General features: G+C 50.6%; 6 protein-coding genes, 1 long non-coding RNA gene and 1 pseudogene across 23 annotated transcripts in view; 2 read left to right on the top strand and 6 right to left on the bottom strand.

The window, feature by feature from the left end:
- RTN2 (reticulon 2) overlaps nucleotides 1-765 on the bottom strand; it is an 8367-nt gene extending 7602 nt beyond the window's left edge. For both annotated transcript variants that reach the window (XM_082710648.1, XM_082710647.1), the window contains exon 1: nucleotides 532-765. Coding sequence is in view for 1 of the 2 variants with exons in the window: in XM_082710647.1 (XP_082566773.1) it covers nucleotides 532-565 (34 nt within the window). In the remaining variant the exon portion in view is untranslated. The remainder of the gene's footprint in view (nucleotides 1-531) is intronic.
- Nucleotides 766-884: 119 nt separating this feature from the next.
- On the top strand, nucleotides 885-5648 carry PPM1N (protein phosphatase, Mg2+/Mn2+ dependent 1N (putative); the record flags this gene model as incomplete). Of its 4 annotated transcripts, none has more annotated exons than XM_082710651.1 (5): nucleotides 885-2908; nucleotides 3508-3625; nucleotides 3703-3808; nucleotides 3895-3955; nucleotides 5126-5648. In XM_082710651.1, the coding sequence occupies exons 1-5, from the start codon at nucleotides 1991-1993 to the stop codon at nucleotides 5189-5191; spliced, it is 1269 nt and encodes a 422-aa protein (XP_082566777.1). In that variant the 5' UTR covers nucleotides 885-1990. The 4 variants fall into 4 exon arrangements, with proteins under 4 accessions (XP_082566777.1, XP_082566776.1, XP_082566778.1 ...); XM_082710650.1 differs by having other exon boundaries at nucleotides 5123-5648; XM_082710652.1 differs by lacking the exon at nucleotides 5126-5648 and adding an exon at nucleotides 4759-4938 and having other exon boundaries at nucleotides 885-2737.
- Nucleotides 2804-10212, bottom strand: LOC309853038. The gene is made up of 4 exons (XR_014305497.1): nucleotides 9358-10212; nucleotides 4846-5001; nucleotides 4644-4767; nucleotides 2804-2911 (listed from the first exon to the last, which is right to left on the bottom strand). It is a non-coding gene; the product is annotated as an uncharacterized lncRNA (long non-coding RNA).
- A 91-nt stretch (nucleotides 10213-10303) lies between these two features.
- VASP (vasodilator stimulated phosphoprotein) lies at nucleotides 10304-23394 on the top strand. 4 transcript variants are annotated; one of them, XM_082710658.1, is made up of 13 exons: nucleotides 10304-10689; nucleotides 17650-17821; nucleotides 17918-18083; nucleotides 19153-19246; nucleotides 19746-19795; nucleotides 19949-20187; nucleotides 20345-20442; nucleotides 21027-21078; nucleotides 21234-21270; nucleotides 21486-21531; nucleotides 21703-21793; nucleotides 22355-22412; nucleotides 22536-23394. In XM_082710658.1, the coding sequence occupies exons 1-13, from the start codon at nucleotides 10685-10687 to the stop codon at nucleotides 22571-22573; spliced, it is 1146 nt and encodes a 381-aa protein (XP_082566784.1). In that variant the 5' UTR covers nucleotides 10304-10684; the 3' UTR covers nucleotides 22574-23394. The 4 variants fall into 4 exon arrangements, with proteins under 4 accessions (XP_082566784.1, XP_082566786.1, XP_082566785.1 ...); XM_082710660.1 differs by having other exon boundaries at nucleotides 10340-10689; nucleotides 21237-21270; XM_082710659.1 differs by having other exon boundaries at nucleotides 10340-10689; nucleotides 20342-20442; nucleotides 21237-21270.
- LOC309853036 (optic atrophy 3 protein homolog pseudogene) lies at nucleotides 23099-43025 on the bottom strand (annotated as a pseudogene). The gene is made up of 2 exons (XR_014316608.1): nucleotides 42936-43025; nucleotides 23099-25320 (listed from the first exon to the last, which is right to left on the bottom strand). The product of XR_014316608.1 is annotated as an optic atrophy 3 protein homolog pseudogene (transcript).
- Nucleotides 43026-49923: 6898 nt separating this feature from the next.
- Nucleotides 49924-95852, bottom strand: LOC309853035 (optic atrophy 3 protein-like). 3 transcript variants are annotated; one of them, XM_082710668.1, is made up of 3 exons: nucleotides 94441-94644; nucleotides 53956-54379; nucleotides 49924-53249 (listed from the first exon to the last, which is right to left on the bottom strand). In XM_082710668.1, exons 2-3 carry the CDS (start codon nucleotides 54110-54112, stop codon nucleotides 52831-52833), a joined length of 576 nt encoding a protein of 191 aa, XP_082566794.1. In that variant the 5' UTR covers nucleotides 54113-54379; nucleotides 94441-94644; the 3' UTR covers nucleotides 49924-52830. The 3 variants fall into 3 exon arrangements, with proteins under 3 accessions (XP_082566794.1, XP_082566793.1, XP_082566792.1); XM_082710667.1 differs by lacking the exons at nucleotides 53956-54379; nucleotides 94441-94644 and adding an exon at nucleotides 95610-95852; XM_082710666.1 differs by lacking the exon at nucleotides 53956-54379 and having other exon boundaries at nucleotides 94441-94924.
- A 1773-nt stretch (nucleotides 95853-97625) lies between these two features.
- Nucleotides 97626-116653, bottom strand: GPR4 (G protein-coupled receptor 4). 4 transcript variants are annotated; one of them, XM_082710654.1, is made up of 3 exons: nucleotides 108739-108824; nucleotides 103935-104061; nucleotides 97626-101883 (listed from the first exon to the last, which is right to left on the bottom strand). In XM_082710654.1, exon 3 carries the CDS (start codon nucleotides 101088-101090, stop codon nucleotides 100002-100004), a length of 1089 nt encoding a protein of 362 aa, XP_082566780.1. In that variant the 5' UTR covers nucleotides 101091-101883; nucleotides 103935-104061; nucleotides 108739-108824; the 3' UTR covers nucleotides 97626-100001. The 4 variants fall into 4 exon arrangements, with proteins under 4 accessions (XP_082566780.1, XP_082566781.1, XP_082566782.1 ...); XM_082710655.1 differs by lacking the exons at nucleotides 103935-104061; nucleotides 108739-108824 and adding an exon at nucleotides 116298-116653; XM_082710656.1 differs by lacking the exon at nucleotides 103935-104061 and having other exon boundaries at nucleotides 97626-101260; nucleotides 108739-108852.
- Nucleotides 116654-124075: 7422 nt separating this feature from the next.
- The window catches only part of EML2 (EMAP like 2), a 24559-nt gene continuing 9416 nt past the window's right edge, over nucleotides 124076-139218 (bottom strand). For 3 of the 4 annotated variants that reach the window (XM_082711266.1, XM_082711267.1, XM_082711268.1), the window contains 16 exons: nucleotides 139015-139164; nucleotides 138456-138525; nucleotides 138239-138349; nucleotides 137089-137184; nucleotides 136057-136191; nucleotides 134991-135090; nucleotides 132257-132411; nucleotides 131981-132106; nucleotides 129825-129956; nucleotides 127491-127558; nucleotides 127120-127208; nucleotides 126799-126896; nucleotides 126277-126364; nucleotides 125774-125869; nucleotides 124815-124945; nucleotides 124076-124487 (listed from right to left, as the gene is read on the bottom strand). In XM_082711266.1, coding sequence (XP_082567392.1) covers nucleotides 124362-124487; nucleotides 124815-124945; nucleotides 125774-125869; nucleotides 126277-126364; nucleotides 126799-126896; nucleotides 127120-127208; nucleotides 127491-127558; nucleotides 129825-129956; nucleotides 131981-132106; nucleotides 132257-132411; nucleotides 134991-135090; nucleotides 136057-136191; nucleotides 137089-137184; nucleotides 138239-138349; nucleotides 138456-138525; nucleotides 139015-139164 — 1771 coding nt within the window. In that variant the 3' untranslated portion in view covers nucleotides 124076-124361. The remainder of the gene's footprint in view (nucleotides 124488-124814; nucleotides 124946-125773; nucleotides 125870-126276; nucleotides 126365-126798; nucleotides 126897-127119; nucleotides 127209-127490; nucleotides 127559-129824; nucleotides 129957-131980; nucleotides 132107-132256; nucleotides 132412-134990; nucleotides 135091-136056; nucleotides 136192-137088; nucleotides 137185-138238; nucleotides 138350-138455; nucleotides 138526-139014; nucleotides 139165-139218) is intronic. The other variant, XR_014305628.1, reaches the window with a different exon arrangement.

Here is a 139218-nt window from a genome sequence, read left to right as displayed (position 1 = left end):
AAGCTCAGTAAGGACCCAGGAGTCCTGGCCCCAACCCAGGGATGGCTGTTTCCAAGGGGCAGGATGTCGGACAATTTGGGCGAGGTCGGGGCAGCCTGAGTCTGGGCAGAAAACGGAGGTGGGATGCGAAGATGGATGATGGAGGCTGGTGGTTAAATCCCTCTTCTCTATCCTGTTTCTACCCCTCCATTCAACTCCCCTCCCCGCGGGCTGCGGCCAGCACCAGGGCGAAGGGACAGCTCCCGGAGAGCGTACTCATCTCTGGGTGGGGTCCGGCGCCATATCCCAGAGTCGGGCGCGACCCCCGTTAGCTATCTCAGTGCCCCCACCTCCGTCTTGACTCACTCAGGTCCTCCGGGTCAAGTCGCCCCCATCGGCGCTAGACTGCGGGGGGGAGGGGAGCGCTTCCTTTGTCTCTTTTGCCTCCTCCCCCATCCCAATTCTCCCGCGACCCTGCACGGATGGGTTACTGGGAAGGAGCCCACCCGGGCCTCTGGGCCCCACACCAGGCCTGAGCCTCCCCCTACTCACTGCAGTGGGCGAAGACCGGCAGGACCTGCCCCATGGCCCTCCTTCGGCCTGCATCGGGACCCCCGCCCACTCCGGCCACGCCGCCCTGGGCCTGGGGCCGCCGGCGCTCATCTCCGCCGCGCCCACGACGCCGCCGCCATCCTCGCCGCCTCCTCCTCCCGGGCCGCTATAGCAGCAGCAGCTACAGCAGCAGCAGCCGCGGCCGCCGCCGCCCTCTGCTCCGCTCGGCGGGGGCGGGCGGGGCCGCGGCTGAGAAAGCACTGCAGCGCGGGGCCGGGGGCGGGGCCAGTGGACCAGTGGGGCGGAACCTAAGGGCGGCAGGGGGGCGGGTAAACACAGAGGGGCAAGGGAGGGGGCGTGGCTTTTCTACGAAAGGGGCGGGGCAAGGTTATACTACTGGGAGGAAAAGGCGTGGAAGGAGGTTTGAAGGGCGGGGCCTGATGGAAGGAGGCGCGGCCCCTAGCGGAAGAGAGGAGGAGCCTAGGGTAGGGCAGGGGAAGGGGCTCCCGGGAAGCATGGTTGAAGGTGCCTAGAATAAGAGCGAGGATCTCAGAGTGGGTTGGGGCGGAGCCAGGGGAGGCATTCAGGAGAGGGTGTAAAGACTACCGCTCTGAGGTACGATCGGAGCTGAGATCCTCAGAGTGAGTGGGATAGCGGGCAGGTGAAACTACTCAGAAAGTTTGAGACAAGGGGAGGGGCTCAGATATGAGTGGGGCTTAAGTTAATTTAGAATTATGCAGGTAGTTAGGCGACGTCAAAGACCAAGAAGGTAGAGGCAGGGCCTAGAAAAAATAAGAAATTACAGGCTGGGGAGGGGGCGCGGCCCAGAAGGTAGACGTAAACTACCGAGAGGGGACCAGGCTCTCCAGAATGTGGAGACTGGGACTGTAGTTAAGAGGAGCTAAAACTGCGGAAATTAGTAGCGTCTGAGGCTGTGTGCTTGAATGGATGGGTAGGACCTGGAACAGACGCAACTGAAGTCCCGGGGCAAGACCCAGAAGTGCAGGGTTCGAACAGAATAAATAAAGGACTTAAAGCTTTTGAAACTGGGGGCGGGACCACTGAGGTAGGAGGATCTTAGAGGGACCAAAGCTGGGACCCAAAGCTAAGAGTGTAGAGAACATTTCTAGAGTTCGTTTTTCTGCCACAGTTTACTTCTTTTACGACTCAGTTTCCTTTTCGTTAAATCAGAGATTATGTAAATAGTGGTAGCACATGGTAAGTGCTGTTTACTACTATTATTTTCCTGTGACCCAGATCCCAAACATCACTTTGAAGGTGCAAGAGAGAGGACACCCAGGAGTCCAGTCTCTTCTAGTAACTCGACTTGAGTGCAGGTCAAGGGCACAAGAAGGAGATTTAGGTGGTTTAAAATCTCAACGTGGAGGGGATTAATGGAGTGGGGGGGGGGGGGTTCCAGGTGCAGAGGGTGGAGGCTTCCTGATCCCAGGGCTGAAGGATGGCTGCCTTCGCCCGCCTGCTGGAGCGTTTCCTCTGGCCAGCCTCTAAAAAACAGGAGTCAGAAGAGGAAGAGGAGGAGGGGCACAGGACTCACCACGAGCCTCAGTCGCTCCTGGACGCGCCGCGATGCGTCCAGCGGCCGCACGGGGGTGCGGCCGCGTCTTGCGGCCTGAGCTTCGGGACGAGCGCTGTGCAAGGCTGGCGCGCGCACATGGAGGATGCGCACTGCGTTTGGCTCGCGCTGCCCGGGCTACCGCCAGGCTGGGCATTCTTTGCGGTCCTCGACGGCCACGGCGGGACGCGAGCTGCCCTCTTCGGCGCGCGCCACTTGCCGGACCACGTGCTCCAGGCACTGGGCTCGGCGCCTGGCGAACCCGAGGGAGTGCGCGGGGCGCTACGCCAAGCCTTCCTGAGCGCAGACGAACGGCTGCGTGGGCTCTGGCCTCGGGGCGAGCCGGGGGGCTCCACCGCCTTGGCGTTGCTCGTCTCCCCGCGTTTTCTGTACCTGGCGCACTGCGGTGACTCCCGAGCGATGCTGAGTCGCGCCGGTGCCATGGCCTTCAGCACCGAGGACCATCGGCCCCTCCGGCCCCGGGAACGGGAGCGCATCCACAACGCGGGAGGCACCATCTGCCGCCGGCGCCTCGAAGGCTCTCTGGCAGTATCCCGAGCGCTGGGCGACTTTGCTTACAAAGAGGCTCCGGGAAGGCCCCCTGAGTTGCAGCTCGTTTCCGCGGAGCCTGAGGTGACCGCCCTGGCTCGCCAGGCTGAGGACGAGTTCGTGCTGTTGGCCTCTGACGGTGTGTGGGACGCGATGTCTGGCGCTGCCCTGGCAGGACTGGTGGCGTCGCGCCTCTGCTTAGGCCTGGCCCCGGAGCTTCTCTGCGCGCAGCTATTGGACACGTGTCTGTGCAAGGTCCTGGGGGCAGGGCTTAGAGTCACTGAGGGTTAGAATTTAAAGGATCTAGGGAAAAAGGATTTTGAGGAAGAGGCTCCCTCAAACTAGAGGACGGGTAAGAGTCCACCATAGGGCGTGGCCTGCCGGAGTGGGCAGGGCCAAAATATGGAGGGGGCGGAGACTGAGGGCTGTCTTGAAGCGAGGTGGGAGAGCCCTGTGGTGCTGGATAGGTAAGAGGGAGGGACTTATCAGAAAGGGCGAGGCCTTTCGGAACGGGGCTGCCCTGGGTTTTAGGAGTGGGTCCTGAGGTATGATTAGTGTCAGAAGGAAAAGCAACAGGGTAGCGGAGTGGGAGGAGCTTCAGCGGAGGGGCAGGGTTCCGTGATAGAGTGAGGCTAGGACAGTGAGGGGGGCGTGGTCTAGGTGACTGGTTCCGGTCCGAGGACTTGGTTTAGACTGGCAGATGGGTGAGACTTGAGAGCAATGGGCCTAATCAGACGGGAGGAGGGCGCTAGAACGCTGAGATTGTTGGGAAGCTCCAATTCCAAGGACAGGGAGCCCCGTGCTGGGGCATTCAGCTGTGTCCCACCAGGCTCCCTTTTCTCCACTTTCTGCAGGGCAGCCTGGACAACATGACCTGCATCCTGGTCTGCTTCCCTGGGGCCCCGAAGCCTTGTGAGGAGGCGATCAGGAAGGAGCTGGCGCTGGATGCAGCCCTGGGCCGCAGGGTCGCCGGTGAGCCGGCTCCAGGAGCCTAGCGGGAGGGGTGGTCAGCGGGCAAGGACACCCCCGTAATCCTGCCTCCCTCTCAGAGCTGTGTTCGTCTGCTCAGGAGCCCCCCAGCCTGAACACGGTTTTCTGGACTCTAGCCTCAGAGGACATCCCAGACTTACCTCCTGGGGGAGGGCTGTACTGCAAGTGAGTGGGGGGGGGCTGTGAGGTGGGATGGGGGGAGAGGTGGTAGAAGGAGGGTCCCCTCCTAAGGGCCTCTCTCTGCTCTCCAGGGCCACGGTCATTGCTGAAGCTTATTCTCGGCTCCGCCAAGCCTCAGGACGCCGCTGGCAGGTAAGGACCCCATGTTCTTGAATATTGCTCTTGGAAGCCTGTAACCCAGCCCTCCTACTTCCTTTAGTGTTGGGGAAATTCAAGGCCAGATTAGACAAGGGACTTGCCTGATATATTAATAAATTCTCACTCCTAGGCCTAAAGCATTGTGCTAGACATGATGGGGGCAGGGGAGGGAGGAAAGCAGAAGCAGAGAAGAGACTGCTCCTCTTCTTGAGAAATGTGTCCCCTGCATTACTCTGTAAAGCCCCATCATCCCAAGCATCACCGCTTCCGCCCATAAATAAGGCAGAAAAATTCCAGGAATGTTTACAACTAATCTCAAGCCCTGAATGTGCTACAGAGACCATCCGGGGACATCTCTGAGGATGGTCTGGGTCTTAGATAAGTGGTGAACTGGACTCAGAGAGAGCTTGGAGCTTTGGGAAGAGGTGGTGGGTAGAGCCACTACCTAACTAAACTAAACTAAGGCAGGGGATGGGAGCCAGGGAGGAAATGGGAGGGAGGGAGCCAGGGCTCAAGCCCCTAGTCCTTGGCAAGGTAGAAAAAGGGAGTTCAGGTAAATAACCCCCACCTGGGAGTGATTGATGATAATTCCTCAGCAGCAGTGGAGGTGTTTGTCAAGATTGTTTGATTTGCAATGGACAGAAACCCAATTTCACCTGGGAAGGCAAAACAGGGAACTTACTGGGTCATGTAATTGAAGACTTCAAGGACCGAAGGCAGGACTACTCCAGTTGTCAGATGATGTTATCAGGAACCACCTCTTAGTTTTACTTTCTCATCTCTGACATCATTTGCAGGCAGGATCTCTGCAGGAGGTAGCAGAGAGTTACAGCTCTAGCCTCCTAAGTGCCAGGAGCCCAACATCCCCAGCGAAGAGAGCTCACCAGGTTCCTAGTAGCAGAAGCTCTGGTTCTGCAGCTGGTTCTCATTGGCCACCCCGGACCACCTGTCTGACCAGTCACACCATCCGGCTCTGACTGGCCAGGCTGGGTTGGATGGGGACGTGTAGCGCTTGGGGCTGAGATCCACTCCACCCAAACCTGATGGATTGGGAGATGGGGAGATAGGAAAATAGGAGTGGTGATTCCAGAATAGAGGGGGGCAGATACTGAGAACGAAGAGGAGATTCTTAGTAGCCATTTCCCACCTTCTTTGTTCCAGAAGGGCCCACATGGGGCAGGAAAGCCCACTGGCACCCTTTCGGACTCTTCCTTGGACTCGGAGGCCTGACAGCTATTGCCCTTTGGGGACCCCCCGCCCAGCCGGGGCCTCAAAGGAACTAAGGAAGAAAACTCTCCTTCCCCAGCTACACAGACCAGCGGAAGGAAGACAAACGGAGGGAGGAACCCCAGAATGCTTATTTCCCCTTCTCCTACTTCCCTCTCACAGAAAGTCTTAAGAGAGGGGAAATTCTTACCACCCTCTGAACTGGGGGGGGGGGGGGGGGGGTGAAAGAAAAGAAAAAGAAAGAAAAGGAGGAAAGAAAGGGGGAAAAAAACCCACCCTAAATCAAATCAAGTGTTTTTGAAATATTTTGAGCTAAATGGACCCTTACATGATCACCCAGTTCAATAACCTTCTCTTCCTTCCAATTTTTCATGTTTTGGGAGGAGTTACAGAAGAGTATTGATTATTAAATTTTAATGATATAGAACTCAAAATAAATTTCTCTTGTAGAAAACAAAAACAACCCAGACACTGTCTAGTCATTTGGCAGATGCATACTGAGGCACCTGCTGTGTGCGGAGGGGGAGGGGCTGCTCTCAGCCAGGCAGAACCACTGAGATCCCGCCCCTTCCCCTCCCACGGCGGGGGGTGGGGGAAAGGCCACCTCCTCCTCTGCTGGGAAACACTGAACAAGGTAACTGATAGTATCTCAGATACTGATAAGTGTCTCAAGGAAAATAAAACAGGAGAGGGTGATAAGATGTCTAGGGGGGCTACTTTGTTGGTTTTGGTGTTTTTTTTTGTTTGTTTGTTTTGTTTTGTTTTTTTTTTATTTTTAAAGATTTTATTTATTTATTTATTTATTTGACAGAGACAGATCACAAGTAGGCAGAGAGGCAGGCAGAGAGAGAGAGGAGGAAGCAGGCTCCCCGCTGAGCAGAGAGCCCGACGCGGGACTCGATCCCAGGACCCTGAGATCATGACCTGAGCCGAAGGCAGCGGCCCAACCCACTGAGCCACCCAGGCGCCCCGGTTTTGGTGTTTTTTTGTTTGTTTGTTTTATTTTGTTTTGTTTTTTTGATTGGGGGAAAAGTTCACCTGGTTCCAATTTCAAAGAGTGCAAAATGGTGTACAAAAATGAGATGTCTTGGGACGCCTGGGTGGCTCAGTTGGTTAAGCAGCTGCCTTCGGCTCAGGCCATGATCCCAGGGTCCTAGGATCGAGTCCCACATCGGGCTCCTTGCTCGGCAGGGAGCCTGCTTCTCCCTCTGCCTCTGCCTGCCTCTCTGTCTGCCTGTGCTCACTCGCTCTCTCTCCCTGTCTCTGACAAATAAGTAAATAAAATCTTAAAAAAAAAAATGAGATGTCTTGGGCACCAGGGTGGCTCAGTCAGTTAAGCATCTGCCTTCTGCTCAGGTCATGATCCCAGGATACTGGGATGGAGCCCCACATCGGTCTGTTTGGAGAGCCTGCTTCTCCCTCTCTCACTCTGCCTGCTTGTGCTCTCTCTCTCACATAAATAAATAAATTCTTAAAAAGAAGAAGAAAAAGAAAGCATCGGGTTGCTCAGTCGATTAAGCATCTGCCTTCAGCTCAAGTCATGATCCCAGGGTCCTGGGATTGAGTCTAGATCAGCTCCCTGCTCAGTGGGGACCCTGCTTCTCCCTCTCCCTCTGCAGCTCCTCCTGCTTGTGCTCTCTCTCTCTGTCAAATAAATAAATAAAATCTTAAAAAAAGAAAAGAAAAGTCTTTATCCCCCCTACCCCTCAGCCACTCAGTTTTCCACCTGGGGTTTTAAACAGGGAAGCTCTCTGAGAAGGGGCCAGCCATGCAAATATCCCAGGGAAGCATTTCCCAAGGCACAGCCAGTGCAAAAACCTAGAGGCTGGATGGACGTGGCATTTTCAAAATGAGGCTGGGGATGTCTTGACATGTCTATGACCATCAAATTGCCCATTCTCTATCCTATTGGTAACCACTGTACTGAGTTTGGCGTGGCTCTTTTCAGACCTTTTACTCTGTGTGTACACACATGTATGTGGGAACTTTGGTGTTTTCTTAACTATTTTCATACTGTAGATCACTTTAGTTATTTTTTTTCCCTCAGTGATACCTTGGAGACTAGTTTCACGCTATTTACAAACACCTCATTTTTTTCTTCACTGCTGCCCAGCAGTGTAGATAAGGGGATCTACAATGGTTTTCACTATCCATCCTCTTCTTGATTGACTTTTTTTTTTTTAAGATTTTATTTATTTATTTGACAGACAGAGATCACAAGTAGGCAGAGGCAGGCAGAGAGAGAGGGAGGGAAGCAGGCTCCCTGCTGAGCAGAAAGACCGATGTGGGGCTTGATCCCAGTACCCTGGGATCAGACCTGAGCCGAAGGCAGACGCTTAACCCACTGAGCCACCCAGGCACCCTGATGGACATTTTTTTTTTTTTAAGATTTTATTTGTTTATTTGACAGACAGAGATCACAAGTAGACAGAGAGGCAGGCAGAGAGAGAGGGAAGCAGGCTCCCTGCTGAGCAGAGAGCCCGATGCAGGACTCGATCCCAGGACCCTGAGATCATGACCTGAGCCGAAGGCAGTGGCTTAACCCACTGAGCCACCCAGGTGCCCCTGATGGACATTTTTAAAAAAAGATTTTATTTACTTATTTGACAGAGAGAGAGATCACAAGTAGGCAGAGAGGCAGGCAGAGAGAGGGGGAAGCAGGCTCCCTGCTAAGCAGAGAGCCTGATGCAGGGCTTGATCCCAGGACCCTGAGATCATGACCTGAGCCAAAGGCAGAGGCTTAACCCACTGAGCCACCTAAGTGCCCCGATGGACATTTTTTTTCTTAAGATTTTATTTCTTTATATGAGAGAGAGAGAAATAATAAACAGGAGGGAGAGACAGAAGGAGAGGGAGAAGCCGATCCTGTAGAGCAGAGAGCCCCACATGAAACTTGATCCCTGGACCCCAAACTTTGACCTGGGTCAAAGGCAGACACTTAACCGACTGAGCCACCTTTGATGGACATTTAAACTATTTTCAATTTCTTGCTTTGACATCGCAGCTGCTTGATCCTTGATCAATCTTCTTGTGTACATAGGTCAGTCTCTCTAGGTAGGGGTCCTGCCACCTGTTTTTTTTTTTTTACACTTGATCTTAGCCAAAAGGCCGAGAAGCGATGTTTTTTTTTTTTTTAAGATTTAATTTGTTTATTTGACAGAGACAGCGAGAGGGGGGACACAAGCAGCAGGAGTGGAGAGGGAAAAGCAGGCTTCCCACGGAGCGGGGAGCCCAATGTGGGACTCGATACCAGGATCCCGTGATTGTGACCTGATCGGAAGGCAGAGGCTTAATGACTGAGCCACCCAGGTGTCCCTTGCCACCTGTTTTGTATGGCACCTGAGCTAAGAATGGTTTTTACAAAAGGATGGGGGGAAAAAGGGAATTTGTGAAAGACACTAAGTCTGATATGCCCCAAATACTTACTATTTGGACCTTTATAGAAAATTTTGCTGGGATGCCTGGGGGGCTCAGTCATTTAAGCGTCTGCCTTCATCTCAGGTCATGATCTCAGGATCCTGGCATCCAGCCCTGCATCAGCCTCCTTGCTCTGCAGGGAGCCTGCTTCTCCCTCTGCCTGCTGCACCCCCTGCTTGTGCTCTCTCTCTCTCTCTTTCTCTGATAAATAAATAAATAAAATCATAAAGAAAAAAGAAAGGAAACTTTGCTGCCCAAAGTGCCAAGGTGGCACACGAAAGAACTAGCTCTCCCATTTCACAGATGGGAAAGCTGAGCAACAGAGAGGAGAAAAAAGTTGCCCGAGGTCACCCAGAACTGGGGTTTTCATTCTGCTGGATTGAGTGAGGTATAAAAACTGATCACGTCTACCCCTGTACCCAAAGAACTCACAGCTGAGGAGACATAGTGGGAAATAATCATAACCTAGGTGAATTAGTGTTCAAGATGTCCCAGAGCAGGGGAGAGAAGGGGATATTACTCAGTTCTTTAGAGAAAAATTAATGTCAGAGCATGGCCTCGAAGGATGAGGTGAAGGAGGTCAGAACAGCACCCAGGTAGGTGGCTACGCTTGAATAAGGAGTGGGAAACGTGATTCCCTTACCCGGTCAACTGGGTCCCGTTGTTGGTTTTACACTCCTGCCTCGCACCCATGCACCACTGTGATTCTGAGCCGTCAGGCAAGAGGGCTACGGCCCAGATTTATTCCTTACCTCCAGACCTCAGTTTACCCATTTGGGCACGTTGCATTGATGATTTCCCAGGCATCCAGGCCAAGCCTCGGGCTCCGGACCCGGGCCAGGTGGCGCTCTACGGGAGGGGAGTGGCCACTAGCGGCGTCACATGGGGCGGGGCCTGCGGGACCCGCTGCGGAAGGCTGGGAGGGTGCTGGGGCCGAGCCCCAAGCTGCAGCATGGGGGAGGGGGTTCCCAGGAGCCAGCACTGGGGTGGGTGCCCCTGCCTCCGCGCGCCCTCCTATTGCTGGATGATCCCGCCATCCTCTGCGGGCGAAACTGAGTCACGGCGGGGCGTGCGTGGGGAGAGGTCTAGGGGCTTTATTCACACGGGAACCTGGGAGTCCCATCTCCACCCAGGTCCAGCGCTGCACCCCCACCCCCACCCCTCCGCTGTGAGTCAGCGGCCGGCCGCGCCCCCTCGGCCCACTTCCTCCTCACCTTCCCCCGGCGGGCTGGGGGCGGTGAGAAGGATCAGGCCCTCCCCGCCCATCCCCCTCCAGTGCTGGGGAACGGAGGGTTCACCCCTTAATAACCCTTCATAAATTGGCACAGAAGAGAGACGTTGCGGGTCTGAAGATAGCATTTAAGGGACAAAATTTGAGAGAACCTATGCTTCACCAGAGGATCCTCTTCGCCCACCACCCCCCCGCCCCTTCAAACTGAATAGAATGTGAAGAAGTGGAGAAATCGTTGGGGAGAGTGAGAAGAAATTGTGTCCCCGTTAAGATCAGCCTAAGAATTTCCATAGTGGAAGAGAACGAGGAATCAGGAAGAATCCCTTACCCTCCACCAAATTTGCCCCCTAATTTGCGGGTGACCCTCGGCGTGCATCCCTATGCAATAATGTTGGGGTAGAGGTAGATAGCGGAAGTCTAGGGTTCCGCGTTGCCCTTTTAAGCGCCCTTCACCGCCCCCCCGCCACTGTCTTGAGGTGTCCGCGGCCCCTTTAAGGCGCAGAGCATTGTGGGTGCGGGGAGTGGAATTTTGGAACGAAATGTAGCGAAGAGAAGTACAGTAGTAAGAGTAACATTGTACCCGCTGCCGGCCGAGGGGGCGCGCCGCGGACGGGACGCCGCACCCCCTTTCTGCCGCAGGGACCCCGGATCAAACCTCCAGAGGGAGGAGGTGCCTGAGGACCCGCCCCGGCCCCGTCCACGTTCCCCCCAGGAAGCCGGACTCTATGGGGCGGGACCCTGGGGGAGACTGAGCAGAATCTGGAGCCAGCCCCGAACCCCTGAACCTTGAGCCAGGGGCGCCCCGGGAGCACCCACCCGTGGGTGCGCCGCTCTCCTGCTGAGCAGCCATGAGGTGAGCCTCGAACTGTCTCCAAACCCTTCCGCTCTCAGCGCGGGCTCCCCGCCCCGCCTTTGTCCCCCCTCCCCCAGCTTGCTCCCGGCTGGAATTTGGGGACAGGACACTGGGGGCCTCTGATTTGAGGCCGAGCCCCCTTGGACCAGTTCCAAATACTGACCACTTAGCCATGACTCCTAAGGCTGGGGGTGGTGCCTGGGAGGTTCTCCTGGGAGCCCACAGATTTAGGGGCGCTCTGAGGACTCCCGGATTTCTTAAAGACTTTTCAGAGAACCTCCAAGTTGGCAGATACTCCCTGCATAGAGGCCAGGATTTACTCATGGCTCAGACTCCCCCCAAATCTTAACTTAGGGTCTGGGAGGGATGGGGGGACCGGTTTGGGGGTCCCTGGGACCTGGAAGAGAGATTTGAGACATAGACCTTGGTTTGCTGGGTCTCCCTTTACGTGGCGCTGGAAAAAGCCTTACCAAGTGGGACCTCGCTTCTTAACTTCGGGTACTTAACCCTAAATTTGGGGGGGCTCTTGTCCTCCTGTGGAGGTTGGTGAGGATGGACCCACGGAACCAGACGCAGCCCAGAGGGTCTGGTTGGGACTCCCCTCCCCCGCCGCTCCCCACCTACATTCTGCTTAAAACAAGCGGTGCCTAGGACCGAGCTCCTGCGCTCAGCGCGGTGGGCGGCTCCCCGGCCCGGGGCCAGAAGGGCGGCCCCTCGCCCCCACCTGCGCGGTCCTGGAGAGGGAGGGGGCGCGGCAGCTGGGGGAAGAGGGGCCTTTGTCTTCCTGACTCACCTGTCGAGACAGCTGGTGTGGGGGAGCGGGCAAGGAGCGCTGTGGGCCGGCTGCTTTCCCCACCACGCGCCTCCCCCTCCTCTCACTACCACCCCCCTTCCTGGCCATCGGGAGCTGTGGGGTTGGGAGGGGCGCTGTAAAGCTTCAAGGTCATAGCCCTCTCCCCCTGGGACTCAGGCTTCCAAGACAGTTCCAGCTATCTTCCCAGGAATTTAATCCTGGGGGTGGGGAGCCCAAAGGGGTTTTGTCTTACCCCGTCCTCCCTCGGAACTCCTGGGCTTACCTGGGGGCGGGGCCAGTGTGGGCTGGGGGGCTGGAGTATACCCTCCCCCATTCTCCCCTCCCCCCGGCCCCCCCATAATCTCTCCCCCGGGGACTGAGCCTGACAATACTATCTCCCTTCCTCCACTCTCTCGGGGACTTCCTGCCCCCAAAGCCCCCAGCTTGATGGAGAGGCCCCCGAGGAGGACTGGGGATTAACCCCCTGGTGACCACATCCTCCCTCTTTCCCCTTACGTTCTCTTGCCTCTGCCCTCTGACATCAAGAGTGGCCCTGCTTTTTATGACCATTAGACAGTCCCCTCCTCATGCGTTCCTCCTGATGTGAAAGTGTTGGAAAATCTGGAGCCAGGAGGCAGCCACAGACACCCTCAAGGTCTCCTGCCTATCCCCATTATAGCAACATCTCTTCAAGGCCTGCCCTGGAGAGGGGGCATTTTTCGGGAGCGAGGCTCACTTCCCTCACCCTCTTCCCAGGGGACTCTCCTCTCCCACTGCTCCCCAGCCCCGCCCCTCGCCCCCCCCCTCGCGTTTCCGGTCCCAGGCACCGTGGAAGGCGGATGGCGGATGTCCGAGTTAGTGCTGCCTCACTCACTGTGAGACCGTAAAAGGGCAGGAGCAGTGTCTGGGCCGTCCTCCCGCCCCCCTCCCCCAGTCCCGGAGGCCTTGGCCCTCCCACAGGGCCCCCCTACTGCTGGATGAGGCCAAACCTCCCACCTCCTGGGGGGTGGGCAGGAATCCCACCAGAGGGTTACTTTCACCTCCTGGAGGGGTCTTCCCCGCCGATGGCCACACCCAACTTGCTGGGCTGTGCCCCCTCTTCCAGGACAGCTAGGATTCAAAAGACCCATGCCCCTGTATGAGGACACCTGGGGAAACTGAGTCTCAAAGAGAGAAAGGTCTGCCGGGGATGCCTCAGCAGTTCACAGGCAGTTTTGAGGGAGGGGAGGGGACTGGGATCCTCTGATTTCTGTCGGGTTTGGCCAGGGACAGCCTTGGGGGCAGTTGGAAGACAGGATGTTAAAATGGAAAATTACAAGATACCGTTCTTTTTCTCCCAGTTTGACAAATATTTGTTGAGTGTCTGCTGTGTGCAGGACTCAGCTGGGATTCTGGGAAGGCTGAGAAAGGGGGCAGAGGTCTGAGAGTCTCAGGGTAGAAGGGACTCAAGAAGTATTTGGGTCCATTTCTTTCCTCTTCCAGTAATGGTAATTATTGTTACCTTAAATTTTTTTTTTTAAGAACAGTAAGAGACCATTTGATCAAACATCTACTCTGTGCCAGGCACTGTATTATTATGACTGTGTCCCCACACCCCACCCGCGCAGGGGACAACGGAGGCACAGAGAAATTAAGTAAATCACCTATTAAACTCAGTTTGGAAGTAGGCAACTCTGGATTTGAATTTAGGGCAGTCTCCAGACTATTATGCTGTGACAGAAAAAGGAAAATAAAACCACACGTAACATGGTTTTCTCTATATGAACACTTAAGATACTGCAGATAAGCAAAAAGAACCCTTTAGCTTCCTGTTTATTTGTGGGAAACTGAGGCTTATTCGGGAGGAGGGACAAGAGTGAACCCACAGAAAACCAAATACCCTAGATCTGATTCCTTACCTAGGCTTGTTGCAAAGATTTGCAGTCTGAAAGGGTTGGAGTTGTGGGGTGAATTACAAGTTTGGTAGGCTAAAGAGGCTGTGGGCTAAATCCCAAGGAGGGGGAATGAAGGGGTGAGGGAAGGGCAAGCCTCTAATCTGGAAGGCTTGAGTAAACCAGAGTGACTAGGCTTGATTGCCTCCAGTGATGAGAAACCCTCTTCCTCCTGTTTTGACGCTTAGCTGCCAGAGCAGAGTCTGTGCCAAGTTCCAGGTTCTGAGCTTAGGGTTTTTCTTATCGCTCTATATCCTTACAGCAAACCCAGTGAGTTTTGGTTTCCAGGGCTGGAAACTGCAGCTCAGAGACGTGAAGCCACGTAGCAAGGGAGTAACTTGTGCCCTTTGTCATCCGCCACATGTTTGGAGTTTTCCAGAACGTAGGGACTTCTGGGGGAGGTGTGGGGTCCTGGGTTGGCTGGGAGTGACGGCTCTCTCCTGTCAAATCGAGGGGAGCCCATGGGAATTAGGCGTACCTCTGGTTCAGACCCGCTCCCTGATCCCTGGGCTGTGGGATTTTTCCATTCAAGCTTTTGCCTGGTTTAGAGTTGTATTTTTGAACCTAAGTAATGAATTAGTGTTTTCTAGGTAATACCTGCCCTTTGGTTGAAAAAGAGAAAAGAAATAAGCAATTCAAAAGGGTAAACAGCACAAAACATCCATTTCCTCCCTCCTTCCTCAGGCAGCCCAGTGGTGGGCGGGGGCCCTCCTCTGAGCCAGCCACGGGTAGCCTCCTGAGAAGCAACCTCTGCCTAAGTCACCTCACCTCCCCCAACAACCCCCCACCCGCGTGCAGATGTATTTATATCCCCTCACCTTTTTTTTTAAACCTCTTATCCACACCAGTTTCTACCTCGCTTCTTAAAAAATTCAGCTTAGCTGCTCCCGCATCTTTTTTTTTTTTTAAAGATTATTTATTTATTTGACAGAGAGAGAGAGAGAGAGAGAGAGATCACAAGTAGGCAGAGAGTCAGGCAGAGAGAGAAAGAGGGGAGGAAGCAGGCTCCCTGCTGATGAAGTTCTAGAGCCTAGGTGAGGTTCGGTGGGCTGAGGTCCGGAGCCGATGACCAGGAAAGAATTCTTGAGACATCTTTGGTGCAAAATGAGTACAAGGCGCCAGCTTTTGCTTTGTCCTCAGTCAGCCTCGTGCTCCCTCATCAGTGCCAAGCAGAGAGCCCGATGCGGGACTCGATCCAAAGACCCTGAGATCATGACCTGAGTCGAAGGCAGAGGCTTAACCCACTGAGTCACCCAGGTGCCCCTGTTCCCTCATCTTTAAATGAGGTTAAGAACTTGGGTAGACCAGGGTTCAAATTTGAGCCCCTTTTCATTCTTGCTGGATGACATGGGACAAGCGTCTTCACCTCTCTGTGCCCATGGCTGCTCCTCTGTGAAAAGGGTGAGCACCAGAGCCCATGCCGTGAGGTCACGGGCAGAGGGGGGCCCGGAGCCTAAAACAGTGTCTGGGGCGCAAAGCTAACCCATGAACGTCAGCACCTTCGTGGAGAATTTTTCCTTTTAACCATGAACAACTAAGTGGCGAAGGCATATCTGCTGTGTGCCGGGCAGCCTTCTGTTTTGTGGGGACATAGCTGGGAACAGAAAGAAAAAGCAGTCTCTGCCCTGACAGTTTGGTAGGGGAGACAGGGATCCGAAGGGCAGGATCCCTGCTGTGACTTATGGACCAGGACCAGAAGGAGGGGTTTTTCCAGATAGGGTAGTCAGGGAGGGCTTCTCAGAAGAGGTAGCATGTAAGTGGAGACCTGAAGGAGGTGAGAATACAGGTTGAGGAAGAAAAATGCACAGGCCTGAGGGGGTAATCTGTCTGGCAGTGCTGAAGGAGCAGCATGGAGGCCAGTGGGGCTGGAACAGAGAGGGCTGTGGGGCTGGAACAGCAAGCTTGAGGGAGGGAAGGGATGAGATCAGAGATCACACAGCTCACGCAGACCACAGAGAGAACTTGGCTTTTATTCTGCGGGGAGCCACGGGAGCTTTCCGAGAAGAGGAGGGACACGGTCTGACTTGTGTTCTAACAGGCTCCTTGTACTGTAATGGGGACACTGTGGCCTGGAGAGGGGCAGGACTAGCCTGGGGTCACTCCGCAGACGCCCAGTTCTCCAGCCAGGCCAGACACTCAGCAGGGCAAGTGTGCTTGGGAGAGCAAAGTGCAGCCAGGGTGGGGTAGCAACTCCAGCCCTGGGCTCCTGGCCAGAGTCTGCTCTGGGTGTGGGTGGCAGGTGTGGGCGAGGTCCTAACCTTGTCCTGCCAGGGGCACTGGGAGCCAGAAACAGTCCCCGCGGCTACACTTGTCTGGAAACAGCACCTGAAATTGGGGTAGGGCCCACGCAGTCTCCGGCGGTTAAGACTGTGGACCTGAGAGCCAGGTGGCCCAGGTTCAAATGCTCACTCTGCTGCTTACCAGCTGTGTGATCCTGGCCAAGTCACTTGACCTCTCTGGGCCTCCAGTTACAGTCCTCACTTGCAAAACGAAGATGAAATAGGGCCCAGCTTGGAGGGCTGCAGTGAGAATAAAATGAGTGTCTCTGGAAAGGACTTAGAGCGCCTGACTAGCCCAGTAAGAGGGAGGTGCATCAATTGAATAAACTTAGGGGGAGGAACGGGGCGGGGGCAGGGGGCGGGGGCGGTGCTCAGCTTCCTGGCCTAGGAACCAGGAGCTGGGTCTGCTGAGGGGCTTTTCCTGTCCTGCCTTTAACAAGGCTAGCGTCACACCCCAGCCCCCAGCGCCGGTGGAGACGGAGCCACTGCCTGTGCCCGGTATAATTTATCTCCCCGGAAACCCCTGACCACCAACTTCCTCTTTTCAGGAAAAAGTCTGCTGGGGGTTGGGGTGGGGTGGGGACTAGTGCTTCCCCCTGGTCTGTGTGTGACCTTGGGCAAGTCACTTCCCATCTGGAAGCCTGAGTTTCCTCATTGGGGGAGAGGGCTTGGGACCAGCCCAGAAGGACTGGTGGGGGCTCCCCAGCAGGTTGTGTTCTGGGTGCCCTGAAAGGGATGCTGACAGTTACTAAGCACTAGGTACGTGCCAGGCACTGTGCCAAGAGCTTTCTGTGCCCAGACTCCATTTTTCCCTCCCACTGCCCTGCGAATCGGCTGGAAGACCCCCACTTTGCCGGCCAGGAAGAAGAGTTACCTGGGTGGGAGGGTGGATTCCCTGAGTCACATGGAGTAGGCCTCTCAGTGAGGATTTGAACCCAGGTCTGTCGATGTGAGATCCTCAACTCTGAACCAGTTTCCTGACCCTTCCCCGCCAAGCCTGAGTCAGATGACGTTTTCTCCAGGAAGGCCTCCCTGACCCCAGGCCAGGGCAGGTGCTCCTTCTGGGCACCCCAGCCCTGGCCTTGGGTTGGCCCCATCTGGGGACAGGAGCGTCTCCTGCCCTGGAGGGCGGGGCTGGGGCTGTCCGGATCATTGCCCAAGACCTCAGCTTGACAGAGCAGGGAGTGTCTGCTGATGGCCGCTGGTGCCCCGGGGGAGCCGGATGGATGGGGCGGAAGAGCCTGGGATCTAGCATCCATGCCCAGCGTCCTGCAGACCTCACCCTTTCCCTCCTGGAGCCTTGGCTTCCTCTTCTGACCTGAGCAGGGAGTGGGGGCTGGGGACGGACGGGTCAAGCACCCTGGCAGAGACAGGGAAACCGAGTCTGAGAGTACCAGGCTAGTCCCCAGTGCTGCCCAGAGCTCCTGCTGGGTCCCCACTGTCCCACTTCTGAGTCCCCTCATCCAGTTAGCTCACCTGTGTTCCTCTGCATCTGTCTGTCCATCTCCCCACTCTGTCTTCCTCCATCTGTCTGTCTGTCTGACTCCCTTCCGTGCTTGTCGGTCTCTCCAGGCCCTGCCTTTCTGATTTGTTCCCGGTCTGTCTGTCTGTCTGTCTTTGTCTCTCCTTTCTCCCCTCTCTCCCCACATCTGTTTGTTCGTATGTTTGTCTCTTCCCGTCTGTCTGTCTGACGCTTCCTCTCCCTCATGTTCCCAGTTCGCCCGTGTCTCTGTCTCCCTCTGTTCCACCTGTCAGCTTCTCTCTCCCAGGTTCTGCTTGGTCTCCCCATCCGCCTGTCTCTGACCTTCTCCCCTCTCAGGGTGTCTGCCTCCCCCTCACATGCCGGGAAGCCCTGAGTGTCCCTGGGAGACCCAGATGCAGGTGATGGGCCCCTTGGAGGGTGGGGGCCGTGCTCCCCTCTGCTAACCTGACCTTGGCCCTGCTCCCCTCCCCGCAGTGAGACGGTTATCTGCTCCAGCTGGGCCACTGTCATGCTTTACGATGACAGCAATAAGCGATGGCTGCCGGCAGGCACAGGCCCCCAGGCTTTCAGCCGCGTCCAGATCTACCACAACCCCACAGCCAATTCCTTCCGGGTGGTTGGTTGGAAGATGCAGCCGGAACAGCAGGTGAAGACTCTGCCCCCCTCTCCCTCTCCCTCTGTGGTCCCCGGGCCCCCACCCCTGCAACCCTGCATCCTCACCCATCTTTCCCCTCCTGCCAAGGTGGTCATCAACTGTGCCATCGTCCGGGGTATCAAGTATAACCAGGCCACCCCCAGCTTCCACCAGTGGCGTGACGCCCGCCAGGTCTGGGGCCTCAACTTCGGGAGCAAAGAGGACGCAGCACAGTTCGCAGCAGCCATGGCCAGTGCCCTAGAGGCATTGGAAGGTGAGTCGGGGGGAGCTCCAGAGCCCTGCCTGGGGGCTGCTGCTTTACCACCCCCAAATCACCCCTTGTTCTCTTTAATTGCTTCTGCACTGCTCCCCTGGAGAAATCCAGTGAGAACTTTGTCAAGGCTCCTGTGTGCCCCTTGTGCACCCAGCGATTCCTGAAGGAATGTGTCTACACACACGCACACGCACACACACACACACACACACACACACACCCAGGGGCCCACCTCCCCAATCCAGATCTGAATCCGGATCCTTCCAGGCCCCAGAAGGCCCCTGTGCCCTTTCACTAGGTCGCTGTTGTAGTGACGGGTCATGGGTTAGTTTTCTGGCCTCACTCTTGAGAAAGAGATCATCAGTGTTGGGATTTCTTAAATGTGAGCGCGTACAGGTATTCTGGTTCGGTTGGGCCCCAGGTGCGGCCCAAGCCTCTGCGTCTGTAACCCGGGCCCTGGTCATAAGGCTGTCCGTGCAGACTCCGAAGGGCGAGGCTTTAGGAGACCGTGGGGCATCCAGGGTCTGGCGGGGGGGGGGGGGTGCTGCTGTCCGACTTCTCATCCCCCCAATGGCAGAGTCATTTGCTTTCTGGGGCAAGCTCCTCGCCAGTGGGGAAGGGCTTGCTCGGCTGGGGGTACAGAAGAGTACAGTGGGTGGTTCAGGTTGTGGGGGGAGGAAGACACTCCCAACCTTTCAAGCATTCTTGGGCTGGGGTCTGAGTGGCGGAGACAGTGCTTAAGAGCCCTGATGCTAGAGATCAGCCTGAATTGGTCTTGTTCACGCGAGCTCTGGTCTGCAAGGCGTGGGGCAGGTGACTGTGGGCTTCTGCTGGGAGTCATCACAGCACCGGCCTCATTTCTGCACGGACAAGATAGGCTGGTGCCCTCCTTCATCCCGCACCCAGGCCTGACCTGCGTCCCACAATGCAGCCCCAGGGTCAGGGTCCTGGAGGAAGGAGGAAGCGAGCACCTCTGGGAGGGATTCCTGGAAGAGCTGAGGGACAGTGTCACAGGGTGAGGCAGCGTTCTGGGGTTGACTCACCAGGCTTTTCTACTCTCGCCTTCCAGGAGGGGGGCCCCCGCCACCCCCACCACCTGCGGCACCTTCCACCTGGTCTGTCCAGAACGGTCCCACCCCAGAGGAGGTGGAGCAGCAGAAAAGGTGGGGCCGGCCCCTGGGTGGAGAACCGTACCAGCACCCGCGTTCTAGGATGTTCCAGAACCCCCGGCTCCCAGAGTGGAGAACGCTCCAGCGTTCACTTTCCACAATGCTCCTACTGCTCCCTGGGGAGCTAGAAATGAAGGGCTTTCAGAAAACCCCACCTCCAGGAGTCTGAGAAACTCCCCCACTCAGAGTTGCAGAACCTTCTGACCCCCTCAAGCCCTGGATTCCCACATACCCCGAGTCCAAAAGTTGGTTGTTTAAAAGATCTGGGGCATTTTGTAATTCCCATGTTCCTGACAGTCTGATGACTGGAATGGTCACATCTCGGTCCCACCCTGTCCCTGCCCTTCCCCCCATCTCTTTCCTGGGACCCTGGGGGAGGAAGGCAAGGGCAGGGATTGGCAGTCCACCTCCCTGGAGACCTGGGAGAGAAGCTGGGAGGTTGCTGGTCATCCCTGGGGCCCTGAGTGATGGCTGTTCCGTCACCCCTTCTCAGGCAGCAGCCGGGCCCACCAGAGCACATGGAGCGTCGAGTCTCCAATGCAGGTGATGATTGCTCAGTGGCCTTGGGGGGGATGGAGGGGGATAGGGGGGACGGGGACCCGGGGTTGGGGGGGCTCCCTGAGGAGGGGTGCGCCAGCTGGATAATGAGAAGTGAGGCTCCTCTCTTAACACCCTCCTTTTCTGTGTTTCTTCCAGGAGGCCCACCTGCTCCTCCAGCTGGGGGACCACCCCCACCGCCAGGACCTCCTCCTCCTCCTGGTCCCCCCCCACCCCCTGGTGCCCCCTCAGGGGTCTCCGCTGCAGGGCATGGAGCAGGGGGAGGCCCGCCTCCTGCACCCCCTCTCCCCACAGCACAAGGCCCCAGTGGTGGGGGAACAGGGGCCCCCGGCCTTGCGGCAGCCATCGCTGGAGCCAAACTCAGGAAAGTCAGCAAGGTGAGGGGGCCACGCCGGGCAGGATGTGGGGCGACGGCTCTGATGGAATAATGGGATGAGGCCAGAGTTGCTGGGGATGGGGTGCATCACAGGAGGGCTGGAGGGGGCCAAGAAACCCACCCATAAAGTCCCCTCCTCTTTGTAATTTCTCCAGCAGGAGGAGGCCTCAGGGGGGCCCTCAGCCCCCAAGACAGAGAGCACCCGGAGCACGGGTGGGGGGCTCATGGAAGAGATGAACGCCATGCTGGCCCGGAGGTGAGCCTGAGCCTGGAGCCATCAGTGCCTTGGAAAGCTCTGGAGAGAAACCCCTCAGACCCGCAGTTAGCACCTGGAGATTCCAGTTCAGTAGGGCGAGGTCGGGGGAGGGCTCAGATTCCGGCTTGGTCTGTTTCTTTGGGTGAAAGTTCCCTCTTTGACAGGCAGATTTGGGTATAATGCTGGAGATTCCATTCTCCTGAGATGGCTGAGATTTGGAACCACCGAGTTCCTCCAGAATTGCCTCCAGAATGTTCTGAAATCCAGAATTCTAGGACCTCAGGAGGTCTCCCCTTAGGAGAGCCTGCCTCAGAATCTTGGAAACTCCGATCCCCAGAATCCCAGCTGCCTGAGACAGAGACTTCCACCCTTAGAATTCTGTGATTCCTAAATGTGAGAATCGTAAGCCCCCACCCTAGTTGGAGAGCGGCACTCTTCAGTGACTTCTAAAACTCCAGTTTCCTTAGCCTTGGAGAATTGCAGAACTCTACACCTTAGACTCCACCTTTCTAGAACTCTGGTAAGAATTACTGAGTGGCTGAGGGAGGGCTGAAGTCATCTGTTTTTACCTGTCCCTCCTGCAGAAGGAAAGCCACACAAGTTGGGGAGAAACCCCCCAAGGATGAATCCGCTAATGTGAGTTAGGGGCTCTTCCTGCCATCCGCACCTTAGGCCATACCGTTTGGGCAGGGCGACTGGGGAGGGCCTGGGGTGCGCTAGGAATGGGCGGGGTTTGAAGCCAGAGGAGGAGAATGAGCCCTCCGTCTCATGACAGTTTTATTTCCCACCAGCAGGAGGAGCCAGAGGCCAGAGTCCCAGCCCAGAGCGGTGAGTGAGCCAGTCTACCCTGCAGAAACTATGAGTCTCAGGGTGCCCTATTCTCACAGGGAATGCCCTCTGATGGGGGGAGTCTGTGCAAACAATGATGGGAATTCGAGTCTCCTAAGAAGGTTCTTGGAATAGGAACTGATGGGGCTGGGGGGAAAGATGCAGGCGGGGCATTCCTTGTCCCTGATCTTCCTGATTCGTCGCCTTTCCCCCAGAACCTGTGCGGAGACCTTGGGAGAAGAACAGCACAACTTTGCCGAGGTGGGCCATCCATGCTGGGGCCCCACCCCCCTATAAATAGGAGGGATTTGCCAAATTCGTGTACCTTTCCTTGTAGGAAGGAGCACAATGGGACCCCCGGACCGGGAAGCAGGGGATCCTGACCCCTCTCTCTAACCTCATTTTTGTTCCAAATCACACCGACTCTCCTAGGATGAAGTCCTCTTCTTCTGTGACCGCTTCTGAGGCCCATCCCTCTACACCCAGCTCCAGTGATGAGTCAGACCTGGAGAGAGTGAAACAGGTAGCTTGGGGAGGGGCCCCGAGGTGAAGTTGGGGGGCCAGAAAGGAGCCATAGGAAGAAAGAAGATCTGGGTCCAAACTCTAACACCAACCTGCCCTAGGATTCTATGAAAAGGCCTCAGAAACCTCAGTTTTCCCACCTGAGAAAGGGAGGGATTGAATCAGAGCAGGGAGGACTCACAGACCACAACTCCTTTTCCTGTGCTGGGGACAGACCTTACTAATCTACTACTGCACCCAGAGGCCTTTCCAGCACACTAGATCCAGACAGCCAGCATCAACTGGAACTGGCAGGAGACTGGATTGTATTTCCCGGCCCTGGTGCTGGTTGCTCTCCAGTCCTTTTCATCTGGCTTCAAGGATCCAGAATTTCCCCCTAGAATTTTCTAGTTACTCTGTGGCCTTATCAGTGATGTCACTATGCGTGTTTGGGGTGTGTGTGTGTGTGTGTGTGAGTGTGTCTTGAACCTTCTACCTCTGGCCCTTCGGTCATTAAGACGGGGCAGCTTCATTTCTGCAGTCCAAGAGCCCTTTCTGATTGGTTATACCCCATTATTTCCAGGAGCTTCTGGAAGAGGTGAGGAAGGAACTACAGAAAGTAAAAGAGGAAATAATTGAAGGTGAGGTTGTTTTTTATTTTAAGCATATATTTTGGAGGCATTGCGCCTCCTGGAAGGGCCCCGTGTTGTAAGGGAAGGAGGAAGAGGCTCTGCCCCTGATCTCTGGCCCTTGTTTCCTTCCAGCGTTTGTCCAGGAGCTGAGGAAGCGGGGATCTCCCTGACCACAGGGCCCCAGAAGATCCCATATCTCCTTTCTGCACACCCGCCTGTTACCCCGCTTTCCCTGCCTTGACTTGACTTGGAATTGGCTGAAGACTACAAAGGAACGCATCTTCCCCACTCCCCCTCCTACTTGGAAAATTCCAAAGGGGTGTGGCTTCCTTGGTTTCCCCCCTACGCCCACACCCATACTGGCTGCTGATTGGCTGGGGAGGCCCCTGTCCTTTGCTCCCTTTGGTCCTTCCCCTCCGCCATCCCCTTGGGGCTGGTTCCTCTGTTGGGGATGTACCAATTAACCCCACAGTAAGGGGGAAGGAAAGAGGGAATTTCACATTCCCTTGTTCTAGATTCACTTTAACGCTTAATGCCTTCGAATTTTTGTTTTTTTAAGAAAAAAAGTATATATATATATATTTAGGTTGGGGGGAAGGGAAATTTTGTTTCTCTTTGGTTTTGATAAAATTGGGGTGTGGGGAATTTTTTTTAAATGCTATACCCCAGGCTTGTCCCATTTGGGGCAGATATATGGGGGGGGGGGTGTCCTACCAGGCTGGGGGCACCTCCCCTACCCTCACCCCAGGGAGCTCCCTTCCCTTTGGCTCCTTCCCCTTTTCTATGAGGAATTAAGATGCTATAACTTTTTGGAACCTCAGTTTTTTGGTTTTTTATTTGGGTAGGTTTTGGGGTCCAGGCCATTTTTACCCCCTGGGGAAAATAAGATGAGGGAGAAAGGAAAAGGGAAGGAAACTTCTCCTCTCCCACCTTCACCTTTAGCTTCTTGAAAATGGACCCCAACGGAATAAATCTGCCAGTTTTTTATAAATGTGAAGATTGCTGGATTGATTCAAAGGCCTGCTCTGATGAGGATGGGGGCTGCCCCTCCCACAGTAATCCACCTTCCCCTCCTCTTCCTCCTTCCCACCCTGTACCTGTTCCAGTTCCCAGATCTACCACCCTGAAAAAGCTAAGGACAGTCCCTTGCTATGTGGCATTGGGCAAGTCCTTTTGCTACCCCCAGGCCTCAGTTTCCTCATCTGGGAAACAGCTTATAGGATGACTCTGCCCAGTTCCCTCTGGGAATCCTCCCAGCTTCTCTGCTAAAACCAGTGAGCCTTGTACCCATTTTGCAGATGTACGCCATGCTTCTCAGACACATTCTTACAGATGACTTCTTTACCCCAGAGTGCCTTTAATTGTGAAACTTACAGTTTAAAAAAAATCAGAATTCAGAAATGACAGAGCTCATACACACCCCCTTTGGTGGTTCAGTGGGTTGGCAGGTCATAGGTTGGGTAGCTAACCTTGCCTGGTTGGAATTTTCCATTTGGATGGGGGTGGGGAACTTCAGGGCTGGAGGAAGCCTTTGTAGGAAGGAAGGTGAGGGTTAGCTGGGTGATCGGTCTGAAGGCAAGAAAGAAGAAGGAATCCCTGAGTACTCAAGAGCAGGTTTGGATGGGAGATGGGGGGTGACAGGTGCCCCATGAGGTAGGGGAACAGGTGGGGGATTCCTATAAGGGGCCAGCAGAGGACAGTGGACAAGGACAACAGTAGGTCCAGAACTTGAGACAGGTAAACAAAGCTAAGACCAAAACACAGAATGGTTCATCCCTAGGCACCACCAATTTTTCTACCCGGGAGGACCAACTCCAGTGGAACAGACCACAGAAGGTCCAGGTGGGAATGGGGATGGAGGGGGGTCCTGCACAGCTTCTCCATGTGTTATGGCACAGACTAAAGGGAGGGGGTATCTGTTGGGATGACCACTTGAGGTACCAATGGATGGTGGTACAGTCCACAGGGGGACTCAACCTAAGACAGTCCCAAGATCCATCCTTGTCTGCCCCCTCCAAGTGAGGTAGATGGAAAATGAAGGGATCTGCAAGTCGCCTGGGAGTTTGCATTTTCCTTACAATGGTCTTTGCCAATGAAGAAGGGGGAGAGGGTGTTCTGGTGTAATGGATGGGGGGCAGGAAGCCACTCACATGAGTGGAAGTATGAGTGACGGAATGAGTTAGCTAGGTCCATGTGTCCTGCTGGCCCATCTAGTAGTGGGTGGGTGGGATCCAGTGGAAGACCATGTCTTTCCATGACACAGTGCTGAATCAGTGGACTGGGAAGGCAGGGGGACTGCTGGAACGTTTCACCCACTAGTGGGTGAAGTCCCTGTGGAAAGTACCACCGAGCAGGTTAGTCGGGACGTGACCAAAAAGCCCGGTGGCCCCAGCCTCCCTTATGCCCCTAAAAGGACTGAGTGGTATTAGCTGGGCCGGTTCAGGAAGGGACAGTGTGGACAGGAAGAGGTCAGGTCGGAGACATCACAGCCACATCGAAGACCAAGGTCCCGCACGCGGCCCCTATTCCTTGGGCGGTGCCTCGGGCGCGGCCGGGGGGTCCCGGGCGCAGAGCTGGGCGCGCACCTCCCGCATCTGCGCCCGCAGCTCGTCCACCGCGCTCTGCAGCGGCGCCGCCTGCACGCGATCCTGCAGGGCCTCCAGCGCCAGCGCCAGGTGGTCCACCTCGTCCCGCATCGTGCTCCAGGCGGCGTGCCGGTCCGTCTCCTTGCGCCGCTGCTGCGCCTGGTGGCGCCAGTACTCCAGCACCAGGCAGCCGCAGGCCACCATGAAGATGGTGGCCTCGCCCAGCAGCTCGGCGCCCAGCTCCGCGGCCGCGTTCTCGTTCAGCGGCTTGACGGCTTGCATACTGAAGCCCATGAGGCGCATCTTGGTGCGCATCTCCGCCCAGTGGTACACTGCGGGGGAAGAGGGGTAAGGGATCTTTGGCGCGGGAGCCGCGACAATCCCCGCCCTTCGACGCCTCGGTGTCCAGGCCGGAGCAATGGGCACACGGCAGCCAGAATCGCCGGCGTTAGTGAGTGGGCGCCTTGAAGAGGACCGGCTTGGGGGCGGAGGCCGTCATCTGGCCCGGGGTGTCTAGAAGAGTCTAGAAGATTCTGGCGAGCAGCCAGGCATGAAAATTGCTGCTCTGTAGGGGAGGTCCTGAGTGGGGGCCGCACCTCGGGGGTGGGGGTGGGGGGTCACAGATCACCGGCAGGTGTAAAACTTGCTGCTTCAGCTCCTTCCCCAGCGCGCTCGAGGGCCCGCCAGGCTCCTCCCATCCTCCCCTAAAGGTGGCGCTGACACTCGCGATCTCTAGACGCGCGGCCGCTTCGGGGGTTTCCGGCTTAAGCCAGGCTGCGCTAACTTCTTTACCTCATCACTTATTCAGGTGAATAAGGGCTGGGAGCATTGTCATCGTCCATAAACACAACATAAGCACAACATAGATGCTGAAACCCGAGTCACTCCAGGAATCATTAATATCCATCCACAGACAAGTAGTTGCTGACCGAGAAAATACGGGTCCTCGGGCTCATTAAGGAAGGAACTTATGGAAAAACGTCTTCTTCTCCCCTGCCACCGCAACCAGCCTGACATGATTGCCTTTCCTTCCTTTTAGGTAGAAGAGTAACACATGCACGTGGGGGGAATGATTTAGACCACACGCAAGGGGCTGGACTGAAAAACCCGAGCCCGCCTTCCTACCTCCAGCTTCAGTCCTGCTCCCACTCCCACCACTTTTGTTCCTTTCTGTATTGATTACTTCCAGCTTATCACCACGATGCCAAATAACAGGCTTATACCTCCATTTCTTGATTTACTAAGTTGAATTTTAAAAAAAATATTCTGTTTTGATTGTTCTGCTCCGACCCACCTCTTATGTGACTTTATCACCAATTCTGTATCCTCTCTCCTTCCCCCACTCTCAACTTTCACAAGTGAGTTAAATTTAAGCTACTTTTTTTTTTTACTGTTTATGGGTAATCTTTGTCACTGTAGATAATATGCCTATTGCCTGAACTTCTGCCAAGTGTACCCATAAGTATATTAACTACCCTACCCTGCCCCCCAGTCTCCTCCCTTCTATGGTCAGTCCCCCATACTATTACTGTTACATTGCCACCGTGTCTGTCTGTCTGTCTGTCTGTCTTTATTTGAGAGAGAGGGAGAGCGAGCACAGAGGGAGAAAAAGAAGCAGACTGCCCATCGAGCCAGGAGCCCATCCTGGCGCTCGATCCCAGGACCCCAAGATCACCACCACCTAGGTCAAAAGCAAGCCACTTAACTGACTGAGCCACCCAGGTGCCCCGCCATAGTGTCTTTCTAAGGTTAAAACAAGTCTTCAGTGCTTGGTCCACTGACTGAGTCTGAAAATGAAAATATAGAGCATGTATATAATTAAGGTTATGTAAATACTAATCACTGGGAACCCATAACGTAGATGTAATTTTGTTTCTGCATCTGAAGCAGTAACATTAACCGGTGGCTCTAAACATTGCTACGTGTCTTGTCACATTTTTAGTCTTTTCATAGTTATTTGTTATATGTTTTTTCCTTTTTATTTTTTAAAGATTTTATGTATTTATTTGTCAGAGAGAGTGTGCACGGACTAGCAGGCAGAGTGGCAGGCAGAGGCAGAGAGAGAAGCAGGCTCCCTGCTGAGCAAGGAGCCCGTTGAGGGACTCAATCCCAGGACCCTAGGATCATGACCTGAGCCAAAGGCAGTGGCTTAACTGACTGAGCCACCCAGGTGTCCCTCATACTTATTTTTATTTATTTGTTTGTTTATGTAGACTCTATGCCCAATATGGGGCTTGAACTCATGACCCTGAGATTAAGAGTTGCATGCTCTTCTGACTGAGCCAAGCAGGTGCCCAGTCTTCTCATATTCAGAGTTTTATTTTACCATATGAAGCTTTTAGTTTTCCCTAAACTGGTTTCTCACCACAAATGCCAGATGTGACCCACCAATGCCTAGCTGACCATGTGACCAAGACCATCCAGCTCTTTGCTCCTATTCTCTCTCCCTCTCCCCGCCCCCCACATTCTCTTTACTAAATAGTCAGCTATAGACCCGTGAGCTATTTTCTGGGCTGCGGAGGGGCCATCCTCTCATCCTGTCTTCACATGCTCTCCTTCACACTGTTCCTCCTCTTGATGAACCGACTCTCAGTGGAATTCCATCCTAGGTTGGCTGAAGTTTCTCCCTAAGTACCTTTCTCAGAAAGGGTGCTTGAATCTTTGCATATTTGAAATAATTTTTTCCACGTTCGCACTGGACTAGATGATAGTTTTTAGGTCAGAATTACCAGTTCAAAAATCATACTCCTGGGGGGTTGGGGGGCTCAGTGGGTTATGCACATGCCTTAGGCTCAGGTCCTGATCCCAGTCTCAGGCTTCCTGCTCGGTGGACTGCATGCCTCTGCCTCTCTCTGTGCTGCTCTCCTGCTTGTGCTCACTCTCTCTATCCAATAAATACATAAAATCTTATGGAAAAAAAACACACACACAAAAAACAAAAGACAAAACCATATTCCCCAACAGTTTGGAGACCTTCATTACGTGTAATGGGCAGACAGGCTTTCTTGTCATCCCTGTGGCACTGATATTGCACCAGAATGGACCTATGAGTGAGTTTCCCTTATTTTATACCCTTCTATCTGAGCCCTGTTTTTCTCTTTAATCCTGGGGATTTTTCTAGTCCATGCATCTAAGGATTAACCTTACCCAAACAGAGATCTGGTCTTTACCCTTGGAATGTCCTGCCAGATAAGACATCTTTGTTCACCTGGAGCCCTGGGCCAGGCCAGATAATCTATACCGGGAATGTAATTTATGGTGGAGGATTCGGGCCAGGTGGTATCAGCTCAGCCTTTGGAAGGGCTAGAAACTAAGGTCAGGTGGTAAATCTGGTCTATATGTCCCACCCCCCTACAACCTCTGATGCCACGGCTCAGGGGAACTTCCCTGGTTGGCAATAGTCCGTATGTTTATTACTCATTGTTGCTGGGAGAAGTTAGTGCTGTCCATGACTCTACGGGGAGAGGACAGCTGGAAGCTCGCACTTGGAATTCTCCTGGGCTGTGCTCTCCGTGTCTCTTCCCTTGGCTGATGGTAATCTGGATCCTTTCACGGTAATAAACTGTAAGGAGGGGTATAACAGTTTTCAGTGAGTTGTGTGAGGACTTCTAGCAAGTTATCGAAACTGGAGGTTGTCATGGGGTCACCCCCGAGCTTGCAGTTGGTGTCAGAAGTAAGGGTGAACTTGATGAGCCCCTCACTTTGTACATCTTATGCACTTCCCACTCTCCGTTTCCCCTTTAGATCTTCTGGAACTCACCCCATCTGAGGCGCCACCTGCACTGACCCTCCAGGCCTCTAGATGTCTCTCTTCTTGTTTTCTTCACCCTTCTTCCTTCCTCCAGATCCCGGTAGCTTTCATTCCTTTTCCTTTCAGATCATCCAGCTGTTGCAGGGGGATTTGGCAACAATATTTATTATTTTCATCGTCTTTCCTTATCAAAACATGGTATTAGGGGCGCCTGGGTGGCTCAGTGGGTTAAGCCGCTGCCTTCGGCTCAGGTCACGATCCCAGGGTTCTGGGATCGAGTCCCGCATAGGGCTCTCTGCTGAGCAGAGAGCCTGCTTTCCTCTCTCTCTCTCTCTCTCTCTCTCTCTCTGCCTGCCTCTCTGCCTACTTGTGATCTCTCTCTGTCAAATAAATAAATAAAATATTAAAAAAAAAAAACCCAAAAAACAAAAAACAAAAACATGGTATTAGAGAAGATCCAAACATGCAGACAAGTTCGGAGTCGCCACTTGGTTCTATCACGTCGACATCTCGAAAAGTGAGCTAAGTGAGAACTCCGGGCATGTGGGCCCATCGTGTTAACTGGAAATTAACTGCAGTTGAGGTTACCATTGCAGGAAACAGGGGGTGCAGCCGCTGACCAGCCAATGCCAAAATTGGGGCAGGATTGACACCAGGTGCTGACCCAAAGGCAGTGTCTCTCCTGGGGCCTTCTAGGAGCCCCTTTCCCTCCCTGCTGCCCCTGCCCTAATCCAGGCCTCTACTTTCCCACCCTTGCCCCATCCAGCATGGCCCCCACAAGGTAGCCAGAAGAGTCTTTCTAAAGTACAGATCTGACCAAGACCTTCCCCTGCTCAGAACGTGCTGTGGCTCACAGTGTCCTCAGGAAAAAAAGCTAAAGTCCCTAGCATGATGTCTAAGGTCTCTGAACATCTCTGCAGGGTGATCTTTGGAAAGAACTCACCCATTCCCAAGCCCCTACCAACATTTCCTATTTTCATACAGATTTTTGTTGTCTGAAATTAATTTTTTTTTTTTTAATTTGAGAGACAGAGTGAGAGAGCATGAGAGGGGAGGTCGGAGGGAGAAGCAGACTCCCCATGGAACTGGGAGCCCGACGTGGGACTCGATCCCAGGACTCCAGGACCATGATCTGAGCCGAAGGCAGTCGCCCAACCAACTGAGCCATCCAGGAGCCCCTGAAATTAATTTTTAAATGAGCAGCAGACATCTTGTGATAGAATTGTGTTAGTTTCTTTGACCCTGAAGTATTGGGGCAGGTAAGTAGTCACCAGCAGGACGCTAATCTAGGACACTTATAGGAGATGTCTGTTCCCTGGGAAGTCCCCATTCCAGGGCAGACCAGGATGAGTTTCTGTTAGTTGACTGCAAAGCATCAATGACTTATGTAAATTCATTTTAGTCTCTGGCTCAGTCAGTAGAATATGTGATTCTTGATCTCATAGCTGTGAGTTTGAGCCCAACACTGGGTGTACAGACTGCTTAGGAAAACAAAAACAAAAACAAAAAAAACAAACTTTAGGAGCACCTGGGTGGCTCAGCTGGTTAAGCATCCAACTCTTGGTTTCAGCTTGGGTCATGATCTCAGGGTGGTGAGATCGAGCCCTGTGTCGGGCTCTGTGTTCATCGTAGAGTCTGCTTGAGAGCCTCTCTCTCCCTCTCCCTCTGCCTCTTCCCCACCTCATGCTCTAAGTAAGTAAATAAACAAACAAATAAAATTATATATATATATATATATATATATATTTTTTTTTTTTTTAAAGGAATTTTAGGGGCACCTGGCTGGGTCAGTGGGTGGAGCACACAGCTCTTGATCTTGAGGTCGGGAGTTCAAGCCCCATGTTGGGGCACAGAGCTTACTTTAAAAAACAAAAAGGGAATTTTATACTTTCTTTTATTAAGAAAGTAAGAAGGAAAATCACAAACTAGGAGAAAATATTACAAATAATATACAGTAATATTATTATATATTGATATATAATAAATATGTTTCTTATCTAATAATATAATCATAAGAATTTAATTACTATCTAATAAAGGACTTGTATCCAGAACACATAAAGAACTCTTGGGGCACCTGGGTGGCTCAGTGGGTTAAAGTCTCTGCCTTCAGCTCAGGTCATGATCTCAGGGTCAAGATCAAGCCCCACATCAGGTTCTCTGTTCAGCAGGGAGCCTGCTTCCCCACTCTCTCTCTGCCTGCCTCTCTGCCTACTTGTGATCTCTCTCTGTCAAATAAATAAATAAAATCTTAAAAACAAAAACAAAAAATACCCTCAACATTAGGAAGATAAACAATCCAATTAAAATGGGCAAAAGTTTTGAACAGACATCTCACCAAAGAAGACATACAAATGGCCACTAAGCACATCAAAAGATGCTCAACACATTAGTCACTAGAGGCACACAAATCAAAACCACAATGAGGCACCATTTCACACCCACTGGAATAACTATAATCAAGACGACTTAAAAAAAAAAAAAAACCAACTGCTTTCAAGGTTTCAGAGTGAGTGAAAGCAACTCTCATCTAACTTGAGTAGGAATGTTGAGTGGTTCAGCTACTTTGGAAAACAGTTTGGCAGTTGCTTAAAAAGTTAAACATCAATTTACCATAAGACCCAACAAATCCACTCCTGGGTATCTATGCCAGGAGAAATAACACACGTCACATGCTTGCGCGCAAACGTTCCCAGGGGAACCTTTTCACAAGAGCTGAAAAGTGGAAACAACCCAGTGGTTGTTGACTGGTGAATGGGTAAATCAAATCTGCTGTCTTTATACAGTGGAATGTTGTCATTATTATTTTATAAGATTTTATTTATTTATTTGACAGGGGGAGAGACAGCGAGAGAGGGAACACAAGCAGGGGGAGTGGGAGAGGGAGAAACAGGCTCCCCCCTGAGCAGGGAGCTGGATGCGGGGCTTGATCCCAGGAACCTGGGATCCTGACCTGAGCCGAAGGCAAATGCTTTAAGACTGAGCCACTGAGGCGCCCCCACAGTGGAGTATTCTTAACATATAAAAAGGAAGGAAGCAGTGATCCAGGCTACAGCGTGGATGAGTCCAGAAAACATTATGCTGAGTGATAGAAACCACACACAAAAGACCATGTAGTGTTAACGGTTCCTTTTATACGAAATGGGAAAACAACAGGGAAATCTATAGAGACAGGAAGTAGATTAGTGGTGGCTGCAGTGGGAGTGGGGGTGGCAGTGGTGCGGTAGGGGTGAGGGGGTGAGGGAGTGACTGTTAATGGACATGCGGGCCTTCTTTGGAGTGACAGAAATATTCTAAAATTGAATTTTGGTCATGGTCGCCCAGCCGGGTAAATTTACTAAAAATAATAAAAGCATTCACTGGAAACAGGAATTTTGCGGCAAGTAGATTACACCTCAATAAAACTGTTTAAATCAACAAAATGAAACTCTGGGATCTTGGAGCGTCTGCCACCGAAAGGGGCTGATGCTGTCTTGAGCAGGGCTCTCAGACTGATGACGAGGGCTCCCTGCTGAGCCCAAGGGGGACCCTGCCAAGCACCGGGGGCCTCAGGAACGAGTGCTCCTATCTGCGGCGTGTTCAGTTTTCCAAAGTTGAAACCCCTCCCCGGGCCTGGGGATGTGCACTTGCTGTCAGCCAGGAATGGACATACAACCCAGAGACCCCCGTGGCTCCCCCAGATGGGGATTACTCTTCTCCCATACCCACAGGGCGCGAGACCAGCAGCCAGGGTTGCCATGGTGGCCCCTGGATGTCTCCGGGGACCCAGACTCATGCTGTCCCAGCCTTAGCTCCCTTGTGATGGGGGATTTTAGCCACAAAGATGCCTGCTGTCCCTCTGGGGGGCCCTAATCCTTTTTCTAGGCCAATGGCAGGGTGGGGGTGGTCAGAAAGCATGGGCGTCTGATCTCTCCCTTCTTACGAGGAAGCCACTGGATTTCCTGGAGACCCCAAGGAGCAGACTGGCCTCATGTCATGGATCCGCCCTTCCCTTCCGGAGAGTCCAACATCCTTGGCTAGCCACATGCTTATACCTAATCCAACCGGGGTTCTCATGATGGGGAGGCAGGGGGAGAAGGGCGACTTTGCAAGAAGCCAAGCGTCTCCAAAAGTGAGCGTTGCTGGTGGGCTCTCACCCCTCTCTACAGCCGCCCCAAGAAGACTCTTTGCTTCCCTCCCTACCTGGCAACCAGCTCTCAGGCTTGTGGGCCAGGATGCTCCTCTCACTCCTGGCGCTCCGCCCACTGCAGGAAGCCACAGAGAGAACGCATGTGTCCGCCACAGGCTCTGCAGCCCGGTTTGTGGTGGGTAGTGAGACCTCAAAAGCCCATCGTGGGTCAGGGAGGGGCTTGAGCAAACTCGGGGAGTGATGACATACGTTCGTGATCTCCAGCATGGAAGTGGCTTCTCAAGGACATACATAGGTCAAAAGTCATTACACACTTTATGTCTGTGTGTTATATTGTGCGTCACTGCCCCCTTACTAAAGGTGCTTCAGGAAAAAAAGAAACCAAGGTAAGGCAGGGCAAGCAGCTTAGAAACAGACAGAAGGACTGAGAGTTTGTTGCTCAGAGAGAAAAAGTCCTGACTCTAAAGTGATCACAAGGGTGCATGTGATCTGTCCCATTGTCGATGTTCTGGCTATTTCTAAAGGAACCTCATTCAGTGCTCTCTGTCCCCTTTGCTCTCTCTCATCTTTGGGCCTTTGCATATGCTGTTCTTTCTGCCTGCAACACACACTCCTTCCTACACTCATCCTGAATTTTCAGGTCCTGTTCAGATGCTTCCTCCTGGGGGAAGCCCTTTCTGACCACCCTGGCTGGGTCTGTCACCCTCCGTAAAGGCTTTGCCATCCCAGCTCCAACCACTCTGGGCTTGTCACCATCTGGGGAGCGGTCTGTCTCCCCCATGGACTGGGAGTCCCAGGAATACAAGGCTAAGAGTGTCTTGGTCACTCTTGTATCCCCAGTACAGCCTAGTAAAGGGGCGAGGCACAGAGCAGGTACTCGGGGAATATGTATTAAAAACATCAGTTAATCAATTGATCAATCAATCAGTCAACCAATGAATACATAACCTTCCAACCGCAAAAGAGCCAAGGGTACTCTTACAGTGGACAGACCGGAGGGTCAGCACTCAAACCGAGTGTCCAACTGAGCATCATCTGTAATGGGACAAAATGACATCATGACCGGAGGAAGGTGGCATGGAACAGACACGGCGTCACCCATAGAGTTTTCCTGCTGAAAATGTTTAATTTGGATCTAATCATGAGTCCAGAGCGTGGGTCATTTTGCGCAGGACAACTGAGCTGGAAGTTTTCAAAAATCCCAAATCCTACAAGTCCAAAAAAGGCAGAGCTGTCCTAGATTTCAAAAGATTAAAGAGAGGACTATAAAATGTAATGTGTGGGCCATGACTGGATCCTGGGTTGGACAGAAAAGAGGTCTATAAAAGATATTTTGACATTGTTGGAGAAATTTGAAAACAAGCAGTATCTTAGATGACATTATGAAATTATTAAGAATTTTCTAAGTGTGGAGCGCCTGGGTGGCTCATTCAGTTAAGGATCTGCCTTCTGCTCAGGTCATGACTGGGGTTCTAGGATTGAGCCCCGCATCAGGCTGTCTGCTTGGCAGGGAGCCTGCTTCTCCCTCTGCCTGCCACTCCCCCTGCTTGTGCTCTGTCAAATATATAAATAAAATCTTTAAAAAAAAAAAAGAACTTTCTTAGTATATGATGGCTTTTTGGATTGTGTGGGAGAAGGTTCTTATTCTTAGAAGACATACACTTAAATTTTTAAGGGTAAAGTGCTATGACATCTGCAAATTACTTTCAAATGATTCAGTGAAAAAAAATCTGTGTACATATGGAGACAGAGATAGAGACATAAAGCGTAGGGGTTACATGTTTCTGCCTCCCCCACACCCAGGACATATGTTGAAGCCCTAACCCCCAGTGTGATTGTATTTGAAGGTGGGGCCTCTGGGAGGTAATTCGGTTTAGATGAGGTCATGAGGGCAGGGGCCCCTGGACGGGATTGGTGTCCTTATAAGAAGAGAAAGAGGGGAGGGGGCGCCTGGGTGGCCCAGTGGGTTAAAGCCTCTGCCTTCAGCTCGGGTCGTGGTCCCAGGATCCTTGGATCGAGTCCCACGTTGAGCTCTCAGCTCGGCAGGGTTCCTGCTTCTTCCTCTCTCTCTGCCTGACTCTGCCTACTTGTGATCTCTGTCAAATAAATAAATAAAATCTTTAAAAAAAAAAAAAAAAAGAAGAGAAAGAGGGGCGCCTGTGTGGCTCAGTTGTTAAGCATCTGCCTTCAGCTCAGGTCATGATCCCGGGATCCTAGCACGGAGCCCCACATCAGGCTCCCTGCTCAGCGGGAAGCCCGCCTCTCCCTCTCCCGCTCCCCCTGCTTGTGTTCCCTCTCTCACTGTGTCTCTCCCTGTCAAATAAATAAATAAACAAACAAACAAATAAATAAATAAAATCTTTTAAAAAAAGAAGAAGAGGGACGCCTGGGTGGCTCAGTTGGTTAAGCAGCTGCCTTCGGCTCAGGTCATGATCCCAGCGTCCTGGGATCGAGTCCCACATCGGGCTCCTTGCTCCGCAGGGAGCCTGCTTCTCCCTCTGACTCTGCCTGCCACTCTGTCTGCCTGTGCTCGCTCTCACTCACTCTCTCTCTGACAAATAAATAAATAAAATCTTTAAAAAAAAAAAAAAAAGAAGAAGAAGAAGAAAAGAGAAACCAGGGCTTTCTTTCCTGCCTCTCTCTCTGCCGTATGAGCACACCGTGCGAAGGCAGTTGTCTACAAACCAGGAAGCAGGACCTCACCAGGAACGGAATCTGTTAGTGTCTTGATCTTGGATTTCCCAGCCCCCAGAATGGTGAGAAAATAAATTCCCACTAAGCCCGCAGATCCAAGATCTCTGAAGGGCACACGCATGGCACGATGGGAACAAGAAGTGACTCTAGTAAGGGCATCTGGGTGTTCACTGCATAGTTTTTTCCATTTTTTTGGTAGGTTTGACAATTTTCCAAATAAGATGTTGGGGAGAAACACATGCAAAAAAAAAAAAATTAAGTACATAAAGAAAATATACCACAATGTAAAAAAAGTGCTGATGATTTCTGGCCACTAGGTTTTATGATGGTCTTGATGTTTAAATTTTCTCCTCTGAATACTGGGGACTTGCTCAGTTAAATAAGAGAGGAAAACCCAGAATGCACACATGATCAGATCGAGCAGTTGTCATTTCCAGGAATTATTCTTAAGAAACTCACAATGGGATGCACGAAGGTTGAGCCCAGGGCCCCTGAGGCCCAGCATGGCTCTCTAGGGAGGTCCTTTCCTGTTAATTGCTGGGGTGGTGCCCTCCAGAGCAAGGAGAGGCTGTGCCAGTGTGTGGTATGTGAGAGGTCCATTGTCTAAGTTCAAAGCTAGAGACCCAAGGTGGTCTCAAGTGGCTGGCTCAGTCCGTGGAGCAGGTGACTCTTGATCTCAGGGTCATGAGTTTGAGCCACACACTGGGCAGGGAGAGGACTCAAAAAAATTAAAACACACACACACACACACACACACACACACACAAATAAAGCTCAAGACCCATGGGCAAGTTAGCGGGGCAGGGGGTAGGTAAATCTTCAGGTGCCTTGTCCACTGTCTCCTGTAAGATTAAGCACCAGATGCCTACAGAATTAACCTGCTCACTAACACAGCTTACAAAGACTTCCTTCTTCTCTTCTCTCACTTTGGTCTTTTACCATCTTCTATCTTCCCCTCAAACAGTCAAAGGATAGCAGTAATTCATTCTCCCTATAATTGCTTCCTGAAGAGGAGACTAAGGGGCCCGATTTGTAGCAACAAAACAAAACAAAACAAAACAAAACAAAACAAAACAAAAAAACCCAAAAACCAAAAATAATAAAATAACTCCATTGTTTAAAAGGTACTGAGTTCCTGTTTGGAATAATGAAGAAGTTCTGCACAAAGAGAGTGCCTGGTGATGGTTAGACGACATTGGGCGTGTATACAATGCCACTGAATGTATACTTAGAATGGCTAGAATGGTTCCTGATGTGTTATGTACATGTTGTCAATTTAAGAAGAAAAGAGAGGGGCGCCTGGGTGGCTCAGTGGGTTAAGCCTCTGCCTTTGGCTCAGGTCATGATCTCGGGGTCCTGGGATTGAGCCCGTATCAGTTTTTCTGCTCAGCTGAGACCTTGCTTTCCCCTCTCTCTCTCTGCCTGCTGCTCTGCCTGCTTGTGATCTCTCTCTCTGTCAAATGAATAAATAAAAATCTTTAAAAAAAGTAAAAAAGAAAAGATACTTTGGTAAAGAGAAATGAGCCTGGGAACTGCTCTCGCTCTCCCCAACTGCTCAACAAGCACGGTGTACTGCCATTCTGGCACCAGTCACCCGGAGCTCGAGCAGACTCCACAGGGTGAAGGCTCCGTCCCCCAGGACGCCTCCCATTCCAGGTAGCAGCCAAGTGGGGTTCCCAAGTGACAAATGAGGGGGCTCCCACAAGCCCCCTCAGGCCCCAAACTTCACTGGAACCACTCACAGAATGCTCCAGAAACATTCTACCTACAATTGCAGCAGGTAAAGGGTAGGAGGGACTGTGGCTGGCTTCATCATCATCTTAAGCTAGCTCTTTCCACCAGCCCCACCCAGATTCGGCTTGGTAGCATAACAAAGCTATACTTATCACTTAATGAATTTAACAAAAGCTTCTGAAGCTTTATAAGAACAAGTAAATCTGGGAGCGCCTGGGTGGCTCAGTGGGTTAAAGCCTCTGCCTTCGGCTCAGGTCATGATCCCAGGGTCCTGGGATCAAGCCCCATATCAGGCTCTCGGCTCAGTGGGGAGCCTGCTTCCCTTCCTCTCTCTCTGGCTGCTTCTCTGCCTGCCTGTGATCATTGTCTGTCAAATAAATAAATAAAATCTTTAAACAAAAAAAAGAACAGGTAAATCTGGTTGGCAGATATCTTCTTTATCACCCTGCAAAGACTAAGGGAAGTACTCAGCAGACATCTTCCCACACACACACAAGCTGTGGCTCCCCGACTATGCACCAACCAGGGGCTGCCTGGTGCAGGCCAGAGCTCTGGAGTGGTGTCTGCTGGGCGTCTCGACTCCTCATCTTCCTGGGTAAGGGCCTCCCATCACCTGCCTCTTCCTGACAGAGCCCCCACCTTCACACCACCCCCTTTCTCTCTCTCGTAGCTCTCTTCCTCCTGCTGCTCCCATCCCTGCATGGAAGGCTCCATCCCCCCAGAGGGGAGCACGGTGTTGGGGACAGGGAGGTCTGACCCCTCTGGGGTGGCAGAAGATGGGAGGGCTTTCTGGGGAACATCTAAGAGGCAAACATGAAATATCAGCCAGTTCAACTGAGACACAGAGTGGTGAGCTGAACCTCGGTCTCTGGAGGGGCTGGGAGCACCAGGCAGGGACAGAAGGGCTCTGGTTCCTGGAGAAGCACAGGCTGTGGTCTCTGGAGGGGACCCTGCCGGGCTGGCTTTGTGTGGGTGAGTCAGGGGAACAGCAGGGTCTGAAGGTTGGGGCTCTCACAAACCGGGATTGTGCCAAATTCAGACCCAAACCATAAAGGCAGAAGGGGCTGGCCCTAGGACAGAGCTGCCATTTGGGACCCCATCCTTGGCTCCCAGGGGCCTGGACTATGACTGCAGCTGGTACTGGGTGGGGCGCAGAAAGGAAGGGCAAGGGCGGTGCCTCCCTTCCACCAGGTGCCCCTGCCCTGCTGCAGTGCAAGCCTCAGGGCTGAGTTCTGACCTACCTCCCACTGCTCCCCACTTTGGGTTCTGGGGTAGCCCCGGTGAGGATCCCTCCTCCAGCTGCACGAGGTGGCCGGGGCCAGGGCGTGCTTCTCGGGTGGGAGCAGAAATGGCATGTCTTCGGGGCTCAGAGGGAGAAGGTGAGTGTTGGGCTGAGTCAGGAGCCAAAGTCAAGAGGCCCATCCCACTAGGGGCCCAGCTGGTGAAGCTTTTCTATGAAAACTCCTGTAGTTCAACCCCACTTGGCGCCTTAAAAAGAGAGCGGGGGGAAGAAAAGGGGCAAGGGCAAAAAGGAGCGGGAGAAGGGAGAAGGGCAGACGCTGAGCCGTGTGTGGCCCCAAGGGGAGGTGCTCACGACCAGAAGGGAGCGGTGGCTCTCTGTGGCACTGTGGCCCTGGACCCCAAGGACTTCAAGTGGAGCTGCTGCAGAGACTTCTACCCCTTCCACCGCCCCACGCAGCGGTGCTGCCAGACCTGGGACAAGTTCATCATCGTCCCCATGGACCCCCGGAAGTCCGAGGCTGAGGACTGCAGGACGTACACCCAGGAAACCCCAGGGAGGTCCCTACCCTGCTGACTCTAGAAGGGTGTGTCCTCTCTGTCTGCATGTCAACAGGGCAGCCTTTCTGGTGTTCTGCCCTCTCCTGACCCCTTCCCCTCCCCACCAGCAGGTCCCAGATTGCCAAGCGTGTGATGGGAAGTCCCCTGGGTGTCCCGCAAGAATGTCTGACTCCACGAGTAGGTAGAAATGGGTGTGTGGGCAAAGCGGAGAGGCTCATCTGGTTGTAGGAAGTCATGGCCAAGTGGAAATCACCCGGTGACCACCATCCAGCAGCCGTGGCCCCTGCTGCCCCTTCAAGGGTCTCACAGGGGTACTTCAAGGTCAAGGGAAACCCTGTCTCTAAACTTGGACTGGTTATGACCAGGGTGTCTGGCTTTCTCTTCTCTACATGTTGCAGAGTAACGGGAAAACCAGGGCGCAGACCCCTGCGTATTCTCGGGTGCAGATACCCAGATGCTGCAGCGGTCAACGAAGGGTGCTTATCACGAATGGGTTTTGATAAGCAGATTCTACTGTTATTTGCCCGTTTCTCCTGGATCCTGTGTCACCAATAAAGACCGTACCCTTTGCTCAGTGTCAGTCTTGTCTGGCTTGCTGCACGTGGGGGGACGAACTCTCGCTGGCTCGGGTTACAGTAACTGGCTGGGCTCCAACATTCAACACAAACGGGACAGGGAGGTTCTGCCCCAGAGCAGCTGGCGTTGGGGTGCCTGGTCTCATGCTCCCCACAAAAGACCGCTGGGGCTATGACACTTCCCTAAGTCCCACCCCTTCCATTCTTGCCCACCCTTGTCTGCTCCCAGGAGGCGGAGGGCTTGGGAAGGCATCATCGCGAACCATCCTCTGTATGCCCGGGAGGTTTGGGCAGCGCCCACAAGACAGGAGGGGGATGGGAGAAGGTATTGGTAGGGCCCATCTCTCCTGTTCTCCCACAGGGCCAGAGTGGCCGGCTGTGCCCTTGACCTGAGGTTGCCGTTCTGGCTGTTGATCACTCCTGGGGCCCTGCCCAGATCTTGGGATGGTTCTCAGCTTTGCTGTGCCGCTCCCTGGGCGCCTCAGCATCCTTCCCTGGATCCCTTCACCGACACCTCCATCCTGCCCTGAAATCTCTTCCCTCTCCTCTGAGACTGTTTACCGATCACTTAGAAGACAGACACAGAACACTTGACAGAATGATTCTCACTTTGTACATACATGCATATCTATCAAAATCTACACAATGCATATTTTTTTTCTCTGCAGACACAGTGCAGGCACACATGCACGTTCCAAAGACATGAAACACAGTTAGAAGTGAACACTGATCATCTCTGGATAGTAGGATCACAGATGATTTTTATCCTTCCATTTTATGTTTTTCATTGTTGCTGAGTTTTCCTAGGGAGCCTGCTGTGCCTTGAGATATGTAGAAAATAAATGACTGGAAAACAAAGAAATGACCCAAATGGAATTCATTTCTGGACGGAGCAGTGTTCACAGGTGTCTGGTCACACAGAGCCTCTTTTCCCTGCATGCTCTCCTCTCCGTGGCCCAGAGCCTGCGTAACCTGCTCACCGACCTCTCATTCCTGCCCCGCTAAGCTGCACACTCTAAGCTCAGGGAGGGGAACGTTAAAAAAAAAATGTTTTTATGAATTTCCTTCCCACTGGCATCTCTGGGCCTTTGCATGTGCTGTTCTCTCTGCATCTGGTCTGCCCTGGACTTCACCCCATGCACCTTTCCCCTTTGTTGATTTCAGTCTGTGTCCTTACACTGGAATGAACATAAATATCAGTTTTTCTGAGTCCTGTGAGTCCTAGCAAATCACTGAGCCTGAGGGTAGTTTGGGGGACCCCAACACAAAGAGAGTCAGAGTCAAAGATGTGGTTCTTATAAGATACTTCACACAGGGCCTGCAACCCAATAAATGTGAAATTTAGGACAGTCACTGGGGCTCCTGGGTTAAGGAGTAGGTTAGCCTCTGCTCAGTGGGTTAAGCCTCTGCCTTCAGCTCAGGTGGTGATCTCAGGGTCCTGGGATCGAGCCCCACATTGGACTCTGCTCGGCAGGGAGCCTGCTTCCCCCTCTGTCTCTGCCTGACTCTGTCAAATAAATAAAGAAAATATTTTTAAAAATCTAGGACAGTCATTTCCTCGGCCTCAGCAACTTCTTCTGTAAAATGGGGGGTCATAATTGCCCTGTACTCTTTGGATGGGGATATTTATAATTTGGGGTGAAGAAGCTCTTCTCAAACAAGGGAGAAAAGTAAGAACCATAAAAGAAAAGATGGGAAAATCTGGCTTATCAAAATAAAACAAAAACAAAATCTGTAGAACAAAAGACACCCTAAACAAGCATTAAGGACAAGTAAAGCAGGCATTTGTCACAGGAACTGGAGTATCCAATCAACAGCTGAACATATGCCGAACCCGCTAGGGGTCATCTGGATCCCTAGGCTAGGGTTCTCTGCCGAACCCGCTAGAGAAGCACAGACAGAGTCCCCCACGCTAAACGTCTTACCACACAGCTTTGCCAGAAAGCCTCCTCATCTCAAACACAGCATGCAGATTCTATGCAGGGCACATCGGATCACTAGGAGAGAGAATGGGCAGCCTACAGAAGGTGTGTGTGAGACGCTGGAGGACGGCCCCCCCAGCACGTCTACTCCGCAATGCCTGGAACCTCTGAGTCTTCCATACAGCCAAAGGGACTTCACGGATGTGATGAAGTGAATTAAGGATTTGCAATGGGGAGATTATCCTGGATTACCCAGGTGGGCCCTAATCCCAATGACAAGTGTCTTCATAAAAGGTGGGAGAGAAGATACAGATACAGAGCAGAAAGCCACATGTGAGGATGGAGGCGGAGATGGGAGGGACATGGCCACAAGTGCAGGAGTGCCGGGGGCCACCAGCAGCTGGCAGAGGCAAGGAACAGGTTCTCCCCTTAAGGGAGGGAGGACAGGACACCTGGGTGGCTCAGTCAGTTAAGCAGTTGCCTTCAGCTCTGGTCATGATCTCAGGATCCTGGGATCGAGCCTTGTGTCCACTTTTAGCATGGAGTCTGCTTCTCCGTCTCCCTCTGCTTCTCCCTCTCTCCTCTCTTTTTCCTCTTTTTCTCTCAAATAAATAAATAAAATCTTTAAAAAAAAAAAAAAAAAAAAAACCCTGGCGTTTTTTCCAAAGGGTAAACACTTGGGAGACTGACTGGCTCATATCATGATCTCAGGGTCCTGGGATCGAACCCTACATCAGGCTCCCTGCTCAGCTGAGAGTCTTCTTCTCCCTCTCCCTCTGCTGCTCCCCCAGCACATGCTCACTCATGCTCAAGTTCTAATAAATAAATAAATAAAATCTTTTTCTTTATTTTTTAAAAATATTTTATTTATTTATTTGTCAGAGAGAGAGCAAGCGAGAGCGAACACAGGCAGACAGAGTGGAAGGCAGAGTCAGAGGGAGAAGCAGGCTCCCTGCGGAGCAAGGAGCCCGATGTGGGACTCGATCCCAGGACGCTGGGATCATGACCTGAGCCGAAGGCAGCTGCTTAACCAACTGAGCCACCCAGGCGTCCCAATAAATAAATAAAATCTTAAAAAAAAAAAATAAGGGTAAACACTCTTGACCTATAACTCACTCCTAGATATACCCAAGCGCAATGCCCACCAAAGCCTTGTGCCGGGTCAGTTCTAGCAGCTTTGCTCATAACAGAGACAAGCTGGGAAGTACAGTGTGTTTTGGTTGACAACGGAATACCGCACGGTAACAAAAAAGAACAGAGGATTACAACACAAAACAGCACAGATGCATCTCTTAGATACTACATGGAACAAAAGAAGATCCAAAAAAAGAACATTCCATACCAGTCCACCAGATACAAAGTTCAGGAACAGGCAAAACTGATCAACAGTGACAGATTCCAGAAGAGTGGTTCCAGCTGGGAGGGGGTGTTGCCAAGGAGGCAGCAGAAGGGAGCGTTCCTGGAAACGTCCTGTCTCCATCTGGGTGCTGGTTACTATGTATATCCATGTGTGTAAGAATTCACAGAGACATATACCAGTGCGGCTTATATACTTTACCATATGTTTATTTTTATTTTTCAACTAAAACCATAATTAGGAGAAAAGAGAAACGTCCAATAAGGAAAATGACCCGAGGATAGAAACAAAGCTCTGACAATCTGGAATAAATAAGCTGCTCAGTAAAACGTACCCAGCAAAGGTAGAATTACACTTTCAGTATATACTACTTAAATGCACTGGCGAAATACGCGTCTATAGTTGAGAAATTATTTTTTCTCCCAGGCAACAGAGCAGAAAGCCACAAGGAATCTCTGGAAAATCTGGGCCCCCCATTCTGCCAGAAAGTGGAGTAGGCTTGTTCTTTCCCTGAGGGGTCAGTGCTGTTGGGAGAGCGGGGGGTGGGGGCTAGCCATCAGAGAGAGACTGTGGGAGTGTATTAGTCACCTCTGGCTGCTGTAACATACAACCATGAACTTGACAACTCAACCCAGAAATGCATTCTCTCAAAGTTCTGGAGGGCCAAAGTCCAAAAGCAGCATCACTGGGTCGAGATCAAGGTGTCAGGTGGGCTGCCGTCCCTCCAAAAAACTCAAGACGAGAGTCAGTTCTCTGCGTCTCCCAGCTTCTGGTGGCTGCTGGCTTTCCTGGGTTCCCAGAGGCCCCAACCCATCCTCACAGCCATGTTCATGTGGCCTCTCCTGTGTGTGCGTTCCCTCTGACCATGTCTCAGGAGCACACTGTGATGGCAGTTAAGATCCGGGTTAGACAATTCAGAAAAATCTCCGCACCTGGAGATCTTTAGCTTCCTCACGTCTTCAAAACTTTTATCACGTGGGGTCACATTCACAGGTTCCGAGGACAGGGGGCACCATTCCATTCTGCCCACGCCAGGTCAGGGGAGAAGAGGCTGGAGGTTACAGGCTGGCTGGGATTTGGCCAGGTATCTTAGAATACTAACGGATTTGCTGACTCAGCAAATGCAGGAGAGTTAATGAGAGACAGAGGGAGGAGGAAAGGGTCCACACTAGAGAGGTCCTGGGGGGAGAAACAGAGGCTCCTGCCAAGAGCCAGCCCCTATTTGCTGGCCGCATGAGTAAGCCTCCTTGCCAATGGGACTGTGCACCTGTTGAGCCCTGGGGTGACTTCAGCCTGGCCTGAACCTCATTCCTCTCAACGATGTTGTGTTTTCCTGGTTTTACATACCTAGAACTTAATTTAGGAAAGCTGCAGAGAGCTGAGCATCCATCATCTACCACCGTCTCCCAGCTCGGGCACGACTAGCCAGACAGCACGTTTCCGTGTGACTGCAGGTGCCCCCAGGGAGATACAGATGTGGGGTGACATGGCATCAGATGGCATGTCCCTAGGAGATGCTCATACTTGCACGAGACACGGTAATTCTGGGCATTCTAAAATCTGGAAGACGAACTCTGACTTCTGCTTAGGTGCCGGGCTCTTCTCAACTCCAACTGGCAGATTCGCCATATGCAGCATCTCCCCCTGGAACAGCTTTTAGGATAATACATGACATTCATTGCCAGATGGAAGGACTGACACCGGCTCTTGGTCCCACCAGCAATATTCCCGGCACTTCGAGTTGCTAAGCAAAGCTCAGGGGGGTAGGTACAGGAGGGATTAAAGGGGTCTGCGAGGAAGCTCACTGACCACCCAGCTTGATACTAAGCACTCAACAGACTGATGCTATTATTATTATTTTATTTCACAGAACCTAGCTGTTCTGCAGGAAATACGACCCCTAAGACGAAAGATACAAAGTCTCCCCCAAATCGATCTTGCAACATAAAGAGCAAATTTTTCCAAGCCAGCAGAGAAGCTGTTGCGGAAACGTGCGTCAACACTTAGCGGAGCGGATATACAAACTGTGGTACGCCCATTCAGTGACCATTATTCAGTGATGAAAAGAAATGGGCGATCAAGCACAAAAAAAGACATGGGAGAATCTTAAATGCATATTGTTCAGTGAAAGAAGCCAGGCTGAAAAGTCCGTGCGCTGTATGATTCCGACTTACTGACACTCTGGAAAAGGCAGTAAAAACACCTGGGGTTGCGGGGCTTCAGGGAAGGAGGGAGGGGCAGGTGGAGCACAGGGGAATTTTAGGGCAGTGAAGCCATTCTGCGTGATACTGTAATGTATCATGATGTGATACTAGATATGATATGATATAGACATGATACTATATTCATGTCTGAACCCGTAGAATGTACAACACTGAGCGGAAACCCCGGTGAAAACTACGGACTTTAGTAACGTGTCAATATTGGCTCCCCAGCTGTAACGAAGGCACCATATGAGAGCCAGACGTTAATCACAGGAATAGCTGTGAATGTACGGGGGTGCTGGGGGGAGACAGACGGGAATTCTCTGTACTTTCTGCTCAATTTTTCTGGAGACTTAACACTGCTCAAAAAATATAAAGTCTATTAACTTTCTAAAAATACAAGAATAACTCCGATAAATCTGAACATAAGAACAAGACGGCTGGGTGGCTGAGAAGAGATCAAAACATATGTTCAGGGGCGCCTGGGTGGCTCAGCTGGTTAAATGTCTGTCTTCCTCTTAGGTCATGACCTTGGGGTCCTGGGATCGAGCCCCAAGTCAGGCTCTCTGCTCAGCAGGGTGTCTGCTTCTCCCTCTCCCTCTGCCTATTGCTCCCCCTGCTTGTGCTCGCTCTCTTGCTCTGACAAATAAATAAAATCTTTATTTAATTAAATATTTAATTAGTTAAGTAGTTAGTAATTATTTAATTAAAATATTTATTTATAATTATATATATTTATATAAAGTTTCAAACTCTTGTCTTTCAAAACAAGATGGTGTTGAGCGTGACAGACAAACGGACGGTGGGACAGGACTGAGAAACAGGCACCAGTGTCAAGGAGATGGAGTGGGTACTGCTGTCCACTCCTGCAGGAGGCAGGAAAGGATAGAGCATCCCTCACACTTCAAGACACGGGCCAATTGATCATTCGGAAACTGAAGAACACAGATCCCAAACTTACACTCTTCAAAAACCAAAACATTACAGAACAAAAAGCTACTCTTGATAGATGACTGAAACACAAAGAAAACTTGAATACAAGTATGATAAAATAGAGCTGTACTCAGATATCCTTGAGGCAAAGGAGTCCTTCTCAAATAAGGACAGAAAAAAAAACAAAGGCCTGAAGGGAAAAAGACTAATAGACCTGGTTATTTTATTTTATTGTTTTAAAGAGTTATTATTTATTTATTTGACAGACAGAGATCACAAGTAGACAGAGAGGCAGACAGAGAGTGAGAGGGAAGCAGGCTCCCCGCTGAGCAGAGAGCCCGATGTGGGGCCGATCCCGGGACCCTGAGATCATGACCTGAGCCGAAGGCAGAGGCTTTAATGCACTGATCCACCCAGACACCCCTTTTTAATTTTATTTTTAAGTTTATTTATTGAAGTCATGTGTACTCCCAACACAGGTCTCAAATTCACAACATCAAGACCAAGAATCGCATGCTCTTCTGAGACAGGTGGCACCCTGGATTTGCTTATTTTAAGATGAAAAACTTCAGTTGGAAGAAGCCTACCAGTAACAAACATTAAAGGGACAGTGAGAACAGGCATTTTCCAAAAACAGTACAAATGTCCTATAAATAGCTATGAAAACGCGTGAGGTACAGGTAAGCAGAAAATATAAGTTAAAAGAACAGTTACATTCCATGTGCACATCTATGGCTTGAAAATTTTTCAAGTTGGATCATTCCGAGCGTTGACACTCCCTCTGCACCTCCGCAGAATTTTCGAGGGTGATTTTCATATTAACTATAAATAATGTTTAACACATTCGGTTCCTTCAGCTCTTGGTATCTCCCTAAGAAAGGCTCACGCAGGCCAGAGAAGCACACAGAGATGGCTGAGTGTCAAAAGCGGAAAGCAGTGGAAAGCTAATAAGGGGATCTCAAGTATGACCAGATCGTTCCTAAAGGGGATCTGCCAGAGTTCCCCCAAACCAGAGGCAAGACTCCTTTCAGGGAGGGGACTTCGGTTTCTCTGAAATGGTTGAACTTTGATGAAGAGTGTGCAAAGTTCAAAGCACAGGGGGCCCTTCGAGCAAGGTGGGCACATTGGATGTGACAGAGCCACTGGAGACCTCACCCCCAACCCCCAGGTCCACAACCGCCCCTACCCCGTGGAGGCACCTCTGGGGAGCCTGGCCTGGGCACTGCCATTCCAGGGGCGAGCGGCGCTCTCAGCCCAGGGGTCCCAAGTCCCAGCCTACCACCTCCACTCTCCTCCTTCCTCCAGGAGGTCCCAAATAGACACCAGGAGCATCCCCTGATGGGGGTGTGGTTGAGATAAAGAATGTCAGAGACACAGCACAAGGGTGAGCTCAGTGACATCAGAGATGAGTAAAGATGAGAACTGTCTTCCCAGCCCTAGCTGGCCACCATTCAGAATAACAAAAACCTGCCAGAGGAAATCTGGAAATCTGAGCTGAGCTGGGGATGGGGGAGGGCGGGGGCTCTGCCGCAGCCTCCCTCATAGGCTTTCCCTTCTAGGTGCACAGAGCAAAGACCTAGAAGCTGTCAGTGACTACCCACATCCCATCGCTCAGCAAATCCTATCTGTTCCACCTCTGAAATATTAATATGCCCAGAATCCCACATCTCCCCACCTCCACTATCTCCCCCAGTCCAGCCACCATGCCTCCCACATCTGGTTGATCTCAGTCATCTCTTTACCCGACTGACGGCCTTCACCTTTGCCCCCCATAGTCCGTCAAGACTGGGGGTGGGTCCTAAGTCAGCTCATTGTCCCTGTTCTGCTCAGAGCCTCCAGGGGCTCCTGCCTCGCCAAGAATAAAAGCCAAAGGTGCACGGCAGCCCACTTTATGTAGGTCTATATAATACACACATACGTATATGCTCTTCTTTACGAGACAGAATAAAATAGAAAGTAACAAGTGTGCATTGCCCATGGTGAGGGCAATTACCATTTACCGGAACTTTTGTTCTAACCATGTATGTAATATATAATGTATGATGTTAATATATGTTGTGTTAACAAATGCATATAACGGATTTTACATGTTTAGAATACATATTAGGGGGCGCCTGGGTGGCTCAGTTGTTAAGCATCTATCTTCGGCTCAGGTCATGATCCCAGGGTCCTGGGATCGAGCCCCATATTGGGCTCCTTGCTCTGCAGGAAGCCTGCTTCTCCCTCTCCACTCCCCCTGCTTGTGTTTCCTCTCTCGCTGTGTCTTTATTAAATAAATAAATAAAATCTTAAAAAAATAAAAAGAATACATATTAGGTACGTAGGATACTTTTATAGCTGTTGTTTTTCTTCATGAAAAGTAATACACGGTAAGAAGTACCAGACCGCACGGTACCTATTAAGGGTGTTTGGTGATTTTCATTCCAATGATGCACACACACAACATATACTATACAATGCTAATTTACATAAAAATATTTTTATATTGTTATATACTATGGCACATGATGCATGAATTATGCCCTATTTTTAATACACACATCAAGTGTGAACTGTAAATTACATAGATCCGTATATGGCGTAAACTCAGCTTCTCACTGTGGCTTGCCGCCATGGGTTGAGATGGAGACTTCTTTATTTTCTTTTAAGATCTTATTTATTTATTTGAGAGGGAGGGAGAGAGAGATAAGAGAAGCAGAGGGAGAGGGACAAGCAGACTCCAAGGTACGTCTGAGATCTCATGCCTCGGAGATCGTGGCCTGAGCCGAAATCAAGTCGGAAGCTTAACCGACTGAGCCACCCAGGCACCCAGTGGACTTGAGATCCGTGTGTATCAGGGTCCCAGCCGAGTCTTTGGCGAATGACACCTGCAGGTGGGGAGGGAAGGAAGCAGAGCTGGGTCTGGAGTAGTTGAGGCGAGATAAAGTTGCCAGTCCTCTGTGGTGCCCAGAGCTAGGAGGAACCTCCAGCGCTGGGCCAACTGAGGCAAGGGTGCTGGTCTTCGTTCCCCTGACTCCCCTTATTATATTCCAGAGGAGAGTAAACTCTTTACTCCTGAACTCTGCCATTGGATCAGTCCTTTACGACTTTCTTGCCCATCTCTTGCCCTAGTGGTCAGCCCTTATCTCATTCCTGGCCGATTCCCAGCTACTGTAATGGGGCCAGGCATGCAGTACGTGCTCAGTAAATATTTGTCTGTAAAGAGTAGGTGGAAGGTGCTCCCTCAATTCTCCTTTGGGCACGCTTCCCTCCCTTCTGTCCATTGAGGTTGGGGGCCCAGGCCTGGCCCCTCAAGAGTCACAGTGGCTAGTGCCCAGGGCCGGCCATATGGGCCCATGAATCAGGCACAGGCTTACTGAAGCCCACTTTCTCTAGCAGTGGTTTTCTCCAGGCAAGGGGCTGTCTGACTGGGAAACCAACAGAGGCAGAGGGGACAATGGAGCCGAGCCAGAGATGGGAGAGGCAGAGAGCCCTCAAGACACTGAGGCTTCTGTGAGCCAGTGTAAATGGGAAATGGATTTCTGTCCCCCCCCCCCCCCCCGTCGCTCCCGAGTCCCGTCTGGATTCAATGAGGCAATTTTTCCCCAAATCACCGCAGGGCACACAGGTTAACGTTGTACAAGCAAAGTCTGGATATGCTCGTCCCCCTGCTGGACGGGGGACGCCACAAGGCAGGGTTGTGGCTGTCTGGCTCACTGCTGGGACCCTAGCGTGACAGAGAGCACGGCAGGGGACATGGTGGACACCTGAAAGCTTCCTGAATGAAAGGAGTCGGAAGACGTTTTTTTAAGGTTGTAACAGGGGTTTTTTGCAGATTAAAAAAAAAATACATCAACTTGAAGACAAGCACCCCCATTTATGAATTTATTCTACCCCTCTCCCCAAGTCACAAATATATACAAAACTTCAGCTAGTAGGAAACCAGAGTAATGAAGCATGCTCCCGTCTCAGCCTCGTGCATCAAGAGGGGATTCCTTGCATTCCCACACACCCTGATCCCACCCAGTGCACAAAGCTGACGCATCCCACAATGTCTGGCCACACAGAAGGACACGCAGAGCTGAGTTCTGAGGTCTGAGTCTCGGAGACGGGACAGTAATGGCACATCAGGGTAAAGACCGGCGTAGGTGTATGGAGCTTGGGCTCTGGTACAGACTGTCCATCTCTGGTCCCACTCCTGCTTCTTTCCTGCCTATGTGTCCTTGGGCAGGTGACCCCCCCCCCTTTCCGTGCCTCCATTTTCCCATGAATGCAATGAAGAAAATATTGGTAAGGGCCACTATCTATGGCCATCATGGGAGTGGGGAGCACATCACAGTCACTGACCTCCCCCGACCTGTGCTCTAGAGATGGGTCAGTGTCCCAGGGCACCCCCAGGAGTAGCCATGGAAACCGGGCCCTGAGCCCGCTCACCTGGCTCCGTCCCTCACCCCATCCTCACAGTGCTCACTCTCTCTGAATCTTCTTCTCATTTACCCACTCAGGTCACTTCCGATTGTAAAGACACCTCCACCCAGAAGCCACCTCCTCAGCTCCCACTATAATCAGTTTCTCCCCTTCATCTAGAAGACGAAGATGATCTTTCAGGACCCCAGTTTCTTGGGTTTCTGTCTGGGTAGAAGTTGTGTCCAGAGCCCCCACTGCCCGGGCCCCCTTGCCCCAGCACACCCTGGCAGAGAGGTGAGGGAGGAAGGAGTTGAGAGAAAGCTGGCCCCTCCCGCTTCATCTCGAGCTGCTGGAACCCAGCCCAGGTAGAATGGATCTTGGATCTGACCCTGCTCACTAAATGCTAAGATTTCAGGTGTGGTCTGCGGCTGTTTTGAACGGAAATTGAGCCCCTCCACCCCCACTCCCAATGCTGCCTCTGGGAAATGCCTTGGGTCTCTGTGGAGATCCCTAACCACCCTTCCTCCCCAGTAACCGGCTCCCTGCTCCCCTCTCCCCTACCGGGGCTCTCTAGCACCTGCACCCCTTCTTCTCCCATCGCCCTCACTGAGCCCCACCCCCCACCCTGCTCTGATTACTTCACCACCTTGGTAAGCCACGGGCTTCGTGGTCTTGGGCAAGTCCCTTTGCTTCCCCTGGGTCTCAGAGAAAGAGTTCATAGGATCGCTGCTCATGCACACACATCGGCTTCTCTCATTTTAACAAGACTTGCCCCCATTTTGAAGATCCCTGTGTCCTCAGACACATCCTAAAGTTGTCTTCCTCACTCTGGGGCTCTTTCATTAGGGCAACATAACACAGACCTCCCGCGTCAGTGAGGTTCCCGGGAGAGGCACCCAGTGGTAAAGGCTGGTTTCTGGATTGTTCCTATCATCCCTGTGAGGAAGGCCACGTGTCCCGTGGGGTTGGCAAGAGTCCCAGCGTCCTCTTTGGGGCGGGGAGGTATAGTGGGTTGGATGGTGGCTCCCCCAAAGACATGTCCACACAGTAACCCATGGAACTGTGGTCGTGAGCGTATCTGGGAAGAAAAACCCAACTCTGTAAACTAAGTTAAGGACCCTGAAGTGAAATCATCCTAGGTTTGGGGGAAGGGGGCTAAATCCAAAGACAAGTGCCTTTCTAAGAGACTCAAGAGAAGGCCACGTGAAGGAAGCAGAGACTGGAGCTCTGCAGCCACCAGCCAAGGAATGCCTGAAGTGCCCAGAAGTCAGGAGAGGCAAGGAAGGATGGCCCCCCAGGGCCCTCGGACGGAGCGCTGACAGAGCATGGCCCTGCTGAGACTCTGGCTTCAGATCTCTGCCTCCAGAACTGTGAGAGAACACATTTCAGTGGTTTTAGGCCATCAAGTTTGTGGTCATGGTTCTGGTAGCCCTAGGAAACTCAGAAAGACAAACGGGTGGCCTAGTCTAGTGGGATGGAGGTGGGGCCGAGGGCTCTGGAGGCATGAGGGGGCCAGTGCGTGAAGGGGGACGGCCGGATCAGTCCAGAGCCCCAGCGGGAGAAGGGCAAGGGCACAGAGGTCAGCAGATCTGGATGGCACAGGAGAAATATGATGACATTGTGTCGGGAGAGGCCACGGAAGAGGGCATGTCAGGAAAGGCTGAGGGACTTGGAGGACAGCTCAACAGGGGGCCGGGGCTGGATTTAGCCTTAGACAGGAGTCATTTTTCCACCACAAAGGGGTGTTGGGGGATCTTTTGGTATCTCCCACTTGGGGTCACAGCAGGGTACCTCAGCTCCCGTTAAGGGGGGAAGACAGAGCATTCAGCCGATCAGCTGCAGGCCAGGAGCCCCCGTTTGCCCCTCAAAGAGAGCGGCCAAAATCCAGCTAGAGCCCACCTTAGACGCCGGGGACAGAAGTGCACGAACCACGCTGCATTTCTTTACAATGGTCTGTGCTGACCCACCAAGGGGGAGGGGTGTCCCAGTGACAAGGATGAGCGTCCCAGGGAAGGGTGTCACAGACATGGGGGTGGGGGTGGGAATGGGGTCACAGCTTGATTCAGCTTAAGTCCCGTTCGTTTTTCCTCCTGCCGGAAGAGTGAGCCTGTTGTCCTCCTGGCTGGGACCGCATAGGTCCATGTGCTTCAGGGCTGTACCGATGAATCAGGGCTGGAGGGCGATTCGGGGGGACGGCTTCACCGCTGGGGCCTGTCCCCCGTGGAAGGTCCCGCGGGCCAGGAGGGGCTGACTGAATCCAAGTTCCATCAAGATCCTGGGGGTTTCCGCAGGGCTAGCGCAGGTGGGGGCAGTACGGGGAGAAGGCCACATCGGGGCACACACAACCACGGCCAAGTTCACGCTTGCGCAGACTCCTGCACCTTACACGCGGATGCCGCCTGGGGCGTGGCCGGCGGGTCCCGGGCGCAGAGCTGGGCGCGCACCTCCCGCATCTGCGCCTGTAGCTCCTCCAGGGCGCTGTGTGCCGGCGCCGCCTGCACCTGCGCCTGCAGGGCCTCCAGCGCCAGCGCCAGGCGGCCCACCTCGTCCTGCATCGCGTCCCAGGCCGCGCGCTGCTCCTCCTCCTTGTGCCGCTGCTGCGCCTGGTGGCGCCAATATTCCAGCACCAGGCAACCGCCGCCCACGATGAAGATGGTGGCCTCGCCCAGCAGCTCGGCGCCCAACTCGGCCGCGGCCTCCTCGTTCAGCGGCTTGATCACCGTGCCCCGGAAGCCCATGATGCGCATCTTGGTCCGCATCTCCACCCAGTGGTACACTGCGGGGGAAGAGAGGGGTCAGGTCTGTGTGCCAGGAGCCCCCGACAAGCCCCACCCCTCTGCATTTGGGATATCCAGTCTGGAGCACTGGGGACACCACCGCCAGAACTGGGAGGAGGCGGGATCACCTTAACCAAGACCACACAGGCCTAGCCCAGGGATGTTGAGTCAGCGGCCTGGGGTGGCCCCAGGAAATTGAGGTGGTCCTCAATTTCCCAGAGGATTCTGCCAAGCAGCCGGGAATCAGAAACCCTGCCCAGGAAGGGAAGTCCTCAGTCTGTTGGGGGGGGGGGGGGCGGAGATGGGGCATGGGGCAGAAACGCCCTTGCAGGGTTACAAGGAGCTCCCAGGACACAAAGTCCTTGGAAGGTAAAGGCTCAAGGGCAGACTCTGCTCTTCCCCTCAAGCCCCCAGCGGGATTGCCAAGCAGCAGTTATCCAACCCACTTCTCAGGAGAAAGGCAGACCCCCCCCCCACCCAATTTCTTTCCAAAGCTTCCCCAAATTCAGAGGGCTGCAGGGTAGAGGGTCCTCCTGGCTCCAAAGAAAGGGCCCCCGCAATGCAGGAACGCATGCGAAGCAACCATGAACGGGGCTAACCGAGCCTCTCTGCAAGTCTGGTGGCTCCCATCCCCGATTTTCACCAACCCTGAGGAGGGAGGGAACCGTCCCATGAGCTCTTTGCCGTGAGGTGTGGGGCACGTACCTTGCACGAGGCTCACGAGCTCACTGCGGCTGCTGCAACCAAAGCTCTCTTGCCTAGCTGCTCCTTTGTGCAGGGAGATGCTCGGCATCTGAGTCTTAAAAACCAAGGCAGAGCTGATGCCGGCCCCTGACTCCCTCCTGCAGTAATTCTCATCCATCCAGGATACACAGAACTGCGGTCTAGTTCCCGTGGAGATTCAGGTCCAACATATAGCACTTCACTTCTAACGTTTTGCAATCATCAACGTAAATGCATAACATATGAACTGTTTTACGTGAATTGTGCGCTAGTGATTTTGAAAATCCAGAGACTCCAGAGAATAAGGACACTTACAATCTTATGGTCCCCAGAAGTGAAGCACAAATTAAAATTTGGACGGCTGTACCTATTGTGGTTGCTGACACACACTTTATTAGACAGAATTCTGTAAGGGAAGCGTGAATAGAAGTTCAAGGACAAAAGTTCAAGGAACAATATGAAATTTCTGACTGTAAGAGAACAGCTTGTTCATTTAGCCCCCCCCCCCAAACCAAGAGCAGTGGGCGCCAAATTACAAGGGTTATGCGGATTGCATTCCATGCTTTGAAGGAAGGATGGCGCCAACTCGGAAAACATCAATATTCATGACACATCAGAAATTATATCCTCTGCGTCTACTTGAATTCATGGAGAAGTCTTAGCTGTCACCTTGAAAATGCACTAGAGGATATATAACTTCTCACTGTTTTAAAAGGGTGGGGCGGCGGGAATGTTTGACGAGCTCTGCCTGGAGCCAGCGGGGGGATCTGAGGAGCATTCCCAGGGTCCCCCCAAAACTGCCGCCACTGAGGTTGCTGTTCCGCTAGTTATTTATTTTTTTTTTTAAGAATTTTATTTATTTATTTGACAGAGAGATCACAAGTAGGCAGAGAGGCAGGCAGAGAGAGGAAGGGAAACAGGCCCCTGCTGAGCAGAGAGCCCGATGTGGGACTCGATCCCAGGACCCTGAGATCATGACCTGAGCCGAAGGCAGTGGCTTAACCCACTGAGCCACCCAGGCGCCCTGTTCTGCTAGTTGTTACAGAGGCCCTGGTGCAGTGGGGTTCCTGGGGTCTGGGCTGTGCAAACCTTTCCCATACTGAGGTCCCTAGCTTCAGGCCAAGATGGGGTTGGCCTGGAGCTCTGTCACCTACTGCCATGACAGCCCACTTCGGGCTGCCCCTGTAAAACGGGAAGGTGATGACCACACACCAGCCCTGGGGTGCCGGGCCTTTTGCTGTCACATGATCCTGTCAGGACCACAAGGCAGAGTGGCAGGAGAGCGGTGAGGAGAGACAGTGCCAGCTTCTACTGCCCACCCTCCATCCCAGCATCCCACTGTGGACAGAGCAGGAGCCGGGTCAGTGGTCGAGCCTGGGTATGCAAAAGGGAGTGGGTACGCGGGGTGCGGGCACACACGCAGGCATAGGAAGTGAAGTTCAAGAGCGTGTGTGTGAGAGAAGGCTTTCAGAGCAGGGGCCGATGGCAGTCTCGGATCTGGGGCTCAGGTCCGTGTGGGAATGGGGTGTTGGCAAGAAGGGGTAGCCATGAGGAGCCAGGACAGGACAAGACAGGACAGTACCCGACCTGGGCATCCAACAGGTCCCCAGATGTCTCCCAGATACCTCACCCTCACTGTGTCCAGACCTGACCCTGAATCCCCACCCCCAACAGACACTTGCTCCTCCTCCTGGGTCCATCCTGTCACCAGGCCAGAGACCTGGGACTCAGGTATTTCCCACCCCCACAGCCTCTCAGCCACGTGTCTCCTCCATCTCCTGAAGTCTCTCCCACACCCCATCCGCTAATCCAAGTCTCCTGACCTGAGCTCCCTATTCAGGAACGTCGGTCCTGACATTCTGTGTCTTCCCTTCAGAGCATCTGTTACAACTGGGACCAATCTGGTCATCCAGGCACTTGCCTGCACTCTGCGTGAGCCCGAGGGCAGGGCCTAGTGCTGTCCCAATCACTGCGTGTCCCCTGCGTGTCCCCTGCCAGCAGTAGGCCAGGCACACAGGCGATCCCCAGTATATCCTGTTGAAAGTGTCAGCAGGTCCCCACCCCAGCCTCCCGCCCCTGTCCCTGCACTGTGCTAGAAGCTGGTTCAAACACAACCAAAGCACAAAATCCCGCCATTCCTTTCATTAACAAAATTAACACACTACATGAAAAATCAACTACTCAAGCTATAAGCTTAAAAGTCAGAGGCCCCATCTTCAGGTCCACCCCAACGGCCCCTTGAATCTTGCCCTAACTGGCCTTCTTTCCTCCTAGCATCATGACCCTGAGATCTGATAGTAAGTGTAGGCCGCTCGTCTCTGAGTTTTTCACCTGGAAATTTGCTGCTTTTTACACGTTTTCTATTGAGCCCCCAGCCCTGGTATAAAAGACGAGCTCTCTGTCCCCACGCAGCCTCCCCATTTTCACAGATGATGTTTACACATTTCTCGTACTATTCGCTTGTCACTGTCTCCTTCCGAGTGCTCCTCCCCTCCCCCATCCCTAGGCCAGATCATTCTTCCACATTACCCAGGTCTGGTCCACAGGTTGTTTGGTGGCTAGAGTAAGGCCCCTTGTACTCTGTGTAATATTTGTAAAAAATTTAAAATAAAGAGCACATATAGTGTGACGATGATGGACACACTACCCGGTGCGTTGTGACTGTCACGAAGGGGGCCGCCTATGGGAGAGGGCTTGGCAGCAAAGTCAGGTGGTGTCTCTATCCTACGTTCCATCACGCCACGGATCAACCATGTGTCAGTCGGCTCTCAGCTGAACAACGATTTTCTAGAATTTGATCTACCCTCACATGATATTGCTAAAACCACAGGTCCTGTCCCAGTAATGGGTCATGCAATCCATTTCAGACCAGTATTAAAAATATGATCAAGAGGGGCACCTGGGTAATTTAGTGGGTTAAGCCTCTGCCTTCGGCTTAGGTCATGGTCTCAGGGTCCTGGGATCGAGCCCCGCATCGGGCTCTCTGCTCAGCGGGGAGTCTGCTTCCCCCTCTCTCTCTGCCTGCCCCTTGGCCCACTTGTGATCTCTGTCTGTCAAATAAATAAATAAAATCTTTAAAAAAATATATATATATAATCAAGAATATAAGAGAAACCATCAGATGGCCCTTGAGGGCATCAAGCTAAGAGAAATAAGTCTAAGGAAGTCCAATACCATATAATCTCACTTATATGTGGAATGAAACAACAAAGCCAAGCTCACAGATACGATAAAAAAAAAAAAAAAAAAACCGAAACTCTAGAATGTAACAGAAGCATCAAAGGCAACCTTTAGTCAGGACACGTATGGTTTCCCAAAACTTTTGTTCTTGTGTTGTGTGTGACTGCATGTGTAACTGGAACCCAGGCAAAAGGCTGAAAGTCACTGTCCTAGACTTTGACTGGAATTCCAGTGACTCTACAGATACTTTCCTGGATAGCAGCCTCTCCCCAATATTGAGTCTTTCAATCCACAACCCACGAATGTAATATCTGATTTCCACTTAGCCTCTAATTTTCTCTGCAAGTCTCGAGGCTCTTGATCTTAGGGTTGTGAGTTCGAGCCCCATGTTGGGTGCAGAAATTACTTAAATTTTAAAAATAATAAAATAATTCTTCTTTGCAAGTCTCTTTGATTATATTTATTCCTAGGTATTGATTTTTTTTAAATGTTATTATTCATGGTATTTTAAATTCTACTTTAAGGGTACCTGGGTGGTTCAGTCAGTTAAGCATCTGACTTCGGTCAGGTCATGATCTCAGGGTCCTGGGATCGAGCCCTGCATCATACTCCTGCTCAACGGACAGCCTGCTTCTCCCTCTGCCTCTGCACCTTCCCCTAGTCATGCTCTCTCTCTCTTTCAAATAAATAAATAACTTTTTTAAAATAAAAATCTTCAAAAAAAATAAATTCCACTTTCAATTTGGTGGCAGCTGGCCTACAGAAATACAACTGAGTTACGTAAATGTTTTTTTTTTAACCAATGACTTCAGTAAATTCATTCTTTTTTCCTTTTCAATGAAAAATAACTTACATAAAATACACAACTAGCAAGTGTAGAGCGGAATGATTTTTTTAAGAAAACTCTTTAAGATTTTATTTTTAAATAATCTCTACACTCAATGTGGGGCTCAAATACTCCCAACATTGCTACATTCCACCTACCTGAGCATCACCCTGATTAGGATCTAGAACATTCCTGTACTCCAAAGGGCTTCCTACCCTTAAGCCCTCTTCCAGTCAGTACCCTCCCAAACCACCATCTGACCTCCTCCATAGATATACATATACGCTCCAAGTCCTATTCTGACTTCTTCGTAGTAAATCATTTGTGTTCCCTGTTCTGTCCTCGTTTGCTCAGCATTACATCTGAGATGGCTCGAGTTGCTGTGGGTTTTCGTAGCTGCCTTTTATCGCGGAGTGGTCATTCATTGTGTGGATGGACCCATGCGGCCCATGCTCTCCCCGTGGGCATTTAGGGAGCCTAGAGCAGCACTTTTCCCAGCATTGAGACAGCTGAGTCACAGGACACTGCCTCACCCCGGAGACAGAAAACGGGGAGGCAGGGCTCTTTATCCATCAGTTGCTTTACTCACAGAGCCTGGGAGAGTGGCCAGGGCAGGGGGACCTTTCAGCTGGGGTTGACACAGGGACGTGAAAAGGACCACAGCTCACTGTTTGACTTCAGTGGGTTCCTTCATTGCTGCCTCCCAGGTAAGTTCTAGAGAATTCAAGAGGCCTGTTTTGTTTTGTTTTGTTTGATTCATACAGTAGGTTTCATTAGCTCTCTATTTTCTCTCATCATGCCTGGAATTGCAACGGATGCTCCTGAGGTCGTCAATAAATAAAAAAGCAGAGAAAAGGCTTCTTACAAAATGAAGTAAAATGTTGGTAATGAATAAATAAAGTTTAATAAGGTGGAGACAGACCAGCTCGTTCAATACCAGACAAATTAAAGTACATGGCTCTCTTTTTCTTTTTTAAAGATGTACTCATTCTTTTGAGAGAGAGAGAGCACGAGCAGGAGAGGCAGAGGGAGAGAAGCTCCAGCAGACTCTTCGCAGAGCACGGGCCGGACGCAGGGCTCAACTTCCCGACCCTGAGGTCACAACCTGAGCCAATACCAAGAGTCGGACCCTCAACCGACTGCGGCACCCAGGTGCCCCCATAGCTCTTTTGTTAAGTGTGTTTAGTACGCACAAAGCAGAACGCTATTTTTATCATCTGATCGCAGAAAATATGAGTTCACTTTCTGTAGCCTCAAATTGTGTGATATCTTTAGAAGACATAAATCTAAATTCTTGAAGGAAATATTTTGATTTAGTTCAGTCTAATTTAAGCTGATATATAATTATAGAGCAGGCGAAATGACTTTTTTTCCCCTATTTCACCCATTCCCTACCCTTCACTTCTCCTTTGGTAACCATCAGTTTGTTCTCTACGGTTAAGACTGAGGAGCTGCTTTTTTAGCAAGAGGTGTGTGTGTGTGTGTGTGTGCTTTCACTTCTCAGTTGAGAAATGAGATGCAAAAAATGTCCCACTGAGTTCAGCTCCATGACTTTTTACACTTGTACACACCAGGGGTTCTCAGCTGGGGGCAATTTTGCTCCCTGGTCCCTCCCAGTAGCCCTCCACAAGTTTTGACAACCAAACGTATATCCCGACATTGCCAATGTCCAAGGGAAGGAGGGAACCAAGGGTTTTTTTCCCATATGGTTATGCAACTGCGCCATTTACTGAATGACCATCCTTCCCCCACTGAGGTGCAGTGCTACCTTTATCGGAAAGCCACTTACGTGGAGGTCTAATTTTAGACAGTCTATCCTGTCCTATTGGTCTAGTTGTCTCTCCTTGCACCAACACTCCTCTGTGTTAATGACATCAGCTTTAAAGCTAAGTCCTGGAGCACCTGGGTGCCTCAGTGGGTTAAAGCCTCTGCCTTCGGCTCAGGTCATGATCTCAGGGTCCTGGGATCGAGCCCCATATCCGGCTCTCTGCGCAGCAGTGAGCCTGCTTCCCCCCCCACCCTGCCTGCCTCTCTGCCTACTTGTGATCTCTGTCTGTCAAATAAATAAATAAATAAAATCTTTTAAAAAACAAAAAATAAAAAAAATAAAGTTAAGTCTTTAGGTCTGTTTGTGTGAATCTTCCAACTTGGTTCTTCCTTGAGATCTTCTATTCTAGGATCTCTAAATGTCTTACACATTTTAGAATCAACTTATTCCTGACAACAAAAAGGCATGTGCGGATGTTTACTGGGGTTAAACCAAATATAGAGTTCAGTTTGTGGAGCCTTAATACCATCACTGAGTCTGCCAGTCCATGAACAGGGTAATATCTGATTGGTTGTTGTTGTTGTTACTGTTTAAGACTTTCTTCCTAAGTCATCTCTACATCCAGTGTGGGGCTTGAACTCACAACCCTGACACTGCGTCACATGCTACCAATGGAGCCAGCCAGCTGCCTCTTTATCTGTTTTCTACAAGGATTTTTTAATTCCTCTCAGCCGTATTTTAGGTCATCAGAGTAGAGTTCTCGTATACATCTTTTGTCAAACTTATTTCTATATATTTGAAGACTTTTGGTGCTATTGTGAATGGTATTTTAGAACCCACTGTCCTATTGTTAGTTTGCAGCTTACCGAAATACAATTGATTTCTGTATATTCATCTCGTATCCAGCGATCTTTCCAAAAAACATCTATTTATTTTAATGGCTTGTTTTTAGGCTCTTTTGGCTTATTTATGTACATAGTCCTATCATCAGCCAGAAACCAGTTTTACTTCTTTTTCAATGTGTATGCTTTTAATTGGGTTTTTGGGGTTTTGTTGTTGTTGTTTAAGTAAACTCTGTTCACAACATGGGGCTTGAACTCATGACCCCAACATCAAGGCTCTATGGACTAAGCCAGCCAGGTGCCCCTTAATCAGTTTTTCTCAATTAGCTTTTTTTAATTTTTCATTTTCTGGGGCGGGGTGTGTGTACCTTTTCATAGTAGCTACAACCTCCAATTTATATTGACGAGAAGAGGTGAAACTTGTCATATTCCAAATGTCAGGGAAAGTGTTCTTTTTTTTTTTTTAAAGCTTTTATTTTTTTAAGTGATCTCTATACCCAACATGGGGCTCAAACTCACATCGCAAGATCAAGAGTCACAAGCTCTAGTGACCGAGCCAGCCAGGCGCCCTGAAAAGTTTTCATTTTAATCTTTAAGTATAAATATGGTGTTAACTGAACGACTTTGATAAAATAAGCTTTGTCAGATTAAGGAAGTTCCTCTCCGTTCCTAGTTTTTGGAGCACTTTTATCATGAGTAGGTGCTGATTTTATCAAACGCTTTTCCTGTATAATATGATCATATGGTTTCTCTCATTTCTCCCATTCCTAAGGTGAATTACATTGATTGCTTTTCAAATAAATGCAAACCAACATTGCAGTCTTGGAATAAATCTCACTAGATCATGACTTGTTATTCTAACATATTGCTGGCTTCTGCTTGCTAATATTTTTGTTCAGGATATCGGAACCCATGTTTGCAAGAGATTGTGGCCTCAAATTTTCCTTTCTTGTAAGGACTTTGTTGGGTTTTTGCCATCAGTATTCTACTAGACTCATTAAACAAGTGTTTTCACTTTTCCTATTACTTAGAAGAGTTTAGATAATGGTATTGTTTCTTTCTTAAATGTTTAGAAGAATTTACCAGGAAAGCCATCTGGGCCTATAGTTTTCTTTTCTTTAAAAAAATTATTTATTTTGGAGAGTGCATGCACACAGGCTGGGGGACAGGCATGTGGAAAGAGAGAATCTTAGGCAGACTTGTTGCTGAGCATGGAGCCCAACACGGGGCTCAATCTTCCCACCCTGAGATCATGACCTGAGCCAAAATCAAGAGTCAGATTCTTAATCAAGTGAACCACTCAGTCACCTAGGGCTTGTAGTTTTCTTTACGGGAAGGTCTTTCATTATTGATTCAATGTCTCTAACAGATACAGAACTATTTAGATTCTTTTTTTTTTTTAATTTTATTCATTTATTTGACGGAGATCACAAGTAGGCAGAGAGGCAGGCAGAGAGAGAGGAAGAAGCCGGCTCCCCGAGGAGCAGAGAGCCCGACGTGGGGCTCGATCCAGCACTCCGGGATCGTGACCTGAGCTGAAGGCAGAGGCTTTAACCAACTGAGCCACCCAGGCACCCCTTTATTTTCCTTTTTTTTAAAGATTTTATTTTTAAGTAATCTTTACACCCAATGTGGGGCTCAAACTTACAACCCTGAGATCCACAGTCACTCTACTGAGCCAGCCAGGCACCCCTACTATTCAGATTTTCTATTTCTTCTTGTACCAAGGTTGTTAAATTGTGTTTCCCCAAGGAAACCATCCATTTCCTTTGCATTATCAAATTTATTGACTAAAGTTGATCAGTATCCTTTTGTCATCCTATAGTTAGGCTCTTTACTAATGCCTCATTTTTTTCATTCCTTTTAATGGAAATTTATGTGGTTTTTTTTTCCCCCTTGAGTAGTATAAATTTTTTCAAAGGACCATCTTTTGGTTTGGTTGCATTTCTCTACTACTTGTCTGCTAACTCCTAGTTGTCCTGCAAGGAGGAAGCTCAGGTGTTTCCCCCTTCCACACTGAGTCAGATGCCCCGTGGGCTCCTACATCTCAGCCCTGATCAATCAGGTGTCCCTGGTGACATCTGTTTACCCCACTGGATCATGGGCTCTGCAACGGCTAGGCTCACCCTTCCATCTCACACCTAAATTAACCTCTGCCAGGGATAACACTTCCCCACTCCTCTTTTCTTAACTCACCCTAATTCATCTTTTAGATCTCAGCTGGAGCGTCCCTTCTTCCTGGAAGCCCTCCCTGATCCTGAGGCCAAGTCAGACACTATCTCTAATGCTTCCAAAGCTCCCTGCGCTGCCCTCATCACAACACTGTTTCTTTTGGGTTAAATTATTTTTAAAATATGATCCAGACTCTCTTCCTTCTTAAAATAGTTATATAAATATGTTTGAACTAGCCTTATGCATCTTACCAGCCCCCAAAGATTGGTTTCACTGTTTTCAAGTTCCTTGAGGCCCCGGCAAATTCTCCCTGTTCCACGGGTAACTCAGCTGTCACTGCCTGGAAACTGTACTATGAGTCCCTAAAGGGCAGACCGTTTCCCAGAAACACCCAGCCCAGAACCTGGCATCAAGAAGGCACCACGGAATGTTTAATGAATGGACGAACAGCCCATCTTTCCTTGAAGTTTCCTCAAATTCGCTGTATATAATGTCATTATGAGCATCCACATTTTCTCTAAACATTCTTGTCTGTTACCAATTTTATACTTTACTAAAGTTTGCTGTTTAGCCTTCCTCCAAAGAAAAAGAATGCTGCTTTTCCAGAGGGGGAGAGAATGTAACAGGTTGTTTTAGCCCTGGAAAAGGCAATACTCGTCTAACCTGTTAGTCAGCCCTCAGTCACCCAGCTGGGACTTCTAACAATACCCCCACCCCCATCCCTGTGTGCAGCTTTCACTTCCTGCCTGGGTACCCGCTGGCCACGTCCTGCCAGCTGCCCGCTGGCAAAGGAGTGCTCTTCTCTAAGCCTTATTAGTTCATCTTCAAAATGAGGACCCTTCCACCTGCGGGACAGTGCTGCTGAAATAATGAAATGAGATCTACAGAAACCTTCTCAGTTCAGGGCCAGGCTTGACCAAAGAAGCGAGGCTTCTGGAATCTGACAGACCTGGACTCCAATCTTGGCTCTCTCACTTTCAGCATTTGCCAGGGGAGCCTGAGCTCCCCCATCAGTAAACTGGGGGTCAAAATATGCACCTGTGAGGACTGGGAGAATGGCGATGAGAGGCTTAAGTGAGAAATCGCTCCATTTAGTAAATGTGAACCTAGCATCCTCTTCCTGACTCCTGTCTGGAATTTTATTCCTAGAAATATGTCCTACCCGCTGGTCTCAGCTCTGACCTTGGGCTACATAAAATAGTTTTCGGTCTCCTCACTGGTCTCCGTGTCCTAGTCTTGTTCCTTTTGATCTGTCCTCCATACCACAAAGTATCCCAGCTCAGGCATCCCCTCCTCCATGAAGCCTGCCCTGACTTCCAGAGCCCTGGGCTCCCCTGCCAAAGCTCTGACCACTCTGGGTAATCACTGTGTGGTGACAAACCTATTGCCCCAACCGGACTGCAAGCCCCATGAGGGCTGGGCTTGGGGCAGACTCGGTCACTGCAGTGTCCCCAGCCTTCAGGGGGGCACAGCACAGGTATTCAAAGAAAGGGCTAATCCGTGAAAGTCCACAGGCGGTAGCCATGGACCCCGGGCATGGCTCCCTCTCACCTGGCTCTACCCATGTCCCACCTGCTTTCCAGCTCATCTGTCCCCTCAACACAAGGAGGCACTGCACAGCACCCACTTCTTTGGGAGGTGTTGGCATCTCTTGGCTCCAGGCCCTCCCCCCTCAGACTGTCCCATCTGCCCATCTGTCTCCTGTGAGAAGCCTTTCCTTGGCCTTAGGGACTACTATGGTACGTCTCAGGACACTGCTGCTCAAGGTCCTCTTCTCATTCAACCATCACAACCACTTCCGGGGGCAACTCAGACCCTCATGACCCCAACTCCAGGGCTTGGATCTTCCTCTTCAGCCCCAGAGCTCCAGGCTCTGGGCACCTCGGATTCGGACCCTCTGGGCCACAGCACGATGGTCGACCAGTCCCCAGGAGTTTTCCAGGGGAAAGGAAGGCTATGTTAACCCATGGAGTCCATCCAGATGAAGTACTTGGCCACAGCTAACTGTTGTGAAAGTATCTTCCTGAGCGTGGAACTGCAGGTGGCTGGAATGTAGCTCTTTCCTCAGGAAACTGTGCTGTGAAGACAAAGGCTCCTCTTCCTCCACAGTGGGGGCTGGGCGCCTCAGGGGCTGACACGGGCCTCCTCCCCACTGCTGGAGTCTCCTGCACACACATGCTGACTGCCTTGTAAAACGAGGGGACCGTGTTCCTGTCACCCCACTGTGGGCATGAAGGGTCATCGTGACCACCCTGCCTACGGAGTGTACGTACTGCGGGGTGGCCCGGGTGACGGAAGGGCCCCAACAGGGACATGAAGCACGGAACTGCTAACGGACGTTACTGGTAACAGGAAAGTTAACTGTTTGAGAGAGAAGCGCCTTTTGAAGTATGAGGGAAATAAAAGCACTGAATCCTTATCTTCCGTATTAAGAGATCAACAGTTAATTAAAAAAAAAAAAAAAAAAGGAAAAATTTAAAAACTAGGAGTGTCAGCACCTCCTTTAGAAATAAAGTGGTCAGGGCACCTAGGAGGGTCAGGCCTTGAGTGTCTGCCTTCAGCTCACGGCATGAGCCCAGTGTCCTGGAATCGAGCCCCGCATCGAGCCCCGTGTCGAGCCCCACGTCGGGCTCCCTGCTCTGCAGGAAGCCTGCTTCTCCCTCTGCCCTTCCCCCTGCTTGTGTTCCCTGTCTTGAGGTCTCTCTCTCTCTGTCAAATAAATAAAATCTTTAAAAAACTAACTAAATAAATAAGGTGGTAAATGCGAAAACCAGCCGAAAGAGTTAAAGTGGTTACCTGTGGGGAGCAGGAATTGAGGTGGGGAAGGAAATGGCTGCATTTTCTTCTTTTTCTTTTTTTAAAGTTTATTTATTTATGTAATCTCTACACCCCACATGGGGCCTGAATTCAGGACCTTGAGATCAAGAGTTGCACGCACACACGCCCTTCAGCCTGAGCCAGACAGGCGCCCCTGCATTTTCCTCTTTTTATCATAAATCACAAATGTATTTGACTCTTTAAACTAAGTACTTGTACTCCTTTGACAACATCAGTAATTAATGTAATGTTTAAAACAGAAACACATTTTTAAAAACCTGCCCAAGCCAAAGCATTCCATCCAAAAGCAACAGAATACACATTCCTCATGGGGCGCCTGGCCGGCTCAGTGGGCAGCGCGTGTGACTCTTAATCTCGGGGTTGTGAGTTTGAACCCCACGCTGGGTGTGGAGATTACTTTAAAAATAAAATCTAAAAGAAAAAAAGTACACTTTCTTCTCAAGTGCACATGGAACATTCTCCATCACATCCACTTCCAGGGTAACTCAGATCCTCCTATGAACCCCAAGATCATACGTTAGGCCACAAACAACTTTACGAAGTCTGAAATTTGGGGTGCCTGGGTAGCTCAGTTGGTTGGACAACTGCCTTTGGCTCAGGTCATGATCCTAGAGTCCTGGGATCGAGTCCCACATCCAGCTCCCTGCTCAGCGGAGAGTCTGCTTCTCCCTCCGACTGCCATCCCCCATCTCATGCTCTCTCTCTCATTCTCTCTTTCAAATAAATAAATAAAATCGTAAAAAAAAAAAAAAAAAGTCTGAAATCGTATCAAGCATCTTTTCTGACCACAGTGGTATAAAACTAGAAATCAGTTACAAGAAGGAAACTGAGAAATTCAAAAATACGTCAACATGAAACATGCTACTGAACAACCAGCAAGCCAATGAAGCAATCAGAAAATCAATGAAATGGGGTGCCTGGGTGGCTCAGTGGGTTAAGCCTCTGCCTTCGGCTCAGGTCATGATCTCAGTGTCCTAGGATCAAGCCACGCATCAGGCTGTCCGCTCGGCGGTGAGCCCGCTTCCTCCTCTCTCTCTCTGCCTGCTTGTGATCTCTCTGTGTCAAATAAATAAAATCTTAAAAAAAAAAAAAAGAAATCAAAAGTATCTTGAGTCAAATGAAAATGGAAATACAATATACCAAAACTTTGCCTCTCCATCTACTTGTGATTTCTCTCTGTCAAATAAATAAATAAAATCTTTAAAAAAAAAAAAGACAGACATTCCCAAGGGCACCAGGGTGGCTCAGTGGGTTAAGCCTCTGCCTTCGGCTCAGGTCATGATCCCAAGATCCTGGGATCGAGTCCCGCATTGGGCTCTCTGCTCAGCAGGAAGCCTGCTTTCCCTTCTCTCTCTGTCTGCCTCTCTGCCTACTTGTGATCTCTCTCTGTCAAATAAATTAATTAAAAAAAAAAAAAAAAAAAGACAGACGTTCCCAGCAATAAATGCCAACAACAAGAAATAAGAAAAGTTTCTTTAAAAAAAAAAATTATTTTTAAGTAATCTCCACACCCAACGTAGGGTTTGAACTCACAATCCCGAGATCAAGAGTCAAATACTCCTGTGACTGAACCAGCCAGGGACCTCGAAACAAGAAAAATTTCAAATCAACAACCTAACTTTATACATCAAGGAGCCAGAAAAAGTGGAGAGCCCAAAGTTAGCAGAAGGAAGGAAATGACAACGATCGGAGCAAAAATATATGAGATACAGACTAAAAAGGCAATATAAAAGACAAGTAAAACCAAGAGCCAGATCTTTGAGAAGACAAACACAACTAAAAAAACTTTAGCTAGACTCCCCATGAAAGACAGAAAACAGAAAATCAGACCCGAAAGACAAGACATTACAAATGACACCCCAGAAACACACAGTCTAAGAAACTACTCCAGATAATTATGTGTCAACATATTGGATAACATGAAATGGATAAATTCCTAGAAACATACAACCATCCAACACACAATCATGAAGCAACAGAAAATCTGAATAGAATGATTATCAGTAAGGAGACTGAATCAGGACTCAAAACCTCTCAACAAACAAAAAGACAAGAAATGGCAAGAGTTGGCAAGGGTGTGGGGAAAAGGGAATCCCTCTGCACTGTTGGTGGAAATGTGAACTGGGGCAGCCACTATAGAAAACAGTACGGAGATTCCGAGAAAAAAAAAAATTGAAAATAGAATTACCAAATAATCCAGTGATTCCACTTTTGAGTATTTATCCAAAGAAAAGAAACATACGAATTCTAAAAAATCTATGTGCCCTGTGTTCACTGCAGCATTACTTAAAATAGCTAAGGTATGGGGGCATCTGGGTGGCTCAATGGGATGAGTCTCTGCCTTTGGCTCGGGCCCTGGGATTGAGCCCTGCATCGGGCTCTCTGCTCAGCAGGGAGCCTGCTTCCCCCTCCCGCTCTGCCTGCCTCTCTGCCTACTTGTGATCTCTGTCAAATAAATGGGTAAAATCTTAAAAAAAAAAAAATAGCTAAGGTATGGAAACAACTGAAGTGTCCATCAACAGATGAATGGATGAAGAAAATGTGGTAAGTGTGTCATATATGGACAATGGAATATGATTCCACCATAAAAGAAGAATGAAATCTTGCCATCTGCAACAACACAGATGAACCCTGAGGACATTATCCGAAGTGAAACACAGCAGAGAAAGACATGTACTATATGATCTTACCTGTAGGCGGAATCTAAAACAAAATCAAGAAAAAAAAAGTTCACAGATATGGAGAACAGACTGGTTCTGGTTGCCAGGAGTAGAGGGCAGGAGGGAGGCCAGTGGGCACAGAGAGTTCAGAGGAACAAACTTCCAGTTATGAAATACACAAGTCTGGGGGTGTCACATACAGCATGGTGACTACAGTTAATAATACTGTTCTGCGGGCGCCTGGGTGGCTCAGTGGGTTAAGCCGCTGCCTTCGGCTCAGGTCATGATCTCAGAGTCCTGGGATCGAGTCCCACATCAGGCTCCCTGCTCAGCGGGGAGCCTGCTTCCCTCTCTCTCTCTCTCTCTGCCTGCCTCTCCCTCTACTTGTGATTTCTCTCTGTCAAAAAAAAAAAAAAATACTGTTCTGCAAATTTGCAAGCTGCTTAGAGAGCAAATCTTAAAAGTTCTCATGAGAAAAAAGAACATTTTATACCTACAAACGGTGATCGGTATTAACTAGACTTACTGTGGAGATAATTTTGCAATACAAGCAAATACCAAATCATGCTCTATACTCGCAACTAATATAATGGTGGATGTCAGTTACACCTCCATATAACACAAAACCAAACAATTGTCCAAGCCAGAAACATAAACAGTACATTTGGGTTTCCAGGCCTCTGCCCTGGCCCAACCGCCTCCCTGATCTCTGGTCCCATCCTCATGCATGTTCCAATTCCAAAGTCACCATATTAAAATGACCATCGGGGGACGCCTGGGTGGCTCAGTTGGTTAAGCGGCTGCCTTCGGCTCAGGTCATGATCCCAGCGTCCTGGGATCGAGTCCCACATCGGGCTCCTTGCTCCGCAGGGAGCCTGCTTCTCCCTCTGACTCTTCCTTCCACTCTGTCTGCCTGTGCTCGCTCTCATTCACTCTCTCTCTGACAAATAAATAAATAAAATCTTTAAAAAAAAAAAATAAAATAAATAAAATGACCATCGGAGGGGTGCCTGGGTGGCTCAGTGGGTTGGGCATCTGCCTTCTGCTCGGGTCGTGATCTTGGGGTCCTGGGATCGAGCCCCACATCAGGCTCCCTACTCGGCAGTGAGCCCACTTCCCCCTCTCTCTGTGCCTGCCTCTCTGCCTACTTGTGATCTCTCTCTGTCGAATAAATAAATAAAATCTTTTAATAAAAATAAATAAATAAATAAACAAACAGACCATCAGATCAAGGTACTCCCCTGCTTAAAACCCTTCAATGGCTTCTACTGACTCTAAGATATAAAGTCCAGATTCCTTAAAATGACCTACAGGTCCCACATATATGATCAGCATATCTTCTACTACCAGTCCTTCATATGCACAGAATTATATTTGATATTCAAAACATTTTTTATGTGTGCTCCCTTGGCCCAGGGCTCAGTTCAGGGGCCTCTCCTCCAGGAAGCCTTCCCTGACCCCTAAGCAAAGTCAGGTACCCCTCTGGGTTCTCTCAGTCTCCAGAGCTGAGTTATGCCCACTTGGGGCCATCACTGTCTAGGGAGGAGTCTGTCTTCTCCAATAGAGGAGGGACTCTCCTCTGAGTCCCAGGACAGTGGGACAGAGCTGTCTGGGTTGCTGCTGTGTCCCCAGGGATGTCCAGCACGAGACTGGACCCAGAGTGAGCATTCAGAGGGTTCAAGGAAAGAAAAAAAAGAAATGAAGGAAACATACCAAACATTAACTTTTGGTTACCAGTCAGGACTAGCAGTACTAGTATATAGAGTATGCTGTCTTTTTATTTCTTATCTATATTCTAAATTTTTTCTACAATAAACATGCAAAAATGCTCATTGTAAAATCTGGGAACCACAATTCTGATTCTAGGAGTTTATCACTTTCTTTTCTAAGAAAAGAAACAGGGATTTATTATGATTCTTTTTAAAGAATTTATTTATTTATTTATTTGACAGAGTATGCAGGCACAAGCAGGGGGAGCAGCAGACGGAGGGAGAGGCAGCGGCAGACTCCCCGCTATGCAGGGAGCCTGACGTGGGGTGTGAGATCCTGACCTGAGCCAAACACAGATGCTTATTAACCAACTGAGCCACCCTGGCGCCCCCAGGAAGCATGGATTTATATAAAGTATCGAAAGATACCAGAGAAACATATCCCTGCCCCACACACCCCTGGCCCATTTAGCGGGGAGCTTCCTCCAATCCAGGCCAGGCACTTGCTCTGCCCTCAGCCCCTAGTGGATAGGAACACAATGTAAGCACCAGCCACCTCTGTGGGGCTGACCTACAGGACTGCTGGGACTCCCAAGGAGGGGAGTGCACAGGTGACTTTCACGACAAGAGGTATGTGAGTGGTGACCCAAAGGTCTTATGGCCACAGGACAAGGTCACTGTGAATAATCCTCATTGGGATGATGGGTTCTTGGGATGTTCAGTGGGAAGTACGTCAGCTGGGATGTGAGGGGCCTCCGTATCTCTGTCGGGAAGCTCTCCCGCCGCTAAGTGGGTTGTGTACCAGCACGGCAGTGGGCTCAGCCAGCAGCCAGCATGCTGGGGCCAAGGGCTGCTCCCGCTAGACAGACACTGGTTCTGAACCTCAGGTGGACCCCGGCAGCCAGCCTTCACTCTCCTCTCCTCTGAATCCCCCTGCCTAATGCTGTGGCCACTCTCTGACGGATTACTCTTCATTCTGGCTCAGGTCATGATCTCAGGGTTGTGGAAACGAGCCCCACATCGGGCTCTGTGCTCAACACGGAGTCTGCTTGAGATTCTCTCCCTCTGACCCTCCCCATTCTCCGCTCCAGCTCGCTCGCTCGTAAGTAAAATCTTAAGAAAAGTTTACCGGTTGTACACTTTAAATATACACTTAATAATACACTTACTGCATGTCAGTTCTACCTCAGTGAAGCAATCAAACAGAAAAGAAACAGAAGAGAATAAAACAGAGCCAGATAGACTGAGCTGGCCTGGAAGGAGGAGTCAGAGCTGGCAGGGGGATGAGGAGCAGTTCCCGGCAGGCAGATGAGAGCTGCACTTGACCCTATTTGAGGGCAGCCTCCCAGGGGCTTGGAAAGCCTGGACTTCTGAGGCCTGCACTGACCGCTCTGCCTCTCAACTTTCCCGCCTGCACCTGCAACTTGCAGACCCCAGACTGAGGAGCCCCTTGGGCTGCAGATCTGTGCGGCTCTCGGCAACCCCAGAGCTGGTCCCCCCCCGCATTAAACAGACAGAAGAGCTGAACTTGAGGGAGGAGGGCAGAGGGGTCCCAGGGCAGCCCAGGAGAGGTGCTCGTGACCCACAAGGATGACATGTGGGGCTGCTGTGGGCAGCTCCCAGCGGTGCAGTGCACCCCAGATGTCCTCATCATCCCCAAGGACAACACCAACTCAGAACATGATGGCTGCAGGAAATACAATGGGAAGAACAACAAGGTCCTGGGAAGCATCCTCCCCTCCCGACCTCTCCTCCTCTTTCCTCCTGAGCCTGCCACCACTTCTTTTTTCTTGGTAGTTTTTAAATTTTTTTTATAGATTTTATTTATTTATTTGACAGAGAGAGAGAGCACAATAGGCAGAGAGGCAGGCCGAGAGAGAAGGGGAAGCAGGCTCCCCGCTGAGCAGAGAGCCCAATGCGGGACTCAATCCCAGGACCCTGAGATCATGACCTCAGCCGAAGGCAGAAGCTTAACCCACTGAGCCACCCAGGCACCCCTCTTGGTAATTTTTTAAAAAGATTTATTTACTTATTTGAGAGAGAGAGCAAAGAGTGCACACGAGCAGAAGGGGCAGAGGGAGAGAGAGAATCTCAAGCAGACTCCATGCTCAGCGTGGAGCCCAACACAGGGCTCAATCTCATGACCCTGAGATCATGACCTGAGTTGAGACCAAGAGTTGGATGCTCAACCTACTGCGCAATGAGGATGCCCAGGGTGAGGCCCCAGCTCAAGAGGACTGCCAGGAAGGAGGAGCTGTAGAGAGAAGCTCCTACACCACACTGGGCTGTGCTCAGCAACCTAGGGCCTTCAGCTCAGCCTGTGCGCTTGCTAACAAATGTTAGCACGTCTCCTTTGCCACAAAGAACTCTGGGTAAGGGGCTCCAGAACCACATGCTTCACCTTCCCATCAACACCTACGGATGGATGCTCAAATTGGTGGGCAAAAGCTGGAGGAGAAACAGGGTATCTGCACAGTCTCAAAGTTATCTTCTCCAAGATATTTATTAACTCACAAAGGGAAAAAAGTAATACTGTGGACAAACCTAGCAACCACATGACCAAGGGCAGTACAATCAGAGACAAACTGACACCGTGATGTCCTGATGCAGTGCACTGAGGAGGACACAGCATCATTCCTGGGGCATTCCCGCCCAAAGTACAGAAGCTCTTTCCAATCACGAGAAAGCATGAGACAAACTCAAATCGAAGGACAGTCTACAGGGACACTGGGTGGCTCAGTCGATAATAAGCGTCTGCCTTCGGATCAGGTCATGATCCTGGGGTCCTGGGACTGACTCCAGGATCGGGCTCCCTGCTCAGTGGGGAGCCTGCTCCTCCCTCTGCTTACCACTCCCCCTGCTTGTGCTCTCTCTCACTCTGACAAATAAAATAATAAAATAAAATAAAATAAAACAAAACAAAACTTAATTAATTAAAAAAGAAAACATGAAGGACAGTCTATAAAATAACTAATCAGGACTCTTCAAAAGGGCCAAGTTCTCATAGTGACATTTTTCTGGATGTCTCTTAAAGCAACGGAAATAAAAGCAAAAATAAACTTTTGGAACTACATCAAAATAAAAAGCTTCTGGGGGCGTCTGGGTGGCTCAGTGAGTTAAGCCTCTGCCATTGGCTCAGCTCATGGTCCCAGGACCTCCCCAAGAGCGGGGAGCCTGCTTCCCCCCCTCTCTCTGACTGCCTCTCTGCCTACTTGTGAGCTCTGTCAAATAAATGAATAAAATTTAAAAAAAATAATAAAAAATAAAAAGCATCTGCACAGCAAAGGAGACAGTCCACAAAACTGAAGGGCAACCTATGGAATGGGAGAAGACACTTGCAAATCACATACTGATAAAGGACTAGTATCCAAAATACATAAAGAACTTATACAAGTCAACAGCCAGAACACAGACAATCCATGAACAGACATTCTCCAGAGAAAATATACAGATGGCCACATCTGAAGTGATGAACATATGAAAAGATGCTCAACATCACTTGTCATCAGGAAAATGCAAATCAAAACCACAAGGAGATATCACCTGATACCTGTCAGGGTGGCTAAAATAAAAAACACAAGTACCAAGTGTTGACAAGGATGTGGAGAAAAAGGAACCCTCTTAACGCTGTTGGTGGGAATGCAAACTGGTGCAGCCACAGTGGAAAACAATATGGAGATTCCTCAAAGAGTTAAAAATAGAGTTACCCAATGATCCAATAAACATACTAACGCGTATTTACCCAACGAATATAAAAACATTAATTAAAAGGGATACATACATGCTGATGTTTGTGCTGCATTATTTACAATAGTCAGATTATAGAAGCAGTCCACGTGTCCATGGAGAGATGAAAGGATCAAGAAGATGGGGTGGGGCACCTGGGTGGCTCAGTGGGTTAAGCCTCTGCCTTTGGCTCAGGTCATGATCCCAGGGTCCTAGGATCAAGCCCCACATCAGGCTCTCTGGTCAGCAGGGAGCCTGCCTCCCCCCCTCTCTCTGCCTACCTGTGATCTCTGTCAAATAAATAAATAAAATCTTAAAAAAAAAAAAAACACTTAAAGGGTCAAGGTCACAAAAAACAAAGACTGAGACACTGTCACAGATTAAAGGGGACCAAGAAGACAGGACAGCTATATACAAAGGGAAACTGGATAAAATCCTGGGGCAGAAAAAGGAGATTGGTGGGAAAACTGGTAAACCATGAATGAGGTCCGTCGTGGCAGTGACCATGCTGAGACTCATTCATTCCTGGGTTTGCTCGTGGTTCCATGTTTACAGGGAGCCTCTCTACTTGCTATGCACTCTGGAGTCAGTAACTCTCCTTCTGGGGACGGATGCCAGCTTTACCCACGCAGGTGGGGAACCCTGGCCCCGCATGTTAGTCCTGCAGCACTGTTTACAGAAGCAATGAAGGAAAGCCAGCAGAGACCCTACAAGACTACCTCCGAACTCCTGAATTACAGCTGAATGGAAGAGTAAGGAGGGTGTTGACGTGCTATCAGTGCTCTCTCCCGGGTAAAGAGGTCGGTGAGAAGCAGTGAGGTCCAGCACCAGGCATTCAGTTCGCTACGCTTGGGGAAAAAAGGTGAGGTAGAGTGGCGTGCGTATCAGCATTTGCTTGGAAAGGCAGTTTTTGTTTTTGTTTTCTCCAGAAAACACACAAGGGAAGAGTGGTTTGCCTCCCTGGAGGGGAACAGGGAGCCCGGAGCACAGAAATGGAGGGAGCCTTTACACAATCACATCCTCTTTTGAACCTTAAGGCATGTGAACTGACTATCTTTTAAACAGGTTGTGGTTAAAAAAAAAAAAAAAAAAAAAAATCAATCAATCAATCAACAAGCAAACCACCCAAGCCCAGGATTCTTGGTCAAACCTATTAGATTGAACACTCTGCTTTCTCCTTAAGCCCACAAAGACAGCAGTTGGATAAAAAGAAGCTAGAAGCCACATGAACCCTGGGGAAAGGGAAGGAAATCCACACAGGCCTCCGTAGGGGATGCAGACAGCGGCAAGGTGACTGAGCCAGAAGGGAGGCTCTGGGTACCCATGGAGGGGTGTGGGGGGCAACAAGAGGCAGCTGAGCCGAGAGACTAGAACAGCAGACACCAGGTCACTCTGAGAGTGAAGATAAGCTGAGGACCCCCAGGACTCCCCCAAGCCTGACATAGGAGACTTCAGAGGGTGAAACAGGGGGACTCCAGGAATAGCAGAGGGCGGGGGACCATGGTGAACACAGGCCTGCCCTTCTGGCATGAGGTTGGTGGTCAATGCACAGAGGTCAGACATCTGCTAGCCCTTGGGCTTGAACCTCAGTGACCTTGCATGGATTTGCTGGTGGCGAAACCACACCTTCCCATGAGATGCAGAAAGGGGCTCTCCTCAACCACGAGCCTTGGTCATCCCAGGAGCTCGGAAAAACTGGGCCAAGGACATCTCAGTAACTTCCAGATCCTGCTCCCCTCTCCAGGAACACAGGGACCCTTCCCTTCTCGCCCTCCAAAGCCACAGTGAAATGGGTATTAGCTGGTTTTGCTGGCCCACCATCCACTCCCCTTTCTCTGGAAACTGCCCCTAACTCTCTTTGGGGGAAGTCCATCCCTCACTCTTCCTCCACATTGTTCAGGGAAGGCCAACCCCAGCCCCCAGCTTTAGGTGCTGACATTCAGCCCTGGGATTTTTCCTGGAATGTCAGAAGAGTCATCCTCTCCTTCCCTTGGGTTTGCTTCGTGAACACGATATGAACCTGGAGCCACTGAGGCCATCTTGTCTCCCTAAAAGAGAGAGCTTGCCTGAGAAAGAAGATAGCACAGAGAAACAGTATTTTGTGACCTTGACCCTTTAAGTTTTGTTTTTTTTTAAGATTTTATTTATTTGACATCAGAGATCACAAGTAGGCACCAACATCATAGCAAAAAGGCCAGAAGGATAAATATGGGTAGGTCTTCTGCACAGAGTAAGGGCAACTGTCTTTGAAAAACAGTAAAGCAAATTCTCTTTCATTCCTTTTTTGTCCTCGGTTTCTTTTGTGACCATGACACAGGGTCCTTGCTGCCCTCAAGATCAAGTCTAAATGTGTTAACATGATCTGTCCCTGAAGAGCCATTCAGGCTCTTCTCTTACCACTTCCGGTCCCACCGGCTACTTTTCAGCCAAGCCAGCCTCCCATAAATTCCCCATTACAATTTTACTCTGGCACATGTGGTTACCCATGCCTCCATCTTTCCACTTTGTCTAGCTCACTCTTCCTTGATTCTGCCATCCACTTTTCCTGGGGGCCCTCCCCAAGCTCCATACTCGCTAAGGACCCTCCCCCCAAGACTTCCCCAGCCTAGCATTGACCACTTGTCTAGTGACCACTACCTAGCTTCTCTATCAGGAGAAGCTCAATACTATACGGACAGCAGAGACTCAGGTCTCTTATTAAATAGATACAGCCCCAGTGCCTGGCAGGTAGGCGTTCAGCAAGGACCCAACAGGGAAAAGACTCCAGAAAGCACTGGGTGGATGAATGAGATAAAGATGAACAAACAAGGCCAGGACAGGGTTTGTTTCACTCCTGTGTCCCAGTCACCTAGCACAGAGCATGGAATAAAAAGAAGTTCATGGGAGGTGTGTTCAAAGAATGAGAACAAAAGTGAAAGTGAGATAAAAACATATCAGCTTGGTGAAGAAAGGACACATTATTCAATCAATGCTGTTGGGACAAGCGGACAGCCAACTGCAAGAGAAAATAAAATAAGGATCCCTACCTCACACCTAATACCCCAAACTGCAGATGCATCAAAGACTTAAACATGTACACAAACAGGACTATAAAATTACTAGAAGAGGAGCACCTGAGTGGCACAGTCGGTTGAGCATCCAGCTCTTGATTTCAGCTCAAGTCATGATCTCAGGGTCCTGGGATTGGGCCCAGCAACAGGTTCTGCACTCAGTGTGTAGTCTGCTTGAGATTCTCTCTCTCCCTCTCCCTCTGCTCCTCCCGCTTATGCTGTCTCTCTCTCTCTCTCTCTATATATATATATATATATTTTTTTTAAGTCTTAAAAAAAAAACTACTAGAAGAAAACAGAAGAGAAACCATTTATTATCTAGAAATAATCTTTCTAAATACACCACAAAACCTAAAGGTAATAAGAGAAAAAAATGAAGAGATCTGACTAAGGTTTAAAAAAAAAAAAAAAGGTTTTACATGCTAAACAACAAAACACAATAAACAAAGTCAAATGACAATGTTGGAAAAAAAGATTTATTTTCTCACAGAAAGAGCTCCTGTAAATTAATTAGACGAACATCCCCACCCCCCAATGACTTGCTAGAAAAACGGGCTGAGACTTCAGAGTGATTACTGAAAAATTCAAATGGCTCTTAGACAGATGAGAAGACATACACCTCTGTCTGCAGGGAAGTACTAATGGAAACTGCAAACGAGAAATTGATTTCTACCTCTTGAACTGGAAGAGATCAAGTGGCCTGGCCTTGTGTGTGGGCAAAGGAAGGGGACCATGCTGCTCAGTGGGGAGGGGACTCTGGGTGGCAAGCAACGATAATACTGCTCACATCCCCAGAACACACACCCAGGAAATAATTACAGGGAGACACACCTGCGTGGTAGCTAAATCAGCGTCCGCACAACCTGCTGCTCCTATACACTCTTACCAAATTTTCAAAAAACTTAGCACAGTCTTTATAAACTTTGAGACTGTCCTATCCACTTTGCCATCATAAGTCAAAATAACTGCAAAGAGCATGAACTTCTGGCATTTGAGAGATACGGACTTTTTTAAAAATTATTTTTTATTTTTTATTTTTTTTAAGATCTTGTTTGACAGAGACCACAAGTAGACAGAGACAGGCAGACAGAGAGGAGGGGAAGCAGGCACTCCCCCATGCTGAGCAGGTAACCCCATGCAGGGCTCCATCCCAGGACCCTGAGATCATGACCTGAGCCAAAGGCAGAGGCTTTAACCCACTGAGCCACCCAGGCACCCCAAAATTTTCCATGCCCAACATGGGGCTTGACCTCACACCCCTGAGATTGAGTCGCATGGCTACCGACTGAGCCAGCTGGGTGCCCTCACCGCACCCCCCCCCCCGTTTTTTTGACCAGAGTCACATGCCTTCATAAGGTGGGCTGGAAAATGTGTTTGTCATAGCCATCTCAAATTGTTCTTTTCTGATTCTTGAGGTTTTCACACGTGGAGCAAGGCATCATTGTATGACTAGAAAGGAGGAAGAGATTTCTTTCCATACTTTACATCCCCCCTATCTTTTCTGGAGAGCTGGGCTATCGGAAAGGGAAGAAAGGAAGGAAAACCCAGCAGATTCCTCAGGCAAGTCAGGTGAAGTTGGAGATCTGGAAAGGATTCCCTTAAAACCTTCCGAGCAGGAGTGTGGGGATGGGGTGGATGTGGGGCACGTGTACCTCGGTCCAAAGGCTGACTGCCAAGTGCCACATAAGCTGGAGCACTGCTGCCAGCATCCTTTGGATAAGCACAACCCAGAAATAACCTCCATGTCCACCAACAGGGCCCTGGTACATTCACACTCTGTACTAACTGCTATGAAAAAGAACGTGGGATGGATTTTCAAGGTATGCTGTGAAGAAGAAAAAAACTGGACACAAAAGAGAGTGAATAAATATACTGCCATTTATGTGAATTAAACACTACATACTTAGACTACGCTTGGTCATGCACAGAATACTTCTGGAAGGTGGCTCGGGTGACCTCTGGTGGCTCCCCCTTTGACCTCTGGCCTCCTACTCTTCCATTCACCTTCTGGCCTTAGGCATGCTCTGCCCTCAGAGCCTTTGCACTTACTATGGCTTATGCCTGAAACACACTTCTCCAAATAGCCACACTTCCTCACTTTACTCCAGTCTCTAATCAGTCACTCACCTCATCAGAGAGGCCTTCCTAAACCCAACCTCACAGAGCATTTACCTTCTCCCATCATACCTAATCCTTCCTTGCTTCATTCTTTCCTACTCATTGCCACCAGATACAGAATATATTTTACTTCCTTAACTTGTTTATTATCTGTCTCCTATCAGGAGAAGCTCAATACTATACGGACAGCAGAGACTCAGGTCTCTTATTAAATGGATACAGCCCCAGTGCCTGGCAGGTAGGCGTTCAGCAAATATTTCTTAATGAAAAAAGAAAGGAAGGAAGACAGGTAGGTGGAAGGCAGGCGGGGATGGGAAACATATGTACTTTCTACCACATTCAATCCTTTTTTACCACCTAAATTTTTCTACCATGTACATTACTGCTGTTCATAATGGAATTAAATTAGAAATCAGTAACAATAAGAAATCTAAAAAGGCCCCTACATTTGGAAATTAGGCAATATACGTCTGAATAACCCATGGATCAAAGAAGACATCACAAGAGAAACTAGAAAATACACAGAACTGAATGACAATGTAGACACAACACATCAAATTCTGTTGGATGCATCTGAAGTAGTGCTTAGAGAGGTACTTGGCTGGCTAAGTCAGTAGAACAAGCAACACCTGATCTCAGGGTCATGAGTTCAAGTCCCACCTTGGGCATAGAGCCTACTCAAAAAATAAAGCAGTGTTTAGAGGGAGATTTATATTTAAATATACAAAAAAGAAGAAAGTGGGCACATAGGTGGCTCACTAGGCTAAGTGTCTGCCTTTGGCTCAGGTCATGAACTCTGTCCTGGGATTGAGCCCAACATCAGACTCCTTGCTCAGTGGGGAGCCTTCTTCTCCCTCTTCCTCTGCCTGCCACTCCCCCTACTTATGCTCTCTATGTCAAACAAATAAAAACTTTTAAAATTTTTTAAAAAAAGAAGGGGTGCCTGGGCAGCTCAGTGGGTTAAAGCCGCTGTATTAGGCTCAGGTCATGATCTCAGGGTCCTGGGATCTAGCCCCACATCAAGCTCTCTGCTCAGCAGGAAGCCTGCTTCCTCCTCTCTCTGACTGCCTCTCTGCCTACTTGTAATCTCTGTCTGTCAAATAAATAAATAAAATCTTAAAAAAAAAAAAAGAATAAAGAAAAAAAACATAAATTACCATTATCTGGCATGAAAGAGGAGACATTACTACAGATCCTACAATTATTAAAAGAATACAACAGGAGGGGCAGTCTGGCTCAGTCTGCCAGTGTGCGACTCTTGTTATTGGGATCATGAGTTGGATCCCCATGTTGGGTGTAGTGATTACTTAAAAAAAAAAAAAAATCTATAAATGAGTACTAAAAGAATATGAAATGATTTATGCCAACAAATTCAACAACTTATATGAATGCTATATATGTAAAAAAACATAATTTATGAAAACTGATACAAAGAAGTAGAAAATATGAACTGTCCTATAAATACTAAGAAAATTGAATTTTGTTTTGTTGTTCTTAAAGATCTGATTAGAATTTATTATAATATAGTTGACAAGAAAACCCAGTTATTTCTGTGACACCTAACACTTCGATAATCATAGTATTAAGTGAGGGCCTTATACCAGAACATAATATACCAAATAAACAAGCCTAATCAAAGAGATTTCATTTACAATTTAAATCTTGGGGCAGTTTGCTAAAAAACCTCCTAAAGTTATAAAGCACATGCTTAAATAACATTATAGATCATGATGAAACTTAAAAATTATTTAATCAAGGTGACAGTAAGAGATTCTAAAGGCAAATATGTAGGGTTATATAGTTGTTAGCAAAACTTGTAATACTGAGAAGTTTTAACTTTAAGTAGTCAAAGACCTGATAAAGACAAAATCCAAGTTTTGGTTTTCTGGGCAGTCAAAAGAGGGGAAAAAAAACTTTGTTTACATTTTTTATTTTAAGATTTTATTTATTTATTTGACAGAGAGAGAGCACAAGTAGGCAGAGAGAGAGAGAGGGAAGCAGGTTCCCTGCTGAGCAGAGAGCCCAATGCAGGGCTCGATCGCAGGACCCTGAGATCATGACCTGAGCCAAAGGCAGAGGCTTAACCCACTGAGCCACCCAGTGCCCCGTTTACATTTTCTTATCCGAGAAAACTTTGTCCTTTTTTTTTTAAGAGAAAAAAGCAGAATTTCAATCCTTTACCAGTATACTTAAAAATCGATTTATTTCTATTTTAGTCCATCCTGACCACATATAAAATTCCTTTCCAAAGATAGGAAATTGAATGTTATTAAAAACCTTCCATTGGGGCACCTGGGTGGCTCAGTGGGTTAAAGCCTCTGCCTTCGTCTCAGGTCATGATCCCGGGATCCTGGGATCAAGCCCCACATGGGGCTCTCTGCTCAGGAGGGAGCCTGCTTCCCTCTCTCTCTCTGCCTGCCTCTGCCTACTTGTGATCGATCTTTGTCTGTCAAATAAATAAATAAATAATAAATAATAAATAAAAATCTTCCCTTAAAGAAAAATGAAAGCCCTGATGGACACTTATATCAAATATTTAGGGAGGAAATCATTCCAATTTTATACAAAATCTTGCAGAGAACAGAGAATGAGGGAACATTTTCCCAATTTTTTTTTTTTTTTAAATTTTTATTTATTTATCAGAGAGAGAGAGGGGAAGAGAGCGAGCACAGGCAGGCAGAGGCAGAGGGAGAAGCAGGCTCCCTGCTGAGCAAAGAGCCCGATGTGGGACTCGATCCCAGTACGCTAGGATCATGACCTGAGCTGAAGGCAGCTGCTTTACCAACTGAGCCACCCAGGTGTCCCCATTTTCCCAATTTTTTAACAGGGTCAGCAAAACCATGATATTAAAGCCTGTTAAAGACATTACAAGAAAATAAAATTCTGTAATATATCACTCATGATCACAGGTATTAAAAAAAAATCTTTAGGAAAATATTGGCAAATCAAAGCCACCAATATATAAAAAGGATCACATACCATGACCTAGCAGCATTTATCCAGGAATACAAGACTGATTTAATATTCTTTAAAAAAAAAAAAAAAAAAAAAAAAGATAGCTTGCATTCATGGTAGCAATAGATCTGTGGTTGCCAGCCTCCAAGAGCCCCCGATAATCCCCATCTCCCGGCATTTACAGCCTTATAGTCCTTTCCCACATTATGCTTATGCTAGAGTTGGTCCGTGAAACCAACAGCATATGGCCCAGTGGTGTATGTCACATCCACAGTTATGTTATAAAGATGCTGACTCTTCAGTCTTCGTCATTTTCAGTCTCGGATCATTCTCTTTGGGGGAAGCCAGCAGCCAGGCCATGAGTAGCCCTAAGGAGAAATCCATGGGCAGAGCAACTGAGCCCTTGGCCTGAGAGCCAGTGAAGAACTGAACCCCACCATCGACCAGGCCAATGAGTCAGCCAGGAAGCAGACCTCCCAGCGCCTGGCGAGCTATCTGTTTGAGACACTGCGCCAGAACCACTCAGCAAGGCCACTCCTGAATTCTTAGGAACTGTGTGAGATAATAAATGTTTATTATCCTACGAAAAAGTACTCAACATCACAATTCATCAGAGAAAAGCAAGTGAGTTGCCATTTTACACCAACCGGAATGGCTAAAATTAACCTATGAAAACAAGGATTATTGGCAAGGACATAGAACAACCAGACCCATGGGAAAACTCTTTGGTGGTTTCTTATAAAATGAAGACTGCCTTTATCTTTGGGGGCGCTTGGGGGACTCAGTCAGTTGAGCGTCTGATTCTTGGGTTCCAACATGATGTGAGTCGTGGGATCGAGCCCCGCGTCTGGCTCAGTGCTCAGCATTGAAACTGTTTGTCCCCCTCTCTCTCCTCCTCCCCTTGCTCTCTCCCTCTCTCTCTCAAATAAATAAATAAATATCTTAAAATTTAAAAAAAATAATTAACTTTATCTTTATCATATAACTCAGACATCTCACTTCTAGGCATTCACCCAAAATAAATGAAAACAGGGCGCCTGGGTGGCTCAGTGGTTAAGCCGCTGCCTTCGGCTCAGGTCATGATCTCAGGGTCCTGGGATCGAGTCCCGCATCGGGCTCTCTGCTCAGCAGGGAGCCTGCTCCCTCCTCTCTCTCTCTCTCTGCCTGCCTCTCTGCCTACTTGTGATTTCTCTCTGTCAAATAAATAAATAAAATCTTTAAAAAAAAAAAAAAAAAAAAAAAAAAAAAAAAAAAAAACAAAATAAATGAAAACACACAAGACATTCTTGTACAACATTCTTGTACAAGAATGTTCACAGTAGGGGCGCCTGGGTGGCTCAGTGGTTTGGGCTGCTGCCTTCGGGCTGCTTCGATGCTGCTGCATCGGGCTCTCTGCTCCGCGGGAAGCCTGCTTCTCTCTCTCTCTCTCTCTCTCTGCCTGCCTCTCTGCCTACTTGTGATCTCTGTCTGTCAAATAAATAAATAAAATCTTAAAAAAAAAAAAAAAAAAAGAATGTTCACAGTAGCCTTACTGGTAATAACAAAAAAAAAAAAAAAAAGAAAAAGGACACCCAAGGGTCCAAATGTCCATCCTTAAGAGACTAGATAAACCAAGTAAAGCAGGCTCACATGTTGGAATAAAAGATACATAGGAAGAGCAGCAGAAGAAACAAACTATCATACCTGCAGCAGAAATAGCTCTAAAGCAGCCTGTGAACAAAGGCGAAGCTTAACAACAGGTAAAACTGATGTATAGTGAGGGTGGTCCCACAGGTGACAGAACAGGAAAGGGAGGAAACCCCAGGGGTGATGGAGATATTTTAGAACTTGGATGTTGGTTACGTGGGCATATGCATTTATCAATACTCACTGAATGAGACATTTTATTTTATTTTTCTTGGAGAGAGGGAGAGTACGTGCACAAGTGGCAGGGAGGGGTGGGGGGAGAGGGAGAGAACCCTAGGCAGACGCCACACTGAGCACAGAGCCCCACATGGGGCTCGATCCCAGGACCCTGAGATCATGACCTGAGCCGAAGGCAGAGGTTTTAACCCACTGAGCTACCCAGGCGCCCCTAAACTACACCTTTTAGATCTGTACATTGTGTTGTATAGATATTGTACAATAAATGACATGCAAAAAATAAAATAAAAATTAAACACAAGAGGAATGTGGGAGCCAAGGGGTTGATTTCTTATTCTTTGTTCCTCAGGGAACTTGCTCCTCGCTCTGAGACATGTCCCCACTCAAAAAAACCAGGACAATCACATAAATTCCCTAATAAAGTGATTAATATTTGCTGAGATCATAGGAACCATAATGAATGAAACTGTTACCATCAGTTAAGAAATCATCAGTTAAGGGCGCCTGGGTGGTTCAGTGGGTTAAGCTGCTGCCTTCAGCTCAGGTCATGATCTCAGGGTCCTGGGATCGAGTCCCACATCAGGCTCTGCTCAGCGGGGAGCCTGCTTCCTCCTCTCTCTCTGCTTGCCTCTCTGCCTACTTGTGATCTCTCTCTGTCAAATAAATAAAATCTTTAAAAAAAAGAAAAAGAAAAAGAAATCATCAGTTAAGAAATTATGATCAAGAGTAAATAGCTTCGAGCCAGGCCCTGTCCAGGAAGGCCCTTCCTGGCTGTGTTCCAGTCCACTGCACGCCCACCCCAACACTGCCCCAGGCGTTTCGTGACTCAAGATTCCACCCCCCGGACAGAGGGATGTGGTCCCCTCCTCCATCACTGCCTCTGGAGACAGCAGGGATACACGCTGCCACCAGTCAGCAGAGGGGACACGACTGGCTCTGTGTACCCAGCATCTAGGGGAATCCCACGTCCCCCACACTGGGTCCGAAGGATTCAGCAGTGACGAGCCCTGCCCTTCAGACAGGCCCATCAGGCTGCCTTCCTTGGGCTTGACGACTGGCTCAAGATGGGCACGAGCCATCTGGACCACCGAGATTCAGCCTGGGAATCTGGGTGGGACTGCTGGGAAGAAGGACCTCTCTGGGCCCCAGAGTCACCAGGCAGGTAATTAATATCCTCAATTGTGAGCTCCGCGAGAGCAGAGGATTTTTGTCTGTTTTGGTGACTGCAGAGTTAGTCAAACCTCCTAGAATAGTTCCTGGCATCCAGCAGCCACTAAGCGAGGCTCCATGGAGTGAATGGATTATACAAGCATGTCCTTGTCCCAGAGAATAACCCCACCGTTGGCCCCCACCAATACATGGAGAGACCACCTCGACTCAGTACACGTGGCATCGGGGAGTTTCAGAGGCACAAGGGAGGCAGCTCAAGGCTAAGGGTGCTCAGAGTCGGGTGGTCCTGGATTCAAGTCCTGCCTCTGCTACTTACTTGCTGTGACCTTGGGCGAATTTCTCCACCTCTTGGCATCTCCAGTTCCTCCTTCTCAAAATGGAGATCGTTCTTCCTGGTTTGTGGGGAAGCTGGCACATTCAGGGCTTTGCATGAACTTACATCAGGTCACTGAACAGCTCTGCTCAGTTTCTTCAGCCATTAAGGTAGTGTTCATGCTTACGCCTTAGTGTTCATGACCAGTAAGGCAACTTTATATTATTCTTTTTTTTTTTAAGATTTCTTTTTTGGGGCACCTGGGTGGCTCAGTGGGTTAAAGCCTCTGCCTTCGGCTCAGGTCATGATCCCAGGATCCTTGGATCGAGTCCCATATCGGGCTCTCAGCTCAGCAGGGAGCCTGCTTCCTCCTCTCTCTCTGCCTGACTCTGCCTACTTGTGATCTCTGTCAAATAAATAAATAAAATCTTTAAAAAAAAAAAAAAGATTTCTTTTTTGTTTGGGGAGCCTGGGTGGCTCAGTGGGTTAAGCCACTGCCTTCGGCTCAGGTCATGATCTCAGGGTCCTGGGATCGAGCCCCACGTCAGGCTCTCTGCTCAGCAGGGAGCCTGCTTCCTCCTCTCTCTCTGCCTGCCTCTCTGCCTACTTGTGATCTCCATCTGTCAAATAAAATCTTAAAAATAAAAAAGACTTCTTTTTTGTTTTTAAGTAATCTCTACACCCCATGTGGGGCTTGAACGTATAGCCCTGAAATCAAGAGTTGTGTGCTCTACTGATTGAGCCAGCCAGGTGACCCTGCTGTATACAATTCTCTACTGTCTTATTAATAATATCCTTCCCTGCTGTTAGAGTCTAGAAGCACCATTCAGCCCCCTGACCTCCCAGATAGCAAGTGGTGGTATGAGACTCAATTCTGGCCAATAAACAGTGAAGGAAGTCTCTTGGGGTCTTCCGGGAAAAGACTCTTCTATCTGAAGAGCACACTCACATTTCCCAGCCCCACCCCAACCCTCAACACACACACACACACACACACACACTCACATACACATACACTCCCTCCCTTGGACACTGCTATATAAAGGCATAATGTCTGAATCTCCAGCAGCCCTCTGAAGCCTTGACGAGAGGTACTGCCTGAACACAAAGATGGTAGAGACAGAAAGAGTCCCGGGTCCCTAAGGATGGTAGAGACAGAAAGAGTCCCGGGTCCCTAAGGACACCACCAAGCCACCAAACCAACCACAGAGTCACCTTCCTCCACGAACAATAAATATCCTTTTGATTTAGGTTTAATTAAATTTCCTGGCTGGGTTTTCAATTAAGCACAGAGGAGCACCAACTGATTCGTATCTTGCTCTTTCTTTCACAATAAGCACATATGACTTTTGTAAATTTAATAAGTTGCTACAGAAAACTTCAAAGGAGGGGCACCTGGGTGGCTCAGCTGGTTAAGCGTCTGCCTCCAACTCAGGTCATTATCTCAGGGTCCTGGGATCAAGCCCTGCATTGGGCTCCCTGCTCAGCAAGGAACCTGCTTCTCCCCCTGTGTGCATGCTCTCTCTCTCTCTCTGACAAATAAATAAATATATAAATAAAAAAAATATTTTAAAAAAGAAAACCTCAACAGAGAAGAAAAACCTAAAACCCTGAAATAACAAACTTTGATCCAATTTAAAGAGAGGGATAATAATGGCTACACACTAGGCCCTCAGCAGAGGGTAGCTGCTGTAGCTTTACGCTCATCGAAGGCAGGGCCTGGGTGGGTTTGACAGCAGAGGGTCAGCTTAGTACACAGAGGGACTGAGGGAGCTCCTGAGGCCATCACCAGCTCTGTGGGGGTCTGAGCTAGGGCTGACTGGAGCTGGAGAGCAGGAAAAGAGGAGGAGCCAAGAAGCTGGAAGGCGGGTAGGACTCCAGGGAGGGACAGAGGCACATCCTGGGGAGGCCGAGCCTTCAGGGAAGGTCTCTCAGGAAATGACTAGAATCTCAAGGAGGGATGAGCACAGAGGAGTAGACAAGGTATTTCTCTGGGGCACAGGAAGAAAATGTCAGAACTTCTGGTTATGCTTATGTCTTGAAGGAGGAAGAGGGAAGGAAGAAGAAGGAAAAGGGAAGAGTAACAAGATAAGGGAATGCGGGGAGGAAGAGAAGAAATCGAGCTTTTCTAGTGCCTCTCAGCCGACAGGTGTCATCAGCAAACCTCAGATGCTAAAAGGGCGGCACAGGCGCCCTCTCCTGGCCACTCTGCGTAATGCAGCCCAGGCGGATGGACTCCTGGGGGATATTCCCAGACTGATTCAAACCAGCCCCACAAAAGGACTTCCTAAAAAAGACTCCTGCTCGGAAACCATGGGCTGAAGATTTAACAATGTGAGCTCTGGCAAATTCCAACAAGCGCCTCTGCATATGAAGGGTGGGCCTGAAAAAGGAGCAGCAGGATTAAATGGAGCCGAGGGCATGCTTCTCTCATTTGGCTCTCTGTACCTCCCTTAGGTCTTTGCCAGCTCTGACAGCTGAACACAAAGAATGTCAAAACTAGACTCTTACGAAAGGCTACACCAAGAGTTTCCAAATGTATTTAACAATGTCTGCATAAGAAAATATTTTTAACTAGAGCAAAAATATTTGGGCGGCCATAAATACATAAACTAAAATATTTTTAAAATATTAATTCCAGGGATGCCTGGGTGGCTCAGTGGGTTAAGCGTCTGCCTTGGGCTCGGGTCATGATCCCAGGGTCCTGGATCAAGCCCAGCCTCAGGCTCCTTGCTCAGCGGGGAGCCAGCTTCTCCCTCTGCCTGCTGCTCCCCCTGCTTGTGCCCTCTCTCCCTGACAAATAAAATCTTTAAAATGTGTATATTAATTCCACACCTCGAGACGCCTGGGTGGCTCAGTTGGTTGGGCAGCTACCTTCGGCTCAGGTCATGATCCCAGTGTCCTGGGATCGAGTCCCACATCGGGCTCCTTGCTCGGCAGGGAGCCTGCTTCTCCCTCTGCCTGCCATTCTGTCTGCCTGAGCTCGCTTTCTCCCTCTCTCTCTCTGATAAATAAATAAAATCTTAAAAAAAATTATTTATTTATAATTCCACACCTCCCAATTTTTAAAAGAGATTTTATTTATTTGTCAGAGAGAGAGAGAATGAGCACAAGCAGGGGGAGTAGCAGAGGCAGAGGGAGAAGCAGGCTCCCTGCTGAGCAAGGAGCCTGATGCTGGACTTGATCCAGGACCCTGGGATCATGACCTAAGCTGAAGGCAGATGCTTAACAGGCTGAGCCACCCAGGCATCTCTGCCACACTTTCTAGTTTTTTAACGTTTTAAAATGCATACAACATATTCACTGTATTATAGTGCTGACCACACACACACACACACACACACACGGAGAATGCGCAACATGTTTCCTTACCAAGAGACCATAATAAAAGCAGCGTTTGGAGGTCACCAGCAGCAGCCTGGCTATCAGGCAACAGAACTCCCGTGGTGCTCTCGAGATTATAAATAGACTCCAGGGAAGTGATTTTTCAAACGTTCATACGATCCTCCAGACAATGTTAAAAATAAAAACGTCCAGCCCTTCCTTCCCCAGTTGGACCCAATCAGGACCCACAGGTGGCCCTACTGGGTAGGAAGGGGGAGCACCCCACAAAACTTTTCTTCCCCTCTTCAGATGTCTGTCAGCACACCAATCCTCTTGGCAGCTACGTTTCATCTGGTATTTATTTAGTCCTTGTACTGAGCTCTGAACGTCAACTGTGTCATTTCTCAAAGTTCTAGTTGGTTCCTGTTCCAACTTCCTGGTAATTTCTGATTGCACTCCTGTTTCCATAGTCCTATTTTATCCTTTTCCCATATGAACATATTTTATACCCACATCTGTTCATTCTGATAGCCACAGTGGAGGTCTTGACCTCCCAAGTTTTGTGTTGGCTGATTCTCACTCATGGTGCCTCTTTTTTTGTACAGTGTGTAATTCTGTATCACGAGATAGGCCCCAACTCCACCTGAAGGAATTCTCCAAGGCTCAGTCAGAGGGAGCACTCCTCCAGAGAGGGCTTGTCCTTGTCAGATGCACACAGACCTGGATTCACTCTCAGCTTGCAGCTTCCGGTCTTTCAGAGAGTATAATTCAGTCCCCCAGGCCCACAGGAGGGACAGGCAGTAGGCAGTGTTCTCAGAGGAGACATTTTCCATCTCCATCCACCCCTACGGTTGTGCCTTTGCATGGTGGGTTTTTTCCTAGTTCACCCTGTCCCCAAAGGATACTTTTCCTGGGATCTGGTTTTACAAAAGATGGTCCCCGGCCCAGTGTTCCCACAGGATAGCCCCTGTCCCCAAGACCATGTGCATCTGCCCATATCCCCAGGAGTATATAAGGAACCTTCAGTACTTAACTCCCCTCCTTGGCTCCCTGCTCCTGCTTTCTCCTTGCTCTGGGAGGAGTCAGTTTCCTTCTCTGCAGGTACACCATTCCTTTCAAAGGATGCTTTAAGTATTCTGTGAAGCATAAGGTAGTGGGAGGCCCTCTACTCCACCACACTGCCCTCTCTCTGCTTGACTCAGAGAGAGAACTCCAACCCCAGCTCCTAATCAGACACACAGGGTCACTGCCCCCGCTAGTGAGAAGCATTCACGGGAAAGCCCAGAGCCTTCCACCTGTGGTCAGCCTGCGAGCACTGACTGAGGGAAGAGGGACCCATACCACGGGCAGGCAGGAAGTATTGACTGCAGGCCAGGAGTGCACGAGAAGGATCTCAGTGGAAGGTTTTGCATTAAGAGGACAATGAGGATGAAGACAGAAGCAAGGGCCACAATGCCTGGCATTTCTAGCCACTCAACAAACGTTTATGCGTGGGCTGGGGCACTGTTGAACACTCCATGGGTAAGAACCCATGGGATCAGCCTAATCATATGGGTACAGACAGCGAAACTGAGGCCCAAAGAAGCTCAGTGGCCTGGTCTTTCAGAGAGACTTGTCCCCAAAGGGTACTTTTCCTGGGATCTGGTTTTACAAAAGATGGTCCCCGGCCCAGTGTTCCCAGAGGATGACAAGGAAAGTGGCGGGACTGGGATCCACACACAGGAGGCCTAGCTCCAGAGGAGGGGTACTTGGTGGATCAGAACAGAGCTCAGGAGGCTGAACTCAAGGTATGAGCAGGGGAGAATTCTTTTCCTCACCTGTTTTGGCTTCCAGAGGCTGCCTGCACACCTGGCCCACCACCCCTCCTCCACCTTGCGGACCAGCCCAGTCCCTTTCCCACCTCCCTCTTTCACTTACAAGGACCCTTATGATTACATTGGCCCGCCTGGATAAGCCAGGACACTCTCCTTAGGCCCAAATCCTCCATTTAATTACATTGGTAAAGTTCCTTCTGTCGTGGAAGTGACACATTCAGCAGGTTCCTAGGATTAAGATGGGGACATCTCTGGGGGGCAATTTGCTGCCTACCATGAGTAGTACACTAGAAAAAGGACCAGTATACTCTAAAGGAATAGGCAGAAACAAACTGGAATTTTCCCACTGCCCAGACACACCCCATGGCCCCTCTGGAAAACATCAGCGCTGCCCTCAGCAAGAGCGGGCCCAACCCGCCCAGCGTCACCAACCTTTTATTTTTTTCTCCCCCAGATACCTGCCGTGTTTAAAAAGATCCTTGCCGGCACACAGGCTCTCCTTTGCTCTCCCACTGCTTTCTTGCAGTGGATTCAATAAACTTGTGTCTCCTTTGTTGGGCCTCGGATGAATTCTTTCACTGCCCAGCCTGTGCTGCAGGGCCCCACCCAATGCAGCTGCCTCACTTTGGTGGCCCTCCTGAGGACCCTCTGCAGCCCAGGACTCTCCCCTGATTCTCTAGGAATTTCCTGGCATTCCCCTCGGTGAGGATCCGAAGCTCCAGGGGGAGCCAGCCTGCCAGCCCTTGCCCCAAAGGGTGCAGGATATCCCCTCTTACCCTTTGGAGGGATCCTTCCCTCCCTCTCCTTTCTCTTTTGGCCCTTCAACAGCCTGACCCTCATACCCTCAGACAACACACTATGGACTCAGATGGGACCCTCCCCTGATGCGGGCTCTCAGCCACTTTCCTCCTCCTCCTCTCCACCTTTCCCTTCGTTCTCGTGGGTCCAGCCACCATCTTGATCTACAGACACATTCCTAAGCGTCTGAGTGAATCCACCAATTCCATATGTGAGTCGTGGTCCAACAAGAATTCCAGCCCATACCATCCCAGGGTGCCCTTTCCTAAATCCCCTGGCTCTCTCTGGCCACCAAGGAAGTTCCCCGAAATCATCTATCAGCATGTTAAACTAACACCATGCTCTGGTCTGTCACTGCACAGAACCCCTGCTAGACTGCCATGTCTAGGAAGGGACAGTGCCCACCCCCCACCATGAAGCAGCTACTGAAGATAAGAACTCTGCCCCAGTGCCAGAGATCTGTCGTTATCCATCTGTGGCTGGGGGTTGGAGGTGGGGGGGCAGTCTAGAGGCCACTTTTAGGCAACAGGCTTGAGCAGTGGAAACCTGAGTAAGCTCAAAGGGCCCATGGTGACCCTCTGGCTGAATGCATAGGCCCATGAGACAGCCCACCTGGAAATATCCATAAGCCCCAGCTGCCCAACAGGTTACTTATAACCAGGCACAGGTACCAAAAAAGGAAAATTCCACATGTTCCCCTACCTCCTCACTCCCCCTCTTTTTTTTTTTTTTTCCCTAAAGATTTTATTTATTTATTTGACAGAGATCACAAGTAGGCAGAGAGGCAGGCAGAGAGAGAGAGAGTGAGGGAAGCAGACTCCCTGCTGAGCAGAGAGCCTGATGTGGGACTCGATCCCAGAACCCTGAGATCATGACCTGAGCTGAAGGCAGAGGCTTTAACCCACTGAGCCACCCAGGTGCCCCCTCACTCCCCCTCTTAACTGTAGCCCCCACCACTGCCTCCTGGCAGACGGACAGTCTCTCCTTTGCTGTCCTGCCCACTGCTCCCTCGCTGTGTATCCAATAAATTTCTATCGAAAGAAAGAAAGAAGGATCCCTGCCTCCCCACCACAGTGCATCACGGATGATCTATGCTCCTGCATTTACTGTTCACACCCACCACTCCGGCCTCTGCTGGGGGAAGACAGCCGGCCCACCCTGCTGAGTCAAAAGAACTTCAGCCAGAGACACAGATGCTAGATGTGCTGGTCAGCACTGGAGGCCTGACCCAGAGCACACAGCTGCTATCAGCTCTGGAAAATTCCGATCACACAGGCAGGGGAGGGGGGCGCACAGCAAAGGGCAAACAGCAGCACGAAGATGGTAACAATGTGATTTTTAACATATCAATATCAGAGCAGTCCAATATGTAATAACGTCATGGCCAACTAGACCTATCCCAAACGGAGCTCCTGGTCCTTTCTGTTCAACCAGGTCACGCCCACTCCAGGGGAAATCCTGCCAGCATGGTCTTCTAAACAAATCTACTGGGTATTCATTACCAAGGGGAAAAGGAAAGGTTCTTTCAGTGGTCACCACCTTAACGGAGGGATCCAAGTCTCCATCACAAATGACGGAACAAACAGACATTAGGAGCCCCCTGAGGTGATGTCCTCAGGGCACACCCTCATGTGTATGGGGTTCTTGCCAAAGATGCTCAGTGTGAATCAAATCAGAGGAAGTAGTCAGAAAACTCCAGGTTGTGAGACACTATGGGACAACTGGCTTGGATTCTTCTACATGTCAACGCCCTTTAAAAAAAAAGAAAAGAAAAGAAAAAAAGAAAAAAACAAGAACATGAGTAGAGAGGAGGATCAGTAAACTTCTGTAAAAGGCCACAGAGTCAATATTCTAGATCTGTGGGCCATAAAACCCATCTCTGAAGCCACTGACAATATGCAAACCAATGGGTGTGGCTGTGTGCCAATAAAACTTTATTTACAAAGACAGGCTAAGGGCGGGATTGCTGGGCTCTGTAGATTAAAGGATATTAAAGAGGCACGCTGTGCTCCCTTTGGCAGCACATATACTAAAAACAGCCGCTAATCAAAGGCAGTGCATGACCCCTGAGCAGATCCTAGATTAAAAAGAATAATAAATAGGGGCGCCTGGGTGGCTCAGTCAGTTAAGCCTCTGCCTTCGGCTCAGGTCATGATCTCAGGGTCATGGGATCGAGTCCTGCATTGGGCTCTCTGCTCAGCAGGGAGCCTGCTTCCTCCTCTCTCTCTGCCTGCCTCTCTGCCTACTTGTAATCTCTCTCTGTCAAATAAATAAATAAATCTTTAAAAAAAAAAATGTCTTCGCTCTTAGGAGACACTGGCTAAAACATTTAGGAGTAAAGTGTTACATCCACAACTTCTTTTCCAATTGTTCACCAAAAAAAAAGTATATACATATATAAACACATCCATATACAAGAATGAAGACAAAACAAATATTCTGGAAGCTAATAACTAGTGAACTAGGCAGTAAAAGGTATGTAACTGATGACTATCCCATTCTTCCTTTCATTTTTAATAATTATTGTTTTAAGTTTATTTATTTTTTAGTAATCTCTACTCCCAATGTGGGGCTCGAACTCATGATCCTGAGATCAAGCATCGCATGCCCTTCAGACTGAACCAGCCAGGTGCCCCTATACCATTTTTTCTTTCAACTGTTCTGAAGGTCTGAAATTTTTAAAAGAATGGGAGAAGAAAAGTCTCCAGAAACTGACCCTTCCTCCCCACTCACCTCCCACCTTGAGGACCGGGCTCACCTCCTCCCTGCATCCAACCTCTCCCTATGATTGCCAAAGGGATCCCATTAACATATGCCTCAGACCCTGTCCCTCCTCCACTGATACCTTCTGGTGAGACCCATCCACTCAGGAGCATTCATCAAACTCACCAGGCAAACTCACCTCAGGGCCTTTGCATGTGAGAGAATGCTTTTTCTCAGGTACCTGCACTGCTTGTTCCTTCCTCTCCTCCTATTCTCACTGAGGTCTCCCTGACACCCCATGGAAACTTCCAACCTACCCCTAGACAGTCCTCTTTTTGCCTCCCTCATGTTTTCTCCAGAGCAAGTACTGCTAGCTAATATAATTCATAGTTTAACTATTTATTTTGTTTACTGGCTGGCTACTCCCTCACCCCATCCCCGCCCCAAGAATGTAAAATTCCCAAGGACAAGATTTTTTTGCCTTTGCTTCTTTTCTGTAACCACAGCAGCTAAACAACAGCCATATCTTGGTGCCACCCACTGACTTAACATTTGAAATCCATTCACTCCTCATAACAACATAAGTATTATTTACAGCATAAATGCACAGAGCCTATACACAAAATACCAGCGCCTACCTCGTAATTTGTGAGGATTTAAGGATGGAAGGCCTGTGAAGTGCTTAGGTAGGGTCTGGCACAAAGCCGAGTGCCCATTAAATGTTGCTATTATATAATATCCATTGTACAGGGGAGAAAACCGGAGCTCCGAAGGGGTAAGTGACTCGGCCGGGGGGTGGTGTGGGTTGTGCGGGTTGTGCCGATGGTTACCCATGCCAGTCTGACCCAAGAAGACACTTTCTACACCGGGGCGCTAAGACACATCACACGGTTTATGGGAAAGCCAGTGGCAGGAAACAGAAACTCGTTCTGGGATTCAAGTCCTGACCCTGGCATGCACTCCACGTGTGACCTGAGCAATTCACCTCTGGTCTCGAGGCCTGTTTGTTATAAACTGGGGAAGTCATTTCTCCTCCCTGACGTGGGGACAAAAACAAGTGGGGGTCAAAGGAGAGAGCTGATAGGAGAGCACTCTAGTAACTTTCTCCATTCACAGATCCGCAACTCTGGCAGAGGCCCCACAAAACAACATCAAAGGACCAAAAATTCGGCAAACTTTGAGAACCCACACTCACAAGGAATAAAGGTACGCTCCCCTTAACCAACTGGCCTTGGTGCTCCCTGCTCCCCCTCGACATCATCCCTGCGGTCTGGTGAGATTTTCCTCACCCTTCAGATCCCGGCCCAGAGGTCTCCTCTGCCAGAAAGCCCCCCCTGAACGCCATACCAGGTCAGGAACCTCACCGCCCAGGACAAGAGGGCAACTGAAGCACGGGGTGGGGTTTTGGAACTCAAATTATCTAAGGGTGGCGAGGCAAACCCGAGTTCGGTCTGGTCAAGTCTCTCCTCAGTCCCGCCCCCAACTCCTCTCGTCCTGGGATGTCCCACCCATATTACTACCTTCTCCTCTACTATTGGCTTGTCTGGACATCAGCCTCCACGCGCTCTCTTCCTCTATTGGTTTGTATTGCCAACCCAAGCGCCAGCGTCCCTCCCCGCTCCCTGCCCCAATCCTGAGTGGACTATTGGGCAACCCGCATGCCCTTCTTCCTGGACCCCTCCCTATTGGCTGCAGGACTTTGCCGGTTCGGGCTGTGATTGGTTGTAAACAGAAGTCCATCCCCTGAGCAACCACCAGAGAGGGGTTGGAGAATGAAAAGGTTGGAGGGACGTGGGGTCAAACTCACGCTGAGCCGGAGGGAGGCAGATATAGGTCTTGAAGAACTCGCTTCGGCGGGCGGCCTCCTTAATGCGGTTGGCAAGCGGCTTGCTGACCTGCCGGATGCCCAGGTATAGCAGCTTCGCCATAGGGAACGCGCCCACCACCATCTTGGCGGCCGCACGGGGCACGCGCAACCTTGCTGACTGGGCGGGGCGCCTCGGATCTCTCCCTCCTCCCCCGCCCTCTCGTCTCCGTGCGTGCGTACGTGCGTACGATCGGGGGTGGAGCACTGCAGGGGCGCTCCCTGATGTCACCGCGTCGACGCTGACGCCTGACGTCCGATCGCTGAATATGCAAATAAAAGGCGGAAGTGAGGCGGGTCAGGGGGCGGTGCCGTTAAACGGCTGTTCGCTGGAGTGTGGTTGTTTTCCCACGCCCGCCTTGGCTGCTGTCACCGTGTTCCTTCGTGACGTCTTGTACTTAGGTGGCTTACCCGCTTAAGAGAGGCTCTTAATTAGTCCTAATTAGGGATAATGAGTCCCAGATACGCTTTCCTCTCAGGTTAGAGCTCTGAGCTCTGGGAATAAGAAGAAACCGACCCTGTAGTGAAACATACCTGGGCTGGGATCCCAGCTCCGCCATTTACTTGCTTGTGATGTTAGGCGAGTGACGCAACCTTTCGGGGCATCAGTATTCCCATCTACAAAATGGGAACTGTAAGAACTTGTTGGGTAGTTGCGAGGCTTGCATGCAAATCTTGAATGTAAAAACAGTGAGGGAACCGTGGTGCCAGGCACAGTATGCCCCCGAGAAGCAGCCCTTATCGCTCTGCTGGTCTGAACACTGTCCTGAGGGTGCATTTCATCCCAGAAATAGCGAATCCAGCCCTTTCCTGAGGAACTGACCAGCGGAGGCCCAGAAAGGGCGCCGCGGGAGACGGTCTCTCAGCCCCCAGAAGGTGATGGCCCCATGTCTTGGCTGCTAAAACCACACCCGTTCTCAAGCAGCCCCACTTCCTCCACTGGTGGGCGATGGTCCCCAGGGAGCTGGCTCAAGAAGGAGTTTAAGGACATGTTTCAGACTGTCGTCCTTTAGCCAGCAGGGAGCAAGATCATATAAACAAGGTCAGGAAAGGGTTGAGAGAAACTTCTGGATGGCGAGTCTTGGTGGGTAATTGAGAACGTCTAAGAGAGGGAAAGGGGAAGAGAGAGGAGCAGAGGAGCGGTGTGTAGGTGGAAACCCCACTGGGGGCCCCTCAGCCTGCAGGGCTTTCCTCAGCATCCACTCCAGCTCCTTTGTGTTCTTGTGTCAAATCCCTGACACAAATAGACCTCCATTTCTCCATCAGTAATAATGATGGCACTGACATGCATGAACCCAAATATTCTAAATTCCTTAAAATACCAAGACTCCATAAAAACAACCTCCCGGGGCGCCTGGATGGCTCCGTCAGTTAAGAGTCTGACTCTTGATTTGAGCTCCAGTCATGATCTCAGGGTCGTGAGATCGAGCCTGGCAGGTCAGGTTCCGCACTCAGCCGGGAGTCTGTTTGGGATTCTTCTTCAGCCCCTCCCTCCGCCCCCACTCCCTCTCTAACAAATAACTAAAACCTTTTAAAAAAAAAAACAAACAACAAACAAAAATAAACAAACAACAACAAAAAAAAAACCTAACCACAACACTTCCCAAGATCCCTTCTGGACTGAAGGTGTGATAGAGCTTGGGGTCTATTCAAGGTCCATTATCTCCTTGGGATACCCGCCTTCCCATTTTACAGATGGGCCAACTGAGGCCAGGGGAAGAAAAGGATTTACCCAAAGTTCCAGGCATAATCAGGATGGAGCCAAGGCTGGGATTTCTTGAGTCCCAATCAAGTCATCTCCTGATTCCTGGGGGTGGTAGTCAGGGGGCCTAGGGGCCTACTCGGAGGGTGAGGTTCCCAGGATGGATTTAGGAAACTTCCAAACTGTGTGTGACTTTCTTTCTGTTTATTTCATTGCTGTTTCCTCAGCTCCTAGAAAAGTGCCTGGCACACAGTAGATGCTCAATAAATATTTATTGAATGAATAGGAATGAGCATTTCATGGAGGAGTGGAGTGCAGGCTTTCATCTTATTCTCCCAGGGCACTGTGTTCCAAAAAATTCTGGCCCCTTACATCTCCATCCCAGTAGCTTTATGGCTTTAAGGTGGGAAAATTACTGGGCCCCATAGATCCCAGGCTTCCCTCTTTTCTCTCCGCACCCAGTACCAAAGCCCCATCTTCCTGCATCTCAGTGATTCCCCCCTCCCTTCCTGTAAAACCATTTTCCTCATTAAGTTCTTTTTTTTTTCCTCCCCTCCTCCCTTCTCTTCCTTTCTCGGAGAAGGGTTTCCAGGAACCTCTTCTGGGAACTTCTGGGATAAGGGGGGGTGTGTATGTGTAGGAGGATCTTCACATCTCATCAGGAGCCTGGAGCCTATTATACATCCATTGGGAGGAAGGGAGGGAGGTGACCTAGCAGAAAGGCCAAGGCCTATCCAGAGCTGGGTGCTTGCTCCTGCTCTCCAGCCTGGTTATGGAAGGATGCCCATTCCTGGTGATCCCCGAGGGCCAGGAGAGGGAGGGTGACCCCATCAGCCAAGGCGGGCAGCCTAGGCCACCCTGGGGCATGGGAACAGAGGCAGAGATGGAGAGGGGAGAGAGAGCCCAGGATAACTCCAGCGCTGACTCACTAGCTTTGTGACCCTGGCCTAGTCATTTGGTCTCTCCGGTGACCGCCTTGGAACAGGGCCCGGGATCATTCCGAGAGGTCCTTCCAGTTCAGGGCCCCTGGTCACCCTTTTTCTCAAGATGGGCAAGGGGCTTGTGTTATATAATCCCAAAAGGCCCTGTGCTTCTTCCATCATTTTGAAGTATGCCTCTAAAAGAAATCCCAGAGCTGACCACTGTTCCTTGCTCACCCCACCACCATCCTGCTCAGCTGCCTCCTGGACTACAGCAGTCACCTGCCGCTGGCCTCCTGGCAGCTCCCATCCCATTTTCTGTCTCCCACTCAGCAGCCAGCAGGATCCTGTTAACATTTAAGTCAAATCCCATCCCTCCTCCGCGAAGAGCCCTCTTGTGGCTCTGCTTTATTTCAGAGTAAAAGGCAAAGTCCTCACCAGGACCTACAAAGCCCCGATCAAAAGATCCAAAAAGATCAGCTGGTCCCTTGCCAGTCCCATCAATCATCAACCATTCCTTTCACCCTCCGGCCTCCCTCTGCTCCAGCTGCCCTGCTCCACTTGCTCTCCTTCAAAACTCAGGCACTCTCTCACTCCAGAGGCTTTGCACTGACTGTTCCCTCTGCCCGAAGTCCTCTTCCCCCTGACAGCCCCAGGGCCACCCTGCACCTGCTCACCTTCACCTTCGGGTGAGCCCTCCCCTGACCACCTCCTCTAGATCTGAGTCTATGCCAATGGCTGCCTCCCCCGCCCCCGCATCGCGTTTATTTCCCCCCCAGCACACTTATTAATTCCAAACATTATATTTATTTTTATTTACTTGTTTACCGCGAGCCCCATGAGGGTGGGGGCCTAGGCTGTCTTGGTCACCCTCACGTTCCCCAGCCCCAGCCAACACAGGGCTGGGCCTAGAGTGGATATAAATAAATTTCTGTTGAATGAATGAATAAATACCCTTCTCCTGTCCTGAACCCCTGCCCCGGCCTGCCTAGTCAGCTCTCCAACTAGTCTGCCCCGATTGTCCTTCGCTTGAGTTCTGAGTCTCCCTCCTCCCAGGTCCTGACTTGGAGAATGCTGTTTGTCCAGAAACTCACACGTGCCCTTCATGTCCTCCCTTCCTTAGAAGACCAGGGGCTTCCCATGGGCAAAAATGACCATGCTACCTTTCGGTGAATTTTTTTCTCCCATCTTCTCCTTCAGTCCCCAAATTTTATCTCCTTATTGGCAATCATCCTCCACTGCCCCACCGCCCCCCCACCCCGCCCCCGCTCTTCTTGTCGTTACCTCTAGAAACCAAATGTTTGATTTAATTTACTTGTCTCCTCCTCCAGGAAGCTTTCCCTGACCCTCAGACTGGGTCAGAGGCCCTCTGGGTGCCCCTGTCTGAACCTCTGGGTCATCCCTTTCTGGGGGCAGGTCTGTCTCCCCCATGGGAGTGAGAGCACATGATAGAGGGCCAGGATTGTCATTTGTCAGCACTGTGTCACTAGCACCACCCAGCACAGTGCCCCTGAATTGTTCAACCAAGTTGTTAGGGGGTCATGGTAGAGGCTGATGATTGGCCAGTGACCCACCAACCTCACTGTTTTCCTCTTTTCTTCTACTCTTATGAATATGAGCACAGCCCCATTTACATACAATTTGCATACAGTAGACCCAAAGGGAAGGGAGCTAAGACTGGGGGAGTGACAGGTTTCTGCACGAATTGGGGGTTCACTGGGCGGGTGGCAGCATCTTCAGCTGCACCTGGTCCCCCTGGGAGGGTGGAGCCGCCGCCCAGCCAGCTGCCAAGGCCTTGGCCATGCTGTTCCTCTTGGAAGTGAGCGGGGTCTCCAGGGTGAGCGAAGCGTTGGCCATCTCCTGGGGCTTGTCACTGGCCAGGAAGCGGAGCAGGTTGTGCAAGGCCTTGGCCACATCGTTGCGGGCCCCCTCATTGACGAGGCAGTAGAGGATGGGGTCAGCCACGCAGTTGAGGCTGGTGAAGGCCAGCGAGCTGTGGTAGGCTGAGAAGACACGCTCCTCGAAGCCACAGTCCCAAGGGCGGCCCAGGTAGACGGCGCTGCGGGAGAGCAGGAGCACGTGGTAGGGCGCGAAGCAGACCAGCACGATGGCGATGAGGCTCAGGGCCAGCCGCTTGATCTTGGCCTTCTCCTGGCGCTCGGTGGACACGCTGCCCCTCACGGCCCGCAGGATGCCGCGGTACGACAGCAGCATGAGGGCCCACGGGAAGAGGAAGCCCACGAAAACCCGGTAGAGGTTCATCCAGGCCACCCAGCCCTCCATGGGGAACTTCTCGAAGCAGAAGGTGTGGTTGTAGCGGTCGCGGAAGAGCTCGTCGTGGAACAAGGGCGCTGAGTTGGCTCCCAGCTCCGTGGCCCAGACCACGGAGCTCACGGCCACTGCCGTCTTGACCCGGCGCAGGCGCGCAAAGCGCAGTGGATGGGCCACCGCCAGGTAGCGGTCCACCGAGATGCAGCACAGGAAGGCGATGCTGATGTAGATGTTGGTGTAGAAGATGAAGCCGAAGAGCTTGCAGGAGCCCGGGCCGTGGATCCAGTTGTCGTGGTGCAGGAAGTAGTCAACCCACAGCGGCAGCGTGCAGATGTACAGCAGGTCGGCGATGCTGAGGTTCATCAGGTATACGCCCAGCTCGTTGCGTTGCCGGACCTGGCGGTAGGCCGCCCACAGGGCCAGGCAGTTGGTGGGCAGCCCCACGCCAATGACAAAGATATAGAGGGATGGCGGGAAGAGGTGGTCCACACGCGAGTCCACGTGGCAGCCATCCCACGTGCGGTTGCCCATCCTCGGCGCTGGGGCTCCCGAGGCTCTTCCCCCGGCCCACGGGGGCTGTGGGGCCACGGGGGGCGGGAGGCCATCAGGCCCCCTGAGCCCCCTCCTTGGAGGCTCAGGGGAACATGGTGGGTGGCAGTCCACGGGGGAAAGATGAGGGTGACCGTGAATCGTGGACGGGCCTGGGCAGGGAAGGAGAGAGCTTGAGAGGGAAAAGTCAGGGGAAGGATAGAATTATGATCAGAGGGAGGCTTGGGGTGGGAGAGGGGATTAAAAAAAAAAGAGAGCTTTGTCAAGGGGGTGTTTACAGACCCAATCAGAGTGGAAAGGGGGAGTTGAGGGGTAGCCCAAGAATTGGCCAAGGGGGGTGTTTATGGAAGGGATGGAGGCCTCATTGGGCAGTGGTAAGAGGGAGATATTGGTAGAGGATATAGAAAATACGTGTGGCCACGTTGAAGGGATGGGGGGTGGAATGTTCTAGAAGAGGCATGAAATATGTGCGATAGTGTTGAGATAGGACAGACTACAGTTAGGGAGGGTTGAAAACACTAGGCAGGGTCAGTTGAGTGCTGGTGTTCCCTAGGACCCCCGTAAGAAATAAGGAAACAAACAAGATTATGGAAAAGTAGGTGCCCTTAGTCCGGGAAATGTGGGAAGGGTGTTTAAGAAACAGGAAGGAGGTGAGTAAAGGCTATTATGGAGGAGGATTACGGATGGAGTGAGGAATTTGAAGGGGGCAGGGGAGGGGCTCTGGCTTGGCTTGGTCCTGGTGGGAGCTCACAGTTCAAAGCTGACTGTATGGTGCCTGTGGGGAGAGAGGTCTGCCGTGAGGGGAGTCAAGGACACCCCCTTCTCCCCCCACCCCTCGCCATAACCCATGGGCTGCTGAGAGCGGGCATCCTAACGAAATCTAACTGAGCTTCGTTCTAAGCAAGAAATCTCTGTAAATGCAGATTTAGGGGTCCGGATCTATTTTCCCTGATTGACATTAATAACCCCACTCAGATTTTATAACTTCCTTCCAGAAACCATGTAAAACGCACAAGTATTGTATCACGCTTCGGCAGATGCTAACACTGTCATTTCCCAAAGGGACGTGAAGCCCAGAAAGGCTGCTCACTCCCACCAAGGATGCACAGCAAGGTCATGATGGAACTAGGGCTGGAATCAGTCTTCTGCTGCTAACCCAGGACACCCCATCCTTGACAATGATAGAGACAGATAATAACAGCTAAAGCTTATTGAGCCCTACCACATCGCAGACCCTGTTCTAAGCACTTTTATGGGTATTAATACATTACATTTTCAAGATCCCTACAACAAACATACTGAACATATTGTTACCATTCCTAATTGGCAAACTGAGGCACAGAGCCCTTCAGAGACCTGTCCAAGGTCCTGATAATGACGGAGGGATAAGATTGGTTCTCACCCCTTTTCTCTAGCCTGTGCATGTTTCCATCCAAGAAAAACTGAACAGAAAAGGCCCTGGGCTGGGCAGTGGGGGCTGGGAAACATAGCTGCTTTGGAGGGGGAGATGAAAGGAGGGGCTACTGGAAGTGATCACATTCTAGCAGCAAGGGAAGCCCTGGCAGCAGGGCCAGTGTCCCTCCCTCAGGGTCCACTTCCCTCATTGTCTCTGTCCCCAGCCAACTTTCCTGAGTGAGAACCCTGGGCCTGTCACCCTCTTGGGAAGACCTGCAAACATAGGGCAAAGGACAGTCATGGACCAAGATCCTGTCCATTGTCCGCCCAGAGGGTAGGGGAGCGAAGTCCTGAGTCAGAGGCACCTTTGTAAGTCACTCTATCCAGGGCTTTCCATGGTGTTAGTTTTTTAAGATGTGAAAGGTTTTATTGTTATTATAACTATCTTTTTTTTTTTTAAAGATTTTATTTATTTATTTGACAGAGAGAAATCACAAGTAGATGGAGAGGCAGGCAGAGAGAGAGAGAGAGAGAGGGAAGCAGGCTCCCCGCCGAGCAGAGAGCCCGATGTGGGACTCAATCTCAGGACCTCGAGACCATGACCTGAGCCGAAGGCAGCGGTTAACCCACTGAGCCACCCAGGCGCCCCTATAACTATCTTTTTAAACAAGATTTTAAACTGGAAAGCTATCCAAGACAGTGGAAAAAAGAAGCTGCTCTATGTTCTCAATGAAATCAAGTGGGGGGCAGGGGACGCCACCTCTGAAGAAGCCCCCAGGACACACTTAGAAAACCACTGGTTGAGTCAACTGGATTTATCAGGAAACCAAGGCCCAGAGAGGTGAAGGGATGAGCCCAACATCATACACTGGGTTCTTGGGAACCTCCCAGATGCCGAAGCATCTTTCCATGGGAAAGTCCTCTTGGCTCTACCTCCACAATAAACCCTGAATCCATGCATATGTCTCAGAACCTCCTACCACTGTCTGTTCTGCACCACCATCACTGCTTGCTTGGACCTGTGCAGTAGTTCCTCACTGGTTTTCCTGGCTGCCATTCTGGCTTCCTTCAACTCACTTCCCACAGGGCAGCTGCCAAGGTCTTGTTAACATGAAAATGAGCTTTCATTACCTCTCTGCTGGAAACTGAAATCCTGAAATCCCCAAGTGCCTTCCCAGTAGACTGCTGATAATATCCAAATTCCTTGCCCCAGGGAATAAGGCACTGCCTCACTCCCCCCCCCCCCATCTCTCCTCCTCCACCTCAGCAGGCTCAAGACCCATTACCTTCTAGATTCAGCCGCAAAACCTTTGCTCTTTCTCGGATCTTCTTAGGACTCTGCTCCCTCGCCTCCTTCACTCCCACAGGGGAGGCCCTCCCCATCCCCCAGAGTCCTGCCCACCCACTCCCAGGGCTGTCGCCTCACATCACCTTGTATCTTGTTCCCATCTGTCTGTCTGTCTGAAATGGACATTCCAGGAGGGCAGTAACCTTGTGTGGACTGCTGTCTCCCAGCACCCAGAAGAGGCCGAGCATATAGTAGACACTCAGTAAATGACTGTGGGTCGAAGGAACAGGCATTGGTCAGCCCATCCTGCAAAGCAGGCTCTCTCTCCCTCTGAGGCAGCTACAAGTTCAAAGAAGTCCCTGCAGGGTCCCAGGGAAAGAGGTTGGAAGGGAAATAAAATGAAAAGGGCAGGATCTATCCGCTACATAATTGACTTTGAAAGGTCAGGGCTGAGTCCCGCTTAGTAAACCCTACCCCCTGTGGGGTCCTTAGCAGTCCAGAGGCTGCCCCCACCCCCAGACTCGCAGACAGTGGTTCCTGGATCCTGTGGACAAAGGGTGGAGACAGCACAAGCTCCCAGGGCTGGAACAGGGCAATCCAGCTCCTCCCTTTGAATATTCTCCACCCAGACCAAGTCCACGCAAAAAACCCTCCTCTCTCGCCTTCTGTCTCTCCCTTTTCTTGTAACATGGAGAAACTTCATGCTTGTTCCAGAGCCTCAGTTTCCCTTTCTGTATAAAGGGGGAGGGAGCAAAACCTTTATACTATTCACATCACAGACAAGAAAACCCTTGGTAGGACGGCATATCATCTACAAAATGTGCAGCATTTGAACAATTACTATTATTCCACATGCACAGGAGAGCTGAGACAAGAAAGGAACCAAGGCTGGGAGTTCCCTTTGCCCTGCGCTGGCCAGACCCTCCTGGGTTCAGCTGAGCCTGGAGCGGGTACAGCACAGCAAGCGTGAGACTTCTTTCCAGACGCCAGAGGAAATACACTTCTCATGGCTAATTTCCTCGAGGGGGAACCAGCTGGGGGCTCACCTCCCCCTCCTCCCCCTTCCTCCTCAACCCACCTGCTTCCTGGGGCTTCTGGGCACAGAGGGGGGGGCCCACTCAGCCCTCTTTTTTCGCCACCTGAGATCTGCCCACCATCACACCATCAAAATCACAGAACCAGAACCAAGACTCAAAGCATTTCACAGTGCTATAGGTCTATACGCTCCAACTGGGAGTATAAGGCTGTTTCTGACCCCTTCCTTGTACATGTGGGGAAACTGAGGCCCAGAGCAGCAAAACCGTTGTCTGAGTCATGTGACGTGTCAGCTTCCGGCAGATCTCCTGTCTTTCTTGATCCAAGAGCCTCCCCTTTTGCCAAATGTTTTCTTGCCTCACTCCCTGTGCTCCTGTAATGTTTCTCAAGTCCTTCTGGGGTTATCAGCCCCCTTTGAGAATCTGCTGAAAGATACAAGGAAGGACTTTCTCCCCACCAAAAAGCAACAACCAGTGTTTTTGTGCACCCCCAACACCTTGCCCAGCCTGGGGCGGGCTGGGGCGGGGGTAGGGGGGCAAGATCCTCTTTAGCTGGGATCTATGTTTCCTCCCTTACTTGAGGTTTATTGGAGATTCAACCCTCAAATCTTTAGCAAGAAGCTCTCCCTAGCCCCCAGGCCCCCCTCTCTGGTCCCTGCTAGCCCTTCCCGGGGAAAGGAGGAAAGATAAGCCCAAGTGTGGAGTGATAGTGAGGGGACCGGAAGGACTGGGCAGACCCCAGCCGCTGCTTCATCTCTTGGCTGCTCAAGCCAGATAAGACTCTGGGCTCCACCAACCACCCCCAAATCCAGTAAGGCTAAAGGACTCTGGAGGGCTGAGAGGACACGAGGGAGAGGTGATGCAGCACCCCCCCCCACACTGCATCCCTGTCCAACATCAGGTTTCACTCACCAGCCTTGTCCTAGAAGCCACCAGACTGCCTCTTTGCCCCCCTTCCCTCCTCTGCCTGCTCTGCTTCCCGCCACCCCCTTGGCAGCCCCACGGGACGGGCCAGCTCCGGTCTGCTCATTAGGGGACAAAATGTGATCACCGTGTCTCGCTCCCCACCTGGTGCCCTGGCGGCCGCCGGAAACCAGGGGGCAGTCAGGCCACCGTGACCACCTTGCTGGGCCTCAGTTTCCCCATTTCTACCGCCATTCCCACACCACCCAAAGGGGACACCGGGGTCCTCCTACTCTACCCCTCCGACATCATCCATTCCAGCACCCAGAAAATCCTTCGGATCTATTGTTAGTCCGGTTCACAGTTTACCGTTCTATTATTGTAACCTTCTAGAGCTTTACCTTTCTTCCATTCTATTATTGTTATCCTAGCGGCTTTCCATGTCCTTACCCTTTACGTTTCTAATATTCCAGGAGTCTCACATTCCAAGATCCTAAAGTTCTATTGTTAGAACGCTCTATGATTTTTTTTAAACATTTCTACGACTTTCATCATCTATTATTAAACTCTCAGTGATTATTATCTTGGCCCAGCAAACACGAATACGTATTTCCCTTCCTTTTTTTTTTTTTTTTTTTACAGAAATGGGAACACACTCTATATACCATGAAACCCCACTTCCTTTTTCCCTCCTTATCTATTCTGCTTGTTAGCGACCCAGCAGCCCGAAGGTCTAAGGTGGCACAGAATTCTAAAATATGGGGGATTCACGGGAGATTGGGAGGGGGGGAGTTGGGTTGGTAGTCATCACCACCTCGCTCCTAAATTCTCCCTGCCCTGGGGGGACTGCTAGGAGCCCCCACTGCCTCCATCCCGAGCCCTGCCGGCCTTCTCTCATCCCTCCAGCTCGCTCACACCAGCTGAGTTATTATTTGTCTAGACACAAACCAAATTATAGGCCCTGTCCCGAGGGAACAGTGGGCTTCATGGGGAGGGTCAGGAGACAGAAGCAGGCGGGAGTTAATCCCTGCCCCCCCCATTTCCCTTCCCTTCTTCCCTCCTTCTCTGAAACTCCACCTCTCCCACCCAAACCGACTCTTGTCCCCTCTCCTCTCCCCAACACCATGGCTTTGGAAATATTTTCTCTTCTCTGCTTCTCAAATACTCCCCTCTGGATTCCAACCATTCATACTCACCCTGGCATTCTTCCCTCCTCACTGTGAAGACCTCTTTTCCCAAATTAATCCGACTTAGTGGCAGCTCTCTGGATTTGGGCTTCAGGGGAACCGGAGTCCCAGCCCCCAGCCTGGCACGGACTCATTGTGGGGACTTCTGCTCCCTGGCCTCAGTTTTCCCATCTGTAAAATGGGTGCCTGACCTCCATGGCTCCGTAAGCCCTTTGAGCTCTCTCTGCTTGGAATCCTGAAATCTGCCCAAAATTCCAACACTAATCTTTTTGGATTGAAGCATTCATATATCCTGAGGACTTGTGATCTGAAGATTGTGGGGCCCCAGGCCTCCCTCTGATCATTCTCCCATCCTGAGTCCTTCCATTCAAAGACTTCAGTTGGTTAAGCAGCTGCCTTCCGCTCAGGTCATGATCCCAGCGTCCTGGGTCCTGGGATCCAGTCCCCGCATCGAGTCCCGCATCGCATCGGGCTCCTTGCTCAGCGGGGAGCCTGCTTCTCCCTCTGCCTCTGCCTGACATTCTGTCTGCCTGTGCTCGCTCTCTCCCCCTCTCTCTCTGATAAATAAATAAAATCCTTAAAAAAAAAAAAAAAAAAAAGACTTCATGCTCAAGGGTTCTTGATTATGATTCCCAGAGCCGGGGAGCCGCCTATCATCTCTCTTATTTCCTCCTACTGGGACCCCCTCAAAAAAGGAAATCTCCCCATCCTCACCCCAAACCTGAAGCTGAGTTTCTCTATAGAGAGAGATTGGGAGGTACCCTCCCGGTGGGTTCAGGAGGAGGGGAGCTGGTGGCGTGGCCCAGGCTTGGGGGCGCTAGGGGGTGGCCCCTATCAGCTCCATCTGTGTCAGTAAGTACCCCAGTGCACATCCTGCCTGAGTTAACACAACACATCCCACCACCAACTGTGGCTCACAGAAATTCCAGAGCTGTCCTGCAGCCTTGTTGGGGGCGGTGGGATGTCCTGTGCAAGCAGGGGGTGGGGGGAGTGAGGTGGAGGCAGGAAGGAGTTAATGGTGACCTAGCCAAATCCTGGAAGGGAGGAAGTGGGGGAGGAAGTCCACCCCCCAGCCAGGAATTCCTGAAATCGGAGGGTGGGGTGGGTGCGACCTCAGGAGCAGTGGGGGGGCTCTCTAAAGGGGGCGCTGGGGTCACAGTGTCCCTCAGCGTCCACCTGCCCCAAGCGGCAACCCTACACCCCACCCCCACCCCACTCTCAAGCAGCTCCTCAGCCCAGGGGAAAGCTCTGGGATGCACCAGAACTTGGAATGAGATGACGGTGGGGTCGAGGTGCCAGAAGAGGGTCTCAGGAAACACAGAGAAAGAGTCAGAACACAGGAGAGAGACAGAGACACAGGAAGGGAAAGGGCAAAGAGATGCACAGAGACAGGGGAGAACCATGGAGTTGGGAGGCACAGAAATCCACGGGGACTGAGAGTTGGAGAGACTGAGGGATAGAGGCAAAGGGAGGCAGGGAGAAGGGATACAGAGACGGAGAGAGAGACAGAGCCAGAGACAGACGGAGAAGCAGAGAGAAAGGAAAAGACACAGAGACACCCAGAGATGCAGAAGGAGAGGCACACCCAAGAGGGAGAGAGGACCGCAGACAGAGACCTATCCGAGACGGGCGGAGAGAGGGAGACCGACCCAAAGACACGGTCCGCGCGGAGACGGCGGGAGCGCGGGAGAGGGGCGGGGACGGGCCGCGCGGCGCGGGAGACCGAGGCACCGACGCAGGGGCGCAGAGTCCCCGAGGGGCGCGCGGAGGAGGGGCCCCGCGGCGGCCGGACGCCCGCGGGCAGGGGAAGGAGAGGCGCCTACCTGCGCGCGGCGGCTGGACGGGGCGGGCGGCGTCTCTCCCGGCTGTGGCGACGTCTGGGCTCGACCGCGGCGCAGGGACCCCACGGCGACTCCTGTCGGCCCCCGGCCGGAGACGCGGGCCGAAGCCCCGCCCCCGCCAGCCCCGCCCCCGTGAACCCCTCCCTTGTCGCCGCCCCTTAACCCCTTTAGGCTTTCACCCCACTCCATCCAGGCTTCCAGCCCCGGGGTGGGGGTAAGCCGGGGAGAAACCTCACCTGCTGCCTCAGCAACCCCCTTCCCCAGCCCCTCCAAGGCCGCAGCCTGGAGGCCCCCATCTCCTTAACCCCTTTGCTTCCCCTCCGTGCAGCCCTACACCTCCTGCCTGACCCAGCCCTCTGCCTCTCACCCTCCTTGAGCAGATCCATTTCCTTCCCTCTGAGGCCCAAGTCCTTAACTCTGATGATTGCGTGCCTCCCTTCCCGAGGAAGAGTGAAAACAAGTCTGTCCTCACTGCTGGACTCAGGGCCACCTCTGTAAGGCGTCCTGCCCTTGGTCAACCAGACCTTAGCCTAATAGTCCTCTGTGCCTCAGTTTCCCGTCTGTCAAAGTGGTCACTCACAGTCTCTTTGTCAGGCTTTCTTTTCCCCACAGAACTTTTTAAAATTATCTGTCCCCCTCTGCTAGAGCAGGGAGGAGTCATGTCTGCATCTGGTTTGTTTACTGTTGTGTGTCTTTTGCCTGGAAGCCAGCTAGGCACGCGACAGGTATGCAAGACACATGTTCTCAGGGAGTGAATACATAAGGGTAAAACAGTATTTGCTGATTTTTATTATTATCACGTCCTTCATAAACTGGTCGTGAGAATTCATTCTCCATCAGCACTTGGGACACACCTGGCATCATGCAGCACTCAGAAATGACAGCTATTGGCTTCACAAATTCTTTTTTTTTTTAGAGAGGGAGAGAATACATGAGAGCCAGGGAGTGGGGGGAGGGTGCAGAGGGAGAGGGAGAGGGAGAATCTCCAATAGACACCACACTGAACATGGAACGCAACATGGGGCTCGAGCTCACGGTCCTGAGATGGTGATCTGACTGAAATCAAGAGAGGGATTCTTAACCAACTGAGCTACCCAGGCACCCCTGATCGCAAATTCTTTTTTCTTCCGTTCTTATTGTTGTTGTTGTTGTTGTTAAGATCTCATTTATTTATTTGAGACACAGAGAGACCATGAGCCAGAAGAGGGGCAGAGGGACAGGGACAAACAGACTCCCTGCTGAGCTTGGAGCAGGAGCACGACTTGATCCCAGGACCCGGAGATCATGACCTGAGCTGAAGTCAGATGCTTAACTAACTGACCCACCCAGGCATCTCTCATTCTTCATTTTTAATAAAAATTAAAAAGCCTGGGTCTTAAGGAACAAGACAATGAATTGTGACAGATACACTTGTGTGCCTAAGCGCTCAGATCAAGACAGAACATTTCTAGCACCTAAGAACCTTGTTCTTTGCTCCTTTCCAGGCAATACTCACAGTCTACTTCACGCCCAGCGGCAACTCTTTCTTTTTACACCAGACATTAGTGTTGCCTGTTCTAGAGCTTTTGCTGTGTGCCCTTGCACAAGTGACTTCACCTCTCTGAGCCCTATTACTTACTTCTCAGGGCTCTTGAGGGACACAGAAAGTTAGGGAGTTAACTAAGAGACCTGCAATGCACATGGGAATGAAGGTATTTTCCTTCCATATTCCCTCAAGGAGACAGGAAAAGAACTAAGGAAGTTATCCCGAAGGCTGTGGCCCCTCCCCATGTATAACCCCAGACTCATCCTATCAGCCTCAAGACAAATTCCACGGAGCCCTCCTGTCAGAACCTTGGTCATTCCAAGCTCCTCTTAAGAAAGAATTCCAAGGGTCCTCTATGAGGGGAGAATCCTCTTCTCTCTTAGGCTCACCCTAGGTTCTCTGAGGATCCAATCCTGGTAGGAAATAGGTAGCCATTCAGAGCTTAAGTGGGAGCACTTAATAAAGGGATATTTCAGAGGGATGGGCAGGCGGAAGGAACCCACACAGTAGGAGGCAACACCAAGGGACTGGCCATGGGTAGAGCCAAGCCATTACCACGCTTAGGGCAGGAAGCTGGAATTTGGAGAGGAACCCATAGAACTTGTAGCTCTAGGTAGAGAACAAAGCTACTGCCAGAACAGCAGGGATGCGGGGAGGGGGCCCCCCAAATAAATACTCCCATTTTTCTCCTCCTACATTCCGATTTCCCATCAGTGCTTCTGTGGGCAGAAGCCAACCAGAGCGCGAAGGGCAAGGGAGCTCCATGGATGGAGTCCACGCACGGCGGTCTGCCAAGGTCCGGAGCAGGGAAAGAAAGGCTCAAAGTGATTCTGGGGGGCACATGGAGAGAATCGTCAGCGCTTCTTCCCTGCAGGGCTACGACTGGGCACAAGAGGGCAACAGAGCACCAAGAGAACCAATGAAAAGGCTGCTTCACTAGCACCCGCCACGCCTCCAGAACTTGGACAGTCGGGAGGGGTCGACAGGTGTGGGACAATAAAGGAGACTTGAAACAGAGAGCCTCAGAAACTGGCTTCTGAAACCTGGAGATCTGGAGGGGTGATACAAAGGCTGAGCCCTGGGGGCTAAGTAGGAGTTCTCCAAGAGGACGCGTTCAGACGCAGCGGGGCGGGTGCCCAGGGAACAGCCTGTATGGAGGCTCTGAGGCACGAAATGTCAAAGGGAAGGGCAAATACGGGTGATTCAAATGGCTGGAGATGAAAATTGGGGACAGGAGAAGATTCTGGCTGAAACAGCAAAGATGAAGACAGGATTGGGAGAAAAGGGGAGGGGGAGGGCAGCTGATCGCAATGAGCATTGACTGCATTCCAGGCAGATCTAAGCACTTCCTGTGAATATCTCCCCTATGGGAGGTACCATTTCACAGATGAGAACAATGAGGCACAGATGCTGTCAAAAGGCAGCAGTTTTGGCAGCTGGGTTCCGATGCTTTAACCACGGCTATGCTGTTTCTTGGAGCAGGAAACAGGGTTGAGGAATTTGAACTTCCACCCCCTTCATGTAAGACACAATTCTTTCACACACTTCAACACCCAGATAAAACTCGAATACTCATTCAGCAAACATTCCCTGATCCCCTGCTGCTGTGCTAGGCAGTGCTGGGTACACAGCAGTGACCACGGCAGCCATGACCCCTCCCTGCCTGGGCTGGCAGCCAGTGCGGGGGTGACAGATCTATCCCTTATAGGGACCCCTCAGGTCAAGGAGGATGCTGGAACCCAGAGGGGCTTTGTCACAGTTTGTTGGGCAAATAGGAGGATGGAGGGAGGGCAAAACTCTCATAATTTCCACACAAACAACTCCCATCATTTGGTTCATTTCTTACTCAACCTTCAGTCTTCAGTTCAGTTGTCCCCTCCAGGAAGCCCTCCCAGATGCCCCCTGAGTCTTCCTCTGCCTCCTCAAGGTCACCATTGTCTGAGCATCGATCTGCCTTCCCCACCGGACTGTGAGTACCTTGAGGACAGGACGGGGACAGTCTCACTCAGCACTGTGCTTAAACATTGCCCAGCTCAAGGAACAGCCTAGAATAAACATGCTCCAAAAAATAAAAACCAAATAAATTTTAAAAAGAATAAGTATGCTCCTTGCCCTATTAAAGAATTCATTAACTCATTCATCAACATATGTATCTGTCAAGCATTTACTGCCCGCTAGACACTGTGCTAGGCACTGGGGATACAATCTTCAAAAGCCAAAATCCTCACCCTTGTGAGCAATCGATTATTGAATAACTGATTGACTTCTGGTCATATCAATTGAGATCTGATGAGAAGAAAAAACTCTCTAAAGGCCTGAGATATAAGGGAAGCCACTTTTTTTTTTTTTTAGATTTTATTTATTTATTTGACAGAGAGAGACACAGCAAGAGAGAAGGAACACAAGCAAGAGGAGTGGGAGAGGGAGAAGCAAACTCCCTGCCGAGCGAGGAGGCCAATGCGGGGCTCAATCCTAGGATACCGGAATTAGGACCTGAACCAAAGACAGATGCTTAACCGACTGAGCCACCTAGGAGCTCCCCCACCTCAAGATTTCTTTCTAAGTCAGCATGATGATGTGTACACATTCTTGAAACCAAAAACCTGATTTACGGGGCACCTGGGTGGCTCAGTGGGTTAAGCCGCTGCCTTCGGCTCAGGTCATGATCTCAGGGTCCTGGGATCGAGTCCCGCATCGGGCTCTCTGCTCGGCAGGGAGCCTGCTTCCCTCTCTCTCTCTCTCTCTGCCTACCTCTCCATCTACTTGTGATTTCTCTCTGTCAAATAAATAAATAAAATCTTAAAAAAAAAAAAAAAAAAACCTGATTTACATCTCGTCAAGCCTACATTGTGCACCTGCTTTGCGAACAAGTTGCCTCAAGAAAAGGTATCTTGTCCTCAAGATACCTATGATCAGCGCTCCTACTCCCCTCCTTCCCCGATTCCTTCCTAACTCTATGTTACTTTATAATGTTTTGAACTTTGACAAGAGGTAAAGAGGCGGGGCGCCTGGGTGGCTCAGTGGGTTAAAGGCTCTGCCTTCTGCTCAGGTCATGATCTCAGGATCTTGGGATCGAGCCCCGCATCGGGCTCTCTGCTCAGTGGGGAGCCTGCTTCCCCCTCTCTCTCTGCCTCTCTGCCTACTTGTGATCTCTGTCTGTCAAATAAATAAATAAAATATTTAAAAATAAATAAATAATTGAAATTATAGTTTAGGTTGCTGTTTCTGGAGACTCACAGACAGTCTTCCTTACTGACCAAAAGGGGCTTTGCAGGTTTCTCCTGCAATAAATTTTTCCTCTTTTAGGAAGAGATGGACTTGCTAAGTTGCCACTCTTTTTTTAGTATATGTGCTGCCGAAGCAAGCACGCTAAGTTGCCACTCTGAGACTATAAGGCTCTGAACTTTCTGACCCAAGAGATCATCTTGCAAGTTGAGCAAAAAAAAAACCCCACAAATGTGTAATGTTCTACAAAATTCTTTTTTAAAAACATTTTATTTATTTATTTGACAGAGATCACAAGTAGACAGAGAGGCGAAAAAAGAGAGTGGGAGGAGGAAGAAGGCTCCCCCGCAGAGCAGAGAGCCTGATGTGGGGCTCGATCCCAGGACCCTGGGATCATGACTTGAGCCAAAGGCAGAGGCTTAATCCACTGAACCACTCAGGTGCCCCCCCCTTTTTTAATTTAGTAATCTCTGTAGCCAACCTGAAGCTCAAACACCACCCTGATATCAAGAGTCATGTGCTCTACCAGCTGAACGGGGCAGGAGCCCCTCCACAAAATTCCTATGTATTGTTTTGTCCAGAAGAATTCTATATGTTTGCTACCTTAGAATGTTTCTATAGGAGCAGTGGTTCTCAAAGTGTGATTCTCAGGGCATCAGTACTCTTCCTGGAACTCTTTGGAAATGTAGATTCTCTGCAAGAGGAGAAAATGCATTTTCGTTCTAACAAAGCCTGCAGGTGATTCTAATATATCTATATCTAATATATCTTCAGCTTTGAGAACTACTGAACTAGAGAATAGGAAAAAAAAAAATTCGCAAAGCAATTCTAAGCGCCTCCAACATTATAAACAAGATGTAAGGGCACCTGGGTGGCTCAGTTGGTTAAAGGCTCTGCCTTCAGCTCAGGTCATGATCCAAGAGTCCTGGGATTGAGTCCCACATCCCCTGTTCAGTAGGGAGCCTGTTTCTTCCTCTCCTTCTGCTCCTCCCCACCACTCATTCTCTTTCAAATAAATAAATAAGATCTTAAGAAAAATAAAAAACAAGATGTAATTAGATAGCATCCCTATAAATTATCTTGGCTATCAGAGATGGAGAAGATCAGAACATCTCAACCCCCCCCACCACCCCACAACTTGGTACTGTCACTGGTGATATTCTAGTGGTTTTGCCCTCACAGGATGCTATTGGTTATTCTAATGAGGGATAGAAGCAGGAAAGCGTTCACTTATTTTTTTTTTAAGCCTATGAGCCATTGTTTTATTTTATTTTAAAATAAGCTCTGAGGGCGCCTGGGTGGCTCAGTGGGTTAATCCTCTGCCTTCGGCTCAGGTCATGATCTCGGGGTCCTGGGATCGAGCCCCGCATCAGGCTCTCTGCCTCTCTCTCTGCCTGCCTGTCTGCCTACTTGTGATCTCTCTGTGTCAAACAAAATCTTAAAAAAAAAAAAAAAGCTTTAAAAAAAAAGCTCTGTGATGTCTAAATAGGGTGTCTCTCTCGATTGGTCGATTGGATGGGGGTCCCCAAATAGGGGGCAATGATCAGGTGGAAGCCGGTGGCGTGGAAGTGGAAGAATTCACCGAGACAGAATAAAGGAGATAGACGTTTACCAAACACACCGCAAGGGAGCAGTGGGCAGGACAGTCGAGGAGAGGCTGCCCGCAAGGAGGCAGTGGGTGGGGGCCGTTTTTTAAAGGGGGAAGATGGGGGAGCCTGGGGGGCTCATGGGTTAAGCGTCTGCCTTCAGCTCGGGCCATGATCCCAGGGTCCTGGGAGGGAGTCCCGCATGGGGCTCTCTGCTCTGCAGGAAATCTGCTTCTTCGTCTCCCTCTGACCCTCTCCCTACTTGTGCACTCTCTTCTCTCTCTCCCTGTCAAATAAACAAGTAAAATCTTTAAAATTTAAGAAAAAAAATAATAAAGGGAGAAGATGAAGGCATAGCATATGGCGATATATGGAATTCTCCCTCTTCTGGTAAGTGAGCCTGGTTCTAAGTAGCCCACTGGGCAGTGAGAGCCTAAAGATATTTTGAGGTCACTGTGGGCCCTTCCTACATTCCACCATTCAAGCCTGTTTGCCTAAAAGCCACCTCTACAAGCTCTGTGCCCAATGTGGGGCTTCAACTCACAACCCCAAATGCCAGAGTCATGTACTCTATAGACTGAGCTAGCCAGGTGCCCCAAAATGTTGATCTCTAGCCCAGAAGCCTGATGTAGAGCCTGCATAGTTTTGGTAAGGATTAAATAAATGCTGGTCTGGTCGAAACATTCTTTCTCTCTCTCTCTCTCTCTTTTTTTAAAGTAGTCTCCACACCCAAGGGGGGGCTTGAACTCAGAACTCTGGAATCAAGAGTCAGATGCTCTACCAACTGAGCTAAGGAGGTGCTCCAATATTTTTTAAAGATTTTATTGATTTAACAGAGAGAAACAGTGAGAGAGTGAACACAAGCAGTGGGGGTGGGAGAGGGAGAAGCAGGTCCCCTGCCGAGCAGGGAATCAGATGCAGGGATTGATCCCAGGACTCCGGGATCATGACCTGAGTCCAAGGCAGATGCCTAATGACTGAGCCACCCAGATGCCCCTTACCTGCTCTTTTAATACCTGTATTCTTCTTGGGCACGAGACAGCCATACATGTCATCAGGACGGCCGTTGATCTTAAGACTCCCATATAAGGTTTCCTTCCAAATAACCACGTGTAACCCCTCAATGAGGAAAAAGGCAAGATACGTCTGACTGTGTGCTTCCCGAAAGGGACCGATTGGAGCTATTACCCAGGTGGGGCACTTACCTAACCAAGGACTGCTCCCTTGGGCCTGGATCCTGGAGAAAGCTTGGGAGAAAGTTGTCTAAGTTCCATCTTTTTTTTTTTTTCATGGCTTTCATTTGTCCTTACGCATGTGCTAAGGACATCCTGCTCCCAGATTGAAAATACTTCTAGAGGGGTTCTGGGTGGTTCAGTCCGTCGAGTATCTGCCTTCAGCTCAGGTCATGTTCCCAGGGTCCTGGGATCGATTCCTGCATCAGCCTTCCTGCTCAGCGGGGAGTCTGATTCTCCTCCCGCCACTCCTCCCCCCACCCCTGCGCTTTCTCCCTCTCTCTCTTTCTCTCTCAAATAAAATCTTTGCAAGAAATTAAAAAAAAAAAAAAAGCACAAAACCCACCTCTGGGGGGTGGGGTTACATGATTCTCTTGAGCACACCTGCTCTCAGATCTCAAGAGTGTCCATTTGCTTTAATACGCTTCCCCACTGTGCTGCACGCCTGTCCTTGAACTCCTTCTGGTAACAAGCCCAAAAAACCTTCCGTGGGGATTCCTTTGGGGTCAACTAGGTCAAGACCCAGGGTCCCGGAGTCTCCCCAGTTCACCAGGCATCTTTCTGGAGCGCCCCCTTCCTCCGTTAGTCTCCCACTCTCACCTTCCTCCAGCCGGAGACTTGCTTAGTCACTGTCCCCCTTTGTTCTCCTCTCTCTGATCTAACAGGAAAAGGCCTAAAAAGGACACCTCGTGTGTTTCCTTCCCTTCTGCTTCTTTTGTAACTCTGTTGGCCTCGATAGAAGCTAGAAGATGGGAACGTCTGAGCAGAAAAATGAACCGAAATTCCTTATGGTCTGGCCTTTATGTCGCTGTGCCCAAACACCTGATCTGCCCACACTCCTTGAGGACACCCCTCTCCTCTCCACAATTCGCTGTCTCAGGCCCTTCGGCTGTTCATTGTTCTGTCCTGTTCCCTGCAACCCCCCACTCCCCCGACCACCACCTTTGCCCGGTCCTGTCCATGCCTCTCTCGGGTTTTCTGCAACCCCCCCGCCCCACCTCTCCTCCTTGTTTGCTGCTTCTTTTGTGCGTCAGATCTGGAACAGAGAGGGCTGGATGGGTCCTGCCAGCCTCTCCTTGTGTGTGGGGTTTCCCCATCATTCGTTCCTGGGTTAAGGGACAGGAGAATGGGAGGCAATCCCCTGGTGAGTCAGCATAGGGCTTTAAGGAATAGTCTCCAGTAGCTGCCCAGACACCTTTTGTTTCGGCGAAAGTCCCTGCCTTTTTGGGGGGCCGGTTGCAACCTATTTTCACTTTTTGTTGCTGGAAAGAAAATGTGTGTCTGTTGGTCTGTCCAAGCAGATGGAACTTTAGGAGTCGTCTTTCTCTGCCCTCTGGGCTTTTAACTGGCTTCAGCTTTGAGAGAAGCACCTACCTATTCCGCCTCAGCCCCCCCATTCCTGTTTCTGCACCACCATGGTTTGGCTTTCATAACTGGCTCTATACCATCCTCAGTGCCTCCTGCTTCTCCTACCTTCACTATGGCAGGACGAAGTCTGCCCCTCCCTGCACTTCATCGCCCACCTCAGATTTCCCCCCCAGGTGCCCTAGCTAAAACTGACCAATGCGGGGGCAAATTGATTTTTGGTGGACCCAGGTGCAACATATTTGGCATTTAAACTAATTTGTCAGCTGAATTAAACATATCTGTAGAGTTTCAGCATTAAATATAAAAACCTTATTAATTTTTTATTTTTTTATTTTAAGAGAGGGAGAGAGGTTGGGGAGAGGCAAAGGGAGAAGGAGAAGAGAACCTAAAGCAGGCTCTGAGCCCAAAGTGAAACCTCATCTCACGACCCTGAGACCATGACCTGAGCTGAAATCAGGAGCTTCAGGCTTAATTGACTGAGCCACCCACGTGCCCCTAAATATAAAAACTTTCATTCCAGGGGCCCTTATCAGGTTTAGTTGGAAGAATGTGCGACTCTAGATCTCAGGGTTGCGAGTTCAAACCCCACATTGGGTGTAGAGATTATGTAAAAATAATTAATGTAATGTAATTAAGACTCGTGAAGGGACATCTGGGTGGCTCAGTTGGCTACGCAGCTGCCTTTGGCTTAGGTCACGATCCCAGGGTCCTAGGATCGAGCCCCACATCTGGCTCTTGGCTCAGCATGGCCCCTGCTTCTCCCTCTCCCACTACCCCTGCTTGTGCTGTCTCTCTCTGACAAATAAATTTAATTAAAAAAGACTCCTGGAAATAAGGGAAGAACTCCGTATGCAAGAAATGATGCATTTTTAATAAGAAAGATGTAAGGCATGAGAATACATTTTGTAGAGGGAAGAAAGTAATTGTGTCCTAAAATAAGACTGGTTGTTTGGAGAGAAAGGGCTTAGGACAAAATATGAATGAAAACGAAAGTTACAGGGGTGCCTGGCTGGCTCAGTCAGTAGAGCACATGACTCTAGGGGAAAAAAAAGAAAGAAGAAAAGAAAAAAATTACAAAAGGTTTGTAAAGGGGTCTTTGCAGAAGAATTTTACATGTGGTCAGGACTGACTAGGATAAAAATGAATAGGATTTTTAAAGTGCACTGGTTTAAGACTGAAATTCTGCTTTTCTTTCTCTCACAGAGTTTTCTAGGACTGTGAGCCTCCTCTTGGTAAGAAAATGTGAACAAAGTTTTTTATCTTCCCAGAAAACCGAAGCTTCGATGTTTTGTCTTGATATCAGGGCTTTGATTACTTAAAGTTAAAACTCCTCAATATTAAAGAGTCGAGTTTTACTCACCACTGTGTAACTTCCAATAGGACCCTTTATTACCACCTTGGTGAAATATAGTTTTATAACGATCTGTAATCCTATTTGGGCGTGTGCTTTAAAACCTTCTGAGATTTTTCACAAAATTCCCCAGATTTAAATTCTAAATGAATGCCTTTTGACTAATCAGTCTTGTTTCTTTGGTATGTTAAGTTACTTGGGTTTGTTTTTTTTGTTTTGAAAAAGTATTTATTCCAGAGAGAGAGAGAAAAAGGGGCAGAGGGAGAGACTATCCAAGCAGACTCCCACTGAGCACAGAGCCCAGACATAAAACGTGATGTCAGGAGATTAAGACCTCAGCCAAAGGGGCGCCTGGGTGGCTCAATGGGTTAAAGCCTCTGCCTTCCCGCTCAGGTCATAATCCCAGGACTCTGGGATCAAGCTCCTGGGATCAAGCCCTGCATCAGGCTCTCTGCTCAGCAGGAGGCCTGCTTCCTCCTCTCTCTCTGCCTGCCTCTCTGCCTACTCCCTCTCTGTCAAATAAATAAAATCTTTAAAAAAAAAAAAAAAAAAAAAAAAAAAGACCCTCAGCCATAAACCAAGACTCAGATGCTTAACCAACTGAGCCACCCAGGCGCCCCCCAATTTAAGTTACTTGGAATGCATGTCCAACAGATAACGATAAGCCTTAGGTTGTACTGAACGGGTAAGTAATAGAACTATTCCAGAAAATATATGAAATTCCTGAAGTTTTAATATGTCCTGATATAAGGTCATTACTTGAATTCTTGAAATGTGTGTCATAGATACAACCAAGTTTCCATGTCAACTGCATTATCAGGAACTCTACTATCAGATCTTTTTTTTTTTTTTTAAAGATCTTATCATTTTTATTTTTATTTTTTTAAGATTTTATTTATTTATTTGACAGAGAGAGAGAGATCACAAGTAGCCAGAGAGGCAGGCAGAGAGGGAGGGGGAAGCAGGCTCCACCCCTCCCCCCAGCAGAGAGCCCAATGAGGGGCTTGAAGCGGGGCTCGATCCCAGGACCCTGAGACCATGACCTGAGTTAAAGGCAGAGGCTTTAACCCACTGAGCCACCCAGGTGCCCCTGGGTGGACATGTTTTTTCAAATGAACTAGTCTTGATTTGGCAATCTCTGGAAACAAGGATGAATTTAGAGAAAAATTATGCTTCAATAGCACAACCTTATGGATGTTAGATTCAAGTTTTGACTAATCATCTTGAAATGCATGTTGTTTGCTTAAGCCAGACAGCCTGAGGGAGGCTTTAGAGAGATTGCCATTGGAGCTCAAATACAGACTATTCCTCTGTGGGGGTAATGAAAGGGACGCCATGGGCTTACGATTATTTAAACAGTATAATTGTGTAACTCGGTTGTCACCTTGATCAATTCCATGTGGCTGAGATAACAAAATCACTCCTTGAAATAGTGTACCCCATGCCACGGGGTTAACAATGAACTTACGGAAGCTATAGGATCAGCCCCGCCTTCTTTATTTTATTTTATTTTATTTTTTTAATATTTTATTTATTTATTTGACAGACAGAGATCACAAGTAGGCAGAGAGGCAGGCAGAGAGAGAGAGGAGGAGGAAGGCTCCCCGCCGAGCAGAGAGCCCAACATGGGGCTCGATCCCAGGACCCCGAGATCACGACCTGAGCCGAAGGCAGAGGCTTTAACCCACTGAGCCACCCAGGCGCCCCCCCCCGCCTTCTTTATAATTGGATTGGGGAACCCACTTAGGGATGCCCTTAGCTCCTGAGACATCATCTTGCACTTGACAGTGATTCCTGGTGATTAAGGATATGGTTATGGCTAGACATCAGGGGGGCCTGTGTGCCTCAGTCAGTTAAGCCTTTGGCTAGGGTCATGATCCCAGGGTCTTGGGATTGAGTCCCACATCAGGCTCCTTGCTAAGGCGGGGAGCCTGTTTCTGCCTCTGCCTGCTGTTCTCCCTGCTTGTGCTCTCTTGCGCTCTCTCTCTGACAAATAAATAAGCAAAATCTTTAAATATAACAAACATAAGTAGAGGCATTGGCTGAGCATACAGAGGCCACCTTGAATCCAACCCAACATGAAGTCACCCATAAATTTAAAAAGTGGTCCTTTAAAACCATACCCTTGATTCATGGCCCGATAGTACTCACCAAAGAGTACTCCCCCAGAAGCCTGTGACCATACCATTATTTCTACCACCTTGCAAACCATTTGGCTTGCTACTGGCCCGGCAAGGCGACCCAGCATCAGACGCCTGGTACCTAATGGAACGCAGTGGTTATGGTGCCAAACTGGGGGCGTGGCTTCCACCAGGCTGCATTGGAAACTGTGTCCTAGGTTCTGTCTGGATGGACGGCCTGCAGCACCAAGACCCTTACATGTCCAACTTACTTTCCATGCCAAAAACAACGATGGAGGGGCATCTGGGAGGCTCAGTTGGTTAAGTGTCTGCCTTCGGCTCAGAGTATGGTCTCAGGGTCCTAGGATTGAACACTATATTGGGCTCCCTGCTCAGCATGGGAGCCTGCTTCTCCCTCTCCCCCATTTGTGCTCTCAACTAAATAAATAAGATCTTAAAAAAAATAGAATAGTTAGATGCTTAATGGACTGAACCACCCAGGGACCATGGGTGGTATAAATAACCACACTGATCACTTGATGATGGGTTAAACACCTGGTCTGGAGGTGGACTGCGGTCCATTCCAAAGGGTCTTCTTACCACACTTCTCATTTTTTATTATGTTAATCCTTTTTTGAAGTTTATTTATTTTCTTAACCTTGACATCCAAGGGGGGACTTGAACTAATGATCCCACGGTCAAGCGTTGCATGCTCTTCCAACTGAGCCAGCCAGGCATCCTTATTATAGTAGTAATCTTAATATGTTGTCTCTTTTGCTTTGTTCTCTCGTATTGCTGATATGCATGCAAGCAGTTCCTGACTTCTTGGCCCAGCTGGTGGATGAGCCTTACTGTTCAAAACAAATTCACCTCGATGTCCCCTCTGGACCCTGCAGCAATGGCCTCCCATAATAACTGCTTGCAGATAGATAGTGATCAGTTTCAGTCCACAGGTCAGGACATGTTTAGGACCCCTGCCAGCTTCAAGTAGTTACAGACTATGTGCCCTTTGCTCTTCAAGATTTAAGGACCGAATACTGGTCAAGGGGGGAAACAGTGAGGGATAAAAGCAGAAAAAATGTTCACCTTTAGCCCAGAAGGCTGACCTGCATAGTTTTGATAAGGATCAAATAAGTACTGGTTGTTACATCCTTATAGGGTCTCATGACTGCCCGTATAGCTCATGGATAGTTAAGGTCGAACTGAACCATAAGCACCAGAGACATCTTGCCAAAAGAGTCTGTTTTTGTTTTAAGATTTTACTTACTTGAGAGTGAGTGAGCATGGGGGGAGGGGCAGAGGGGGAAGGAGAGGGAAAGAGAGAGAATCCCAAGCAGACTCTACACTGAGCATGGAGCCCCACGTGGGGCTCATCTCAGGACCCTGAGACCATGACCAAAGCCGCAACCAAGAGTTGGACACTCAATCAACTGAGCCCCCCAGGCTCCCCAAGATGAACATTTAACAGATAGACTGAGTAAAGTACATTGCTCTCCCCAGAGTGGGTGGGCCTCATCCAACTAGTTGAAGGCCTGAATAGAACAAAAAGGCAGACCTTCTCCCTGAGTAACAGAGACACCCTCCTTCCTGCCTGCCTTCCAACTAGGACACTGGCTTTTTCCTGCCTTTGGACTTGAACCAACACATCAGCTCTTCTTGGGTCTCCAGTCTGCCCACTCACCTTAGAGACCTTGGGACTTATCAGCCTCCATAAGCCTCCATAAGAACGAGCGAATTCCTTCTAATAAATCACCCCCCTTGTCTGTCTTTGAAAGGCTCACGTGCTAAGATGGCTTGTATATTTTTTAACGTCTAGAAAAAATCAAAACAATGGTATTTTGTGGCAGGTGAAAACGAGAAACTCAGACATCAGTACCCATCAATAGGTTTACGGAACGTAATCTGGCTTGGTCCTGTATGCACTGTCTGTGGTCACTTTCATAGGACAGTGTCCGAGTTAGTTGGGACAGAGACAGGGTGGCTCACAGTCTAAAGTATTCAGTTTGCCGACCTCTGATTTACTATTCTCTGGTGTGAGAAGTCGGGGGGGGGGGGTTGTTGGGGGGAGAATGTTTGGGAGAGGGCTGCTGGGGGGCTAGGGGCTCTGGCCATCTGCCTGGGAGCTGGCTATAGGGCTGGATGAGCCTGGGAATCCAGGAGACTGTATGCTGTTGACCAGTGTACTTCCCTGAATATTACATTAAAGATTGATAAAAAGCTAAAAATGTGTGTCCCCCCCAATGCAGCTGGGCCCCTCCTGGATCACCCAGTTTCATGACCGGCAACTTCTTCTTATTACTACTTATGCTAGATAGAGTTGGGTTTCTGGCTCTTGCAACCCAGGGTCTTCATACCCCATCTCCCAGCCATTTACTGTGTCACCGGCCCGCTTCTCTGAAAAGTCCCCGTGCCTGCTTCAAATTGTGGTTCAGGTGGAGGCTGCCATGTCCTCACACAATCCCCAGTCCCCGGCCTCGACGCCGGGTCCCCGGCTGATCGCCACCCAAGGGGAGCCAATCACAGTAGCCCAAGCAGCCAGGCCAAGCTGATTGATCCGCTGATGAGCCAATCACAACTTTTTCCCCTGGGGATGTGAGGCCCGAGGCTGGAAATTAAGGAGCCTCAGAGCCTTGTTTCTATGGCACAGAGGATGCTGGTCCCAGAGAAAAATTCTGGGTCGCGAAAGGCCAGAGAACGTAGGGAGGGAATATCCTGACTGCCCACGAATCTTTGCTTCGATGGCCCTGAGGCCGGGAGGCACACCTGCCTTTCTCAGTTGGCGATGGGGCCCACTGAGACCCAAGTCACGGTCCCTCACTGCAAACACGGTCATCAACACACCTTCCGCCCGCCCCCATGCACTCGTTTAAAGCCACCGACTCTACGGACACACACAGACCCTGACCCCCTGCGTCAGTGCATGTGCCTTTATTTCTGGATGATATAAAAGAATGAACTTAAAAAAAACCACTCCAACTCAAACACCTCCCCCAAAGCAATGTGGCCCCTCTACCCACCCCGATAAATAGAGACTTCTGTCTGTCCACCCCCTCCCCCGCCCCCGGAACCCCCCTGCTATAGACGTACTCTGGGTATATATTACTCTACTCGGCAATAGACATCTCCCGAAAATAGAACTCCGGCCCTGTCCCCTGACTCTCCCGTGGCCCCACGTCCCTGGGACTCTCCTTCCCCACTTCAGACCACCCGCCACTGCAGCACACTGGTGTCCTTGCCCCCCGTGGTCAGGGCCACGCTGTCATCCCACAAGAAGGCCACGTTTGTCACATGGCTGCTGTGTCCGCCGTATTTGTGGCTGAGGGCCTGGGAGAGGGAGAGAAAGATGTGAAAGGTGATGTCATTTTCTTGGCTGGAGCCCCTGTGCCAGGCACACAGTAGGGACTCAGTGACTATTTCTGCTGTGAATAAGGATCAGAGAACCAAGGAGCTTCAAATTGCAGATACTTCGAGAAGAGCGTTAGCGCTAGAGACCAAAAGTTATCGACTCTGAGGTCGACTTGATCCCTTAGGATCAAGTCACTGCGCTCCTTGTACAGATGGGGAAATAGGCCTGCAGCGTGTTGCCTCACTCTCACCGCCACCTGTTGCCTGTCATCCCCACCTGGCCAGCCCCCCGGGGTGGGGACTCACTCGGGGCTGACAGCAGGGATAACTGAACAGGTGGACTTTGCCAAAGTCATCAGCTGAAGCCAGCAACTTCCCGTCATGGGAGCGGGCCACGGCGTTGATGTCAGTACCATCTGCTCCCTCGGACCAGATCCCTGTGGGCGAGAAGAGGGGTGGGTGGGGGTGAGAGGTCAGCTGGGGTGAGCAGGTCCCAGCTTCCCTCCTTCCTCCCACCTAGCCTGTCTCTGGCCAGGGATGAGAACTACAATGATCTTTTTCAAATGTGTAATTGACCCTGGACTTCCACTGCTCAAAAATCCTCCTGTGGCTCCCTGGTGGCCTTGGGAGAAAGCCCAGGCCACTGCTGCCTCTTTTTAAAAAATTTTTAAGTTTAATTTATGTAAGTCATTGCTACACCCCAGGCGGGGCTCAAACTCCTGACCCCGAGATCAAGAGCCACAAGCTCTTCTGACTGAGCCAGCCAGGCTCCCCAGAAAGCCCAGGTTTCTTAGCATGACCCCCAGGTTCTGCCCAATGCTGCTCCAGCCTCCTCCTCCCTAGGGCTCCCCTTGAACCCCACAATGATTTAGCCCTCCTGCCTTCTTGGACTTCTCTAAATGCCAAGTTCTCTGACACCTCCCTGCTTTTGTGGGAGACATGCTATGACTCCCTATGCCTCAGGACTGCTTTCCTTCCTCACTGCCGCCTCATCCTCCAGGTCCAGCTTCTATAGCCCTTCTTCCAGGAAGCCCTCCTTGATTCCCTCCTAGGCTGGGGTCAGGTGGCAGCCCAGTCCCAACCCAGCTGACTCTGGGATATCTGGGGACAGACAGGTCTGCCTCCTCCACTAGCCTGTGAGGCTCAGGACGGCAGGGCCCACGCTGGGCCTGGGGATAACCAGTAAGCGACTACAAAGATCACCAGTCAAGGATGTTTCTTGGAACTCCTACCCTGAGTGGAACCTCCCCCATTCCAGAACTTACCGAACACCCCAAATCCCAGGACACAAGTGGCTGTGGCCCATTCCACGTTCCTCACAGCATCTGCACTAGTGATCTGCTTACAGGTAGCTGGGTCCCCTGGGGCAGAAAACGGGGGTGGTGGTGGTGTGTGTACTCAGAGCACAAAGAACTACTGACTTATCCCATGCATTTTACAGTCCAGGGCCATGGAAGTCCAAGACAGGAGGGTAAGGTCCTAGGGCTCATTCCACCTCTCCAGACTTGACTAAAGTCACTAGAATTTCGGTGGTGACAGTCCCAGGCCTCAGCAGGGGATCTGCTCAGAAACCTGTACCCCACCCATCGAACCAGAAAGGGGAGCAAATCCAAAGCCAGGAGACCCGATCAATTAAAACAGCCCCTGAATAGAGGAGAGAGGCCAGAAAGCCCTGCACCCCTTCCCGGAAGTCAGGGAAGTCTACGGAAATCTCACACGGAAATAAGGAAGCTGAAGGAGGATGGCCTTTGGCTTTCAAAGCACTCACAGTACAGTATCTCGTAGTCCCCCGAGTTGGTGACAAAGCAGCTGCTGTCCTGGGCCCAGTCCAGGTGGGTGATAAAACTGGAATGGCCCTGTGGGGGGAGGGGGAGGGAAGGGGTGGAGTTAGAGCCCAAAGGGGTGGGGTTGGACCAGGAGAGGTGGAAGGCAAAATACAGAGTTAGGGTGAGAACACAAAGGGGCCAAAGGAAGGAAACACAGTCTTTGGAGCGCGGGGGCGGGGCCAGACTCCCGGGGGGCGGGGCCAGACTGTGATGGGCGGGGCCAGACAGAAAGGGCTTAGAACACAAGGGGAGTTTAGAACAGGTGGGCAAGGCTAGACACAGAGAGGGGGGCTTATAACACGGGATGGGGGTGGGGGCAACGTGTGGGCGGGGCTAAGACTCCTTGAAGTGATCAGGGCAGAGTCAGTAGCGTTGAAGCTGTGCTTCCTTGAAGGAGAAAACTGGTTAATTCTGCAGCCCCTGGACGGGGTGGCGGCGCAGGCTGGGGGCCACTGCCCACTCACCGAGCACTTGCCCAGGCGGCTGACCTTGCGGCCGCCCTGGTCCACCGTGTACACGTACACCAAGTTGTCGTGGGAGCCCACGGTCAGGTACGCCCCGTCTGGGGGAGGGGGAGGGGGGGGCTATGAGGAGGCACCCAGGCTCTACCCCCTTCTCTGACTCAGTCCCCCGCTATTCCAGACTCCTTAGCTGTCCCAAGCTCCGTCCCCACTATAACCCTAGACTTGGCCTTGCCACACAGCCGCCACGCCTTCCCCCTGCTAGTGACTGAGCCTCAGTTCCCAGGCCTGGCTTCTCCAAAATCCCTGGGCCCCGCCGCTTACCTGGAGAGAAGCTGACCACTGAGATCTGTTCATTGCCATCCGTGTGGATAGCCACCAGGTCATGGGTCTCCGTGTCCAGGAGCAGCCATCTTTAAGGAGAAGGCATGGTTGGGGGAGGGGGTATGAGCTGATCTGGTGTGTGTGTGTGTGTGTGTATATGGGGGTGGGGGGCTGCAATGTGTGGGGCCTGAGGGACCCCAGAAAAGATTTGGGGGAGAGGCTGACTCCAGACAAATGTCAGAACAGTCTGGGGAACAGTCTTAATTACAGATTCTGTGGGCTCTAGGGACATAGAATAGGGGGATGGGTGTCAAGGGACAGTTCTCACGGGTAGCAGAGAAGCTCTCCCCAAATGCTCAACTCAGCTTTACCTGCCAGTCACCGTGCCCACGGCCAGGACAGAGCCACTGGGGTGGAAGCCAGCAGAGCGGGCAGGGTCCTGAGGGGAAAGAGGAAGCAGAACTGAGAACTGGGGTCTCCACAGTCTATCTGGCCATCATTCCCCGACCCCAGAGCCAAGGGCTGTCACCTTCCTCTGCAGCCACAGATGTTCCCAAACCACTCTCCCTTCCTGTACCATTTCAGCTCAAACAGAAAACATCCCTGCTGTCACTGCTGACTGGTGCCTTTCATACTCCTGGGCTAAATGCCCCCAGCTTTACTCAACTGTGACTCCCCTAGGTAACTTTGTAGAGGTAAGTTTGTTGGGACTCAGGGTGTCTAGAGTTTTACGACCTCTGACAGAAAATGCCAACTTTGCTTTCCATAAAATTCTCACCAGGCAGGTCCAAGAGCCAATTTCTCCACATCTTTGTGAAATTCCCAGCAATGAGTATTTATTTATTTTTTTTTTAAGTATTTCTATTATTGGAATGTTGGGGGCATTTGGTTGGTTCCCAGGGTGATGGAGCACCCTGGAATCAGACGTGGGTTCACATGACGGCTCTGACGCTCCCTAGTTAGGTGACCAAAAAAACCTTTCCTGTCCGAGCCTGGCCTGCCTCATCTGGCAAAGGGAGAACATCAATCCTTCGCAGTGTTGTTATAGGCAAGATGTGAAGTCCTCAGAACAGTAAGCCGGTAAGCCAGATGGCCTACAGGAAGGACTCCACAAAGGCTGTTCTGACTGTAATTACATGGCGATGATGGGAAAGTGATTTTTTTTTTTTTAAGATTTTTATTTATATATTTGACCGGCAGAGATCACAAGTAGGCAGAGAGGCAGGCAGAGAGAGAGGAGGAAGCAGGCTCCCCGCTGAGGGGCTCGATCCCAGGACCCTGGGATCATGACCTGAGCTGAAGGCAGAGGCCCCAACCCGCTGAGCCACCCAGGCGCCCCGGGAAAGTGATTTTTTTAACCTTTCCGTGCCTCCTTCCAAGCGGGATCTGTTATCCCCACTGCTTTGAGGAAGTTGTGAGAAGTTAAAAGGACGAAGTGGGCACCGTGCAAAGCCAGCACCTCTGGTCGTGGTTGACAGGCTGCCCACATCAGAAGAATCTAAGGGAGCTCGTTACCAACTTGCAGATTTCGGGTCCCAAATATAGAACTCCTGAATCAGACGCACTCTGCGGAGAGGGTGAAGGGTTCTGTGTTTCTAGCAACTCTCGGGCAGTTCGACGCCGGAATAAGGATGATGATGATGATACCTGGCCCTAACAATTTCCAGAGCACACCGTGCCTGAACTCAGAGGAGTTCAAAGGCCATCAAGTGTTCTAAGATCAGAGGTAACCTGGCATTCCTGGAGCAAAGCCTCAAAGAGTGGTGTGGGGGATATGATGGACTGATGTTCTCGTGTCCCAGGGGGACAGGCAGGGGAGCTTAAAAATTATACTGCCCAGAATCCTTTGCAGCGAGGGTCCCCACTGTGATTTGGGTCAGATGATCTGTTGCACTCTTGTGGGGTCCGGAAGACCAAAGGCAGACACCCCACTCTTCCATTCATCATTTGGGCTGTGAAAGCAATGCCATTTGCTACCCTCGTCAGAAGTCGCCAGCCTTGAAAGGCAAGAGCGTGGAGTATCAAGTACACAGTGCAAATAAGGGCCGGTGCTGGGCTGCTCAGAGGCCAAGCCAGTCCAACAGAAGCCTCCAAAGTGATGGAGATGTTCATGATCTGTACTTCCCAATACAGGGGCCACTAGGCACTGAAGTCTTCGTTCTGTTGACGTTCTACAGCTCATTGGCAAGCCACATGTACCGAACGGGGCAGCTCCCGGGCCAGCCCACGCGATGACCCCAGCTTCCCGGTTCCCAGGGGAGGACGAGGGCACTTTCTTGAACCTGGTGCTCCTGACTGTGGCGGAGGGAGGGGTGGGTTCTGGGCCTCCTTCTGGGAGAGAACCCGTTCCTCCGGCCCTTCTGAGCAAGTCTGTAAGCACCCATGTCCCTGCATTAAATCCCTTTTGGCTTCGGGGCACCCAGGGGGCTCAGTGGGTTAAGCATTGGACTTCAGCTCAGGTCATGATCTCAGGGTCCTGGGATCGAGCCCCATGTCCAGCTCTGTGCTCAGCAGGGAGTCGGCTTGTTCCTCTGCCCCTCCCCCCACTCTGGCACACATGCACTCTCTCTCAAATAAATAAAACGTTACAAATCCCAGTCTGCTTAAGAAGACTTGAAGTGGTTTCCACTTGTTACATGGAGCCCAGACACCTTGAGACAGGCACTTCTGTTAGAACAGGGTGCCGGGTCCCCCCCTCCCCTTACCTCAATGACCCGACTCCACAGGGGTTGGTGGGATTCCACACTCCACAGATGCACCAGCTTATCCTGCCCGCATGTCACAAACTGTGCCCGGCTGGGGTGCGTGGCCAGGCCCCACAGCTCTTCGACGTGGCCCTGGTGGAGAGGGGAGACAGCAGTGTGGAGACGGCCAATCTAGGCCCTTTCCCTAAGACCCTGGTGCCAGAAAGAAGTGGTGGAGGGCGCCTGGGTGGCTCAATGGGTTAAAGTCTCTGCCTTCAGCTCAGGTCATGGTCTCAGGGTCCTGGGATCAAGCTCTGCATCAGGCTCTCTGCTCAGTGGGAGCCTGCTTCCCCCTCTCTCTCTGCCTGCCTCTCTCCCTACTTGTGATTTCTGTCTGTCAAATAAATAAATAAAATCTTAAAAAAAAAAAAAAAAAAAAAGAAGACATGGTGGACTAGAGGCACCTGGGGGCCCAGCCGGTTGAGCATCTGCCTTCCGCTTAGGGCTCCAGGCTCAGAGCATGATCTCGGGGTCCTGGGATCCAGCCCCATGTCCTCGGGCTCGCTGCTCAGCGGGGAGCCTGCTTATCCCTCTCCCTCTGCTCTGGCACCCCCACCCCACCCCATTCATGCTCTCTTTCTCAAAATAAATAAATAAAATCTTAAAAACAAAATTGTGCTAGACTAGCCCCAGCAACACACTGGGGCTACAGGGGACCCAGGGAAGATCCTTTTCTCCGTGCGTCTGGAGCAGGCTGTGGGCCAGCAGCCCCTGGCCCTGGTGTGTGGCTCCAGGCAAACGCTACATCTCCCCAGGCCTCTGTTCTCCTGTTTGTAGGAGGGCGGGGGAGAGCCATGCCAGGAAGGAGCTGGACCCCAGGAGTCAGGTGGCATCCGGAAGGCTGTGGGGCCCCGTGGAAGGTACTCGGCCTGGGGAGTCTGACCTCAGCTCCCTGTGACTGACAGGTCAGGTGACTTCTCCCTGGATCCTTATGTAAAATGGGACTAATCACCACATGTGTCTCAAGACACTGCTGTGCTCACTTGCTGTGCTCACTTGAATCATGGAAGGACAGACAGTGTCTGAGGCTAGTGCAGAGCGCTCAGGAAGTGGAAGTGACTATGATTATCATGCGCTATTACTATACTACGGAATAACATTGAACAGTGATAATGTAATTGTTGACATTACTATAATGACTAATGTGAATAATAAAGTTCAAATAATACATTAACCTATTAATTATGTAATCAACAATATGTAATACTGATACATTTTTAGGGGTCTCTAAGGTCCCTTCTGGCCTTGGGACATCTAGAAAATCCCTCTAACCCTTGTTTGCCTCCATGTGCCACGGAAGCCAGAGACACAGAGAGAGATCTAGAAGCAGAAGCATGGACCTCAGCAGGCCTGTGACAGGGAAAAGGCATGGAAGGAGTGGAGAAAGCAGAACCACCATCGAGGAGTAATTCTGGCCAAGACTTCTGCGCTGGGTGTCATCCTAAATGCTGGATGGGAACAGACTCATGGAGTCCTTACATACCCCGACGAAGACGGGTTCTGTTACTGTCCTGCTGCCCACCATCTCATATTACATGGTGAGTGAGGGACAGGGAGGGGATTCGATCCTAGGCAGTCACACCCCAGAATTTCTGTTCCAAACCAGCCTAATATACTATGAGGCCCCTTGGTGGGGGGTGGGGCAGGGGTGGGGTAGGGGTGGGTTGGTCACTGGGTACAGGGTAGGGTTTGGGCACACCAGGAGGGAGGAGAGGGCACTTAAGGTGCAAGAAGGAATACAGGCAGCCTCCAGGGGCCCTTCCCAGATCCAGGGACTGGGACCTGGGAGGTGTGTGGCCCAAGATGCGTGTGGCCCATGGGACCACGTGCCTAGGCACTTACTGACAGAAATGGATACCACCCCTGATCAGAGGGGCAGAGGTCAGCACGGCTGCAGCGGGGTTCCTGGGGCCCCTCTGCTCTGCCATGGGGAGTTCTAGGGTAGGGGTCCTGGGACAGGGGTGGGTTTATGGGGAGGGTGCACATAAAGGGAAGGTGAGTGGGGTTTGCCGGGCCAGAGGAAAAGGGATGGGGCAGGGATGGGGCAGGGAGAAAGGATGGTGGGAAGAGAGCTGGAGGGATGTGGGGAGGAGGGCAGACTCGGGAGAGGCACTCACCTGGACGAGCAGTGAGAAGCCGGTGTGGACAGAGCCCTGGAGGATGGAGTTGCGGGTGGTGCCCACATACAGCGTGTCCCCCCGGCCCTCCGCCACGGTGCGCACTGGGCCGAAGTCCTCCGGGACCTGAGGGTGGAGGGTAGGGGAAGATGAGGATAGGACTCATACAGAGCGGGGGTGGGGGTAGACCAGCTGGGGAGAGGCGGGTCTATTCAGAGCCCTGATGGGATGGGAGGAGGTCCCCTCATCTTCACAGGAACCTCTCCCCCTCCTCACCTCCACCTCCTGCAGCTTGTTGTAGTCAGAACCCCAGAGGACCACCCGACGATCACGGCCCCCTCCGGACACCAGCGTCCCGTCCCGCAGGGCGCAGAGGCCAAACACACCGCCATCGTGGGCGCCCAGCACTGCCTGTGTGATGCGATTCCCACCTGTGAGGGTGAGGAGGGGTGGCCAGGGGCTGGGATCAGCATGGGGAGGCTGCGCCTGGTACAGATCCCCGAATGCACCTGGAATGCTCAATCCTATATTTAGCCATTCAGTTACCCAGTACTTATCTATTCCAGTACCTTCTTATCTATCCATTAAGCCATCTGAACTAACATCCACCCATCCACCTATCCACTTTGGATCTAGTTACCCCCTCACCCACCCATCCAACCATCTACTCCTTCGTCCATCCATCCACCCACTCACCCATCCATCCATCCATTCACCCCTTCGTCCATCTGTCCATCCATCCACCCACTCATCCATTCACCCCCCCATCCATCCATCCACCCCTTAATCCATTCACCCCCATCCATCCATCCACTGTCATCCCCCCATCTATTCACCTCCCCATCCATCCATCCATCCATCCATCCATCCACCTGTCTACTGACCCACCCACCCATGACCACCTCTCATCCATCCATTCACTTCTTTTATCCAACTACCATCCACCTGTAAATCCATCTTTCTATTCAAACATCTGCCCATTTGCCATCTGTTTTCTCATCCATCTACCCACTCACCCATCTGTTCACTCAGCTGTCCATTTGACCATCCATTCATTCATCCACTAACCCACTCAATCAACAATTATTTCTCTTGAATTTGGTTTGGGCCCAGTTTCATGCTGGGAGATACTGGGGACACAGTTGTGACCAAGACAACTTCAGATCTTGCTGTCACAGGGCTCACAGTTCCATTTCAGAGACAGACCTACTACCAGTCAGTGGCAATCCAAGGTGGTTGGGGCTAGGTTGGGGAAACCAAGGAAACTGTGGGATTCCCAGAGAGGATACCCCATCTGGTAGGTCAGGGAGAGCTCCCTGGAGGAGAAGATGGCTTAGCAAGGATCTGAAGGGTGAGGAGGACAACAGAGTGTGGAGAAGTGCTGCAGACAGAAGGAACAAGGTGTGCAAAGGGAAGACAGGGAGAGAGAGCATGCACTATTTAGGGAACTATGAGAAATCTGGTCTTGGGTGCCTGCCTGGTAGCACAGCGGAGAGTCTGACTTCTTGGTTTCAGCTCAGGTCATGATCTCAGCATTGTGAGACGGAGCCCTAGCCCCACCTTGGGCTCTGCACTCAGCGAGGTATCTGCTTGGGATTCTTTCCCCCTTCCTCTCCCCACCCCACCCCACCCAGCTTGTGCACAGGCCTGCATGCTCTCGTTCTCTTGTAAATAAAGTCTTCATAAAGAAATCTGGTGTGACTCCATGTAACATGGAAGGGGCCAGGAAAGGCAGGGCCAGACCATGCAGGTCATGGAGGCCTCAGTGAGCAACCTGGACGTTGTCCTGAGGGAACTAAGGAGCAATGGAAGAGTCTGGCAGGAGAAGAACGGGGTCAGATTTACACTTGGTTGAGAACAAACGAAATTCCAGGAGGCAAGACTACAGGCCAAGGATCAGAGAGGAAGCTGGGACAGGGACTCAGAGGAACAGTCCTCCTCAGGCCAAATCCCTCAACCCAGATGCGGAACCATGTGCACATACATCATCTTGTCCACTTTTCTTTCCACCCACCCTGCAGCCCAGGGGATGGCCCCAGCGGTGGGTTTGGGCCCAGCTTCATGGATATGGAAATGAATCACCCACAGTCTCTGCCCTCAGAAAACTCACGGCCGGCTGAGAAAGACATACCCCAGTGATTCCGAGCTTATTCTCAGCTGTCTAAGCTCAAGGGATGTTCCAAAAAATGTGGTGCTGGAGGCAATGCTATTATACCCATACTACAGATCAGGCAACTGAGTCGCCATCACAAAGCAACACCTGACTCGGGCCTGTCTCCCATATACCCATGTGTGGTGGGGCGGGGTGCCCGGCTTGGCCACTTGCTGGGTCATTGCCCTTCTCCGAGCCTATGGTTTTTCATCTGTGAAATGCGAACATTTAGTGCAGAGGAAGATATATTTAGGAGACGATAGATTTAGGAATAAGGAGCCTCACGTACATGAACGCAAACGTACCCAGGCCAAAAAACTCACTGACTGTTTCACACCATCCGGCTAGTCTGCCGGCACTAGCTTTTATTCACCCCATGAGCCTTTGCTGGGACAGCGCTCCAATCCATCGGTTGGGACAATCATTCCTTCACGTACTTGTTCGTTCACTTAACCATTCACCACCAAAGAGGACAGTGCACTCACTCCCTCAACCTTCCACTCACCGAGTAGGACAACCCCTTCCCTCATTCCCTTATTCTTCATTTACTGCTCTGGGACAAACCATCCACCCACCCACCCACCCATCCATCCACCCACACAAGGGTTAACCAGCTCATTTATCATTCACACTTGATCCCACCCGTGGAATTTGCAGGAGACAAGGGAGGGGAATAAGAGATTTCATGGAGAGGCAGATATGGAGCTGAGCCTTGATGGGGGGTGGACTGGGAATTAGACAAGTAAGGATGCGGCCTATTTTATCAGACATGCCACACAAGCTGGGGCAGAGGAAGGTTCAGCCAAAGGGGGTTGGGGAGGACTGGGTGGAGGACAAAACACATGGGGTGACACCGACCTTTGCCCCAGACGTAGAGGTTCCCCCCAGAGTCCCCGGTGACCACGTCGCCACCCTCCAAAAAGGTCACACACAGCACATACTTCGGTTTCTCGTGTTTCTAGGGTGGAGGAGAACGGGAAGGTGTCAGAAGGCTGCGGAAGCAGAGAGCCTCCCAGAGCTCACCCCCCATCCAGGACCATGGTCCAGGGATCCCTTCCATGCTTTTGGGTGTGAAGCCCAGTGCGGAGCATCCCATCTCCAATCATCTCCAACCTGCCTCCATGGCACTCTGTGGCCAAGAGCTTTTGACCCCGCTGTCTCCCTTGCCCACTCCCGGACCCACTTCCTGTCTCCTTTCTGACTTTTTTCCTGTCCTCTCTCTGCCCCTGACTCTCCCTCTCCATCCTTGGCTCTCCCTTGTCCTCTGTTCCTGGATCTGCCTCTCCCTATCCCTGGGTCTCCTCCTCTTGTCCTGGGTCTCCCCCTTTCTGTCCCCAGCTTTCCCCTCTCCATGCCTGGCTCCCCTGCTCTGCCCCTGCCCCCTCTCTTCCCCTCTCCTTCTCCACCCTCTATCTCTTTGTCCTTCTCTCTGCCTTGCCCTGCCCCACCCTTTCCTCAGTATCTGTTTCATCTATACCCGGTGTTCTCAGGGCCTCCCTTTTTGGGGTGAAAGCCCTGTCAGAGATGCTCCTGCATCTTCTCTCCCATGCCCTCCACTTCCAGCTCAGTGTCTGTCTGTCTGGGTGCACATCTCTTCTGGCCAGTCAGCCTCTGACCTCGGTGTTTTTCCATATTCTTGGCAAGTACAGCACTGCTTACTGAGCACTTACTATCTGCTAGGGGCTGCTAGACTCTTCAGCCCTTTGAAGCCTCACAACCTGAGAATTAAGAAGGATTACCCTAACAGTCTGGATTAGGAAACTGAGGCCCTGGCAGGAAACACCTTGGCATTCCCATAATCTCCAGCATCTGGAACCCTCTAGAATCCTCTGGAACCCTCTGGGTCTCTCTGTTTTGTTGTCTGTCTGGGTGTCTTTGCCTGCCTTCTTCAAGGCCAGTCTGTACCCACTCCCGTGGCACTCACCTCAAAGAGGCCCTGCCGCTTGCTCAGGCTGCCCCCTTCCAGACTCCAGAAGTAGATGTGGGATTTCCCGCAGGTGATGAGCAGGGTGGGGTCTGTGGGGTGGAAGGTGGCCACCAGCACGGCCTCGTTGGAACACTTTGGGGAGTGGGGAAGATTCTGAATGAGGACCTCAAAACCACCAGGGCCACCCCATATAGGGCTGCCCTATACAGCTGTGCAGGTTGTACACTGCATACCTTGACTGCCTGTGTCTTTACTATACAGGCAAACTAAAGTACAGGAGGAAGGGCCAGCCAGCCAAGCATTAAAGCCATCTTTGTCAACGTCACAGCAGACCCTGGAGCACTCCAACTCTGAATCAAGTACTATGCTAAGCACCTCATCCATTAACTCTGGTAATCCTCATAGCACCCTGTGAGCGGAGGCTCATTAACACTCTCCATCACCAATGAAAACGTGAGGCTCAAAGAGGGGAAGTCCCCTGCCCTAGGCCATACAGCCAGGGAAGCGTCAAATCCAAAATCAACTAACATAGGTCTGACTCCAGAGCCCGGCCTCTCAAACACTAAGTCTCTGTCTCCAAACTGTGGGCCCATCCAGAATCTAGGTCTCCTGCCTCATGCCCAAAACAGGCACATGACCTTGAAGCAAGGAGCTGTCCCCTCTACCATGCTTCAGATTACTGATCTAGAAGTCAGGCCCACAGAAAGATGCAAGTCATTGTTTTGCACATGGCAAGGCCACGTTCAGTAGCTGCCTCATACTGACCTTTCTGTTGGGCCTGGTCCAGCACCCCTGCATCTCAACATCAAAGCCAAGTCCCTACTAGGAAGATGCTACCATCATCCCCATTTTACAGATGAGGCAATCAAGGCTCAGAGAGGCAAGCCTCTTGCCTGAAGTCACACAGCCACCAAATGGTAAAGCTTAAACTAAGATGTGAGTGTCTTGGGTTCCAGACTCCTAGCTGCTGAGCTCCAGCCAGTCCCACAGAGGTACCCCAAGGAGAGGGGATGTGCACAGGCACCCTACCTTGCCATCCACCACTTTGGACTCCTTGGCCCAGTCCCACACAGACAGCATGTGATCGTTGGATTCATCCACTGCACACAACAGGTTGCCCCCGTTCTAGAAGGGAGAGAGAGGAAGGGGGCAGAGAAGATGGGTCAGAGTCCATCCCCTCAACACTTTCCCCACAGGGACATTTCCCATGCAGGTCTTTTGTAAGATTTTCAAAGCTCTGGGCCCACATTACAGGAAACATTCAAATACATTCCCTGTCCGGCAGCCAAACACGTATTTTAAATGGCTTCTAGAATTTTCCTTTTGAAATGAACCATGCCTAAGAAATTCATCTCCTCCATCCTCAGCTTTTTCTCTGCAGTCCCCATGTGGTCAGGAATCCCGACAGCATCCAATTCGTACTCTTATAAGGAGTAACTTTTATTTACGTGTAATTGAACAATCAAGTTGACAAAATGTTGGGTGTTTATACCTTTGGTTAAACAGCTTAATTTTGATCTTGCAGGGTTTACCTGCCGTTAGACACACACACACTGTAGCAACAAAATAGCCCCCCCCGCCAGAGCCCTCAAAGGACTCCTTGAGCCTCAGGAAATCCAGGAGCCTCTAATCAGTGCTTCTTACACAATCGGTGGGAGGACCGTCATTCCTCAATTCCTTGCATATCAGTACTTTGGTAGAATACATTTTGATAAAAATTTAAAGTATGATTAAAAAGCCCACCAATCACAGACTTGGATGTTGTGGAAAATGTCAAACCGCTCTACAAATTCCTAAAGACTTACTCTCCATTTCTGGCCTTATCTCACCCAGACCTGGCAACACCCATCCAGGCCCCGCACAGGATCTACACACGGGGCTCCAATGCCTAAGGGGTAAGGACCTTTGAAGAATGAAAGTTGATGCCAAAAATAACGCTACAAACATGGGCCAATCCAAAGATCGCTGAGGAGTTCGTGTGGGGACAATCAGGTCATGTGGGTCCCCCCAAAGATGGGGGCTCAGCCTGAAGGGCCTGAAATTCTGCCAGGGGGCGTGGCCTACAACTCCAGCATCACAGTGAAGGTGTGGCTCCACCCCAAAGTTCTGGGGGTGGGGGGAGGGCTGAAGGGGGAAGGGCTGGAGGTGAGGGGGCAGATGTAGGGCCCACAGGACTTACAGATTTGGAAAATCCCACACAGCACACAGCTCTGTCAAACACCCCCAGGCCCAGCACATGTAAGGTGGAAAGGGAAACTGAGTCCCAAATGCGCACGTGGGGTGGTAGTGGCTGCAAGGAAGAAAGAGGCTCGTTACCTCCGGGGGGGGGGGGCACCTGTCTGCCCCCACCACCACCCCACCCCAGTCTCCAGGTGCCTCCCCCTCCAATCTGTTACCTTCCCCTCCTTCGTGGTGCCTGCCACCTGTCCAGTAGCAATGGTGACCATATCAGGGTGGACAGCCAGGCTGAGGGAGAGGACAGATGGACAGGGCTCAGGGGGAGGGAGGGGACTCAGGGCAGCCTGGGACCCCTCTCAGAGCAGGCCGATGTCACAGGCCTGGATATTCATTCCACAAGCTGGTTGAGTGAGTGGCTTGGCCAATAAACGCTGATTTTGTCTGCTAACAAGAAGGGGGCACTTTCTGGGCACTCGGGCTCAGAAGCAAGACTCTGGCCTGGGGTCTCTAACTCCAATACCTGCAGGACTCAGGCCTGGACCCAAATGGTGGCCAAGAGAGTGCACCCACTTAAAGGGGCCGTCTCTACCTGGCTCCTACATGCTGGGGGGATTGTCTGGGGCACTAGCTAGTCTCCGAAAAAAGTGAAAAATCCAGGCATTTGGGTGAATTCACCGCCCTTTAAAATACTGATAAGCAACCCATTTTTTGTTTTTCCCCTGAGTCCAGCTTGTAGGCCAAGCAAAGCCCTGTCCCTCCAACCCCCCAGGCCTTTACCATTTGATGTCATCGTTGTGTCCCAGGTAATGCCGCTGCCTCTGCTCCTCCACACTGTACAGCACGGCCACGGAGGCCACGAAGTACACTATCTCCCCAGTGGGCAGCAGGTAAAGGTTGGCCCGGCAGTCTCGGCCACGGTAGCCATAGCTGGAGATGCCCGGGGGCCGGTCAAGGAGCCTGTTTTGTATTGCACATGCACAC

Source organism: Mustela nivalis, assembly GCF_964662115.1.
Source record: "Mustela nivalis genome assembly, chromosome: 18".
NCBI lineage: Eukaryota > Metazoa > Chordata > Mammalia > Carnivora > Mustelidae > Mustela > Mustela nivalis.
The sequence above is the reverse complement of the archived record's forward strand: the minus strand, read 5'-3'. Positions and strand labels throughout refer to the sequence as shown.

Excerpts from the sequence above, each read along its gene's own strand:
- VASP (XM_082710657.1), top strand. Across the intron at positions 19,247-19,745 it reads GAGGTGGAGCAGCAGAAAAG|GCAGCAGCCGGGCCCACCAG; the intron begins GTGGGGCCGGCC and ends ACCCCTTCTCAG. Across the intron at positions 20,188-20,341 it reads AACTCAGGAAAGTCAGCAAG|CAGGAGGAGGCCTCAGGGGG; the intron begins GTGAGGGGGCCA and ends TAATTTCTCCAG.
- LOC309853035 (XM_082710666.1), bottom strand. The coding sequence starts at position 94,636 with ATGGGTAACCATCGGCACAACCCGCACAACCCACACCACCCCCCGGCC. Across the intron at positions 53,250-94,440 it reads AAATCCTCACAAATTACGAG|TGTACCACTGGGTGGAGATG; the intron begins GTAGGCGCTGGT and ends CTTCCCCCGCAG.
- GPR4 (XM_082710655.1), bottom strand. The coding sequence starts at position 101,090 with ATGGGCAACCGCACGTGGGATGGCTGCCACGTGGACTCGCGTGTGGAC.